At 44.3% G+C, this 144,179-nt stretch overlaps 2 protein-coding genes across 2 annotated transcripts; one reads left to right on the plus strand and one right to left on the minus strand.

Moving 5' to 3' along the window:
• Nucleotides 1-699: 699 nt before the first annotated feature.
• ldlrap1b (low density lipoprotein receptor adaptor protein 1b) lies at nt 700-67,913 on the plus strand. The gene is made up of 9 exons (XM_084143874.1): nt 700-1,049; nt 40,423-40,565; nt 42,941-43,053; nt 44,602-44,716; nt 45,229-45,301; nt 54,395-54,490; nt 62,792-62,925; nt 63,724-63,758; nt 66,456-67,913. The coding sequence occupies exons 1-9, from the start codon at nt 965-967 to the stop codon at nt 66,598-66,600; spliced, it is 939 nt and encodes a 312-aa protein (XP_084000000.1). The 5' UTR covers nt 700-964; the 3' UTR covers nt 66,601-67,913.
• Nucleotides 67,914-106,217: 38,304 nt separating this feature from the next.
• Nucleotides 106,218-125,185, minus strand: LOC311102473 (fibronectin type III domain-containing protein 5b-like; the record flags this gene model as incomplete). The annotated part of the gene is made up of 3 exons (XM_084143830.1): nt 106,218-106,357; nt 106,753-106,836; nt 124,999-125,185. 3 exons carry the CDS (start codon nt 125,183-125,185, stop codon nt 106,218-106,220), a joined length of 411 nt encoding a protein of 136 aa, XP_083999956.1.
• Between the last annotated feature and the right edge of the window lie 18,994 nt (nt 125,186-144,179).

The raw sequence follows: 144,179 nt of genomic DNA on the forward strand, positions 1-144,179 counted from the left end.
AGCTCTGCCTCCAGACAGGTGAACATGTCACCCAGAGCATGCCAGGGAGGGACAGAGTAATCTAGAGGGACCAGCTGAGATGAGCTGGGGTCTATGGTGATGGAGCAGAGGCCCACTGACACTGCCCTGAGGAACTGGCTTGACTGTTTTTTCCCCAGCAGTTGTCTTTCCATTTATGATGGGCTGCCTGTCAGGCACTTGAGGCAGAATGGGGCTTGGGTTACACAGGGGGAGGAAGGGGGACTCGGGTTGAAATGTATATGAAGTAAATGTCTAACTTGAGAGAAAATCTAAAGATTTGAAATATGTATCAAATGAATGTGTAACTTGAGAGGAAATCCATCACCTGTGCAGTGCACATCATCTCTTGATGACAAATATTGTAGCCCATCTATGATCTTTCTCCATGACAGGAGTCATGTCAATTCAGTCTTTAATAAATAAATATAATGGATAACAAAAGAATATAAAGCAACTGGAAATTCATTAATCTAGTCTACATATTCATCATGCACATAACCTAATTATTTAACCACAAGTAGGTTATGCAAATTATATTAAGCCATGAAAACACATACATTTATATATTTCTCCCTAAATTAATTTGTTGATATTTTGACAAAATATGCTGTTCAAAAGAATAACTAGGAATATTATTTTAGATGTATACATTTCAGTCACAGTGAACGTAGCGCCTGCGCAAACCACGAGGGCAACGACCTCGCTCGTGCGATTCCACAAATTCACGTCAGATAAATTATCTGGTTAATTTACATATAACACCGCCCAGAGTGGGGACGAACATGATAATTCATTGATTCTGGGCTGTCTCTGAAGTAGGAGACAAAAAACAGCTGGGAAAGTTTGGGAGAGAGAGAGAGTGTGTGTGACAAACCTAGCCAAGTGCTTCGAGAGACAAGAACCGAAGCTTGTTGGGCTCTTTGCCCCAATTTTGGATTACGATATGGACGCTTTGAAGTCGGCTGGAAGGGCAATAATTCGGAGCCCCAGTCTCGCTAAACAGTCATGGGGTGTAGGCAGACATAAAAGTAAGTATTGGAAGCGAGTTGACTAGCTAGCATGTGGATAAAAGGTTAGCGAAAATGGCTGATGACTAGTCTTTTCTATGTAGCTACTAATAATGCTATTTACCTAGGGTCGACCTAGCTATATACTACTCCGTTTCCTGTATCCCCCCTCTGTAAAGTTAAGTACCTTCTTGAAAGTGGAAGTCGTAGCTAACAGTTAGACGACTGAATGTATTTCATGCATTGCCGTTTTCCGTGACTGCCAATTGATCATTTGCTAGGAAATGTGTTTAAACGTGACAATTTTTTCGTCAGGAAGCGTGTCTCCGGTGTTGGCTTGGTGTCAGAATCTGACAGACAGACAGTCAAATGCGTTGCCAAAGTGGTCATGCATGCCAACTTTGTGTACGGGTGTTACGATACTATTTGGTAGTAACTAACTAGCAAGCTCAATATCTGACTTCGAAACACTAATAATTCGATATTCAACTGATTATGGCAGTAGGCAGATTATGCAATAGTCATGTAAACACCTTACTCAGTTTATCTTAATCGGCGTAAAGTCAAAATCGAAGTAAACATACGCTGATTAAAACACCTGGTTTTCTGAGCAATCTTTAGAATAATTAGGACATGTAAACACCTTAATCAATCGGCGTTCCAGCGGTGTATTTGATCTGCGCATGTGCTTGCACCAACCGAGCGAGCATCCCTATATAGCGCGAGTGAAGTGAGTTCGGAACAACTGAATGTATCTGACTGTACACGTTTTAATCGAACTGTTATATTAATCTGACTATCCACAATAATCGCATTATTGTGTGCATGTAACTCATTTTGATGAGTTTCTTTTCTTTCGGTTTATGTAATGGTAGGTAACTAGCTAGCGAAGTATCTTTTTCACAGACGTGAAAAACGTCTATTCCGCCACGTCACCGTGGAACTAGCATGCATAGTTCTGATATTTTAGACTGGTCTCGATCGTGGAGTAATCTTGGAATCAGCAGGGGGTACCTGTTATCGCGTTGGTGCGCTGTGCAAACCTGCTACATTAACTTCGGTTTTGGAACTCGAGCAATTTTAGGGCTTGAAAGGTATGAGAGCGAGAAGAGCACCGCGACAATGACTGAAAACAAACCTGGCAACACACTGTTGCTATGTGCAAAAAATATGTGTGCGTGGTGGTGGGGGTCTTAAAGGGGGCTCGATTTAGTTTCAGTTTTGGGTAACATTATGTAACCTGAAAACACCAAAGCGACATCTTTTAAACACATAGGATCAACACTTGGTAAATTGGCTGGAAGAATTACTAATTATTTTATTAGACGAATCATCTTGATTTTCAGTCTATCCATCAGGGTTTTAGTGAGGTCCGTAAGGGGGGGGATTCATATATATATATATATATATATATATATTATATATATATTATATATATATATATATATATATAGTTATAGTGCATTCGGAAAGTATTCAGACCCCTTGACTTTTTCCACATTTTGTTACATTACAGCATTATTCTAAAATTGATTAATTTACATTTTTCCTCATGAATCTACATACAATACCCCATAATGACAAAGCAAAAACATTTTTCTGGAAATTTTTGCACATTTATTACAAGTAAAAAAAAAACATACCTTGTTTACATAAGTATTCAGACCCTTTGCTATGAGCTCAGTTGCCTCCTGTTTCCATTGATCATCCTTGAGATGTTTCTACAACTTGATTGGAGTCCACCTGTGGTAAATTCGATTGATTGGACATGATTTGGAAAGGCACACACCTGTCTATATAAGTTCCCACAGTTGACAGTGAATGTCAGAGCAAAAACCAAGCCATGATGTCGAAGGAATTGTCCGTAGCGCTCCGAGACAGGATTGTGTTGAGGCACAGATCTGGGAAAGGGCACCAACACATTTCTGCAGCATTGAAGGTCCCCAAGAAGACAGTGGCCTTCATCATTCTTAAATGGGAGAAGTTTGGAACCACCAAGACTCTTCCTAGAGCTGGACGCCCGGCCAAACTGAGCAATCGGGGAGAAAGGCCTTGGTCAGGGATTTGACCAAGAACCCGATGGTCACTGACAGAACTCCAGAGTTCCTCTGTGGAGATGGGAGAACCTTCCAGAAGGACAACCATCTCTGCAGCACTCCACCAATCAGGCCTTTATGATAGTGGCCAGACGGAAGCCACTCTTCCGTAAAAGGCACGACAGCCCGCTTGGAGTTTGCCAAAAGGCACCTAAAGGACTCAGACCATGAGAAACAAGATTCTCTGGTCTGATGAAACCAAGATTGAACTCTTTGGCTGGAATGCCAAGCGTCTGGAGGAAACCTGGCACCATCCCTACGGTGAAGCATGGTGGTGGCAGCATCATGCTGTGGGGATGTTTTTCAGCGGCAGGGACTGGGAGACTAGTCAGCATTGAGGTGAAGGTGAACAGAGCAAAGTACAAAGAGGTCCTTGATGAAAACCTGCTCAGGACCTCAGACTGGGGCGAAGGTTCACCTTCCAACAGGACAACAACCATAAGCACACAGCCAAGACAACGCAGGAGTGGCTTCGGGACAAGTCTCTGAATGTCCTTGAGTGGCCCAGCCAGAGCCTGGACTTGAACCCGCTCTAACATCTCTGGAGAGACCTGAAAATAGCTGTGCAGCGATGCTCCCCATCCAACCTGACCGAGCTTGAGAGGATCTGCAGAGAAGAATGGGAGAAACTCCCCAAATACAGGTGTGCCAAGCTTGTAGCATCATAACCAAGAAGACTCAAGGCTGTAATCGCTGCCAAAGGTGCTTCAACAAAGTACTGAGTAAAGGGTCTGAATACTTGTGCTATTTAAGTTTATTTTTATTTTTAATACATTTGCAAAAAAACTATATAAACCTGTTTTTGCTTTGTCATTATTAGGGTATAGTGTGTAGCGTGAAGAGGGGATAAAAAAAAGCATTCCATTTTAGAATAAGGCTGTAACGTAACAAAATGTGGAAAAAGTCAAGGGGTCTGAATACTTTCCGAATGCACTGTGTGTATATATACATTCTTTTTGTACACAATAAAGTAAGTAAATTACGGGTCAACATTTAAATATTGCTCCCAGTGTTGATCAAAGCTGCAGGATTCTAACAATGACTTTTCATCTCTAGCTTCAGTGGGTTGTCAGACAGCAATGCAATGTTGGCGATGCGCAGTCACCCAGGCGGGTGCATATGATCACACTACTGTAGTATGGTTTGTCAAAGAGAGGCATAGCTGCTTCTATACCTTTTTGTTTGGTTTCACAGAGGGAACACCCCCCCTCCCTTGTCTCGCCTTCCTTCCTAGACAATGGGGTAGTTGGCAGACTTGTCACCATGCTGAGCCATCAATTCTTTGTTTTGGTCCACTTTCTCTGGGGGGAATAGAGATGCTTTCTAGAGGCCTGCTCCCTGTCCCCGATCTCTCATGGCAGGGATGACACGTGGAAGGTGATAATGCCCATGGTTACAGATTTATGGCAACGTTGCATCTTCATATTTTCTCTTGACCTCTTGACACGCATGTCATGTGGGCCCTGGCCTGTGATGGCCTCTTGTTTAGACCTGCATTTCCTCTCACCCGCAAGGTCGGGTAGTCCTTATGGTCATAACGCTGAAACACTCATTATAATTGCCTCTTGTTTCTATGTGGTTATTTCAATACAGCATGGCTAGATCAGAGTGCACAGGTAGCTGCCATCAGCTGTTGATAGAAAGCATCTTGTTTCAGCTTGTCATAACAGGAAACAGAACCACTGCTGCAAGACAGTTTGTTTCGTTGTGTGCAAGTGATGCATGCTGCTTTCAATGCTGAGACCACAACATAAGTATTCAGGGCGTTGTTATTGAGATGTCTGGAGTCCATGCAAAGCACCTACCAGTCCAAACGCTCCTGGATTAAATGTTCGTGTCCTCCACCCCTACATGTATGCTAGATAGAATGTTTTCGTTAGAATCCCATATGACGTAACTCTTGGCGCTCATGCTTTGGGCTTGGCCATGTAGATGCATGCCTATTTTCTTTTGGCATCCATGCACAGAGCATTCCCCCCTCCCATTCAGTCCTTTTGTGGTCCTCTGGAGCTCAATTGGTAGAGCATGGCACTTGTAACGCCAGGGTAGTGGGTTCGATCCCCGGGACCACCCATACGTAAACATGTATGCGCACATGACTGTAAGTCGCTTTGGATAAAAGCGTCTGCTAAATGGCTTTATTATCATTATTATTTTTATTGTAACCTTGCCTTTATTTGTTCATCATTTATTGATCGCATTGAGATTAGGTGTCGTTTTCAAGGGAGACCTCTCAAATCTGCAGCAATTGTACAATGTCACAAAAACCATTAACCACACAGTAGCACATTGAGCATAATTCAAGGCATTCATAGTCACAAATAATAAAAATGTGGTCTAAAAACAATTCCAATCTCTGTAACAATTTTGGAGAATGTAATTTATAATAATAGCACAGTCATAGATTGCACAGTCAAGATAACATCCTCTAAAACCACAAGTCAATTGTCTCTTCTGTTTTCCATCCCCTGCCTGACTTCAGCATAGAATAAAACGTGACACCTATGTCATTTCCTGCTGACTTCAAACAGCTCTCATGATTTTGAAAGTGCTGCTGACAAAGGCTTACACTGCACAGCTCACCATGTGTCTGAATTGCTTTCGTTTGTCAGAAAAATGATCTTTGACATCAACCATTAGCCTCTTTTCAGGCCAACACATTTGGTTTCTTTTCTTTCTATTTTATGTCTGTATGACTCTGTCTGCGCTTCAGACACAGTGCCTAAGTGCTGGCCTAGGACCTGTCACTGCTACCTCCCTGGAGCCCTTCCTACACTGGAAAGACTGGATTTAGAAGCTTGACCAGTTGATCCAGGACATGCACAGATGGATGCCTAGGGAAAGCCTCAAGTGAATGTAACCGGAGGTCAAGGTGAGGCGCAAAAACCATTAACCAATGGCTAAATGTGTTCATTTACCTACCATGATGGTGTTTTTTCTGGTGGTTGCGGTTGCTGAAACATCATGATCATGGTGTTATGTTGAAGAGCGTGGCCAACTGGTTATTGTGGCCTGTGTGACCAGAATATATAGCCATAGAGGAGTAAAGGTCTGTAGGCTCTACTTTTGGTGCCCTACTACTAGTACAGTGACTATCTTCTAAAACTGACATAAAATACACTACATGGCCAAAAGTTTGTTGAAGATCTCATTCCAAAATTATGGGCATTAATATGGAGTTGGTCCCCCATTTGCTGCTATAACAGCCTCCATCCACTCTTCCAGGAAGGCTTTCCACTAGATGTTGGAACATTGCTGCGGGGACTTGCTTCCATTCAGCCACAAGCATTTGTGAGCTCGAGCACTGATGTTGGGCGATTAGGCGTGGCTCGCAGTCAGCGTTCCAATTCATCCCAAAGGTGTTCGATAGGGTTGAGGTCAGGGCTCTGTGCAGGCCAGTCAAGTACTTCCACACCGATCTCGACAAACCATTTCTGTACGGACCTCGCTTTGTGCACGGGGGTATTGTCATGCTGAAACGGGAACGGGCCTTCCCCAAACTGTTGCCACAAAGTTGGAAGCACAGAATCGTCTAGAATGTCATTGTATACTGTAGTGTTAAGATTTCCCTTCACTGGAACCTAGCTCGAACCATGAAAAAACAGCCCCAGACCATTATTCCTCCTCCACCAAACTTTACAGTTGGCACTATGCATTGGGGCAGGTAGCGTTCTCCTGGCTTCCGCCAAACTCAGATTCGTCCGTCGGACTGCCAGATGGTGAAGTGTGATTCATCACTCCAGAGAATGCGTTTCCACTGCTCCAGAGTTCAATAGCGGCAAGCTTTACACAACTCCAGCCGATGCTTGGCATTGCGCATGGTGATCTTAGGCTTATGTGCAGCTGCTCAGCCATGGGAACCCATTTCATGAAGCTCCCGACGAACAGTTCAGGTGTTGACGTTGCTTCCAGAGGCAGTTTGGAACTCGGTAGTGAGTGTTGCAACCGAGGACAGACTATTTTTACGCGCTACACGCTTCAGCACACAGCGGTCTCGTTCTGTGAGCTTGTGTGGCCTACCACTTTGTGGCTGAGCCGTTGTTGCTCCTAGATATTTTCACTTTACAATAACAGCACTTACAGTTGCCCGGGGCAGCAATTTGACGAACTGACTTGTTGGAAAGGTGGCATCCTAAGACGGTGCCATGTTGAAAGTAAGGCCGTTCTACTGCCAATGTTTGTCTATGGAGATTGCATTGCTGTGTGCTCGATTTTATACATCTGTCAGCAATGGGTGTGGCTGAAATAGCCGAATCCACTAATTTGAAGGGGTGTCCATATACTAGTGTACTAGAGCTGTAGTTTCCTCTGCTCTGTCCTGGCCAGTTTGTGCGTCTGCCTCTCGCCAGGACAGTGGAATTGTGTCCCCTGCACTGCCAGGTTGTAATGGAGATTGCTTCCAGCAGGATTCCTTTATGGAGTTGTAAAGTCCCCAGTGACTTATAGCCCTGTTACATCTCCAGTATCTCTGGAGTTTGCTTGCGTATGGAGCCACACATGCACTGTGTGTGTGGATGGGACTGCACGATCATGCTTTGTCACTGTTTTTATTTTCAGATTGGCTTATCCCACACAGGGATGAGTCACTCTGTTTGTTAATTAGTTTTCTGTTTGTTATTGTCTTTGAAGAGCAGATAGCCTAGTGGTTAGAGCGTTGGGCCAGTAACCGAAAGGTTGCTGGTTTGAATACCCGAGCCGACAAGGTGAAAAATCTGTCGATGTGCCCTTGAGTAAGGTACTTAACCCTAATTTGCTCCAGGGGTGCTGTACTACTATGGCTGACCCTGTAAAACAGTAAATTTACAACATGTGTGTATGTATATGTAATAATAATAATAATAATAATAATAATAATATGTGTGTGTGTGTGTGTGTATGTATGTATGTATGTATGTATGTATGTGCATCGTCCGGGTTTGGCCGGTGTAGGCCGTCATTGTAAATAAGAATTAGTTCTTAACTGACTTGCCTAGTTAAATAAAGTATATATATATTTTATTTAACTAGGCAAGTCAGTTAAGAACTAATTCTTATTTACAATGACGGCCTATACCGGCCAAACCCGGACGACGCTGGGCCAATTGTGCGCCGCCCTATGGGACTCCCAATCACGGCCGGTTGTGATACAGCCTGGAATCGAACCAGGGGGTCTGTAGTGACGCCTCAAGCATTGAGATGCAGTGCCTTAGACCGCTGCGCCACTCGGGAGCCCAAATATATATATGTGTATATATTATTATTATTTGTGTGTATGTTCGACGGGGGATTCCAAAGGTTAGGGAAATGTCGAATCCGTTCTGTCAGCTTGTTATACCAGCATGGTTAAGCAAGTTTTAGGCTATACATTTTACATTTACATTTTTGTCATTTAGCAGACGCTCTTATCCAGAGCGACTTACAGTTAGTGCATACATTTGTATTTTTCATACTGGCCCCCCGTGGGAATCGAACCCACAACCCTGGCGTTGCAAATGCCATGCTCTACCAACTGAGCTACATCCCTGCCGGCCATTCCCTCCCCTACCCTGGACAACGCTGGGCCAATTGTGCGCCGCCCCATGGGTCTCCCGGTCACGGCCGGCTACGACAGAGCCTGGATTCGAACCAGGATCTCTAGTGGCACAGCGCCTTAGACCACTGCGCCACTCGGGAGATACAGTAGATGGTTTGGCTTCCGGCGCTCTGAAAGCCAGTGCATTGTTCATGGGGTCTCTGCTGCCTAAATACAAGACACCTGAGGCTATTTACAGCAAGTTGAAGGCCTACAAATCCCATTAAAGTAAGGGTTTATTTACGTAGCCTCCTAGACGAGCTGTCCCAGCTGTGGAACTGGGACTTTATTTATCTACCTCTCTCTCTCCACATCTCTCTTTCTCTGTTCTGAGGGCTGACAATGAATCTAAGAACAATGTGCGAAGGGCTGTATGTGTAAAGGACGTCACGCTGCTTGCTTAGCGAGTACCACTTCCTCCCGATTTGGCCCATACCTGGTGCGAACTTGGGACCTCTACCTTGCTAGCACACATGACCGACCTCCTGGAGCATCTTACCAGTCGGCGCCACGCGAAAAACTAGCTATTCGTTGGCGCAAGTAGGGACACTTCAGGCTGAGGAGTAAGTTTCACACATCCCCATGTGCTACATATGCATCATTACTCAACGTGAGCCTCTGGACTATGCAGATTAACCCATCATCACTGTCTAGCCCTTAATGCAATTTCTGTTGTCAAACCTGTCAGCAGGGCCATAAAGGCAATCTGAGGAATCTCTCAAAGGGTTTTTGGCAGACAGGCAGGTTACTAAGGAAAGTCGTGCTGCTGATGCTGCACATATTATTTGTCCTCCTATACAGTGGTGGTGGACGTGCACGCAATTGAGGTAAGACTGGCTCAGACTGGAAGGAACAGTCTCTATTGACCTCTGGTAGCTTTGCCTAGGGGGTAAGACGTTGCTGCACTCATGTTCTGATATTGCCATAGGAAGTATTCTATTTGTTTTGAGTGCTGAGGCTGCAGCAATAACACACCCTAGGCCTCATGACTAGGTCCTGGAGGTATTCCTCGTTAGATCACTTGATCACTGGCCCTACTCATGATGACCCATGCCTGGACAGCCCTGTGATGCTTTCTGTAACTGTTTTATAGTCTACATAACCAATGATGAGCTCATTCTTTGAGCACATGTTAGTAGCACAGGCCCTAGCTGACCACTGGTTTAATCCCTAACGGCTGGGACAGTTCCCCTCCTCCTCCTCCCCCTCCTCTTCCTCACTTTCCCTCTCCCAGTGGTACATCAGTGCCGCACGGCACGTGTCTCACTGTTGGGATTTACAGGCCAGCGATTAGGCTCTTATCTGATCTGTAAATCCCTTCCTCCAGTCAGCTGGAATAGTTTTGGACGCACACCAAATCAAACGCTGATACCTACTGTGTCATGTAACAATCTAGTACTTTCTCCTGCGCCATGTGTAAGCCTGTAACTGCTGCTGTTGCCAGAATATTATTTTATACAGGCTGTAATTAATTTCAGAAAGCATGATCATTTTTGGCAGAATCCGCTCTCAAGTTGGATGGTATTTTTTAGTTCATAGTTTTCACCTGATTTGGCAGAGTTTGTGAACACAGCTGGATTATTATTATTGGGCAGGAAAAGAACACAGATAGATAGATGGCCCCAGACGATAGTCAATATGTTATGAAGGGCAATTCAGGAGAAACAAAACATTGACATCAGGACACTAAGTGCACTGCTTAACTTACTTTATCCTCTTGATTCTCGAAGGAACATGGGACCTGTACTAAAGTTTTACAACATTGCAGGTCTTGGGTTGCTTTCTGCATCTAGACACCTGCGCCAGGTCATTGTCCAATCAAGGGCATGTTTTGCAATGTTCTCCGGGCCTCTCCGGACCGTGTGACCAACCCATCTCCACTTCCGCTCTTGGATGGTGCTCTGGTTGTTTTTCTTCCACAGGTCTATATTAGAGATCCACTCAGGCCACCATATGCACAAGATTTGTCTGAGGCAGGAGTTGGTGAAAACATGTAGCTTGTGTTCCAGGCTCTCTGCACGTTTGTGGGCGTGGCCAATGGCACAGTCTCTGACCAACATTTTTAGATGTCCTCTTGGCCACCGAGACAATGTTGCTGTTTTAAAGCAAATTTCCTGCAATGCTATACATTTTTGCCATGGGTTATGCAGTGTTCTTATGCTATCTGATTGACTGAAACATTATAACAAAATCAATGGCGGTCCCATGCCATTCATTTTTGTGATTCTACCTGTCTATTTTTTATTCTGGTGGTTGTTAGTTCTCAAAGATCTTATTAAAATATATAGCTAAATTATATTTTCGACATACTTTTATATCTGGTTTTAGTAGTTTTAACCTCTTAAATGTAAAGTCCCCATATTTGGGGACCCAATTAGATTTTTTTCTTAAATTCAGTCTGGTATGAGAACGGTAGCCCCTATCTGCAAAAACATGGTGTCTCTCTCTGCGGAAAGCTGAGTATCTTGGCTATTGATCGGTGCCTTCAAATCTTTGGTGTGACTTACTACCATATATGGGCATACGAATTTATAAGGGCAGGCCGAGCCGATGACCTCATTTCAAGATGGCTGCTACCTACGTTCCGGTTAGCGTTGTGAAGCATAAACTAAATAAACACTGAATGCGTTGATACACACCGAAAGCTGGGACTCCACAGATCATGAGGATATCTTATTTGTCTGCCTGTGACCTACCGTTATTGATCACCAGCCCCGAGAGTCAAAATGTTTATTTTACACAACGTTTAAACCAAACAGCAAACATCTTACAAGGTAAGCTTCGATTTGGTCTGTGTTTGAGCTATAGCTACATGGGGGGTATCAAATTAATCCTTAGGTTGGTAGGAACAAATCTAGCCTATTGTCCACCGAGTGACTATCTTTGCGCATCAAAAATACCTGTTTATGCACTATAGGCATCCATTACACAGGGGATTGGCTACTATGGCACCTTGACAGTCTTGTAGCCAATCAGATAAGCTTTCCAGGGATATGCAGTTGATCTGGGTGGGACAACGCAAGGCCTAGAACCTTTTATGCGTAATGCAAACTATTGCTACCTGGCTCAGAGACGAGACGCACCGAGCACGCTACGTTACATTGTAAACAGATTTCATCACTTTAATTTAATCACTTTAGCATAAAAGATGGCTTCTCAACACAAAAAAACAATAGGGAAAAACTAAGAATATCGAACAGGAACCTAAAAAGAAGGCAGCTATGAATAAGTATATATTTACATTTTAGTCATTTAGCAGACGCGCTTATCCATAAATTTTCATACTGGCCCCCCGTGGGAATCGAACCCACAACCCTGGCGTTGCAAGCGCCATGCTCTACCAACTGAGCTACACGGGCTACTACCGACCATAGAAGCTTTGAATAAAGTACTGGAGTCGGACTCGGATCAGGGGAGCGATTTGGACAACAAGTATTTCGACTCGGCCGACGAAGATTGCTTTCTAGAAGGATTGGATCCACTTTTAGATCTGTGAGTAAATTATTTTCATGACTTTATATAGCTAATTTACTATATGTATTTCATTTTTTATAAGTTGTCTGCTTTTTGTGCTTTGGATTTAGTTTACATAGGCCTATGTAACAAGTAATTTCAATGTTCTATAATTCCAAAGTAGTTATTGTCTATGTTTCATATTAGTTTGCTGTTCTAAGTTTCATCCTTGTAACTTTGGAGAGGCCACTAAACTCTCATGGCCATTGTTTATTTGTGGTTCAAACCTCTGCATTTGTCTCCAAAGTGTTACTGTTTGCATTTTGTGTGTTTCACACCTTCTATGTGAGTCACTGTACAGAGAAAAGTTTAGGCTTGGTGTTTTTACTTTACACTAATGTTGTTTTGTCAATTGAGTCAACTGTAATTCTGTGTGTCTTACAACAATTTATCCCTTTATTTTATTCATCAGTGGAGGATGCAGAGGATTTGGATGATGACGTTTGGGAGCCACCCCTCCCCAGCAAGCGCCCCTGCCGGTGAAGGTCTTCACCCCCCACTGCTATGTCAATCACCCCATCTGATGGTTCTACATCCACCACTCGACAAAGGTCCCACTCCTCTTCAACCACCCCCACTGCAGTTTCAATCACACCGTCTGATGGTTCTACATACACCACTCCGCAAAGACACGACTCCTCTTCAACCACCCCCACTGCAGGCCCTGGCACCACTCCACTCTCTGCAAGTTCATCTGGAGGTGTGGGGGCAGGGAGGAGATCTAGGCCTCAACAGAGAAGAGGGAGAGGCAGTGGAAGCAGTACAACAGAGGGAGATGAAACTGAGGACAGGTGGCATACGGTCCTTGAAGATGATGAGGAGCCAGAACAATTTAGGTTGAAACCACAACGACCTGAAAGCCCACAGTTGGTTAGTGATAAAACATACACCCCCTTACAGCGGTTTCAGCTCTACTTTACCACATTTTACATTTACATTTTAGTCATTTAGCAGACGCTCTTATCCAGAGCGACTTACCACCTCTGTACTGGGAACACTAATTAGTAATACCAACAAGTATGGGGACAAGAAGCAGCAGGGGGGAAGGAAGATGTCCTGGAAACCTGTCACCATGGGTGACATGCTCAATTACATTTCCTTGGTGATTTACATGGGACTGGTAAAGGTATCAAGACTAGTTGACAACTGGAGCAAGTCCCCACTCTATCGGTTCGAGTTCCCCACCTCCATCATGAGTGAAAACCGATTCTTGGCAATCAACCGTACTCTTCACATGAGTGACCCACAAAAGGATCAGGAGAATGTCCAGAAGAAGGGGACTGCAGGGTATGATCGTCTTGCAAGAGTCAAGCCACTTTATCATGACATGGTGGAGGCATGCAAAACGTACTTTCCAGCCTGTTCATTATCTATCTATAGGTGAGCGCATGGTTGCGCTTGAATTGGCTTGAAGCAATATATGAAAAATAAGCAGACCAAATGGGGCTACAAGCTCTTTGTGCTAGCCGATTCAGCCTCTGCCTACACGTGGAACTTCATAATCTATGAAGGCAAGGCGATAACCCCACTGGGAAGGGCCTTAGTTATGACTGTCATGCAGCTGATGGACTTCCCCTTATTGGCAGTGGGTACAAGCTCTTTGTGGACCATTTTTATACTAGTCCCATGCTTTTCATAGACCTCTTGAAAAATAAAATAGGGGCTTGTGGCACCATTCGTCCTAACATTATCCGTTTCCCGAAGACCAAGGTAAACCACATGACAAAGACAGCGGAGAGGGGGACCATACGTTGGATCAGGACTAACAAGCTGCTTTTTGTGAAATGGAAGGACCCTAGGGAAGTAACAATGCTCACCACACAGCATAAGGCATTCAATATCGACCATGTCTCAAGGAGGGTGAAAAATGCCAATGGGGCATGGGTGAGGAAGAATGTCCCTGTTTCTGTGAAGGACTGCAATGCCAGCATGGGGGGTGTCGACCTATCTGATGCTCTGATAGGCTACTACCAGGTCCTCCACAAGACCAGGAAGTGGTATAATACTTTTTTTTTCACCACTTTGTGGACGTTGCTACAGTAAATGCTTTCATTCTCCACAGGCAGATGGCCAAAGCAAAAGGTCAAACTCATCTCTCCCAGTTGGCCTTCTGAGAGCAGCTGGTGTTGGAAATGGCTGAAATGGGGGCCAAAGCAACCTCACAACCATCACAAGACCCCCCCCCCCACTCAAGGTGAACAACACTATCCAACACACATACCAAAAGACAAAAGGAAGAACTGCAAGCATTGCACAAAACACAGGGTAAAATGCCAGATCTGTCTGAAATGCCAGTTCGCTTTTTGTTTTCTGGCAGAGAGGGACTGCTTCAAAGACTATCAGGACATGCACAAGCTATGGTGAAAGTGAAATCTAATCATCTACACCTGGGATGTAAAACGAACACGAATGCCATTGGTAAATAGTTCAATTTATTTATATTTTTGCACCTTTTTTAGTGAAGGACACATGTGTAACCAAGTTTGTGTTTGATAAGACATTTTTAGATTATTTATTTTAATGTACAGTACCAGTCAAAAGTTTAGACACCAACTCATTCAAGGGTTTTTCTTTATTTTTACAATTTTCTACATTGTAGAATAATAGTGAAAACATCAAAACTATGAAATAACACATATGGAGTCATGTAGTAACTAAAAAAGTGTTAAACAAATCAAAATATATTTGAGATTTAAGATTCTTCAAAGTAGCCACCCTTTGCCTTGATGACAGCTTTGCACACTCTTGGCATTCTCTCAACCAGCTTCATGAGGTAGTCACCTGGAATGCTTTTCCAACAGTCTTGAAGGAGTTCCCACATGCTGAGCACTTGGTGGCTGCTTTTCCTTCACTCTGCGGTCCAACTCATCCCAAACCATCTCAATTGTGTTGAGGTTGTGTGATTGTGGAGGCCAGGTCATATGATGCAGCACTCCATCACTCTCCTTCTTGGTCAAATAGCCCTTACACAGCCTGGAAGTGTGTTTTGGGTCATTGTCCTGTTGAAAAACAAATGATAGTCCGACTAAGCGTAAACCAGATGGGATGGCGTATCGCTGCAGAATGCTGTGGTAGCCATGCTGGTTAAGTGTGCCTTGAATTCTAAATAAATCACAGACAGTGTCACCAGCAAAGCACCATCACACCACCACCTCCATGCTTCACGGTGGGAACCACATATGCGGCGATCATCCGTTCACCTACTCTGCGTCTCACAAAGACATGGCAGTTGGAACAAAAAATCTCAAATTTGGACTCATCAGACCAAAAAACAGATTTCCACCCGTCTAATGTCCATTGCTCGTGTTTCTTGGCCCAAGCAGGTCTCTTCTTCTTATTGGTGTCCTTTAGTAGTGGTTTCTTTGCAGCAATTCGATCATGAAGGCCTGATTCACGCAGTCTCCTCTGAACAGTTGATGTTGAGATGCATCTGTTACTTGAACTCTGTGAAGCATTTATTTGGGCTGCAATTTCTGAGGCTGGTAACTCTAAAGAGCTGACTCTGGGTCTTCCTTTCCTGTGGCGGTCCTCATGAGAGCCAGTTTCATCATAGCGCTTAATGTTTTTTGCGATTGCACTTTAAGAAACTTTCAAAGTTCTTGACATTTTCCGGATTGACTGACCTTCATGTCTTAAAGTAATGATGGACTGTCGTTTCTCTTAGCTTATTTGAGCTGTTCTTGCCATAATATGGACTTGGCATTTTACCAAATATGGCTATCTTCTGTATACCCCCTACCTTGTCACAAGACAACTGATTGGCTCAAACACATTAAGAAGGAAAGAAATTCCACAACTTAACTTTTAACAAGGCACACCTGTTAATTGAAATGCATTCCAGGGGACTACCTCATGAAGCTGGTTGAGAGAATTCCAAGAGTGTGCAAAGCTGTCATCAAGGCAAAGGGTGGCTACTTTGAAGAATCTCAAATATAAAATATATTTTGATTTGTTTAACACTTTTTTTGGTTACTACATGATTCCATTTGTGTTATTTCATAGTTTTGATGTCTTCACTATTATTATACAATGTAGAAAATAGTAAAAATAAAGGAAAACCCTGGAATGAGTAGGTGTGTCCAAACTTTTGACTGGTACTGTATATCTGTTGCGTTTGTAAACTGTTCAGTTGTATGTGGGACTAATACATTGGATATGTCCTAGGCTAAACATTCAGGCACCTGTATGTCCCCCGACACCACCACAATGTTTGAGAGAGGTTGATGTTGTAGAAATTTTGTTTTTATAGTGAACAAATAGCATTTAGGGATTGCAAATATGTAATAGCCCTGGAATTATGTAATTTACAGACATATGTCACTTTGGAGAGGTTTAGGGACACTTGGAAACGTCCCGTGACCACACCTGACACCACTAACTAAAACATCTGCCCGTTTTCTAGTTGTTAGGTGTATCAATCCCTTTTTTCCCCCTGATATTGTTCACATGTTGTGGAAGCCATCTGATGTGTTTCCAGCTCTAGTCATCAATAATTCACTTATAGCTTGTCAATAAAATGTGAATTTCAAAATAAAAAAACAAAACGGTTATTTTGTGTGTGCTTGATCTTGTGTATTCTGAACTATGTAACTCCTATCTTCTGATCATTTCCTCATCTCCCAGATGTCTTCTTTCCAAATATACCACGTTTTTGCATGTCAGAATCATGTAATTACACATGTATAGCAGTTACTTTTGGGTATGTCTATTTAGGCGTAAATCTACATTTTGCCATTACATTTAAGAGGTTAACAGGGTTCTATACTGTGACCAAAACAGTCTCATTTGCGACCGTTTGACTTGGCAGTGCAACACATTTTTAATAGTTGAATTTCTATTTTATTTTAATTTTTTTACCTGGTCATGTTAGTTTTTGGTTCACAATTTGCTTTTATCATGATTTATTCAAACAATGTGCAATTGATCAAAAATAAACCAACTGAAGAAGCAACAACGGCACGGGAATGCCCCTGTCTGTGTGTCAGCTTGACATACAGGGGTTGTTGAAAACCTTTTGGGCCAGTAGATCATCCCTGTCAGTTTCCCGCTTGGGCCAGTAAAAAAATAAATAATAATACTAGTTTTAATCTAGGCTATACACTGAGTGTACAAAACATTAGAACACCTTCCTAATATTGAGTTGCACCCTCTTTTGCCATCAGAACATTCTCTAAAACGACATTGGAGGCGGCTTATGGTAGAGAAATTAATATTAAATTCTCTAGCAACAGCTCCAATTGGACATTCCTGCAGTCAGCTTGCCAATTGAGACATCTGTTTTGTGACACAACTCCACATTTTAGTGGCCTTTTATTGTCCCCAGCACAAGGTGGACTCGTGTAATGATCATGCTGTTTAATCAGCTTCTTGATATGCCACACCTGTCAGGTGGATGGATTATCTTAGCAAAGGAGAAATGCTTACTAGCATGGACGTGAACAAATGTATGAACATAATTTGAGAGAAATAAGCTTTTTGTGTGAATGGAAAATTTCGGGGATCTTTTATTTCAGCTCATGAAACATGGGACCAACACTTTACATGTTGCGTTTTTATATTTTTGTTCAGTATAGATCCATGTTTGTGTGTGTGGAACAAAATGGAAACATCTCTCCTCTACCCACAGTAGCTGAGTTGACGACAGCAGTCATGTAGCAGCAACAGTGGATCAGTGTGTACCAGGCAGAGGAAGTCTGTCACGGCACATCTCCTTCCTCTCCAGTCTCCTCGCCCTTTCCATACGGTCCCCTGCCTTTCTCACAAAGCCTCATTTCAGGTCACCGCCCCCACAGCAGCCACTCCTCTCTCTCTGTCTCTGTGAGGAGCTGGTGCCAGGTGCTGCTCTGGACAGGGGCTAGTAGGCTAGTAACTGTAGCACAAGATGGGGTTGACTGAGTTCAAATGCATAACTTGACAAATAGGTCTACTTACCCACTACTGGGTCAAGAATATGTGAAGTAAATAATTTATCTTGTGGTTTATATCACTCTTTTACGTGTAAAAACAGGTGAGGCGACGGTCTCCTCTTCCCTCACCATGTGTGAATCTCCCCTGCTCCCCAGAGCTTTCTCCAGGTCCGAGTCTGCAGGTTCTTCTATGAGCACTAAGTGCCCTGGTTGGAATCTAATATCGCTGGAACATGCCTTTTTCAAATGACTCTTCACCAGGAGGTGAGGTGAGAGAAGCTGGATAGGTCAGATGAGCCCTTAAATCGGACACTGCTCCATCCAACAGCAGTACAAATGAGTTCAGCATAGTGATAGGTGGAAAGCATTCATACCCCTTGACGTATTACACATTTTGTTGTGTTACAGCCTGAATTCAAAATTGATTAAGTATATTTTTTTCCACCCATCTACACACAATACGCCATAATGACAAAGTGAAAACATATTTTTAGAAATTGTAGCAAATTTATTGAAAATGGAAAAACTAACAGGTGCATCCAATTTCCTTTGCTCATCCTTGAGATGTCACTAGAACTTGATTGGAGTCCACCTGTGGCCAATTAAATTGTTTGGACATGATTTTGAAAGAAACACACCGGTCTATAAAAGGTCCCACAGCTGACGGTGCATGTCAGAGCAGAAACTATACCATGAAGTCCAAGGAACTGTCCGTAGATCTCCAAGATAGAATTGTGATGAGACATTGGGAAAGTATTCAGAGCCCTTTACTTTTTCAACATTTTGTTACATTACAGCCTTATTCTAAAATTGATGAAATAGTTTAACCCCATAATGACAAAGCAAAAACAGGTTTTTGGAAATGTTTGCAAATGTATAAAAAACAGACAACTGATATTACATTTACATAAGTACTCAGTACTTTGTTGAAGAGCCTTTGGCAGCGATTACAGTCTCAAGTCTTCTTGGGTTTGACGTTACTCTTGGGTTTGACGCTACAAGCTTGGCACACCTGAATTTGGGGAGTTTCTCCCATTTCTCTCTGCAACTCCTGTCAAGCTCGGTCAGGTTGGATGGGGAGTGTCGCTGCACAGCTATTTTCAGGTCTCCAGAGATGTTCAGTCAGGTTCAAGTCCGGGCTCTGGCTGGGACACTCAAGGACATTCAGAGACTTGTCCCGAAGCCACTTCTGCGTTGTCTTGGCTGTGTGCTTAGGGTCGTTGTCCTGTTGGAAGGTGAACCTTCGCCCCAGTCTGAGGTCCTGAGTGCTCTGGAGCAGATTTTCATCAAGGATCTCTGTACTTTGCTCCGTTCATCTTTCCCCCGATCTTGACTAGTCTCCCAGTCCCTGCTGCTGAAAAACATCCCCACAGCATGATACAGCCACCACCATGCTTCACCGTAGGGATGGTGGCAGGTTTCCTCCTGACGTGATCCTTGGCGTTCCGGCCAAAGAGTTCAATCTTGTTTTCATCAGACCAGAGAATTTTGTTTCTCATGGTCAGTCCTTTAGATTCCTTTTGTGGCAAACTCCAAGTGGGCTCTCGTGCCTTTTACTGAGGTGTGGCTTCCATCTGGCCGCTCTACCATAAAGGCCTGATTGGTGGAGTGCTGCAGAGATGGTTGTCCTTCTGGAAGGTTCTCCCATCTCCACAGAGGAACTCTGGAGCTCTGTCCGAGTGACCGTCAGGTTCTTGGTCACCTCCCTGACCAAGGCCCTTCTCCCCTGATTGTTTGGTTTGGCCAGGCGGCCAACTCTAGGAAGAGTATTGGTGGTTCCAAACTTCTTCCATTTAAGAATGATTGAGGACACTGTGTTCTTGGGGACCTTCAATGCTGCAGACATTTTTTGGTACCCTTCCCCAGACCTGTGCCTTGACACTCCTGTCTCGGAGCTCTACGGACAATTCCTTCGACCTCATGTCTTGGTTTTTGCTCTGACATGCACTGTCAACTGTGGGACCTTATATAGACAGGTGTGTGCCTTTCCAAATAATGTCCAATCAATTGAATTTACCACAGGTGAACTCCCAAGTTGTAGAAACATCTCAAGGATGATCAATGGAAACAGGATGCACCTGAGCTCAATTTCAAGTCTCATAGCAAAGGGTTTGAATACTTATAAGGTATTTCAGTTTTTAATTTTTTATACATTTGCAAAAACTTATAAAAAGCTGTTTTCGCTTTCTCATTATGGGTTATTGTGTGTAGATTTAGGGGGGAAAAAATAATTTAATCAATTTTAGAATAAGGCTGTAACGTAACAATGTGGAAAAACCCAGTGGGTCTGAATACTTTACGAATGCACTGTATCTGGGAAAGGATATAAAACAATTTCTAGAGTAATTAAAGTTTTCAAGAACATAGTGGTCTCCATCATTGGCCAGCTCTGTCTAGAGCTGGGGGTCGTTGTCCTGTTGGAACTGAGCAACCGGGAAAGAAGGACGTTGGTCAGGGTATGTGACCAAGAACCCAATGAATACTCTGACAGAACTACAGCTTCCTTGGCTGAGATGGGAGAACCTGCCAGAAGGACAACAGTCTCTACAGCACTTCACTAATCTTGGTTTTATGGGAGAGTGGCCAGACAGAAGCCACACCTGATAAAAAAGGAACATGACGGCACACTTGGCGTTTGCAAAAAGGCACGTGAAAGACCCTGGCTGGAGTGGTGTAAAGCTAGCTGCCATTGGACTCCGGAGCAGTGGAAACGCATTCCCTGGAGTGATGAATCAAGCTTCACCATCTGGCAGTACGACGGACATATCTGGGTTTGGCGGATGCCAGGAGGACGCTACCTGCCCGAATGCATAGAACTGTAAAGTTTGGTGGAGGAGGAATAATGGTCTATTTTGTATTTTTTTATTGTTTTTTTTTAATGGTTTGAGCTAGGCCCATTAGTTCCAGTGAAGGGAAATCTTAACGCTACAGCATACAATTACATTCTAGACGATTCTGTGCTTCCTACTTTGTGGCAAAGGTTTGGGGAAGGCCCTTTCCTGTTTCAGCATGACAATGCCCCTGTGCACAAAGCAAGGTCCATACAGAAATTGTTTGTCGATCGGTGTGGAAGAACTTTACTGGCCTGCACAGAGCCTGACCTCAACCCCATCGAACACCTTTGGGATGAATTGGAACGCGGACTTCGAGCCAGGCATAATCGCCCAACATCAATGCCAACCTTGTGGCTGAACAAGTCCCTGCAGCAATGATCCAACATCTAGTGGAAACCTTCCCAGAAGAGTGGAGGCATATTAATAGATTTTGGAATGAGATTTTCGACCAGCCGGTGTCCACATACATTTGGCCATGTAGTATATATGATCACACTAGTAATATATAATTTGTTATATTACTTGTGAGGCACAGCTGAGTGAGCATAATTTGCTTGTATTTTATTTTACTGGACTGATGGCCTGCATCTGATGGTCAGTCTGAGGGGAGGGAGAGGGCAGCGGTGAGGAAAAGAGGACAGTCTTCCAGCTGATTGTGAAGCTCAAGTCACACTGCATTATTTCTGCCTCATGTACCAATTCATGTTGTTAATCCGATGTCCAGATAAAGTGAAATATTACTCGGTATATAAAGAGACAAGCCGCTAATAATAACAATGCAAGCTTATCGAAACACTTTACTATACTCCATCGCATCTGCAGTGCTGGTTGTAGCGTGACTGGATGTAGGGAGAACGCGCATTTTATGGCTTAAGTGTTGAACAAAGCATTGACAGTGCTGAATAACAACTTAAACATGAATTTACTCATAAAAACAGCAGCACTTTGCTGTATTCGTGGAGTCTCTCTCTAGACATGGTTTTAAACATTTTGAAATCTGTGTCAACTTTGCGGTGCGCTATAGGCTTCTTTTTACAGTCTGAGGAAACTGTGCAGACACTGTGATCTGAGCTATCTGATTGGCCAGCGGTAGGCCTGTAGGTGCACTTGATTTGTTCTCTGGACTGCTGGGTAGGCAGAGTTCTACCGTCAGACACATTAAATGGTTCTAAATGGGAACACTTTGCCTACCCAGCGCGCAGGGCAGCTGAAACAAGTGCACCTACTGCCAACAGCGTGAGACAGAAAAAGTAGGAATTCAAAGCTTTATTGTTGAGTTTTTTTATAGAAATGTTTTGCAATCTAGTAGGAATGCCTTGGAGATCGATCAGTCGACCTTTTGGTGACCACTGGTGTAGAGCAATGACTACATGGAATTCTCTTCACCTCCGGTAATTCGGCAAGCAATAAAATCAGTTTTTAAAAATCTGTACTTCGGATTCAGTCTTTTAAGATTTATCACGTTACACTGTGCGACATTACCAAATTAAAATCTTTATATCAACCTGGCCAGATTGTACGATTAGCTTCAGTTTTGTCGTCACATTCTGCAATTGGCTACGTCAACTGCAGCGGTGTACAGTTGAAGTCTGAAGTTTACATACACCTTAGCCAAATACATTTAAACTCAGTTTTTCACAATTCCTGACATTTAATCCTAGTAAAAATTCCCTGTTTTAGGTCAGTTAGGATCACCACTTTATTTTAAGAATGTGAAATGTCAGAATAATAGTAGAGATAATTATTTCTTTCAGCTTTTATTTCTTTCATCACATTCCCAGTGGGTCAGAAGTTCACATACACTCAATTAGTATATGGTAGCATTGCCTTTAAATTGTTTAACTTGGGTCAAACGTTTCGGGTAGCCTTCCACAAGCTTCCCACAATAAGTTGGGTGAATTTTGGCCCATTCCTCCTGACAGAGCTGGTGTAACTTAGTCAGGTTTGTAGGTCTCCTTGCTCGCACACGCTTTTTCAGTTCTGCCCACACATTTTCTATAGGATTGAGGTCAGGGCTTTGTGATGGCCACTCCAATACCTTGACTTTGTTGTCCTTAAGCCATTGTGCCACAACTTTGGAAGTATGCTTTGGGGTCATTGTCCATTTGGAAGGCCTATTTGCGACCAAGCTTTAACTTCCTGACTGATGTCTTGAGATGTTGCTTCAATATATCCACATAATTTTCCTTCCTCATGATGCCATCTATTTTGTGAAGTGCACCAGTCCCTCCTGCAGCAAAGCACCCCCACAACATGATGCTGCCACCCCTGTGCTTCAAGGTTGGGATGGTGTTCTTTGGCTTGCAAGACCCCCTTTTTCCTCCAAACATAACGATGGTCATTATGGCCAAACAGTTCTATTTTTGTTTCATCAGACCAGAGGACATTTCTCAAACAAATACGATCTTTGTCCCCATGTGCAGTTGCAAAATGCAGTCTGGCTTTTTTATGGCGGTTTTGGAGCAGTGGCTTCTTCCTTGCTGAGCGGCCTTTCAGGTTATGTCGATATAGGACTCGTTTTACTGTGGACATAGATACTTTTGTACCTGTTTCCTCCAGCATCTTCATAAGGTCTTTTGCTGTTGTTCTGGGATTGATTTGCACTTTTCACACCAAAGTACGTTCATCTCTAGGAGACAGAACGTGTCTCCTTCCTGAGCGGTATGACGGCTGCGTGGTCCCATGGTGTTTATACTATTGTTTGTACAGATGAACGTGGTACCTTCAGGCATTTTGGAAATTGCTCCCAAGGATGAACCAGACTTTGGGAGGTCTACAATTTTTTTTCTGAGGTCTTGGCTGATTTCTTTTGATTTTCCCATGATGTCAAGCAAAGAGGCACTGAGTTTGAAGGTAGGCCTTGAAATACATCCACAGGTACACCTCCAATTGACTCAAATGATGTCAATTAGCCTATCAGAAGCTTCTACATTTTCTGGAATTTTCCAAGCTGTTTAATGGCACAGTCAACTTAGTCTATGTAAACTTCTGACCCACTGGAATTGTGATACAGTGAATTATAAGTGAAATAATCGGTCTGTAAACAATTGTTGGAAAAATTACTTGTCATGCACAAAGTAGATGTCCTAACTAACTTGCCAAAACTATAGTTTGTTAACAAGAAATGTGTGGAGTGGTTGAAAAACAAGCTTTAATGACTCCAACCTAAATGTATGTAAACCTCCGACTTCAACTGTATCTGATCTGCTCATGGGCCAGCACCAGCAGCGCAAGCGTCTCTATTCTTATGTGCGAGTGAAGCGAGTTCGGGAAAAACTGGAAGTATGCATAGTTTTCACATACAAACTTTATATGTCTGAACTCAAAATCAAATAGGCTTCCTCAAAATAACATGGTCGCTGTGGTAAAACATTTATTTTGATTGGCAATTTTGTGCATTTATCAAAATCCCATCAGGTAGCCTGATTTCAGATGTCACGTAAAATAGATTATTAGGGAAATCGTTCTTCTTGCACATCTTGTAAACGTTTAAATTGAACTATTATATTAATCTGACTATTCAAAATAATCGTATTATTGTGTGCATAACGGCCGTGTTCCTATTGGTCAGTCACCGGGATCGGCTCGTAAAACCAGCCACACTACACAATAAAGGCAAAAAACATCCGACACTGTCAGAACTTTATCGGAGCCTACGACCACACATAGTGGTTCTTAATCGGCAGACCTTGTCACACTGAACGAGCCAAGACGTCCGACAATCGCTTATGAACTACGAATTTGCCCACAATGTAGACATTTTTGTCTGGTATGGCTGTCTTATTTTTGAAAATGTGTTGTGTTGTATTGTTCTTTAGTCGTCGAGTTCTTAGTGTTCTTTGTTTTGCTGTTCCTGTCCATTAGTGTTCTGTATTTTGTCAAGTTCAATTTTTTGTGTGGAACCCAGGAAGAATAGCTGCTGCTTCTTCAACAGCTAATTGAGCCCTCCAAAAAATATTTGCAGCCTGAGGAGACTGCCATCTTCAATATACACATCCCAGGGCAAGCCATGAAATTGAAACCCCACCAGCCGACAATTGAAGTTCTGTATGTGACTGTACGTCAGAGAGAGAGAGAGAGTGTGCATGTATTTACATTTATATGAGTGCAATAAGTAGAGGAAATAAATCCACTCTTTTTTCCATGTGGTGTGAGTAGGTGGTATGCAGGTGGGCAGAGCTGAGCGTTAGACTTGCTCTAGTCTAAACAATGCCTCTTTGACAGGCCTGCATTCTGTTGGGGATCAGAGTGCTTAGTTACTGCATGGACAAGTAACTCTGTGCAGGGTCATTCATTCAGCTTCAACCAGGCAGGCAGCATTCAGCTCTGCTCAACACGACACTATGCAGGGAGCTCTCAACTGTTGGAAGCTTTTTCAGGCTCTACAAAGGCAAAACTGTTGATACAGCAGGCTTGACTTGCTGGAGATGCAGGGCTTGTTAATTGACCTGAAAGTTTTTTGTTTGTGTTTGTATGTAAACTGGAGCAGCAGAGCAGAGTACAGAAAGCATAAGTCATTCAGCCAGCCTGCCAATGGAAGGAGGAAGGCCTCTGATGGCAGGCTGCTGTGTAACTAACTATTATTGACTGTGATTTTTTAATAGTTTAACTCATGTCTGTGTGGCTTTACAGTGACTTGATTTTGGCGTTGCTGTTGCAATGATACTAGAGTACTTAAGAGAGAGGCTACTTTAGGTGCCCTGTCTGTCTCTGCCCATGTGTAAGGTGAGTGGGTTAACCCACGTCAGCCAGCACTCTGCTACACTCACTAAAGACATAGTAACCTGATCCGCCTTGTCACCACATAGCCTACATGGTGTTGTGTAGAGTAGGTTGATCTCTGAGAGGGGCGGGTTTGTTTTTATTTATCTTCTCTTTTGTTAATGTTCTTATGGGGGGACAGCGTACACTAAAATAGAAATGATAAAAAACATCCTAGGCTGTCACACCATGGAAATACACAGCCATGATTTTGTTTTTTCATTGTCTCTATGTCCTTCACTCGCTCTGAGCCTCACTATTGCTGTCTTGGGCTGCATTCGCTGAGAGCCGCTGCCCATTTCCACAGTGATTTATAGACTGCTGCATGTCCCACATACAGTGCATTCGGAAAGTATTCAGACCCCTTGACTTTTTCCACATTTTGTTACGTAATAGCCTTATTCTGAAATGGATGAAATAAATAAAATTCCTCATCAATCTACACACAATACCCCATAATGACAAAGTGAAATCAGGTGTTTAGAAATGTGTGCAAATTGATAACAGATAAAAAACAGATTTATTTACATAAGTATTCAAACCCTTTGCTATGAGACTCAAAATTGAGCTCCGGTGCATCCTGTTTCCATTGATCATCCTTCAGATGTTTCTACAACTTGGAGTCCACCTGTGGTAAATTCAATTGAATGGACATGATTTGGAAAGGCACAAACCTGTCTATATAAAGGTCCCACAGTTGACTGTGCATGTCAGAGCAAAAACCAAGCTATGAGGTCGAAGGAAATGTCTGTAAAGCTCCGAGACATGATTGTGTCGAGTCACAGATCTGGGGAAGGGTACCAAAACATGTCTGCAGCATTGAAGGTCCCCAAGAACACAGTGGCCTCCATTCTTAAATGGAAGAGGTTTGGAACCACCAAGACTCTTCCTAGAGCTGGCCGCCCGGCCAAACTGAGCAATCGGGGGAGAAGGGCCTTGGTCAGGGAGGTGACCAAGAACCTGATGGTCATTCTGACAGAGCTCCAGATTTCCTCTGTAGAGATTGGAGAACCTTCCAGAAGGACAACCATCTCTGCAGCACTCCACCGATCAGGCCTTTATGGTAGAGTGGCCAGACGGAAGCCACTCCTCAGTAATAGGCACATGACAGCCCGCTTGGAGTTTGCCAAAAGGCACCTAAAGGACTCCCAGACCATGAGAAACAAGATTCTCTGGTCTAATTAAACCAAGATTGAACTCTTTTTGGCCTGAATGCCAAGTGTCACGTCTGGAGGAAAGCTGGCACCATACCTACGGTGAAGCATGGTGGTGTCAGCATCATGTTGTGGGGATGTTTTTCAGCGGCAGGGACTGGGAGACTAGTCAGGATCGAGGGAAAGATGAACGGAGCAAAGTACAGAGATCCTTGATGAAAACCTGCTCCAGAGTGCTCAGATTGGGGCGAAGGGTCACCTTCCAACAGGACAACGACCCTAAGCACACAGCGTAGACAACGCAGGAGTGGCTTTGGGACAAGTCTCTGAATGTCCTTGAGTGGCCCAGCCAGAGCCCGGACTTGAACCCAATCGAACAATCCTCTGGAAAGACCTGAAAATAGCTGTGCAGTGACGCTCCCCATCCAACCTGACCAAGCTTGAGAGGATCTGCAGAGAAGAATGGGAGAAACTACCCAAATACAGGTGTGCCAAGCTTGTAGCGTCAAACCCAAGAAGACTTGAGGATGTAATCGCTGCCAAAGGTGCTTCAACAAAGTACTGAGTAAAGGGTATGAGTACTTATGTAATTGTGATATTTCATTTGCAAAAATGTCTAAAAACCTGTTTTTGCTTCGTCATTATGGGGTATTGTGTGTAGATTGAGGGGGGGGGGGGCAATTTCATCAATTTTAGAATAAGGCTGTAACAAAATGTAGAAAAAGTAAAGTGGTTTGAATCCTTTCCGAGTGCACTGTATCTGAATAACGTGTAATGGCTTGTCAGACTAGCTGTGTTAGGTCTCCTCCTGGCTGAGAGTGTGTGTGCCTCCCTCTATCTGTCTTTTTTTTCTCTCTCTCATTGTCTAACACTTTGCGTCGCATTGCTTTTGTCGTCAGCATGGTGTCACACGATATCAACATAGCACGTTGGGGGCGATGAAACAACGGAAGCCCATTCATTTTCAGTAAAAGATGCAAAGTTGGCGGGGGACAGTTGAGCGACGCGAGTATGGGCGAGGGACGTGAACAGGGCTGGACCATAGTTGGAATAAGCGGAACTTTATTCAAATACTCCGCGACATCGCGTTGTGATTGGCCAATTTAAGCTCACTGTAGTTTCCAGACCCTACTGGATTGACTGTTGATACCTAGCACTATCTAGCCTGCTTGCTAGCACCAACATGCGGGCGAGCAAACGTGGCTATCCGAATTTACGCGTTAAAAGGATCTCAGCCGTGTGAAGTTCTACCTGCTACACAGCGCTCATTGTTATGACAGCTGAGAAGAGCGTCTTTATTCTATTTTACCATACTGTATCATATTCATCAATTATGTGTGAGGCAATAGCTTTTGTCCAGTTTTTCACAACTACTCATTAAATTGTTGCTAGTGGTTGTACTAAATTATTCTCTAATTATACAAGTTACTTTTGTTTACATTGTGATCATAGTCAATGTAGCTAGCTAGATTTCCTTCTAGCTAGTAGGTTCTTGACTTCATAATCATAAGTACAATAACCAGTGGTGTATAGTGGAGGCCATATGTAACCAAAATCAACTTTATTTCTCGTGATTGAAATTCACATGGAATGAACGCGCGCATCAACCATCGAGACGTGAGCTTTGGCGATTCTTGAGCTTGGATACTGCCATTGGATGGGACGCAACGTTTTGAGCGCAACATGGGCAGTATTGCAGCTTTAATTGATTTCAAAGGAAGCATTTCCTCAATGGCTGATGGCAATGCCGGAGGCCTGATGGCTATAGTATTTCCCCCTCTCGCACCCCTTTCTCACCCTCTCCTCTCTAGTTCCAGGGCAGTGGGTAGCCTATGCTGAGACTAGAGGGCTGGATTCCTGTCCTCTTTATCTGCTGTAACTACAGGTTGTTGATGGAGACGGCAGTGATCTGACGTGACCCCTTTTTCTCCCTGTCTCAAAATCTCCAGCCTTATTTCCTCTGTTGGCACAGCACCCTGCGATGTCTGCTTATCTACTGCCACCGTCTCTCCTCTCCATGGAGTCAAGCCTACAGTCCCTTTGATGCCAATCCCCCTGTAAAAAAAAAAATTGGCATCTCCACTGCACTCTTTGCGTCAGGAGAGGTTGATGGTCTCTGTGCCATACTACATTTGGTATTCTTCAATTTTCTCTTAAATTTAATATAATTGTGGCTAAATTTTCTTAACTGTAAGGCAGGCTGAGTTTCCACTATATGAGTATGGCAGTGATCCTCTGAACTCCTAACGCCCATTGGTCAATGCTACAAGGAAGGGAACGGCCGCTGTGTGTTTGGATGAACCCAGGGTCTCCATGCTGTTTACATTTACATTTACATTTTAGTCATTTAGCAGACGCTCTTATCCAGAGCGACTTACAGAAGCAATTAGGGTTAAGTGCCTTGCTCAAGGGCACATCGACAGATTTTTCACCTAGTCGGCTCGGGGATTAGAACCAGCGACCTTTCGGTTACTGGCACAACGCTCTTACCCACTAAGCTACCTGCCGCCCCTATTGATGTTCAGAAGCAGTGCATTTGGAGTCTCTGTGGTACGTGTAGCTGAGGTCAGAAGCGATGTGAGGAAAAATGACCTGACTGAACTGGGAGGAGGATTGGCAGACGGTGTCAGTGCTGCTGCAGATTAATCTGAGCTCATGTTGTAAACACTGGATCTCTGCCATGTTCTCCGGTCCCACATTAAATGTGTGTTACAGCTACAGAAGCTCAAAGGGCGGCTAAAGGCACTGATCATTGATGCTTCCCACTAGTACTGCGAGATGTAGAGATCTCAGATGGGTGGAATTTCCATACACTGTCAATCAACCACTGACTGACACACAGGCCTACCGGTAATCCAGGAGACCGTTTGCAGCCACTGGCACAAATCTGTTGTCCCGAGTGGCGCAGTGGTCTAAGGCAATGCATTGCAGTGCTAGCTGTGCCACTAGAGATCCTGGTTCGAATCCAGGCTCTGTCGTAGCCGGCCGCGACCAGGAGACCCATGGGGCGGCGCACAATTGGCCCAGCGTCGTCCAGGGTAGGGGAGGGAATGGCCGGCAGGGATGTAGCTCAGTTGATAGAGCATGGTGTTTGCAACGCCAGGGTTGTGGGTTTGTTTCCCATGGGGGGCCAGTATGAAAAATAAAATAAAAACATTAAAATAATGTATGCACTCACTAACTGTAAGTTGCTCTGGATAAGAGCGTCTGCTAAATGACTTAAATGTAAATGTATTCAGAGCCATTCACTGGTTTTATCTCACTGCTGCCAAAACACCACCATCTTCCCCACGATCCAGGTACCAGACAAGCTCTATTTCTGCTGTGACGGGAGACACTCTGGAATTAGTTCACTCTTCTAACAGCTATGACATGCACTTAGTGTACAAAACATTAACTTTCTATGACATAGACTGACCAGGTGAATCCAGGTGAAAGCTATGATCCCTTATTGATGTTGGTTGTTAAGTCCACTTCAATCAGTGTAGATGAAGGGGAGGAGACAGGATTTTTAAGCCTTGATACAATTGAGACATGGGTTGTGTATGTGTGCCATTGAGGGTGAATGGGCAAGACAAAAGATGTAAGTGCCTTTGAACGGGGTATGGTAGTAGGTGCCAGGCGCACCGGTTTGAGTGTCAAGAACTGCAACGCTGCTGGGTTTTTCACACTCAACAGTTTCCTGTGTGTATGAAAAATGGTCTACTACCCAAAGGACATCCAGCCAACTTGACCCAGCATGGGCCAGCATCCCTGTGGAATGCTTTCGACATCTTGTAAAGTCCATGCCCAGACGAATTGTGGCTGTTCTGAGGGCAAAAGGGGGGAGGTGCAATTCAATATTAGGAAGGTGTTCTTAATGTTTTGTACATGCAGTGTAGACTGACTCTTTGGGAAGGGAAAAAGGGGATACCTAGTCAGTTGCACAACTGAATGCATTCAACTGAAATGTGTCTTCCGCATTTAACCCAACCCCTCTGAATCAGAGCGGTGGGCTGCCTTAATCGACGTCCGCGCCATTGGCGCATGTGGAGCAGTTGTTGTTGGGTGTTAACTGCCTTGCTCAAGGGCAGAATGGCAGATTTTTCCACCTTGCACACAGGAGTGTATGTGGGTTGCTTTAGGGGAATGTATTATCTTTCTGTTTTGCCTGTTCACTGGGTTTTCCTCCATTCTGTCCATTTCCCATGCAGAGTGAACATGCCTCGGTCAAGTCCTGTGCGTGCACTGTGCAGCGGCTGGCCTTGGTGTAAGTCAAGGCCTGTTGTTAATCAAGCCCCCATCACCTTGGTCGTGTGTGTGTGTGTGTGTGTGTGTGTGTGTGTATGTAGACTAAGGTGTGATGTGGCCTGTTCTTAATGTCGTCCCATGGGAGCAGAAGTAGACCCCTACCCCACCAGTGCCTGAAAGCAGCCCCAATACACACACGCCGACATCTACCGTTTCATTATCTAGGCTTGGCTTTGAAGATCACGGGCCGAGTCGACCGTACTCATTGCCCCTGCTCTGGGAGCAGCTGTGGTCCTCTGTGTGGCTGCCAAATAGCCTGGGCCTCCCAGCATGTAGCAGTGTTCCAGTGCCCAGCGATCTGTTCATTTACAGGCAGCGCTGCTGACCAGACAGCGTATGCAGCCTTTTGAAGTGTGCACTAATCACCACCGCCTCTGCTGGGAGCGAGAGGAGAATGAGAATGTGACACTCTGGTCCAATATGGAAAGGGATTATTATCCATATAAAGCAGCTCTCTTGAGTATAGGCTGGTGTATAAAAATAGCACCGGCTCCCTCACTACCCCGCTCTCATGAACATTGAGTTTGGCTTCAAAGGGTAGATGTACTTTAATGTAGCTATTTCAGGAGTAATTGGCACACTTGGAGAATTGCCCCGCCATTACTCCATAACATTTATTTATTTTTGTGGTACATAATTTTGATAAATAGTTGACTATCTCTTGCAGTTTTCTATAAGAAGTAGGGAGAGAGTGTGAGGGGAAGAGCGATGGAGAAAGAGCAGAGCCATGTAATTGTATGGTTCTGAGAGAGGGGGGGAGACCATGAGAAAAGGATTACACTGAGGTTCTGTATGGAGTGTGAACTGTTGGTCAACCCCATGGCCTCTACTAGGAATTGGTCTTAGTGATACACACAGTGCACGTGTGTGGAGATGAAAAAATTGAAGAAATGCCCCTAAGGTCTTAACTGAGCCTCTACTGGTTGAGTCTTCATTGCATGGTTTCATTGGTCTGACATGACAGCTGCCTGAGTAGGAAGAAACAGCTGGTGGAAAAATTATTTAGGAGGATTTGTAATTTCAGACTGCTTGATGCCCTTTCAGGTACCATAGCTTTTAGGATCCTTGTGGTCGGATCAATGCATCATTGTAATATAGCTTTACCTATCTTGAAAACATAGCCATCGCCTTCTGTATAAAATAACATTTACATTTTAGTCAGATAGCAGATGCTCTTATCCAGATCGACTTACAGTAGCAATTAGTGTTAAGTGCCTTGCTCAAGGGCACATCGACAGATTTTTTAAAACCTAGTCGGCTCTGGGATTGGAACCAGTGACCTTTCGGTTACTGACACAACGCTCTTAACCGCTAGGATACCTGCCACCATTAAAGTTCAAATATCAGCTATCAAATTCCTATCAGAATGTATGAGACTCGACTGACATTTCACCTATATACCCTAATGAGCCTAAGTGACTATACCTCTGCTTGTAAAACTGAAAGCTACACTCCCACAATGGCCATATCCGTCTGCTTAGCAACCTAATAAGGGAGCATAATTAGCTTTTAGTGGTTTCATGCGGTAAAGTCTAGGAACATAAAGTCTCTTTATGTTCCTAGTGTATTGTCAGATCAGTGGAGGGCCCACAGTCAGATTCACATTCACCAGCCCGAGTGGTTGTGGGCCCTTGACCTCAATCATGGGCGTTCACCAGACTCTCCTAATAGGTAAGTGTAGGTTCACATTAAGACAATTACAGACCATTAAACCTCAGTCACTTAGAAGCCCTGGTTACGGTTAGCTGGACTGCAAAGGCAGGGTTTATGATGGGTTTAGGTTAGCATAAAATTGAGATATGGAGGAGGTTGGAAAGGACGAAGCCTGTGTTTACTGAGGGCTGGTCGCCAAGGGTGGGGACTAAAGAGATGGGAATTATAGATTGCCTTTTTGAAAATGTTAGTTTCTAGTTTCTACTCCTCCCCCACATTCAGAACAGGGTGTACTGTACATTTGAAGATTTACGCTCACATTTTGATAAGTTTTAAAGGAATGTCACGTTGTTGCACTTTTCAAACCAGTGACCTTGAGTGCGTGTGGTCACAGATGGGAAGCTATTGGCTCTGAAACGCAAGTAAAACTGGCATTACCTTGACGGTGTTCTGAGAATATGGAATATTTCACAAAGTAGCAAGCTAGACCTTTAGGCATTTTACATTGGTAGAATATAGGGCTGACCCCATTTAGTCGACTGGTCAATTGTTTGGTCGATAGGCTGTTGGTCGACCCAAGATTTCTTTAGTCGAGCAGTAGCAAATAAAATACAAATTTTCCATGGTGTACAAGACACAGTCCTTGAATCTAAGACGTGCTACTGAAATTGTATATGGTTAAGTATAATGGTGCAACATTAATACAAATATTATTTTATAACAAATGTGCTTTCTCCCTTGTTTGATAGCGGTTGCTGTCCGCGGGTCTGAAACATCAGTGTGCTGTTGAATTGGCACCTTTTCCTAGCAAAGTTACCCAGCATATTGGTTTTGAGAACAATGCGGCGGAGGCAGCAGCGGAGTTAGGAGACGAGAAAACAGCCCTTGCCCTAATTGTCTTAAGAAAAGTGAGGAGAGTGGAAACCCCAACTTAATTAGGGCTATAATCAATAACATAACTGTTAAATGTGCCTGGCTTTATAAATCATCCATATACAATGAGGGAAAAAAGTATTTGATCCCCTGCTGATTTTGTACGTTTGCCCACTGACAAAGAAATTATCAGTCTATAATTTTAATGGTAGGTTTATTTGAACAGTGAGAGACAAAATAACAACAACAAAAATCCAGAAAAACGCATGTCAAAAATGTTATAAGTTGATTTGCATTTTAATGAGGGAAATAAGTATTTGACCCCTCTGCAAAACATGACTTAGTACTTGGTGGCAAAACCCTTGTTGGCAATCACAGAGGTCAGACGTTTCTTGTAGTTGGCCACCAGGTTTGCGCACATCTCAGGAGGGATTTTGTCCCACTCCTCTTTGCAGATCTTCTCCAAGTCATTAAGGTTTCGAGGCTAACGTTTGGCAACTCGAACCTTCAGCTCCCTCCACAGATTCTCTATGGGATTAAGGTCTGGAGACTGGCTAGGCAACTCCAGGACCTTAATGTGCTTCTTCTTGAGCCACTCCTTTGTTGCCTTGGCCGTGTGTTTTGGGTCATTGTCATGCTGGAATACCCATCCACGACCCATTTTCAATGCCCTGGCTGAGGGAAGGAGGTTCTCACCCAAGATTTGACGGTACATGGCCCCGTCCATCGTCCCTTTGATGCAGTGAAGTTGTCCTGTCCCCTTAGCAGAAACCCCCCCCCCCCCCCCCCAAAGCATAATGTTTCCACCTCCATGTTTGACAGTGGGGATGGTGTTCTTGGGGTCATAGGCAGCAATCCTCCTCCTCCAAACACGGCGAGTTGAGTTGATGCCAAAGAGCTCCATTTTGGTCTCATCTGACCACAACACTTTCACCCAGTTCTCCTATGAATCATTCAGATGTTCATTGGCAAACTTCAGACGGGCATGTATATGTGCTTTCTTGAGCAGGGGGGACCTTGTGGGCGCTGCAGGATTTCAGTCGTTCACGGCGTAGTGTGTTACCAATTGTTTTCTTAGTGACTATGGTCCCAGCTGCCTTGAGATCATTGACAAGATCCTCCCGTGTAGTTCTGGGCTGATTCCTCACCGTTCTCATGATCATTGCAACTCCACGAGGTGAGATCTTGCATGGAGCCCCAGGCCGCGGGAGATTGACAGTTCTTTTGTGTTTCTTCATTTGCGAATAATCGCACCAACTGTTGTCACCTTCTCACCAAGCTGCTTGGCGATGGTCTTGTAGCCCATTCCAGCCTTGTTTAGGTCTACAATCTTGTCCCTGACATCCTTGGAGAGCTCTTTGGTCTTGGCCATGGTGGAGAGTTTGGAATCTGATTGATTGATTGCTTCTGTGGACAGGTGTCTTTTATACAGGTAACAAGCTGAGATTAGGAGCACTCCCTTTAAGAGTGTGCTCCTAATCTCAGCTCATTACCTGTATAAAAGACACCTGGGAGCCAGAAATCTTTCTGATTGAGAGGGGGTCAAATACTTATTTCCCTCATTAAAATGCAAATCAATTTATAACATTTTTGACATGCGTTTTTCTGGATTTTGTTGTTGTTAATCTGTTTCTCACTGTTCAAATAAACCTACCATTAAAATTATAGACTGATAATTTCTTTGTCAGTGGGCAAACGTACAAAATCAGCAGGGGATCAAATACTTTTTTCCCTCACTGTATATCTACAGAAATAAGACCGATCCTGCCAGTTTGAGTGTTTGTTTAATAGCCTACTGATTGCGTGCGCACCAAGTCTCATGCAACCACAACATGTCGGATAAACAATTTAACAAATTTGTCTTTTTATCTTTGCTATGCTGTAATAAAAGCTTTAGAACAGCCTCTCTGGTATTACTTATAATTAATTTAGTGTTGTTTACAATGTTCCAAATTGTCAGAGAAATTATATTTATAAAAATAATAATAACCCTTGTTTTTCTTGTTCTCCTTATTGTTGATATTACCATTATTATGATCATCATTATAATAAGTAATGTCATTATCATTAGTAGGCTTAGTATAGCAGACTTGTATAACCACTATTGAGCTGTAGGCCTAAGAGTGCATCCTGTTTAGTCTTAATACCATATCTTAGGCCTATTTTTCAATACTTATATAGGCTACTGTATCAATCAATCATTCATTCGTTCATGTCATCACACAACATACGAGACATTCATGATTTGAAATGCAATCAAGCATTTTAGTTTTTAATTAACAAAGTTACCCTTGAATAATTAACGTTTAATTTAATATTAATAATTTTAATAATTACAAATTTTAAAAAAAACATTACAACAGACTCTCAGGTACACTTATAATTTATTTAGTGTTTACATCTTGTTCCAAACGGTCAGAAAAATGATATAGTAATCTAACAGCACCTGTTTGGCACACATCATTTGCACGCTGCACTTGCCACTTACCTTCTTTTTCTTCATATCCAGTATTTTCCACAAGTAGTCAAATATATTCCACACATCTGAATTCCCCTTTACCTCCTGAGCAACCAGTAAACATTCCCCCATTTCGAGTTTGTCACATCCTCTGCATCCATTTTTCTGTTACGGTGTTCGGAGTTTGTTAACCAATTTATTGACGTGATTATGATATGCTATAGGTCAGGCCCTATTGGTCATGTGCGTGTGATGCATACACGTAAAGAGAGCAAGGGTTAAGGGAATGTTTTTCCTAAATAAATGAGGGATTTTGGTAACAGAACTTTTGTCAGAAATCAATCAATCAAATGTATTTATTTATTATCAGCAGATGTCACAAAGTGCTAAAATGGCTGTAATTACGTTGCAGCTTCAGCAACACGGACAGCGCGATAAACTCTGTGGTGGTCGCTGCAGCAGGGAGGATAGAGCGACAACGGTTGCTAGTCACTAGCTGTTTTTATTTTTTGTTTTATTTTATTTTTATTTTACACAGCACAGCAAGACTGAGCCCGGCCAGGCACAATCAAATCAATTGCAGTCCATCTAGTCATTTGTGTGTCTTTAATTGTTTCATCAGACAAGCTCAGTGCATATAGTTGATTTGATTAAAACATCTAGGATTTGTCTTTATATGGAAAAATACACATTTTAAAATTTAGACCAATCGATTGGTCGAAAGAACAGACAACTCTCGGTCGACCAACATTTTTTTTAGTCGGGGACAGCCCTAGTAGAATATGACTTTGGCTCCATAGGGTGAAAGCATAAGAATCTGAACCTTTTACCTTTTGCAGTGAAGAATATAGCCTACATGGATTCCAATCCATGGGTTTACCTTTGAAGGTCTGACCATGATTTTAACCTAGTGACCTTTTCCAGTTGGCTGAATGGCTCTGTAAGAACATGGCAGCTGTAAAGACAGGATTCTCTGTCCAGATGACCTCAAGATCAACAGGAAATATCACTTGACTGTGAGAGACCCCAAGAGGTCAGCCGTGGCCAGGGGGCAGGTGGCCATGTCTCATGGTTGTCTCTAACTGACAGAATGGAGCACCCTGGTGCTTGTGAATGCTGATCCTTAGAGAACGACAAGTCAATAAAAGTTTTATGAGGTGTTGGGAGCAAATGGCATCCCAGTCCTTGGAGATCCTAGCTGTTGAAATCCTAGCTGTGTGTACAGTCGTGGTCAAAAGTTTTGAGAATGACACAAGTATTGGTCTTCACAAAGTTTGCTGCTTCAGTGTTTTTAGATATTTTTGTCAGATGTGACTATGGTATACTGAAGTATAATTACAAGCATTCCATAAGTGTCAAAGGCTTTTATTGACAATTACATTTAGTTTATGCAAAGAGTTCTTTTTCAAGACCTCTGCAATACGTCCTGGCATGCTGTCAATTAACTTCTGGGCCACATCCTGACTGATGGCAGCCCATTCTTGCATAATCAATGCTTGGAGTTTGTCAGAATTTGAGGATTGACCACAAATTCTCAATGGGATTAAGGTCTGGGGAGTTTCCTGGCTATGGACCCAAAATGTCGATGTTTTGTTCCCCAAGCCACTTAGTTATCACTTTTGCCTTATGGCAAGGTGCTCCATCATGCTGGAAAAGGCATTGTTCGTCACCAAACTGTTCATGGATGGTTGGGAGAAGTTGCTCTCGGAGGATGTGTTGGTACCATTCTTTATTCATGGCTGTGTGTGAGTGCCCACTCCCTTGGCTGAGAAGCAACCCCACACATGAATGGTCTCAGGATGCTTTACTGTTGGCATGACACAGGACTGATGGTAGCGCTCACCTACCAATCGTAAAGGGGATTCATTAGAGAAAATGACTTTACCCCAGTCCTCAGCAGTCCAATCCCTGTACCTTTTGCAGAATATCAGTCTGTCCCTGATGTTCTTCCTGGAGAGAAGTGGCTTCCTCGCTGCCCTTCTTGACACCAGGCCATCCTCCAAAAGTCTTCGCCTCACTATGCGTGCAGATGCACTCACACCTGCCTGCTGCCATTCCTGAGCAAGTTCTGCGCTGGTGGTGCCCCGATACCGCAGCTGAATCAACTTTAGGAGACGGTCCTGACGCTTGCTGGACTTTCTTGGGCGCCCTGAAGCCTTCTTCACAACAATTGAACCTCTCTCCTTGAAGTTCTTGATGATCCGATAAATCGTTGATTTAGGTGCAATCTTACTAGCAGCAATATCCTTGCCTGTGAATCCCTTTTTGTGCAAAGCAATGATGACGGCACGTTTTTCCTTGCAGGTAACCATGGTTAACAGAGGAAGAACAATGATTTCAAGCACCACCCTCCTTTTAAAGCTTCCAGTCTGTTATTCTAACTCAATCAGCATGACAGAGTGATCTCCAGCCTTGTCCTCGTCAACACTCTCACCTGTGTTAACGAGAGAATCACTGACATGATGTCAGCTGGTCCTTTTGTGGCAGGGCTGAAATGCAGTGGAAATGTTTTTGGGGGATTAAGTTCATTTTCATGGCAAAGAGGGACTTTGCAATTAATTGCAATTCATCTGATCAATCTTCATAACATTCTGGAGTACATGCAAGTTGCCATAATAAAAACTGAGGCAGCAGACTTTGAAAATTAATATTTGTGTCATTCTCAAAACTTTTGACCACGACTGTACATCATCTCTTCTCTTCCAAATTCCTGTGTAACTATCAACTGTCATTTTCTTCCATTTCTATTCTGATACAGATCTTTTTCATGTTACATGTTTACTGATTTGAGGAAGGAAGTGCAGTATGATAAAAGTCATAATGAAATCTGTGCAAAACAACCCTCGTCATTCCTCTTTCGCCTCTGAAACATGAATTGGGCTAGTTTAGCTACAGCGTGCCATCCAGCCTTGCAGATCTAGGCCTGTAAGACTGCTCATTAAGTCAAAGTGTAATTAAACATGGTGCGCTTAAAAGCACTTTGTGAATACGAAGCCTGTTAAGTCCTGCACAGCTATTCTGTAGTGTAGCCAGAGGGTGTGTGTGTGCCCCTCTATTGCTGGGCTATTGCTGTGGTCCCTCATGGCCTTGGCTGAGACTGAGGTCTCATGGGAGAGGGGGAGTATGGGCACTAGTAGTCCTGTGTTCTGCTCAGCTCCATCTCTGCTGTAACTAACTGTTGTTCTGTGCTGTGACTAAATGCCTCTGGCTATCTGGCGTTATACAGAGACTGAGAGAGAGAAATCGCTCTTGAGCTGCTCACAGCGCATTATGGAGATAAAATATTAAAGAAATGAAACGGCAGGGCTCCTATTAATCTCACAATGTTATAATATTTGATTTACTGAATGTCATCGTTATGTAGAGTGGAGCAGGACCCATGCTCTTTGGAAGGAACACTAATATCTATTTTTGTAGAGAACCGCTACCGTATACGCAGAGTGTACAAAACATTAGGAACACCTTCCTAATATTGAGTTGCACCCACTTTTGCCCTCAGAACAGCCTCAATTCACCAGGGCATGGACTCTACAAGGTGTCGAAAGCATTCCACAGGAATGCTGGCCCATATTGACTCCAATGCTTCCCACAGTTGTCAAGTTGGCTGGATGCCCTTTGGGTGGTGGACCATTCTTCATACACACGGGAAACTGTTGAGCATGAAAAACCCAGCAGCGTTGCAGTTCTTGACACTTAAATCGGTGCGCCTGGCACCTACTACCATACCCCGTTCAAAGGCACTTCAATCTATATATTTTTTACCTGTTTCCTCCCCTTCATCTACACTGATTGAAGTGGATTTAACAAGTGAAATCAATAAGGGATAATAGCTTTCACCTGGTCAGTCTGTCATGGAAAGAGCAGGTGTTCCTAATGTTTTGTACAGCCTTTTGACCGATTACTCTGATTCTTCTGTTTTGATAAGGTTATTAAACGGAGAAGACACAAGCTTGTCTTGCTGTATTTGCCCAATGTCTGGATAGATGAATGGTTTGGCAGACACTCACATTTTAAGGTGACTTTCCAAAGGCTGTATGATAAACCTTGGTTTTAGACAGTCCGCTTCTCTACTACTATTTCCCCCCCAATCTAACGAAAAGGTCACACAAATTATAGTACAGTTCAATGGCCTTTGTAGGGTTTTAAACAGAAACTGGTGAAGCAAATGAAACAACCTATGAAACTTTTATCATAAACTATCAGCTATGTTGTAGATTGACGAATGTTGGGCCATCTGTCTGACCTGTCACCTGTATGTCCCATGTACCAGTCTCCTCTGACCTGTGTCCTCTCCCCTCTCCATAGAGCTGCCAGAGAACTGGACAGACACGCGGGAGACCCTGCTGGAGGGCATGGTGTTCCAGCTCAAGTACCTGGGCGTCACGCTGGTGGAGCAGCCCAAAGGAGAGGAGCTCTCCGCAGCCGCTGTCAAGAGGATTGTGGCCACGGTCAGCACCACACACACACACTTGACCTTCTATATTGCCACTCACCCCCCCCCCCAGGCATTCTACACCCTATCCCTCCAAAAATACAAACCTCCTTCTAGATTCCCTGACCTTTTTAAAGGTTATTTTGACAACTTTCCCAAACACAGTGGATTGTGATCTATTCCATATATTTTAATACCTGTACCCCCCACAGTATAAAAAGGTCCCATTTACTTTCCCATTAAGTTGTCGCCTTCATGAAAGCCAACCTGCTGCAACACTCAGTGCTCCAGGCTCACGGTGCCATTTAACCCAGATGCAATTAGTTGTTATGCGTCTGTGTGTTGTTATTAAATACAGTAACAGGAAGGTGTATTGTTATTAAATCTGGCAGCTCCACAGTAATTCAGTTAGGGGGAGCATATCGGGCCCAGGGCACACAGGACAGAGCCTCAGAGGTGATTGACACTGCTCTTTATGTGGCCACCCTGACCAGACTAACAAGGCCCTGACAATTGATACATTAGGCACTGTTGTTTTGGACCCAGTACTTATTGTATTTACAGGTTGAAAGCAGGATTTTAGAAAGAATGGCTTAATAACAGTTTTGAGTCTTTCTTCTGCTGTTCTTTCTGAGTGTATACAGTACCAGACTCTGTTCCTTGCTCTGCCCAAGGCTCTCGGTCTCGTCATTTGTTAATCTCCTGAGTGGTGTTTGTGTGTTCCAGAACTCTTACAAGCTGCTTGTCTTGACTGTGTGTTAGGGGTGTCATTAGCTCTGCTTTGGGTGAGTACGGGACAGGCAGCTGAGGGGGTCTGTAGTATGAAGTTGTCTAATAGATCTGTTTCTCCAGTATAATGATACAATTGTGGCTAGAAAGCCCTCATCTGCCCCCAGGGTTGTCTAAATCATTTGTTTCTCAGAGGGAAGTGTGTTTAGGCTAGTTTTGATTAATGCCTGCTGGTGTGAAGGCTGCATTTTGGACTACATTTACATTACATTTGCGTCATTTAGCAGACGCTCTTATCCAGAGCGACTTACAAATAGGAGTTCTGTGTCAGCACAGGAGGAGGTAGCTGAAGTGTAAATGGACAATCTATACTGAACAAAAATATAAACGCAACATGTAAAGTGTTGGTCCCATGTTTCATGAGCTGAAATAAAAGATCCCAGAAATGTTCCATATGCACAAAAAGCTTATTTCTCTCCAGTTTTGTGCACAAATTTGTTTACATTCCTGTTAGTGAGCATTTCTCATTTGCCAAGATAATCCATCCACCTGACAGGTGTGGCATATCAAGAAGTTGATTAAACAGCATGATCATTACACAGGTGCACCTTGTGCTGGGGACAATAAAAGGCCACTCTAAAATGTGCAGTTTTGTCACACATCACAATGCCACAGATGTCGCAAGTTTTTAGGGAGCGTGCAATTGGCATGCTGACTGCAGGAATGTCCACGAGCTGTTGCCAGAGAATTGAATGTTAATTTCTCTACCATAAGCCAAACTCCAATGTAATTTTGGAGAATTTTGCAATATGTGCAACTGGCATCACAACCGCAGACCACGTGTATGGCGTCGTGTGGGCAAGCGGTTTGTCAACGTTGTGAACAGAGTGCCCCGTGGTGGTGGGGTTATGGTATGGGCAGGCATAAGCTATGGACAATGAACACAATTGCATTTTATCTATGGCAATTTTAATGCACAGAGATCCCGTAATGAGATCCTGAGGCCCATTGTCGTGCCATTCATCTGCCGCCATCACCTCATGTTTCAGCATGATAATGCACGGCCCCATGTCGCAAGGATCTGTACACAATTCCTGGAAAATGTCCCAGTTCTTCCATGGCCTGCATACTCACCAGACATGTCACCCATTGAGCATGTTTGGGATGCTCTGGATCGACGTGTATGACAGCGTGTTCCAGTTCCCGCCAATATCCAGCAACTTCGCACAGCTATTGAAGAGGAGTGGGACAACATTCCACAGGCCACAATCAACAGCCTGATCAACTCTGTGAAGATGTGTCGCGCTGCATGACGCAAATGGTGGTCACACCAGATACTGACTGGTTTTCTGATATCCATGCCCCTACCTTTTTGGGTTACCAACAGATGCATATCTGTATTCCCAGTCATGTAAAATCCATAGATTAGGGCCTAATTTATTTATTTCAATTGACTGATTTCCTTATATGAACTGTAACCTTATATTAACTGAAATTGTTGCATGTTGCGTTTATATTTTTGTTCATTATAGATGTGTACTTTTAGCACATACTTACACACTGGCAAATGTCACACAGGTTTGAGATTGCATGAGCATTGATTGCATTATCATTATTAACATATTCCGCCTCGCTCGCTTGCTCTCTTTTTCTTTCTTCAAGGCCAAAGCCAGCGGCAAGAAACTCCAGAAAGTGACATTAAAAGTGTCCCCTCGAGGAATCATCCTCTATGACTATGCCTCTAACCAGCTGATCGAGAACATCTCCATTTACAGGTTAGTCTCTCTCTTTCTCTCTCTCTCTCACGTTCTCACTGACAGAGAAGAAGATGCACACATTCTCTGCGGGCCGCCCAAATGACAAATTCTATCAGGCCAAGTATAATTTTCAACTTGCAATAAAACAAAAGTTGTTTTCCTCCAGAATCCCCCTCCCCTTCCAAACCCTCTCATCCATCACTTTGAGACTAAGAGTGTTGGGATTTGCGGTGATGAAGAAGGGTGGAGGGGTGGATAGAGCTTTCCATCAGTCCTCTCCCTCAGGAGGCCTCTACAACAACAGCTGAGCTTTCACCTGGGGTGTGAACGCTTACAAACAGGCAGCGCGATAGCACACACACCCTTCATTTCACCTTTCAAAAACAGAGTGTGACTTGTTGTTGCTTAGGCCAAACTTGAATCGCTTGTATAACATTCCACATTTATGAGAAGTGGAGACTTCCCAACACTCAATCTCGAAATGAATCAAGGCCAGAACTTGGATCACTCTCACAGTAACCGAGGAGGGTTGGATCACTCTCTCACAGTAACAGAGGAGGGGTTGGATCATTCTCACATTTAACAGAGGAGAGGTTGGATCACTCTCTCACAGTAACAGAGGGCGGGTTGGAATACTCTCTCACAGTAACAGAGGACGGGCTGGCACATTGAGGACAAGATCACAATCGTCTGAGTCTGAAGAGGCTGTGTGATCTTCAACACTAACTATCCAGCTGTGACTCAATGTAATGGTGTTGGTTCAATTTAAAGCAAACGTTGTCATTCACTGGGGTCCTCCTCTCCAGGCATCTGCTAGAGAAGATGGATGAGCAGTAAATGAAATGGATTTACCTAGACACCCAATTTCACAATGCTCTCACTCTTAACATCGGTTGTAAATCTCACAATGTCGCGCCGTGCAGCTGTTGGCTTTTATAGCAGAGAAATGTTTTTTACACGTTGAGTTTTTATATCACTGAGTCATTAGTTAACTAGACGTTTGATCTCCGCAGAGTGATGTTCAGAGTTTGAGCAGCAGGGTGCTGGTGTGAAGAGGAACAGGGAGGGCAGATGGCGGTCATTCATTACACACCTGTCAATCAGGTCTCGGGGTGACGACATCACCTATGATATGATGTCATGTCGCAGATCAGAGCATGTTCCAACGTTAAAGAGTAGACCTGTAGTTAAGAGGCAAGGTCCAATCCAATAATACTAAAACACCACAGGTCTAGGTGGGCTGAGCGGACAGACACAGCAGGGATCACAGTCTTAATGGCTAAAAGTAATGGAGCCGAGGTACACTGGGGACAAACTACAGACGAATGTCCTTAAGTTAAAATTCAAAGCCTGTATTTTTTGATTGGCTCTCCACCTGCATGCTACAGTGTGTGTATGTGGAATGTGATGGGTTTATTTAATGTGGAAATGAAAGATTTAAGTCTAAATCTGATTGTAGTGGGCTTAAAGGCTTAGTGAAGATGAAGTTGCGTGATAGCCCTGCCCAATCCGCAGGGACTCTTAGCTTTTTATTAAAACTAGTTTGTCCCTGTGACTCCTCCTCAGGATATCCTACTGCACAGCAGACAAGATGCACGACAAAGTGTTTGCCTACATCGCCCAGAGCCAACAAAACGAAACCCTTGAGTGCCACGCCTACCTCTGCACCAAGAGGAAAGTGGTGAGTCCGTGTGTGTTTTGTTTTTGTGTGTATGTGTTTGTTTTTGTGTGTATGTGTTTGTTTTTGTGTGTATGTGTTTGTTTTTGTGTGTGTGTGTATTTGTTTTTGTGTGTGCCTGTGGCCCCTCTTCCAAATAGAATCCCTCCCAGGAGGGGTTTTGTGAATGAGTGTGCCACTCCCTCTCTTTCCTTCCTCTTGCTAATTTAGCTCTAGGCCACACTTCCTCCCAGCTACATAAACAACTAGTAAGGAAGAGGAGAAGTTGAACTGAGTAGTAGGGACCAACACCGTCACATGGGTTAATGTTCCCTCATCAAGTGTTAGTTGAAGAGTTTCCTCTGGAGGCCGGCGACCCCTCCCTCTGTTAGTCTCTAGTTATCCTCTTATCTGTCTTCAATGTGTTTTCCTCTCCCCTCTTAACACTTAGCCAACATCTTGTATGTCATACTTACTGGGCTTATTTCCCTCTCTCTCTCTCTCGCTCTCTCCCCCTTCCCTCTCTCTCCCCTCAGGCCCAGGCAGTAACGTTAACAGTGGCCCAAGCCTTCAGAGTGGCGTTTGAGTTCTGGCAGGCCGCCAAAGAAGGTACGCATGGTCACCCCGGATGACTGGAGAAGTGTGACGAATGTCTCATTCTTTTGAGTGTAACCGTTCTTATCCTCCTCTCTCTCTCTTTCCTCCCCCCTACTCTTTCATTATTTCACCCTGTTGCCTCTCAGCCTCTGTTCTCTCTCAGTACACACTTAAAGGGAAACTTCTTCTTTTTCTACTTACCCAGAGTCAAACGAACTCATGGATACCATTTGTATGTCTCTGCGAGCAGTTTGGAGATGATTGAAGTTAGCATTTCGTTAGCTTAGTGCAATTGCTGGAAGTCTCCCGGTACAATAGCCATGTCCTCTCAAAAGCAAGGAAATAGACCTAACTACTCCAAAGCTGGGTGGTTGGTCATTTCTAGTCTTATACATTTTCTTTTCTTTTACTGATAATCATAAGAAACAAGAGTCTATCCACTTCCTCATTCTCTGTCCCGTTGTCGCATAGAGATGTATAGAGGTCGCAACATTGTATCGATCTCAAAGGCGCTGCCCGTGCGCTCACAGACGCCATAATGGCCAAATGACCATTCACCCAGCTTTGGAGTAGTTGGGACTATTCCCTTGATTTTGAGAGGAGCTGGCTACTGTACCTGGAGAACTTCAAGCAATTGTGCTAGTCTAACGATATGCTAACTTCAATCATCTCCAAACTGCATGCAGAGACATACAAATGGTATCCATGAGTTAGATCATCTGACTCTGGGTAAGTAAAAAAACGACCGAAATCTCGAAATCTCACAGTATCCCTTTAATTCCTTCCTGTTCCCATGCACTGCATGTAGATGTTCTCTACAGCAGCTGAATGAGGGAGGATGGAGTGGGTTTGCTCTATCTCACCGTAGTTCCTCTGTGGCAACATACATTTCCCCTGTCCTCCCCGGCCTTGACCCTGACCCCTCAGAGGCATGTGAAATAGTGGATCTCCGCAAGGCCACTCCCACCTGTCAGTTAGCTCCCCAACAGGAATATCCACATTGATTAAAACAGTCAATCTGTAGGAACAACCAGGCCAGAAAGAGAAACCTTGTTTTGTTCAGTAAACCAACTTTATTTAGGGCAGATTACGCTGGTTAAAGGCTGATATGGATATTGACAGGAGCTCAGTGAGTCGTAGCGTGAGGCCTAGGTGGGAAGACTTGTCAATCTGCCCTGTTTCCTGTGTTTTTACTGTGAGAACATGAGGCAGAAAAGTGGGAGCTGGAAGTCACCAAAGAGATGATGAAGTCTACTCCTTAAAACGGACTGGAAATATTTATAATCTAGTAGATTAATGATATACTAAGTACACCGTTTTTTGTTGTTGAGCACATACAGTAGTCTGTGTGCATGTAAAGACCGTTATCCAGCCCCTAGGGTACTCGCTCAGGCTAAACGGATGAAACACTGAAAGTGCTGTGTAAGGAAGGAGGTGTCACACACCCATGTATGGTTCTCACAGGTCAGCAGAACATTTTTTGCATGTTTGACTTATATGTAAATGAGAACTCCTGGGGGTATACCATACATGTGGGTGTCAGTACATTTCTCCCTCTTCAATCCTCCATATAACACTTCCTCTCTAACTGTGTTGTCTTCTGAACATAGGACCTTCGAATCAGTGGTTCATTGTTCTTGTTTGATACAAAATAATGCCTCATTATCAGGATTCAGTTGCAACAAGCACAGTTATTTTTTGTTGCTAGATCTTTTTTGTAATTTGTGACTATCTACTCTGGCACCTAGATCCTTGTAAAGTTTCTGCTTTCTTTTTCTTGTCTAAACCCTCCCCCCATTCCCCTCTCTTTCTATTTGTCACTGTCAGAGAGAAGGGAGAGAGGAGGAGGGAGAGGGGAGGAAGGAGAGAGTCTGTGACAATGGCAGTTCAGTCCTGTCTGTGACAGCTGGGTCCCTGTGCCACTGATCCAGTCTCACTGAGAGTGAAGGAGAGGTTATTGATTAATTCCTTTACACCTCCTACCCTTTCATTTACTCCCCCGTTCTTTGTGGTTTTGGACAGGAAAAGGTTGTTTACTGCAGAGCCTTTTGATAGTGTTTTAATTCAGATGCATTTCCATTTTATTGTATTATTTTCCAGAGATCAAGCCAGTGGAGTGTTTGCTGTTTCGTTTCCCCTTTTCTGTGTTCCGCTCCGCATTTCAGAAATTAATATTAAAGCTGCAAATTAGGAATGCAGGCTTGCCCCCACCCTCGCTCTCTCTTGCTGCCCTCGTGCCTCGTCAGAGTTTACACAGACTCATAAGGAGTGCTAACCCCTCTGATTTTCTGGGCTGCGTCTTGTCTTGTTCTACACAATGTGGCTGATGAGGGAGAATGGAGGAGTGGAATGGAATAGAAAGGAGTGAGGCTTTGGGGAGCTATCAAAGGGAGTAGTCGTGTTCTCTTGTGGCAGAAGGAGAGAGAACTAACAATCTTAGTCTGCTCTTTGAGTTACATGTCCCCGGAGGATTGTGGGTAAGAACATCAGGGTGGTTGTCTCTTTGCTATACATCACTGCATCCCTCCCTCTGCCCCAACCACACACTCACACTCCCACCCCCACACAACCCCACCATATTTCTCTAAACTGCATCTGTGAATCACATCCTTCTCATGTCTATGCATGAGAAGTAATGATTTGAAGTGTATTTACAGTAGACATAACTAGCTAGTATAGCTTTGATATTGACTGTGTGAACTCTCAATATTGTTTGGAGTTGTTTCAATGCCTGATGGCATTCTCTCACACCCTGTCTGGGGGTTATCCAGTGCAGTGTTCCCACCGGAGGGGAAAGAGGGCACAGCCGCCCAGGGAATGGTTTGGAACCCAGCCACCACTCAGCCACCTTAGCTGTCCTGGGGAATGGGACTCACAGGAGAGGGGGGCGGCATGTTTTTGATGTCATAAAAGGAACTTAATGTAACCAATGCCCTTGAGGGACAGGCTGAGATGTGCTTTTAATCGCCACATAAGGTAATGGAAGCATTAGTTACAGTAGGTCAGCAGCCAGGCCTTTGAAGTATGATCAGACCTGCACAGATACTGTGTTTGGTTTGCTTGAGAGCATCACAAGTATGCATGTATGCTTGAGCAAGAACCTCACCATTCACTATAGGGGCATGAAAACATGCATGCAATGCATAAGCATGGTGGATACTGAGTTTAAAAAAATATATATATATATATATATATATATATATATATATACACTGCTCAAAAAAATAAAGGGAACACTTAAACAACACATCCTAGATCTGAATGAATGAAATAATGTTATTAAATACTTTTTTCTTTACATAGTTGAATGTGCTGACAACAAAATCAGACAAATTATCAATGGAAATCAAATGTATCAACCCATGGAGGTCTGGATTTGGAGTCACCCTCAATTTTAGTGGAAAACCACACTACAGGCTGATCCAACTTTGATGTAATGTCCTTAAAAAAAGTCAAAATGAGGCTCAGTAGTGTGTGTGGCCTCCACGTGCCTGTATGACCTCCCTACAACGCCTGGGCATGCTCCTGATGAGGTGGCGGATGGTCTCCTGAGGGATCTCCTCCCAGACCTGGACTAAAGCATCCGTCAACTCCTGGACAGTCTGTGGTGCAACGTGGCGTTGGTGGATGGAGCGAGACATGATGTCCCAGATGTGCTCAATTGGATTCAGGTCTGGGGAACGGGCGGACCAGTCCATAGCATCAATGCCTTCCTCTTGCAGGAACTGCTGACACACTCCAGCCACATGAGGTCTAGCATTGTCTTGCATTAGGAGGAACCCAGGGCCAACCGCACCAGCATATGGTCTCACAAGGGGTCTGAGGATCTCATCTCGGTACCTAATGGCAGTCAGTCTGGCGAGCACATGGAGGGCTGTGCGGCCCCCCAAAGAAATGCCACCCCACACCATGACTGACCCACCGCCAAACCGGTCATGCTGGAGGATGTTGCAGGCAGCAGAACATTCTCCACGGCGTCTCCAGACTCTGTCACGTCTGTCACGTGCTCAGTGTGAACCTGCTTTCATCTGTGAAGAGCACAGGGCGCCAGTGGGGAATTTGCCAATCTTGGTGTTCTCTGGCAAATGCCAAACGTCCTGCACGGTGTTGGGCTGTAAGCACAACCCCCACCTGTGGAAGTCGGGCCCTCATACCACCCTCATGGAGTCTGTTTCTGACCGTTTGAGCAGACACATGCACATTTGTGGCCTGCTGGAGGTCACTTTGCAGGGCTCTGGCAGTGCTCCTCCTGCTCCTCCTTGCGCAAAGGCAGAGGTAGCGGTCCTGCTGCTGGGTTGTTGCCCTCCTACGGCCTCCTCCACGTCTCCTGATGTACTGGCCTGTCTCCTGGTAGCGCCTCCATGCTCTGGACACTACGCTGACAGACACAGCAAACCTTCTTGCCACAGCTCGCATTGATGTGCCATCCTGGATGAGCTGCACTACCTGAGCCACTTGTGTGGGTTGTAGACTCTGTCTCATACTACCACTAGAGTGAAAGCACCACCAGCATTCAAAAGTGACCAAAACATCAGCCAGGAAGCATAGGAACTGAGAAGTGGTCTGTGGTCACCACCTGCAGGACCACTTCTTTATTGGGGGTGTCTTGCTAATTGCCTATAATTTCCACCTGTTGTCTATTCCGTTTGCACAACAGCATGTGAAATTTATTGTCAATCAGTGTTGCTTCCTAAGTGGACAGTTTGATTTCACAGAAGTGTGATTGACTTGGAGTTACATTGTGTTGTTTAAGTGTTCCCTTAATTTTTTTGAGCAGTGTGTATATATATATATATATATATATATATATATATATATATATATATATATATATATATATATTACACACACAGTGGGGAGAACAAGTATTTGATACACTGCCGATTTTGCAGATTTTCCTACCTACAAAGCATGTAGAGGTCTGTAATTTTTATCATAAGTACACTTCAACTGTGAGAGACGGAATCTAAAACAAAAATCCAGAAAATCACATTGTATGATTTTTAAGTAATTAATTTGCATTTTATTGCATGACATAAGTATTTGATACATCAGAAAAGCAGAACTTAATATTTGGTACAGAAACCTTTGTTTGCAATTACAGAGATCATACGTTTCCTGTAGGTCTTGACCAGGTTTGCACACACTGCAGCAGGGATTTTGGCCCACTCCTCCATACAGACCTTCTCCAGATCCTTCAGGTTTCGGGGCTGTCGCTGGGCAATACGGACTTTCAGCTCCCTCCAAAGATTTTCTATTGGGTTCAGGTCTGGAGACTGGCTAGGCCACTCCAGGACCTTGAGATGCTTCTTACGGAGCCACTCCTTAGTTGCCCTGGCTGTGTGTTTCGGGTCGTTGTCATGCTGGAAGACCCAGCCACGACCCATCTTCAATGCTCTTACTGAGGGAAGGAGGTTGTTGGCCACGATCTTGCGATACATGGCCCCATCCATCCTCCCCTCAATACGGTGCAGTCGTCCTGTCCCCTTTGCAGAAAAGCATCCCAAAAGAATGATGTTTCCACCTCCATGCTTCACGGTTGGGATGGTGTTCTTGGGGTTGTACTCATCCTTCTTCTTCCTCCAAACACGGCGAGTGGAGTTTAGACCAAAAAGCTCTATTTTTGTCTCATCAGACCACATGACCTTCTCCCATTCCTCCTCTGGATCATCCAGATGGTCATTGGCAAACTTCAGACGGGCCTGGACATGCGCTGGCTTGAGCAGGGGGACCTTGCGTGTGCCGCAGGATTTTAATCCATGACGGCGTAGTGTGTTACTAATGGTTTTCTTTGAGACTGTGGTCCCAGCTCTCTTCAGGTCATTGACCAGTTTACATACTCAATTAGTATTTGGTAGCATTGCCTTTTAAATTGTTTAACTTGGGTTAAACGTTTCGGGTAGCCTTCCACAAGCTTCCCACAATAAGTTGGGTGAATTCTGGCCCATTCCTCCTGACAGAGCTGGTGTAACTGAGTCAGGTTTGTAGGCCTCCTTGCTCGCACACGCCTTTTCAGTTCTGCCCACACATTTTCTATAGGATTGAGGTCAGGGCTTTGTGATGGCCACTCCAATACATTTTTTTTTTACATTTACATTTTACGTCATTTAGCAGACGCTCTTATCCAGAGCGACTTACAGTTAGTGCATACATTATTCTTTTTTATTTTCATACTGGCCCCCCGTGGGAAACGAACCCACAACCCTGGCATTGCAAACACCATGCTCTATCAACTGAGCTACCTCCCTGCCGGCCATTCCCTCCCCTACCCTGGACGACGCTGGGCCAATTGTGCGCCGCCCCATTGGTCTCCCGGTTGCGGCCGGCTACAGCAGAGCCTGGATTCGAACCAGGATCTCTAGTGGCACAGCCTTAGACCACTGCGCCACTCGGGAAGTCAATACCTTGACTTTGTTGTCCTTAAGCCATTTTGCCACAACTTTGGAAGTATGCTTGGGTTCATTGTCCATTTGGAAGACCCATTTGCGACCAAGCTTTAACTTCCTGACTGATGTCTTGAGATGTTGCTTCAATATATCCACATAATTTTCCTTCCTCATGATGCCATCTATTTTGTGAAGTGCACCAGTCCCTCCTGCAGCAAAGCACCCCACAGCATGATGCTGCCACCACCGTGCTTCACGGTTGGGATGGTGTTCTTCGGGTTGCAAGCCACCCCCTTTTTCCTCCAAACATAACGATGGTCATTATGGCCAAACAGTTCTATTTTTGTTTCATCAGACCAGAGGACATTTCTCCAAAAAGTACGATCTTTGTCCCCATGTGCAGTTGCAAACCGTAGTCTGGCTTTTTTTTATGGCGGTTTTGGAGCTGGCTTCTTCTTTGCTGAGCGGCCTTTCAGGTTATGTCGATATAGGACTTGTTTTACTGTGGATATAGATACTTTTGTACCTGTTTCCTCCAGCATCTTCACAAGGTCCTTTGCTGTTGTTCTGGGATTGATATGCACTTTTCGCACCAAAGTACGTTCATCTCTAGGAGACAGAACGCATCTCCTTCCTGAGCGGTATGATGGCTGCGTGGTCCCTTGGTGTTTATACTTGCGTACTATTGTTTGTACAGATGAACGTGGTACCTTCAGGCGTTTGGAAATTGCTCCCAAGGATGAACCAGACTTGTGGAGGTTTACAATTCTTTTTCTGAGGTCTTGGCTGATTTCTTTTGATTTTCCCATGATGTCAAGCAAAGAGGCACTGAGTTTGAAGGTAGGCCTTGACATACATCCACAGGTACACCTCCAATTGACTCAAATGATGTCAATTAGCCTATCAGAAGCTTCTAAAGCCATGACATCATTTTCTGGAATTTTCCAAGCTGTTTAAAGGCACAGTCAACTTAGTGTATGTAAACTTCTGACCCACTGGAATTGTGATACAGTGAATTATAAGTGAAATAATCTGACACTAAACAATTGTTGGAAAAATGACTTGTGTCATGCACAAAGTAGATGTCCTAACCGACATGCCAAAACTATAGTTTGTTAACAAGAAATTTGTGGAGTGGTTGAAAAACTAGTTTTAATGACTCCAACCTAAGTGTATGTAAACTTCCGACTTCAACTGTGTGTGTGAATGCTTGTGTATGTAGAGACCCCCTATTGTGAACACTGTAGACCAGTGTTTCCCCAACTCCAGTCCCCAACAGCAGCACACATTTTTGTTTGTAGCCCCAGACAAACTCACCTGATTCAACTCATTGATGGATTGATGATTAGTTGACGAGTTGAATCAGGTGTGCTTGTCCTGGGCTACAACAAAAATGTCTGTTGGGGGTACTGGAGGACTGGAGTTGGGGAACACTGCTGTAGACCAACTGAAATTCAGAGAGAAACTATTATTCTCCAGGAAATCCCAGGAAAGTTCTGTCTGTTTGGGTCAGTGCCTCACGCTGCAACCTAAGCCCTGCTCCCAGCAGGTAAGAATGTTAGGAGAGGAGACAGGCTTCATCCACGTGACCCAGATGCTCCTTATTAAGGCAGAGGAGGAACTGCCTGACTGACTGGTTCCTGAAGCTACAGACCTGACCACTGTTTGGTTCTACTCTATTTAAATCTCCTGGCCAGAAGCCACTGACTGGCATGTTTAAGTGTAGCCGCTACAGAAGCTTTTGGTCCTTGTGGCATCTTCAACCCCTCATGTCTAAATATTAGTGTGCATTCGCAAATTCACTCTATCTACTCCGATTTCAGAGCACTCTCGTCTGAGGTTGCCAGAGTGCAGAATAACTGATGAATTTACGAACGCGCAATACCAGTTGAATATGACCAGTGTCAGTAAACATTGGCCAAAAAACCCATAATTCAATTGTTTACAGCAGCACAGTTAGTCACCAACGCTCTAGATAACATGAAAACAGCCTAACCAGCTCTGCTAGGGTTAGTAAAATGGTCAGAGTGAGGGGTTCTCTCATTTGTGTCTGGAAGTAGCTAGCAAGTTAGCCAACATTAGCCAGTTAGCTTGGGTGCTTGACTGCCGTTGTGAGGTTAGAACACTTGGATTAACCCTACTCCTCGGCCAGAGCGTCCTGTTTTCACTCTGAACGCTCCGAGAGCGAAACGCTCGGAATTTACCAACGGACAATCTGACAACGCTTTGAATTTACCAATGCCCAGAGCGGACTGAGTGCACTCTGGCACTCCAGAGTGAATTTACAAACACACCCATAGTGTCGTTTGGTCAAGTGCCCGATATCTGCTGAGAATGATAAACAATGACATGCAGACATTACAAACATGATTGCTCTGGCACCCCAATGGTGGAACAAGCTCCCTCACGACGCCAGGACAGCGGAGTCACTCACCACCTTCCGGAGACACTTGAAACCCCACCTCTTTAAGGAATACCTGGGATAGGATAAAGTAATCCTTCTACCCCCCCTTACCCCAAACCCCCCCCCCCCCCCCAAATTTTTTTTTATTGTAAAGTGGTTATCCCACTGGCTATAAGGTGAATGCACCAATTTGTAAGTCGCTCTGGATAAGAGCGTCTGCTAAATGACGAAAATGTAAATGATCAGCTAGACATGAATATTTTCGCCGATTGTCTCTCTCTTTTCCCTCTGTCTTTCTATCTCTCTCCTTCACAGACAAGGAGAAGCGCGTGAAGTCTGGGTCGGATGGGGAAGGAGCCAGTAGTAGCCAGTCAGAGAGCTTGGCCAGCCTGGGCAGTCTGAAGGGAGGAGGTGAGTCACCAACCCTAACGTCTCTCTGCCTGAGGGCCTCAGGGATGGAATGGTATTCAAAAGGCAAGCTATTCATATAGCCCTGGGGCAGATTATGATTTCAATCTGGTGCTTGTTGAGTCTCCTTTGTCTAGGAATACATTTTAGCCTAAATCCACCATCACGCACTCATGCTGGTTACTGTCTTTGTTCTTCTGAAGATACTGGCTTGATCAACACTTCCTTGAGAACTAATGGTTATCTGTTTTTCTCAGAATCTTGTCTCTGAGTTATTTGTTTTTCAAAGATATTTTGCACAGAGGAATGTTAAGGAGAAAGGTGACCTCTGGCATGGAAACTTGAGTCCAACAACAGGAAACACTGTTTGTTTGAAAAGCTTGAGGGATCTACATTTTTCTGTGGCTATTCGGTTCCTCGTCCATGGAATTCTGTAAGCCAAGAGATTCTAGTCCCTGTGACCGTTTCCTCAAATCCTGCTGGTGAGGCATATGCAGCTTTAGACCCTGAAGAGCTGTGTAGCCCTCTCTTCTGAGGGACCTGAGTTCATATCAGCTGGGACCTAGTATCTAGGTGTATGGCAATAATGAACTATGTGGTCTGTAAGCAGGCAGTATGTGAAAATGAATGTGTGGACTGGGGGGGCCCAACCATAAATAAAATAGTGCAGAGCATCCACCTAGTGGGAATATACCCCTAAAGTGTATGTGTATGTGTATGTGTGTGTGTGTGTGTGTGTGTGTGTGTGTGTAAATTTCAATTGGGTTATATACAGTACCAGTCGAAAGTTTGGACACACCTACTCATTCCAGGGTTTTTCTTTATTTTTACTATTTCCTACATTGTAGAATAATAGTGAAGACATCAAAACTATGAAATAACACATATGGAATCATGAAGTAACCCAAAAAGTGTTAAACAAATCAAAATATATTTTATATTTGAGATTCTTCAAATAGCCACCCTTTGCCTTGATGACAGCTTTGCACACTCTTGGCATTCTCTCAACCAGCTTTACCTGGAATGTTTTTCCAACAGTCTTGAAGGAGTTCCCACATATGCTGAGCACTTGTTGGCTGCTTTTCCTTCACTCTGCCGTCCGACTCATCCCAAACCATCTCAATTGGGTTGAGGTCAGGGGATTGTGGAGGCCAGGTCATCTGATGTAGCACTCATCACTCTCCTTCTTGGTCAAATAGCCCTTACACAGCCTGTAGGTGTGTTGGGTCATTGTCCTGTTGAAAACAAATGATAGTCCCACTAAGCCCAAACAAGATGGGATGGCGTATCGCAGCAGAATGCTGTGGTAGCCATGCTGGTTAAGTGTGCCTTGAATTCTAAATATATCACAGACAGTGTCACCAGCAAAGCACCCCCACACCATAACACCTCCTCCATGTTTTACGGTGGGAACTACACATGCGGAGATCATCCGTTCACCCACACCGCGTCTCACAAAGACACGGCAGATTGAACCAAAAATCTCAAATTTTGACCACATTTCCACCTGTCTAATGTCCATTGGTCGTGTTTCTTGGCCCAAGCAGGTCTCTTCTTCTTATTGGTGTCCTTTACATTTTACATTTTAGTCATTTAGCAGACACTTTTATCCAGAGCGACTTACAGTTAGTGAGTGCATACATTTTCATACTGGCCCCCCGTTGGAATCGAACCCACAACCCTGGCGTTGCAAAGGCCATACTCTACCAAGTAGTCTGGGTAGCCATTTGATTAGATGTTCAGGAGTCTTATTGCTTGGGGGTAGAAGCTGTTTAGAAGCCTCTTGGACCTAGACTTGGCGCTCTGGTACCGCTTGCCATGGTCTTCAATTTAAATGGGACCACTCAAACTATTAACTCCTCTCTCTTTTAACACAACCAATGGCAACTCACGACCGTGGTAATGCTGTCTCTCAGTATAGTGGTTGAGAGAGGGAAAGAGTAGCCTGTTGATGACAGTTGATCCTCTCAGTCCGACAAAGTACAACCTACAAATCCCTCGCTGTCCTCACCGTGATCGTGGATCAACTAAATGTTCGTCATATTTATTACTTTTATTTTCACTGGTGAGCGAGTTACACAACTTTTTAAACTGCTTGAAACAACGAATTAGCAAACCTTGATAGCTTGTAGTTTTCGTGAGTCCTCCCTGTTCCCTCGCGCGCGTTACACTGTTGCCTAGCAACCGGTCAGTATCCTAAATATGTCCCACATGCAACAATATCAGTACACGGTAAGTAATACAGTCTGCTAAAAAACAACAAAGTAACCAGGGGGTTTCTGCTGCATTCCAGATCCTGAGAGAGAATGACGCTCGCCCTACACCAGACAGTACCTCTGGCACACCAAGTTCTCCTTATTCTCCCCTCCTTTGTGGGGGGATCATGGGGGTCAGTCACTGTGTGACACATACAGAGCAGCCTTAAAACATCCGCATGGCCACGCGTCCCCGTCTTCTGGCCAGTTGGACCCCAGCCATCCAGAGTGGGATCCCTCTAAACCTCAGCTGACACAGTTAACATGGGCTGGGACTGGATCACAACAGGATCAGGGCCATTTGGGTTCAGGGGTTTATAGATCTTCTCTAGAGAAGAGAGGAAAACCCTTGACCTGGAAATTATATTTTTGTAACAGAGTGGCTTGGTGTAAGGGGATTGCAGCCCAGTCCCTTTATTTTTGGCAGTACTTGAGCTATGATTCACATAGAGAGATGTGTGGGTTAGACCCATAATGAAGTGGTATTGACAGAGATGCAAAGTGCTTACATTAAGTATTCACCTCCTGGGAGCCTCAGGAAGGAATGTTGCTGGAGACCCTCTTCCCTCTCTGATAGTTTCCTGCTCTTCACACAAACTAGTGTGTGTGCGTCTAATGTGTGTGCGACTGTATGCACATGCTCCTGTGTCTACTTAGAGATGTAGTTTCTTAGAGTCCTGAGGGCGCCGACAGACATGGGAGCGCTGATTCTAGCTCCTAAGCAACTTTGCAGTATTTTGTTTTTTTGTGTGTTATTTCTTACATTATTAGCCCAGAAAGTTTTTTGTGTTATTACATACAGCCAGAAATAACTTTTGGATATCAGAGCGGCAGTAACTCACCAGCATTATGATCAGGAATACGACTTTCCCGAATTGGGTCCTTTGTTTGTACCCCCCAGGGCAATTGAAGTTATCCCAGAGGCTGCTCCAAGACGCCGCCGGCGGAGAAGAGGTATTCAGAGTGGACTTCTAGTCCGACTCAGGAGGCGTGCACACCATCCACCGCTTCCGAGTATATTACTCGCTAATGTTCAGTCTCTGGATAATAAAGTAGACGAGCTCAGGGCGAGGATCTCCTTCCAGAGGGACATCAGGGACTGTAACATACTCTGTTTCACGGAATCATAGCTCTCTCGGGATATACTGTCCCCGTCTATACAGTGGTTAGCGAAAGTATTCATCCCCCTTGGCATTTTTCCTATTTTGTTGCCTTACAACCTGGAATTTAAATGGATTTTGGGGGGTTTATATCATTTTATTTACACAACATGCTTACCACTTTGAAGATGCAAAATATTTTTTGTTCAAACAAGACATAAGACAAAAAAACTGAACTTGAGCGTGCATAACTATTCACCCCCCCAAAGTCAATACTTTGTAGAGCCACCTTTTGCAGCAATTACAGCTGCAAGTTTCTTGGGGTATGTCTCTATAAGCTTGGCACATCTAGCCACTGGGATTTTTGCCAATTCTTCAAGGCAAAACTGCTCCAGCTCCTTCAAGTTGGATGGGTTCCGCTGGTGTACAGCAATCTTTTAAGTCATACCACAGATTCTCAATTGGATTGAGATCTGGGATTTGACTAGGCCATTCCAAGACATTTAAATATTTCCCCTTAAACCACTCAAGTGTTGCTTTAGCAGTATGCTTAGGGTCATTGCCCTGCTGGAAGGTGAACCTCCATCCCAGTCTCAAATCTCTGGAAGACTGAAACAGGTTTCCCTCAAGAATTTCCCTGTATTTAGCACCATCCATCATTCATTCAATTCAACCAGTTTCCCAGTCCCTGTCAATGGAAAAACATCCCCACAGCATGATGCTGCCACCACCATGCTTCACTGTGGGGATGGTGTTCTCGGGGTGATGAGGTGTTGGGTTTGCGCCAGACATAGCATTTGCCTTGATGGCCAAAAAGCTCAATTATAGTCTCATCTGACAAGAGTAGCTTCTTCCATATGTTTGGGGAGTCTCCCACATGCCTTTTGGCGAACACCAAACGTGTTTGCTTATTTTTTTTCTTTAAGCAATGGCTTTTTTTCTGGCCACTTTTCCATAAAGCCCAGCTATGTGGATGTATGGCTTAAAATGGTCCTATGGACAGATGCATTTTTTTGAAACAAGTAATTTTTTTCACTTCACCAATTTGGACTATTTTGTGTATGTCCATGACATGAAATCCAAATAAAAATCCATTTAAATTACAGGTTGTAATGCAACAAAATAGGAAAAATGCCAAGGGGGATGAATAGTTTTGCAAGGCACTGTACAGCCAGCTGGGTTCTCAGTACACCGAACAGACAAGAATAAAGAACTCTCTGGAAAGAAGAAAAGCGGTGATGTATGTTTCATGATGAACTACTCATGGTGTGATTGTGATAACATACAGAAACTCAAGTCCTTTTGTTCACCCGACCTAGAATACCTCACAATCAAATGCCGACCATATTAACTCCCAAGAAAATTCTCTTCGGTTATAGTCACAGCCATGTATATTCCCCCTCATGCCACGACGGCCCTCAAGGAACTACACTGGACTTTATGCAAACTGGAAACCACATATCCTGAGGCCGCATTTATTGTAGCTGTGGATTTTAACAAAGCAAATTTGAGGAAAACGCTAACGAAGTTCTATCAACACATTGACAGTAGTACTCACTCTGGAAAAACACTGGACCACTGCTACTCCCGCTTTCAAGATGCCTACAAGGCCCTCCCCCGCCTCTCCCTTCGGCAAATCAGAGCACGACTCCATTTTGCTCCTCCCTTCCTATAGGCAGAAACTCAGACAGGAGGTACCCGTACTAAGGTCTATTCAACGCTGGTCTGACCAATCGGAATCCATGCTTCAATATTGTTTTGATCACGCGGACTGGGATATGTTCCGGGTAACCTCTGAGAATAACATTGACGCATACACCGACACGGTGACTGAGTTCATCAGGAAGTGTATAGGGGATGTTGTTCCCACTGTGACTATTAAAACCTACCCAAACTATAAAAAAACTTGGATAGATGGCAGCATTCACGCAAAACTGAAAGCGCGAACCACAGCATTTTATCCATGGCAAGGTGACTGGGAATATGGTTGAATACAAACAGTGTAGTTATTCCCTCCGTAAGGCAATCAAACAGGCAAAACGTCAGTACAGAGACAAAGTGGAGTCGCAATTCAATGGCTCAGACACAAGACGTATGTGGCAGGGTCTACAGACAATCACGGATTACAAAGTGAAAACCAGCCACGTCGTGGACACCGACGTCTTGCTCCCGGACAAGCCAAACACCTTCTTCGCCCGCTTTGAGGATAACACAGTGCCACCAATGCGGCCCGCTACCAAGGACTGTGGGCTCTCGTTCTCCATGGCCGACGTGAGTAAGACATTTAATCGTATTAACCCTCGCAAGGCAGCCGGCCCAGACGACATCCCTAGCCACGTCCTCAGAGCATGCGCAGACCAGCTGGCTGGAGTGTTTACGGACATATTCAAACTCTCCCTATCCCAGTCTGCTGTCCCCACTTGCTTCAGGATGTCCACCATTGTTCCTGTACCCAAGAAAGCAAAGGTAACTGAACTAAATTACTATCGCCCCGTAGCACTCACTTCTGTCATCATGAAGTGCTTTGAGAGGCTAGTTAAGGATCATATCACCTGACACCCTAGACCCACTTCAATTTGCTTAACGCCCCAATAGTCAATGAACAGCAATAGTCAATGAATACACAGATGATGCAATCGCCATTGCACTGCACACTTCCCTATCCCATCTGGACAAGAGGAATACCTATGTAAGAATGCTGTTCATTGACTATAACGCAGCCTTCAACACCATAGTACCCTCCAAGCTCATCATTAAGCTCGGGGCCCTGGGTCTGAACCCCACCCTGTGCAACTGGGTCCTGGACTTCCTGACGGGCCGCCCCCAGGTGGTGAAGGTAGGAAACAACACCTCCACTTCGCTGATCCTCAACACAGGGGCACCACAAGGGTGCGTGCTCAGCCCCCTCCTGTACTCCCTGTTCACCCATGACTGCGTGGCCACGCACGCCTCCAACTCAATCATCAAGTTTGCAGACGACACAACAGTAGTAGGCCTGATTAGCAACAATGAGACAGCCTACAGGGAGGAGGTGAGGGCCCTGGTGGAGTGGTGCCAGGAAAATAACCTCTCCCTCAACGTCAACAAAACGAAGGAGCTGATCGTGGACTTCAGGAAACAGCAGAGGGAGCACGAGCCTATCCACATCGACAGAACCGCAGTGGAGAAGGTGGAAAGCTTCAAGTACCTCGGCGTATACATCACTGACAATCTGAAATGGTCCACCCACACAGACAGTGTGGTGAAGAAGGCGCAACAGCGCCTCTTCAACCTCAGGAGGCTGTAGAAATTTGGCTTGGCCCCTAAGACCCTCAGAAACTTTTACAGATGCACAATTGAGAGCATCCTGTCGGGTTGTATCACCGCCTGGTACGGCAACTGCACCGCCCGCAACCGCAGGTCTCCCCAGAGGGTGGTGCGGTCTGCCCAACGCATCACCGGGGGCACACTGCCTGCCCTCCAGGACACCTACAGCACCCGATGTCAAAGGAAGCCCAAAAATATCCTCAAGGACTTCAACCACCCGAGCCACGGCCTGTTCACCCCGCTATCATCCAGAAGGCGAGGTCAGTACAGGTGCATCAAAGCTGGGACCGAGAGACGAAAAACAGCTTTCATCTCAAGGCCATCAGTCTGTTAAATAGCCCTCACTAGCCGGCTACCACCCGGTTACTCAACCCTGCACCTTAGAGGCTGCTGCCCCCTATATACATAGACATGGAATAACTGGCCACTTTAACAATGGAACACTAGTCACTTTAGTAAAGCAGTATGTAAACATTATTAATCTCATATGTATATACTGTATTCTATTCTACTATATTTTAGTCAATGCCACTCCGACATTGTTCGTCCTAATATTTATATATTTCTTCATTCCATTCTTTTACTTTTCGATTTGTGTGTATTGTTGTGAATTGTTAGATACTACTGCACTGTTGGAGCATTTCTCTACACCCGCAATAACATCTGCTAAATATGTGTATGTGACCAATACAATTTGATTTGATTTTTGATTTGTAAAATGATACTCCTGACTCAGTCTGCCGCTCACTCCCTGGGGCAAGCCTGCCAGATGCCCAGACCCCAGCCACACTCCAAGCCCCCACAAGTAGCCCCATTCCAAAGCATGCAAACATTTAAAAATGATATGCTACTTATCCTTTTATCTATCAGATGTATTGCACAACTAACTACATTTGTTTTTATCACTTTATACATTTATTTTGGGATTACACCCTGTAATTTGCCTGATGACACGCGATTGGAGAAAGTCTCATTTCAAACAAGCGCATTTCTGTCCACATTCCCTCTCCTCGATTACCTTTGACCTTTTTCAAAAGGAGGACAGAGAGGATGGAGGAGAGAGGACCCAGGAGTTGAGCAAATCTAATTGAGAAAAGGCCAAGGTCTTCTAAGGATGAAGAGGAAGAAGGATATGAGGTGCTTAATAGAACCAAGTACAACTTATGAGACAGGTTTAGAGAACTCACTGAGATTTGACCTTCTCTTCTCAAGGGACCGACACCAGTTAGTCTGACCAGACAATCAATGCACGGACACGCGCACAAACGCACACGATTCCCAACCCTATCAAACAGCTACGTTATACCATGCCCACTTATCAATAAGACAATAAGTGACAAACCACAGATGGGCATGTTGATGACACACATTAGGAGGGGTAGTAAGGAAGGCTTGGTCCTAATGATTCCTGTGTGGCCTTTGTTTGTATGATAACGGTTAATGTTATGTTTGCATATGATGATCATAAGTGTACATAGGTATTAGTGCAAGTATGCTACGATAAGTTACTTGGTAGATGTCTCACGTGTACAGCTTGTAATGGCATTTAGGCAATACTTTTTTTGTAAGTCTGTTGTTTAGAAGTCAGGTTTGTATAGGTCTCTGAGTTTCATTAAGTATGTTTGCTTTTCATTGTTTTACAGAAGTGGCCACAGGGAACCTTCTAGACTTGGCAGAGGGGGCGAACATGGCGCTGGTCCACTTGGGGACAAAGGAGAGCGAGCCGGACCCCTTCATGGTGTGCAACCACTCCACAGAGAACAACAATACTGTATGGGTAAGAGAATGGGGGCTAGAATAGAACTACTGTAGCTGCACAGGCTTGATAAGAGGGGCAATGCTTTATGGACGAGAAAACCGAAGGCTTGGAGAGCATATTTTTTGCTAGAACTAGCTGTATGGGTTAGATAAAATGGACACAGAACAGCTACAGTATACTGTATGGGTAAGATGGAAACAATATAGTATTGGCAATAGCTCCTAGCATACATGCTTTATTCAAAGGCAGGGTCTTTATACTAGAGCAGCGTTTCCCAACCCTGGTCCTCCAGTACCCCCAACAGTACACATTGTCATTGTAGCTCTGGACAAACACACCTCATTCAACTCATTGAGGGCTTGATGATTAGTTGACAAGTTGAATCAGGTGTGCTTGTCCAGCGTTACAATAAAAATGTGTACTGTTGGGGGTACTCAAGGACCAGGGTTGGGAAACACTGTACATGTGTGGGTTGAGTTTAGCTCAGGACAATGGTGCATTGAAAAGAACAATACTTGTCAGATGGTCACGATAGCAGTGGAGGGTGTGAAGCTGTTAATCTGCAATTATATACTTATTGCAGGGAAAGTTTGGATAGAGGTGTGTTTTATTTTAGCTGCTCATAACTCAAAGCTTCCATTTAAAGCTACTTTAAAACCAAAAGAGCCGTTTGTGATGCCATTATCTTTATTGGAGGTCACTTCCTGTAGTTTACCTACTGTAAACCTTTCCTAAATGTTGTTTTTTACAGTATTTAAATTACTTTGACATTGTCTTCTTTCCCTGACCTTGTCTATGTGTTTTTTTTTCTGGTAGGAGCTTGAGGATGGTCTGGATGAAGCGTTCTCAAGGTGGGTGATTTTACTGTGCCTCGTCTCTCTCTGCAGTACACACACTGCTCTGGAAATAGCCGGTGGTTAGGGCTCGTCTCATAAATGCTGCCACTCCCTCCTTCTGTCTCACCGCTGGGAGCTCGCTGCACTTATATCTAAGAAACAGGCTGTGTCTTCAGTTTACTGGCCTCCACCACACTTAGTCATCTTCTGCTTTCTCAGCTTCTCTTTCTTTTGGCCCCCACATGCAATGATTTAACAGTACGTTTTCAAGTTGGGCTAGATTGAAGCTGGCAGACAACAATGGTAGTGGTTGAAGGATAAATACAGAGCATTGGTTTTCGGTCACACAACTAGCAGGTTCAAGGTTGACTGGGCACGTCCTTCAGTGTATTCCTTGCGCTTTTGCACAGACTGGGATTCCTCAAGGGCTCATTTTAAGCTAACCCAACTCATGCAGAGCTCAAAGGACTCCATTTTGTTTCAATGGCATGTCCTGATAGGGTGTTGAGGCCTCCTGTGGAGTTTGGGGAGCTGAATCACAATTCCCAATATGTTTATTTGTTTTCTAATGTCTACCACAAAATAAGAGTCTAATTCCAGTCTTATCAGTGCTTTAATTTCCCCCTGGACTCTTTTCATTTTCTCAGTTGAAACTGACAGTGGCCTCCTCTGTTTATCAGTCTGTCTGGAGGTAGGGACAGTTTGCTTCATAGACGTGGTAATCAAGCCTTAAGAGGCTATTCTAGCGCTGTTATCAGATAATTATTTGTCTGCACACACAGTAATTACTCACTAGGCCGTTAATATCTGCTGTGGTGTCTACTGCTGTGATTAACGTGGGGACTCTGTGGAGAAGTGATGGGCCATCTGGTCACAGACTTTGAAGTGGCAGCCTGTCATTGGACTTAAACAAGCTCCTAGAAGCTCTTTAGTATGGATTTTCTAAAAAGACCCAGTGATGACAGAAAAAGAGCTTCTGTCTGTGAGACCTTAGTCTTCCACTAGACTGGGCTATTTATAAACTCGTATGGACAATCAGGTATATTTTGTTGTTGCTAATGCTTGTTCTTTCCTTACTTTCCCTAGGGAATGGGGTGGAATGAGGTCAGACTTTTCCTCTGAGTTTGAGGAAAGAGCTTTCAGTAAAAGGCAGTTTATTGGCAGTAGGGCTTCGGTCCCTCCAAACATGCTGTGGGAGGTAGAATGGGGTAGCAGAACTCTGGAGGTCGAAGGACGCATGTAATTTAGACAATGGTTTTCCTCCTTCAGGACTTCTTCTGAAGCAAAGAACAGTTTTAGTGTCAACCCTCCATCCTTGTATGTTAGCGTTTTACTAGTGCAAGTTCTAAAACCTATACAGAGTTGACATTTCTTCCCTTCATTCTGTGCATGAGTGATTGGTGTGAGTGATTTAAATTCAGCTGTATGGTCACGTAAACCTCTGCCTGTACAGTCTAAACAATGATATGTAGCAAAATTGAGCCCAGGGCTTTTTCTCAATACTGCTCTGACCTTGGACTGATGAGCCATTGCTCTAACTCAAGAAGGATTACAGTACAATTTTCTGGCATAAAAGGTTACTGCAAACTTTGGGCATGGGTGGACATCCTCTGCAGTTCCTCACTAAGATTATAGGGGACATGATTTTCTAATCTTTCAGTACTGGTATGGGGTTCTAACAGCTGTCTGACCTTTTACATTTCCTTTGCACCCCTCAGCCGCAGTCTGGATAGCTTTGAATCATACTCAGGTAATAATGTCATCCATTGGATGTGCAGTGTCCCCCCATTACTTCCCCCAGTCACCACCACTACATTCACCACCCTCATCCAAACTGTGACCCCCTCAGTCACCCTCTTGTCCTCACCGCACCCAGCCCATCTGTCTGAGCGTGGATGTGTAGATTACTGCCATGTAGTTGCATATCTCGATGTAGGAGCCTCCCATTACCACGGCTTGGAACCCTGTCCTATTGACTTTCCCTTATGTTGAGACGATGCTGAGGTAACGAAGGGCTCAAACCGAGAAGTACCCATCTGATTTAAGTTTGGACTAGAGGATCCAACAAAGTGCACAGAGGCTGGGAAGGCTGTGCTGTGTATGTATGTAAGGCAGGGTTCTCTGCTAATGTGTTGATTGTTATTTATTCTCATTTTGTCCATGCCTCGGATTTGTGTTTTGTGTTTTTCTGCATTATATCATCAGCCATTTCACCGTTGTTGCCACATCACTGAATGAGTGATGACATGGTGAGCCAAGTGGTGTTATTGTGGTAGCAGTGAAGTGTTGAAAGAGTCTGGCATGTGTTGAAACATTGTCTTGTGTCAGATCTGAGAGATGTAGCCGTGTGAAGTGATTGTCTAACTTAGATAACCATACCTCACTGTTTGATCATTTCAAACAACATGCCTCAACTGTTTAGGTCTGGAGACTGTAACTCGAGACCAACACAGTATTCGTAGTTCCACTTACTCAAATTTGACACATTTGTGTATAGTATCTTTAATGTCATGTTCAACAATAATGTTTGTGCTAGAAGCCAATACACACATTTGACCATTTAAATTGTATTACTGCACAATGCTTTTCAATGTTAATGCTACCACATCTCCATTCATTTCAATGTATTGAGTGTTCACATCCCATCTGTTATTTGGTGTCTTTTGCCTGATGAATGTGACAAGTGAAATGTCTTTCCTTCTCCCCATTTAGACTCGCTGAGTCTCGCACTAACCCCCAGGTCCTGGACATTGGGGTAAACCCTCAGGACTTCAACACTGAAGAGTGCCTGTCTCCAACTAACTGGGACAAAATGGACGCAGACAACGCTGAAAAAGACGATATGTTTGGGTTCTAAGGGTGGAGCCACTGCGGAAGCAAGGCGTTGAGGGAGGGAGAGAAAGATGGAGAGTGATTTGGGTGAAAGCAATAGAGAGGCAGTGACTGTGGGATGTATGGGCCCCGTGTAGCTCAGTTGGTAGAGCATGGCGCTTGCAACACCAGGGTTGTTGGTTTGATTCCCACGGGGGGCCAGTATGAAAAATAAAAATAATTATGCACTCACTAACTGTAAGTTGCTCTGGATAAGAGCGTCTGCTAAAATGACTAAAATGTAAAAAAAAAAAAAAATGTTTGTGAAAGAATAGTAGTGCCGTGGAGTTTGTACATGATTCTCCCTGAAAGTCCACTCAATGGCGCCATCTTGAGTGATGTGACTGTTGGTGCGTCTAACTGACCAATCACGTGAGACCTACCTGAGCAGAGAGCCTCTAGAACTCATACCAAAGCAATATAACCATTTGTTTCTTTTAATTAAATGTTAAACATGCAGTCATCTGGTGTTTGTTACATTCAACAGCGCATTAATTTTTTATTTTTCTATTTGTCCACTGTATATGTATCTACTGGTATGTTTGTACTGTGTGTGTGTGTGTGTATACCAAATTTAAGTATGTATCTACCGTATACATAAGTTGATCGAAATGGAGCTATAATTTATCACTTGTTGAGCATTTGGTGAAGGCGCAGTTAAGCGTTAGGCAGAAAATAATAGATAAAACAGGTTAACACATCTATGGTCAGTGTTTGATGTGGAGTCGGGGCTAATGCCATGTTTGTTATGTTCCCTATGTTAATGTACCTGTGGATGGAGGGGAAACTTCACTGGTGATGGATTGAAAGCCACCAGCTGAACTCCAGCCATGATGCCAAATATAAGAATAAAGAGTGCGGGTGACTATCACCACCTCTGTGCTCTAATAATTGGGCAAACAGGCTTGATCAAAATTGACTTGCATATATAATGTGTGGGTTATATGTATGTTTGTGTGTGTATAAAGATGACAATCTTATTTTTATTCTATTGCGAGATCTATTTTTGCACTCTACTCATCCCTCTCCAAAGCACATACTTTCATGTCAGGGATTGTTATAACATCAAACTCATACATATACCACTAATGTTGTCTATGACCATGTTTGTGCTTATAAAGATTTTGATAGTTTACTCATCAGTTTGGCCATTTAATTTTGGGGTATGAGGGTTTGAGTTGAGGTCAAGTCTCAGTGTTAATGTCCCTGACATTTTTCTTACAGTTTGAAATGTATTTAAATCATTTCTGGTATTATGTTACTCCCATTGAATTCAATAAAATGTATGTATCAATGTGAGAGGCTGTTTTAATGAAATCTACTGTACACACACCTCACACTGCTGCACCAATTACAAATATTACAGCTCAGCTTTCTCTCATAGGCCACCTGTGGTTACATTCAAGTAACTCATGAGTCATAACATTGTCATTAAGCATGTTATTTGTGGGTAAAAAGATAATTGGCCAACGCCATATTAAACAAATTCGATGGTATCCAAATGAAAGATTTTTGGTGCATTTGTCAAATTTACCCTAAATCCATAATGTGATTGAACTCATTGACCTTTCTTGAGCATGCACTTGCTACGACCCGAAATAGTTTTTTGGGCCATGCAGCGGCTGATGTGACAAAAGTGGTGAGTTATGAACATTAGCTAGCAAGCTACATTTGACACCGTTCAGCTAGTTATTCAAAAAACGTTCAAACCATACAACCAACTATTAAACTTTTGCGTTAGATCGATAAACATTTTTCTGACGTGGGGGAGCGTGATGCGAAGTGCTAACGCGATAGCTAACTAGCTTTAGCATTTCGCTTATTTTTACCCAACTTAGTGAAAAGGTAAAGTATGCTAACTAGCTAAGGTCATTTTTGAAGCATGTCACCTCTTCCGATAACAGTGAATAAGATTAAATATGCTAGCTAGTCGGGCTGTAAAATGTTAGTGTGAGAGTTATGCATGATGAAGTGATGATGAATGCATTTTCCAGCTGAAGTTCGCTACCTCGCTATTCTAGTAGCTAAGGGATTAATTGAAATTTACAGAATCGGTACATGGGGGAGGGTCATGCTTTTTCAATTTCAGTCAAGAGAAGGGTTTCGTATTTTTAAAATCTAGTCCAGGGAAGGATCACGTAATTGATGACATTTCAATATTTATTTTAGAATTAGTTGCATATTAGGCTATATATTGACGTGTGCCCGATGCCGCCCCTCATCTCTGGTTCTCTGCTGGGCATGCAATATCAAGTGCGCCTATAGGCTATTTAGTGTGGTCTCAATTGATTTTAATAAAAACAATATGTTTCTTTCTATTATGTATTTATCAGTTATTGACCTCACAATAAACCAGATTCTAGTTACATGCATTGTGGTGCTGATACTTGAACCAGCAGTCGTGGCACAATTAATCGGAAATGGACAGCTCATGGTTCTGAAAGTAGGCAAATTCGAGTAGACATAATTCATTTAAACCGTCTTCATTTTAATTAGACTTTACTAACACCAAGAGGGCTTTGTGTTGTAGCCTATTTCCTCCTTTTTAAGAAATACGAGCTAGGCCTATAGGCTGCTATATACATAGATTTGTAGGCCAATTCCTCCACCCATTATGCACTCTTTAAATAGCCTAACTCCATGTCAGTGAAGGGCTTTTAAGTTAAAACCAGGACTCGAATTGACGGGGTATGAGAGGGTATGCCATAGGCCTTCCTTTTATTAAAGAAAAAAGAGCAGATCATTCTAGAAACAAGCTGTAAAATACCCGGGAAAGATGTGACTCAAATGCATATGGTGATATTATTGTTTCATTGACATTCAGAGGCTGAGTTACAACCTTCTATAGCTGAGGAGACTAAAAATGTACTTTGCTTGGGAAGTAATCTAATTCTGTCACTATCAATTGATTAAGCTATTCACTTTCTGTACAATAGAAGATGTTTAAACCCAGACAGCTTTTAGGGAAACACTTGTGACATTCTCTCATTTGGTTACGCCAAGAAGAAGAGTAGCCAGTAGTTAAAGCTTACATTTTTCTGTGTCGGTAGGCCTACTGTCTGGGGTGGAAAGGTAGACCTAATTTTTGAAAGTACCATGCTCAGGGGAAGGGTTAGCTAACTTGCTAAGTAGTTGTAAAGTAGTTAAAAAGTAGTAAGCAGTTGCTAATTAGCTAAAATTGTCTGTGATGAGATTCGAACACGCAACCTTTGGGTTGCTAGACGTTCGCGTTATACACCTACCCATCCACCCCAACCAACTGGCCTATTTTCATTTTTGCCTTAATTAAACTTCTGTCTTATGTAACCATCCCAAAGGTAACATATCATACTAATTTGAGTGTTCTGGATTTACATTTACTATGTTACATCTAGCCTATGAGACCAGGTTGAAAGGTCTGCTCAATGAGTCCCTGCTGCTTCAGTTGGATGATAAGGTTGTCAAACTGGGTGTGGGTAACTCAGAGATGTCTCCTGAAAGGTGTGGTCATCCATTTGCAGAAAGACCCGCCATGCTGTCCCAATTTTTCAGTACCTGTGGAATGATAGATCCCAGTTGGAAGGCTATTGCATTCCTAAGGGAAATTAAGGGCAGTTTCAGTGATGACATACATTTTGAGACATTGGTTTTTAGCTTTAAAATGTATGAATTTGAATTGCTAGTCCATGTATCATGTCAGAGAATGACAGTAATCATGACAGGCCAATTTTATTAAATATGAATGATACAGATGTATCCTAATCCTTTAATAAAATGTCACTGCAGTAGGCTGTAAGCAGTAGGCCTGCGAGTGGCTGCAATAGAGGCAGCCCCAAGGGCCAGCAGAGGGCGCTATTATTCCTGTTGTCGTTTTCTTCCAACAAAGTAATAAAAGTGCCCTCTGATGGCGCTTCGGGCTTTAATAGAAGAGAAAGATAGAATAAATACAAAAAATAACATATGGGCATTAGGTAGAACCGGCTTGAACGCACAGAAATCAGAGGTCGGAAATGTCCTAGTCGGAATATCCGATTTCCCACTTTTATATTTTATTTATTTCACCTTTATTTAACCAGGTAAGCCAGTTGAGAACAAGTTCTCATTTACAACTGCGACCTGGCCAAGATAAAGCAAAGCAGTGCGATAAAAACAACAACACAGAGTTACATATGGGGTAAACAAAACATAAAGTCAAAAATACAACAGAAAATATATATATACAGTGTGTGCGAATGTAGTAAATTATGGAGGTAAGGCAAAAAATAGGCCATAGTGCAAAATAGTTACAATTTCGTATTAACACTGGAATGATAGATGTGCAAAAGATGATGTGCGAATAGAGATACTGGGGTGCAAATTAGCAAAATAAATAACAATGTAAATAACAATATGGGGATGAGGTAGTTGGATGGGCTAATTACAGATGGGCTGTGTACAGGTGCAGTGATCGGTAAACTGCTCTGACAACTGACGCCTAAAGTTAGTGAGGAAGATAAGAGTCTCCAGCTTCAGATATTTTTGCAGTTCGTTCCAGTCATTGGCAGCAGAGAACTGGAAGGAATGGCGGCCAAATGAGGTGTTGGCTTTGGGGATGACCAGTGAGATATACCTGCTGGAGCGCAGACTACGGGTGGGTGTTGCTATGGTGACCAATGAGCTAAACTAAGGCGGGGATTTGCCTAGAAGGGATTTATAGATGACCTGGAGCCAGTGGGTTTGGCGATGAATATGTAGTGAGGGCCAGCCAACAAGAGCGTACAGGTCACAATGGTGGGTAGTATATGGGGCTTTGGTGACAAAACGGATGGCGATGTGATAGACTATATCCAATTTGCTGAGTAGAGTGTTGGAGGCTATTTTGTAAATGACATCGCCGAAGTCAAGGATCGGTAGGATAGTCAGTTTTACGAGGGCATGTTTGGCAGCATGAGTGAAGGAGGTTTTGTTGCGAAATAGGAAGCCGATTCTAGATCTAACTTTTGATTGGAGATGCTTAATGTGAGTCTGGAAGGAGAGTTTACAGTCTAACCAGACACCTTGGGATTTGTAGTTGTCCACATACTCTAGGTCAGACCCGCCTAGAGTAGTGATTCTAGTCGGGTGGGCGGGTGCAAGCAGCGTTCGGTTGTCTTGAATGAGGCACTAGAAGGTCCTGTGTATATTGTATTTTCAACCAGCAGCTATCAGGAAATAACACAAAACATTTGTCACACTTTTACAGTGTTACACAGGAAAAACATAATTTTTACTGTCCTGAGCCTTTAATATCTGACATTTTTGTTAGTTTGAAATTACTTTAAATAATTTCTGGTATGATGGTACTTATGGTGCTCCCATTGAATTCAATAAAATGTATGTATCAGTAGCTAGGTTTCCATCCAATTGGCGACAGATTTTCATGCGAATATTCGAACATCTGCATAAATAAAATATGCACATTTTCCCCCCAGATCGTTTCCATCAAATTGACTTGTTGACTTGTGCACATAATAACTTTGGCGGTTAAATTCCCATGTACTGAATAACAAATGCTAATTTAATGGGTTTCCATACAAAAAAATGTGCGTTATATAGCGAATGTGCCCACTCTTGTATTGGCACCTGCGCTCTAGCCAACAACTGGCAGATACAGTGCAGGTATAGCCTACATCAGGGTTCTTCAATTCCGGTCCTGGAGGGCCGAAACACCTCTGTTTTTCATCATCTCCTTCTAATCAGGGGCTAATTCAGACCTGGGACACCAGGTGAGTGCAATTAACTACTGTGGGGATTTATTATTCTCATAAATGGATGGGATGCCTAATTTAGAAAGAATGCATTAATGATTAAAGCATAAAAGGTCTGTACTGTACTGATATTAATTGTTTCACCTAACAGGCTGTGATTCATGTGAGGAACGTTAGGGGCTAGGATGAGATAAAACTTGTATTTCTTATAGATAAGACTTGTATTTCTCACAGATACGAACACTGCCTCTTTGTTGTCTGTGAACCGTCCTTGAACGTAGTACAGTGGAATGGTGTCTTTTGGGTGCTGACTCCACAGGTTGTTATGATAAAAACTTATGCCTGGCAACAGGGATGCGCCAAGGGGTGGGGACCAGCCCGTAAGCCAACGGATAGGCTGAGTAAGTCTAAACCACGCTCAGTCTCTACTCTGATTGGCCAGTAGAGAGCGGGAACTAAAAAACTGTCAGAGTATTTGAAGAAGAACCTGTAACAATGGATTAGTTCTCTGTCTGCCCTGCGTGGTATTTCAGTGAGCCCGTATACGAACCAACATACTTATCATACATACATTTTGCATATAATAAATTTAGCTTGGATTGAATATCTCTTGATTATGTTTTCTCTTATTCTAATACCAGATTTGAATTATGCAATTTCTAACACTACCAGGTAGAAATAAAAAACAGAAGTGTTTCGGCCCTCCAGGACCGGAATTGAAGGACCCTGGCCTACATGATGAAATTATTATGGAGAAAATAGCGAGATTATTTTACATTTGTCAAACGGCAGGCAATTATCGATTGTCATGTCACCAAAATAACACCTCGATATTTATTGGAAAGGAGCATCAAGCTCATCAAGTTGCACTTTCACCACCCTGTGAAGTTCATCATTTATTTCCTCTGTAGCCTAATAAACTGCTGGTTTCCCGAGTCGTAGTGGGAGGACCACGAAACATGTCATCTTCTGACGGACACCAAGTTCATATATTTGCGCATAAAACCCGCAGATATACCCTGAGAACAGTCTTGGTTTCCACTAATGCGATACAGCCGCTCTGCATGTGAGTAGCCACAGCAACTGCTCTGTTTGGCTGTGCTACTCAGAGCTCACGAGACAGTTGCCTGTACACAGCTAATAACAACATTACGAGATTTCGTCAATGAAGGCAGCGGTTGAATTTACCAGAGCCGGATGAACTCATGGATAATTGGCGCGTTCAAAACAACTGGGAACTCGGGGGAAAAAAAGAGCTCCGACTGGGAAAAATCGTTTTGAACTGTCATCCAACTCGGGAACTCGGGCCTCTTTTTAGAGCTCCGACTTTCCAATCTGAAGATCACTGACGCATTATTTAACCTCGTATTTTTCCGAGTTCCCAGTTGTTTTGAACGCGGTAATAGAGGTGTAATTGTGGACATTACGCGTGCATTTGAGGTAAAGTAGTGACTGGCTACAACTGGAGCGAGGCGCGAGAGTGAGCCGACGGAAGGGGAAAATAACCATTTATTTTGTATAGATTTTTATTAAGTAAACTATATTTGGCCTGCATTTTTTATTTTATTATATAAAACTATATTGTACCATCCTGTCCCGAACTTGACCCTAGAACTTGACTCCCATTCCTGCCAGAATCGCGTGGGACACGCGGGAGTCCTGTTCACGTGTCAACCTCTAGCACACACACCTCACTGCTGCACCAATTACGAACATTAGAGCTCAGCTTACTCTAAAATAATAAGCCACCTGTTGTTTACTGCAACTCGCTGTTGGCTGGGCTCCCTGCCTGTGCCATTAAACCCCTACAACTCATCCAGAATGCCGCAGCCCGTCTGGTGTTCAACCTTCCCAAGTTCTCTCACGTCACCCCGCTCCTCCGCACACTCCACTGGCTTCCAGTTGAAGCTCGCATCTGCTACAAGACCATGGTGCTTGCCTACGGAGCTGTGAGGGGAACGGCACCTCCGTACCTTCAGGCTCTGATCAGTCCCTACACCCAAACGAGGGCATTGCGTTCATCCACCTCTGGCCTGCTGGCTCCCCTACCTCTGCGGAAGCATAGTTCCCGCTCAGCCCAGTCAAAACTGTTCGCTGCTCTGGCACCCCAAAGGTGGAACAAGCTCCCTCACGACGCCAGGACAGCGGAGTCACTCACCACCTTCCGGAGACATTTGAAACCCCACCTCTTTAAGGAATAACCCACCCCCCAAAAAAACATTGTAAAGTGGTTATCCCACTGGCTATAAGGTGAATGCACCTATTTGTAAGTCGCTCTGGATAAGAGCGTCTGCTAAATGACGTAAATGTAAATGTTACATTCAAGTAACTCATGACATTGGTATTAAGCATGAAAATAAACTCATGATATATGTGGGTAAAAATATGATTTGCCAACGCCATATTAAACAAATAAGATCGTATCCAAATAATGATAGATTTCTGGTCCATCTGTCAAATTTACCCTATAAAGTGAAGATATCACGTGAACTCATTGATCTTTCTTGAGCATTCAGCTACACGCAGGCACCCTCCTAAATTGAGGCGCCAATTACCACAAGTGTTTTTGGCAGTGCGGTGGCTGATTTGACAAAAATACAAGTGGTGAGTTTATGAACATTAGCTACCGTTAAGTTAGCTAGTTATTCAACGAACTATCAAACCACACAACTGAACCAACTACCAAACTTTTTTGTTGGACCGATAAAAAAAATTGTCTGATGTGGGGGAGGGGGATGCGACGCCGGGCTAACTAGCTAGCTAAGCATTTTCGTCAACGGTTAGCTAGCTAGCTAACGTTAGCGCGTGCAGTTCGCTTGTTTTCACAATTTTGTACGTAAAACATACCTAGCCAAGATCATTATTGAAGCATGTCACCTCTTCAAATAACAGTGAATAATACGAAATATGCTAACTAGCTAGTCTGGCTGTGAAATGTTTTAGTGTGAGAGATAATGATGTGTCGTAATGAATCGCATTTCCTAGCGAACTACGGTAGCTAACGACGTTAGATATCTCGCTAGCTAGTAGTAAAAACAATATAATGGTAATTTTGTGACGTGAGGTTAGCCAACTGCATGTTTAACAGGACACTTCAATCAACAGTAACTAAAAGCTAGCTAATTTACTCATTAAGCAATTAGCATAAATATGGATTGGTGACAGTGTACCGTTCAGTTCTAGATTTTGTTTTGTCTGCGTTCTTCCTGCATGTCGCTGTGATTCTGTCAGGGGGTAGCCAGTCTCTGAATTTAGATTTTAGGAGGCTGACAGCGAAGTCAGTTTAGAGTTGTCTGTCTCCGGGGTAGGCACACGGTTAGCCCTTGATCATGACTCTCAGTTCCATTACACATAAGAGTAATTGGAGGAAGGCATCTTCTGTAACGGTGAGTTTTGTTAAGAGCCCTGACGCTCTGTCTGAACATAAACACGCATCGCTTGCGTTACGGTTTTGGAAGCATAAGGACCTTATGTTTCATATCAGCAATAAATAATTGTCAAAACTATCAAATTGATACACACCTTTATAGGGTTAGAGTTCCCACATGGCCATATATCATAACCATGTTACAGGGAGTGTTTAAGGAAGACATAAGGACCTGCGTGGAGCGATTTCACAGCGAACAGAAATTGCATTTGAATTCCATATTTTTATTTATTTGTAATGCACAAATTGAATCATTGTATTCACGAATTGAACTTGTATTTCATAATTTGAAACTGAATTGAATGAATATTGCATTTAGTTTTAGAATTACATTTCAATTGTAATGACCCGGGCTGGGTCATAAAGGAAAAAGAGACGGACACCAGGTGTGCTATTGTTCAAGCCACAGCCCACGCCGCTAAATTCCGAATGTACACAAATACACAATGTAAAGTTAAGTGGCAGATTTATAGGAGCAGATCAGGATCCCGATTAGACAGTAGCCTCTATTTATGCATTTCAAAACCCCGCGGGATTACCCATCATACCCCCCCAACCTTTCCGTATGTCCTGGCATATTTAACCCCTGCTAGCACCCATGAGAACAATAACACCCATGAACACAATACCGGGTCGTTACAGTATTCATAATAGTTTATAGAGCCAAAGCGGTTCAAACGCTAGAGCCAAATTCATAGGATGAAAATAAATTCAACATGCCACATTGGCTTCAGAAACCGCCAAAAGCTTCTGTTTACCGCAGAGTGGTTTTTATTCTCTGTTCTCCTCTACCTTTCCTGGCTGGCAAAGTACCAGGATGTTTTCTCTGGTTTTGAGTCCGATTTTAGATAACTGAATTTGAGAACAGACAATTAATGCAATATCTACCATATTGAAATTGAATATATAAAATACAGAATTTGAGTATTCAATTAAATTGAAATATAATTTTGAAACTGAATATAATATTCATTCAATTCTGTTGCAAATCATGAAATACAAGCTCAATGATTCAATGTGTACTTTAAACAAAAAATTCCAAATATTCTAATGCAATTTCTGTTGGCACTGAAATCGCTCCATACACCTCTGCTATTTAGCTATCTAGCATGCTCCGAACACCTGTGTGTAACGGAAGAAGGCCGCCAGAAACTGTTTTCATTGAAAAATACTGTTGCTACAACTGTGATAAAGCTGATTTAAAACAGTGTATAGTAAGTGTGTATTTTGCATTTGTGATATAAAAGCAGAGGGATTTATGTTTCAATCACCTTCTCTCAATTGAGAATCTATTCACGTTTAGATGGAGTGTTTGGCTGTTTTGGCTGCCAAAGCCAGTCTACCTCTGAAAATAACATAAGGTCCTTAGGCTAACGGTAACGTTAGGCTCCTTAAGATTACATCTTGGGCTAGGACAGGGTCTGAAGTGCCTCTGTATAACTGGAGTGTGGTGCGGCATGCACTCTTGTAAATACGCTCCAGGTCATCAGACTGGGCCCAGAGTATGTGAGCAGAGCGAGGAGTGGTGCATGCCCAATTTGACTGAAGTGCGGAGCAAGTTACCCAAAGGCTTTTTTCATAATATTTTCATAAAGAAACTGACAAAACACACAGGTACAAAATCAAGGTGACTTACAAAGATGAGGACCAAGAGCGAGAGGGAGTGCGGTGATGTAGTGTCCACAACTAAAGAGTCATTGTGGAATCTGAAAAGACATGCCTCCCAAAAGCATGATGGTGTACTACAGTGAGGGGGAAAAAGTATTTGATCCCCTGCTGATTTTGTATGTTTGCCCACTGACAAAGAAATGATCAGTCTATAATTTTAATGGTAGGTTTATTTGAACAGTGAGAGACAGAATAACAACAAAACAATCCATAAAAACACATGTCAAAAATGTTATACATTGATTTGCATTTTAATGTGGGAAATAAGTATTTGACCCCTCTGCAAAACATGACTTAGTACTTGGTGGCAAAACCCTTGTTTGCAATCACAGAGGTCAGACGTTTCTTGTAGTAGGCCACCAGGTTTGCACACATCTCAGGAGGGATTTTGTCCAACTCCTCTTTGCAGATCTTCTCCAAGTCATTAAGGTTTCGAGGCTGACATTTGGCAACTCAAACCTTCAGCTCCCTCCACAGATTTTCTATGGGATTACGGTCTGGAGACTGGCTAGGCCACTCCAGGACCTTAATGTGCTTCTTTTGGGGCCACTCCTTTGTTGCCTTGGCCGTGTGTTTTGGGTCATTGTCATGCTGGAATACCCATCCATGACCCATTTTCAATGCCCTGGCTGAGGGAAGGAGGTTCTCACCCAAGATTTGACGGTACATGGCCCCGTCCATAGTCCCTTTGATGCAATGAAGTTGTCCTGTCCCCTTAGCAGAAAAACACCCCCAAAGCATCATGTTTCCACCTCCATGTTTGACGGTGGGGATGGTGTTCTTCGGGTCATAGGCAGCAATCCTCCTCCTCCAAACACGGCGAGTTGAGTTGATGCCAAAGAGCTCGATTTTGGTCTCATCTGACCACAACACTTTCACCCAGTTCTCCTCTGAATCATTCAGATGTTCATTGGCAAACTTCAGACGGCCCTGTATATGTGCTTTCTTGAGCAGGGGAACCTTGCGGGCGCTGCAGGATTTCAGTCCTTCACGGCGTAGTGTGTTACCAATTGTTTTCTTGGTGACTATGGTCCCAGCTGCCTTGAGATCATTGACAAGATCATCCCGTGTAGTTCTGGGCTAATTCCTCACCGTTCTCATGATCATTGCAACTCCACGAGGTGAGATCTTGCATGGAGCCCCAGGCCGAGGGAGATTGACCGTTCTTTTGTGTTTCTTCCATTTGCGAATAATCGCACCAACTGTTGTCACCTTCTCACCAAGCTGCTTGGCGATGGTCTTGTCTATTTCTGATGTCCATCCGGTATGATTTCTATTTGCAATATCTTTCAATAACCTATATACGTTTTACGGACACAGTATGTTTTACATTAGTTATCTTGTTATTAGTCCCTACCTTCAGCTCCGTTCAACCCCTCCCATCTATCTCTTAACACCATCCATATTGGATTTCTATTTGCCATATATTTTTAAACTGTGCTGTGATGTTTCACAAAAGTTCTGAACCTTTCTATTCTCATTGTTTCTACAGATTGTAAATTGAAATAAACATTTTTGCTAAAAGTATTATTATATTATTGATCGATCACCCAGTAGTGCTATCTGCAGGGTTAGGTCCAGGTAAATATTGCAGTTATTCAGCCATTCCTGGACCTGTGACCAAAAACAAGCTACATATGGACAGTACCAAAACAAATGATCTAATGATTCTGTCTCTTCGCAGCAAAATCTGCAGAGCTGGGTTGTATCCCCCATATAAATAATTATATTGGTTGCAAGAATTTTGTATAATAATTTAAATTGAAAAATTCTAAGTTTTGAATCCAGCGTCATTTTGTGTATCAGTTCATAAACCATGTGTCATGGGAAGAGATTTTTTGACGTACTGATTCCAACTATTTTGTAGTCTATATGGCACGGCTGTCCATTTTTTGGTCCTTAAATGAACTGGTATACTTACTTATTTATCAATTTTCTTTAACCAATTATGTTACAATTCCTACTGATCTGCGTGCCAGCTATGGCTTTCATATGCATACTTTCGTGAAACAGTTTCATTTAATTTATAATAACGTCTTCATATCTCAAAAGCATTGTCCTGTGGTTAATCAAAGTTCTATCCAAATGAAAATGATACAAACCTAAAAATATACTTCTATTGCCAACTATGTAAAAATAGCGGCTTAATTTGACTGTAATAATATTGTTTCTAAACTGAATGACAATCAATCACACCCTTTTCTTGCAAAAGCAATCATGTTCAGTTTTAAACTCTGTTCAACCCCGGCTCACCCTGGCTTGACCTAAAGATTGATTGTTGGACATGACAGGTCCACACTCAATCTCTCAAACGTACACAAACCCACTCCTCTTCTTCCCTCCCGTCATGCTGTAATTACTCATGACTAGGTTAAACTCTGTTAAACTCTGGCACCGCACTTTGTTTGAGAAAAGATGCATTAGGTAACAGTCTGGTTTCAGTCTCTGATAAGGTAGGACAGCCATGGATTAGGTAAGAGCGAGCAATTCGACCCAATGTCAGATCCCCACTTCACACATACACAAGCCCAGTGAAAGGAACCATTCTGTGTTCTTGCCTAGCGACAGAGACGTCCGTGATTTAACTTTGTTTAGCACATAGTTCACTAAAAAATCCCCCTCATGGCGACCCGTCATTCAGGTCTGCCCCAACTGTTTAGCTAAAAAAAGATATACAGTACCAGTCAAAAGTTTGAACACACCTACTCATTGAAGGGTTTTTCTTTATTTTTACTGTTTTCTACATTGTAGAGTAATAGTGAAGACATCAAAACTATGAAATAACATATATGGAATCATGTAGTAACCAAAAAAAGTGTTAAACAAATCAAAATATATTTGAGATTCTTCAAAGTAGCCACCCTTTGCCTTGATGACAGCTTTGCCCACTCTTGGCATTCTCTCAACCAGCTTCATGAGGTAGTCACCTGGAATGCATTTTAATTAACTGGTGTGCCTTGTTAAAAGTTAATTTGTGGAATTTCTTTCCTTCTTAATGCGTTTGAGCCAATCAGTTGTGTTGTGACAAGGTGGTTGTGGTATACAGAAGATATCCCTATTTGGTAAAAGACCAAGTCCATATTATGGCAAGAACAGCTCAAATAAGTAAAGAGAAATGACAGTCCATCATTACATTTAAGACATGAAGGTCAGTCAATCTGGAACATTTAAAAAACTTTAAGTTTCTTCAAGTGCAGTCACAAAAACCATCAAGCGCTATGATGAATCTGGTTCTCATGAGGACCGCCACAGGAATGGAAGACCCCAAGTTACTTCTGCTGCAGAGGATAAGTTCATTTACCAGCCTCAGAAATTGCACCCAGAGTTCAATAAATGCTTCACAGAGTTCAAGTAACAGACACATCTCAACATCAACTGTTCAGAGGAGACTGCGTGAATCAGGCCTTCATTGTCGAATTGCTGCAAAGAAACCACTACTAAAGGACACCAATAAGAAGAAGAGACTTGCTTGGGCCAAGAAACACGAGCAGTGGACATTAGACCGGTGGAAATCCTTTGGTCTGATGAGTCCAAATTTGAGATGTTTGGTTCCAACCACTGTGTCTTTGTGAGACGCAGAGTAGGTGAACGGATGATCCCACTGTGAAGCATGGAAGAGGAGGTGTGGGGTGCTTTGCTGGTGACACTGTTTTGTGATTTATTTAGAATTCAAGGCACACTTAACCAGCATGGCTACCACAACATTCTGCAGCGATACGCCATCCCATCTGGTTTGCGCTTAGTGGGACTATCATTTGTTTTTCAACAGGACAATGACCCAAAACACACCTCGGGCTGTGTAAGGGCTATTTGACCAAGTAGAGTGATGGAGTTCTGCATCAGATGACCTGGCCTCCACAATCACCCGACATCAACCCAATTGAGATGGTTAGGGATGAGTTGGACCGCAGAGTGAAGGAAAAGCAGCCAACAAGTGCTCAGCATATGTGGGAACTCCTTCAAGACTGTTGGAAAAGCATTCCAGGTGAAGCTGGTTGAGAGAATGACAAGAGTGCAAAGTTGTCATCAAGGCAAAGGGTGGCTACTTTGAAGAACCTCAAATATATAAAATATATTTTGATTTGTTTAACACTACATGATTCCATGTGTTATTTCATAGTTTGATAGTTTTCATATGTCTTCACTATTATTCTACAATGTAGAAAATAGTCAAAAAATATATAAAAAAATTGAATGAGTAGGTGTGTCCAAACTTTTGACTGGTACTGTATGTGTATGTATGTTACTGCTCAACTAAAACAATATTGGTCGAACCAATAGCCTAATGACCAAACAATCAACCAGTCGACCAATTGGGGTCAGCCCTAATTCTCTGGCAACAGCTCTGGTGGATATTCCTGCAGTCAGCATGCCAATTGTGTGCTCCCTCAAAACTTGAGACATCTGACAATGTGTTGTGTGACAAAACTGCACATTTTAGAGTGGCCTTTTATTGTCCCCAGGACAAGGTGCAGCTGCGTAATGATCACTGTGTTTAATCAGCTTCTTGATATGCCACACCTGTCAGGTGGATGGATTATCTTGGCAAAGGTGAAATGCTCACTAACAGGGATGTAAATACATTTGTGCACACAATTTGAGAGATTTTTTTTTTGTGCGTATGGAACATTTCTGGAATCTTTCATTTCCGCTCATGAAACATGGGACCAACACTTTACATTTTTCATTTTATATTTTTGTTCAGTGTCATTTACAAAGTATACAGGACGGGACTCTTATTCTGAAGGATTCCAAAAATCTGTGACCCAGAAGTGCTTAGTTATTCTTTCCTGTTTCAGAACAGTAGCTCAGGGAGGGTCTGAATGGGAATTGAAGCAAAATAGTTGTAGATGTATTTACTTGTCATATTTATTTTTTGTCCCCTTAGGAAGAGTTCCTGATCCTGGTAACTGTTTAGCCCCAGCTGGCTGACCACTGTATCAGGGGCAATGGAGATGCCTAACCAGCCTCTGAAAACAATATTTCATAGGCTTAGTAGCGAAAAACCAAGCGGAGATAATAGGAGTTTTGGGCACTTGAGACCACTCTCTGTTTATTCCAGAATGATAACTTGTGAAAACTGTAGGGTTTGTCCTAGTAGCACTAACCAGTCATGGAATTCGTCCAATCCGTTATGGAACTTGAAAATAGAGATTGTGAACAACAATGCCCCTACAAGACACAAGAGGCGCTTGGATGACTCCTGCCTTGATGACACGTATGAGACTCCATACAAAAAGCCCTGTAGTCCTAAGGCCATCTCCCTAGATCTGGCTTCTGTTGTAGATTCATGTAACCCCCTTCCAGATGTAGCCACTGTCTCCCCTACTACTGACCCCCCAAAAGTGCCATCTAGTGTTGAAAATACAGTCAAAGATAAAGGTACATCAGAAGCTGTGATATGTGTGCCAAACTCTGATCATATCCAGAGTGTCCAAGCAGGAGAAGCAGGAAGTAGACAGGGTGGTGCTGCGGCTCCAGGCGGCCCAGTATCAAACGAGTCTGAGGCCTGGTCTGAGACCCTGAGCCATGAGCCTAAGAGCGTCTCAATGGACCTTGGTCCTGTTTTTGACTTTGACGTGGATGACATCATGTGCCTGAGCCCCATTGACAGCGACAGGGGGAGCGATGAGGGCATTGAAGCCTTTGTCGAGGACCGCGCCCGGAACCCCAGTGACAGCGACACCCAGCAAACTAAGCCTTTCTTAGCTTACAGTCCAACACAGGAGCAGGTTTCAGGGGAGGGATATGAGGTAGGAGAGCGGGAAGAGGGAAAAGGAGAGGAGATGGTGGTGGAAGGAGAAAGGGAAAAAGAGGGCAATGAGGAGATAAACTGTCAGGAGGAAGAGGATGGTGTGAGCGATGAGGGTTATTTCTCCAGGTCCTACCTTGAGGCACTTAGAGCAGGAAAGGACGTGTCTCAGGCTGTGACACCCTTGCAGCCACACATTTCGTCCACCCCTTTGTTTAGGGGGAGGGAGGTGATGCAGAGGCTGCAGATGGCTGTGTCAGATGAGGGGGAGCCTCCATGTCCCCCAGGTTTCCCTGATCCCAATGGGGGCCAGGCTGTGGTTTGTCAGCCGCACTACTCTTTCACTTCGGAGGATGTGTCTTATGGGTTATATGGGGCACCTCTGGTCCCAGTGGAGGGTGCAGATGAGGCCTTGGAGGGCACAGTAGGGGACGATTGGAGTATCGGAGCCCCGATACTGGAGTGCTCAGTGTGTCACATTGCCCCAGTGGAGTTCAATGCCGGTTGTGAGGGAAACGTGGTGGAGGGGGGGGAAGGTGGGCTTGTTTCAGTCCAGGAGTGCCAGGTCACACTTGTGGCCGAAGAGGTAACCGTGGAGACCAGCTACAAGAACACCTTGCCTCTCCAAGTCCAGGTAAGCGGACGGAACGCTGACACTTTTTGGTTTTCTTAATGTAGTTGTGTGATTTTAAATAATAATATTTCATCATTAACAAATAGTTTTCCTGTATTTTGTGTCCATATATCCATATTTATAAATGTATTTGTTTAGCCTGCATCAACTGTTAGGATAGCTTAGATTTGGTTGTGACTGTATAGTGCTTGTGTGGATTTCTCTGGTCATATTGCTGTAAGACCTTTCTGCTGTGTCCAGGTGAGGTCAGTGGTGGTGGTTCCCAGCGTGCAACAGAATAGCAGCAGCAAACCCTCAACGCGGCCTGAGCAGAAAGGATCCGAGACCAGGTCTGTGCAGAAACCTTCTCCGGAGAAGAATGTTGTCAAGACAACAACAAGACCTGTCCAGAAACCTTCACCTGGACAGAACATTATCAAGAACACAATTGTTCAGAAACCTTTGCCTGGGCAGAACGTTATCAAGAACACAACTGTCCTGAAACCACCAGAACAGAATGCCATCAAGGCCACACCTGTCCAGAAACCTTCACCGCAACAGAAAGTGACGAAGATAAAACCTGTCCATGCAGCTTCAACTTCGTCTGACCAGAAAGTAGTCAAGACAAGACCTGTCCAGAAAACTGCACCAAGGTACATTTCAGAGTCCTTGAAGTTTTCTAAATTTCCTCTAGAGGGAGCAATTTGCTGATTTTCCTCCCTGACTGGCCTAAAATTAAGACCCGCCAAATGCGGGCAGATTTTGGCATTGGCGGGTAAGACATCTATTTCACCAGCCACGTTGGCAGGTGGTCAGGGCTCCTCAGTGCTAGCATTTCACTTGCATTTATGAATAAAAATAGGGAAGTATGATCACATTTATAGCAAAAATAAATGTGTCAGTAGCTGTTTTCAAAGTACTTCTGCTGTTTTTGTTTCATAGTTCGTAAATTAATAGCACAAAGTCAAATAACTATTAATCCTATAGCCTATCCCACCTCGCGCAGCAACACTGCCTAGCTGGGGGCTGTGCGCACGTGAAGTGCTGAGTGAAAGATTCATTTTTAGAAGCGCTACGCACAACGAAAGTCGACTCGCGTCACCACGGTAACCTCTCGCCTGAAAGGGGCAGGTGAACATTTTTGTCTCATCTGTGATATTTTGGTAAAAAGATCTGTCACAAAATACTAAATTAAACAATATACCTCATTACTTTTTACCAGTAATACAATTATTGGTATAGAAACATTACAAAGCATGCTCATCTGTTTTTTTGTGTGTTTTGTAATTTTAGCAGCAACAAATATTTTGGCTGGTAGATTTTATAATCTACCTGCCACAGTGGCTGGTGTACCAAAAAGTTGGCTTCAGGCCCTGCTGACTGGTATTATTTCCAGAGAGACTGGTTTATTTTTGTTCTCTGAATGTAGACAGCCAGTCTGGTTATTCTCCCGCTCAACCACTTCACAAATGCATCTTTATTTAATCAATGCATTTGCATGACTTGAAGGGTCAAAGCATCAATAAAGCATTACTTATTCAATTTAGTCAGATCTGAGGTCTTGTGAGAATGGAAGGAAGCAGAATAGATTTCTTGAGTGTTTGAATAGGGTGGATGTCTTTTCCAGGCCAGTGGTCTATGACCGGGAGGAGGACTGGCAGCGTGAGAAGTGGCTCTATGTGGAGTCAGTCACCAGACACATAAGGGAGAACATTGGTGCAGAAGAAGGTAAGAGGTGCGTCTCATTATTTGGGAAGCTTGGGGCCTGGTGCTAACCTGGTGCTTCAATTGCTGAATTTAGTGAAATGTTCTTGTTTTCCTAACAAATAAGTTATTTAGCCTAATTTCTCATTCTCTTGAAGTCTATTTATCGCCCCAAAACCCTACCCCATTTCCACACCAAGTCCTTATCTTATGTTGTTGTGTATCTTCTGTGGTTGGCTGTAATGATGTGCAAGGCTGTGTGTGAAATCCCAGTCTGAGTCAGACTTAATTCATGCCAGTCCTAATAACCTTGAATCCTAACCTATCTATGAATCTTGAAGCTGCATTCAAACCTGTACAGTGCAAAAATGACCACTGTTAATACAGTCCCGAAATGTTTTACATGTCAGCAGTACATTTTTCAAGATATAGGACTTTCAAGAAGCAAAGTGACACTTATTTTTATATATATAGTACCAGTCAAAAGTTTGGACACACCTACTCATTCAAGGGTTTTTCTTTATTTTTAGTATTTTCTACATTGTAGAATAATAGTGAAGACATTAAAACTATGAAATAAGTCATATGGAATCATGTAGTAACCAAAAGTGTTAAACAAATCAAAATATGTTTTAGATTCTTCAAAGTAGCCACCCTTTGCCTTGATGACAACTTTGCACACTCTTGGCATTCTCTCAACCAGCTTCACCTGGAATGCTTTTCCAACAGTCTTGAAGGAGTTCCCACATATGCTGAGCACTTGTTGGCTACTTTTCCTTCACACTGCGGTCCAACTCATCCCAAACCATCTCAGTTGGGTTGAGGTCGGGTGATTGTGGAGGCCAGGTCATCTGATGCAGCACTCATCACTCTCCTTCTTGGTCAAATAGCCCTTACACAGCCTGTAGGTGTGTTGGGTCATTGTCCTGTTGAAAACAAATGATAGTCCCGCTAAGCGCAAACCAGATGGGATGGAATATCGCTGCAGAATGCTGTGGTAGCCATGATGGGTAAGTGTGCCTTAAATTCTAAATAAATCACAGTGTCACCAGCAATGCACCCCCACACCATCACACCTCCTCCTCCATGCTTCACGGTGGGAACCACACATGCAGAGATCATCCGTTCACCTACTCTGCGTCTCACAAAGACACGGCGGTTGGAACCAAAAATCTAAAATTTGGACTCGTCAGACCAAAGGACAGATTTCCACCGGTCTAATGTCCATTGCTTGTGTTTCTTGGCCAAAGCAAGTATCTTCTTATTGGTGTCCTTTTAGTAGTGGTTTCTTTGCAGCAATTCGACCATTAAGGCCTGATTCACACAGTCTCAACCAGAATGGTAGACCCTGAGTTACCTCTGCAGCAGAGGATATGTTCATTAGAGTTACCAGCCTCAAGTAACAGACACATCTCAACATCAGCTGTTCAGAGGAGACTGCGTGAATCAGGCCTTCATGGTCGAATTGCTGCAAAGAAACCACAACTAAAGGACACCAATAAGATGAAGAGACTGGCTTGGGCCAAGAAACACGAGCAATGGACATTAGACCAGTGGAAATTTGGCCTTTGGTCTTGAGTCCAAAGTTGAGAATTTTGGTTCCAACTGCTGTGTCTTTGTGAGAAGCGGTGTGGGTGAACGGATGATCTCTGCATGTGTATTTCCCACCGTAAAGCACGGAAGAGGAGGTGTGATGGTGTGTGGTGCTTTGCTGGTGACACTGTCTGTGATTTATTTAGAATTCAAGGCACACTTAACCAGCATGGCTACCACAGCATTCTGCAGCGATACGCCATCCCATCTGGTTTGGGCTTAGTGGGACTATCATTTGTTTTCAACAGGACAATGACCCAACACACCTCCAGGCTGTGTAAGGGCTATTTTTCAAAGAAGGAGACTGATGGAGTGCTGCATCAGATGACAAGACCTGGCCTCCACAATCCCCCGACCTCAACCCAATTTAGATGGTTTGGGATGAGTCGGACCACAGAGTGAAGGAAAAGCAGCCACCAAGTGCTCAGCATATGTGGGAACTCCTTCAAGACTGTTGGAAAAGCATACCAGGTGAAGTTGGTTGAGAGAATGCCAATAGTGTGCAAAGCTGTCATCAAGGCAAAGGGTGGCTATTTGAAGAATCTCAAATATAAAATATATTTTGATTTGTTTAACTATTTTTTGATTGCTACATGATTCCATATGACATTTCATAGTTTTGATGTCTTCACTATTATTCTACAATGTAGAAAATAGTAAAAAATAAAGAAAAAACCCTTGAATGAGTAGGTGTGTCCAAACTTGACTGGTACTGTACATTCCTTATACATGTAAAGTAATCAATGAGTTCCAGTATGGTAACATGAATAAGTATATTACAAGCTAGAATCCAATACCTGATGTGCATTTTTTGGAAGAGAGAATCCTCTTTCTCAGCTTTCTGGGCGTGTGAGTTAGGATGTTATTTAGAGTGACCTATCCTACCTTCACAATAAGCTACTCAAATTAATGTGTACACTGCATTTTTCTAGATAAACTTCAGTGAGGCTGAATTGTTGTTGTCTGACTCCTGAAACACAGACACAAAGGTGGAGTTAATTAATACACATTTTCTGTCTGTCATGGATCAATGTATAGCCTAAATTCTATGAACTTGACAATGACATACAATGACACTAAAACATTCTGCGTGGCGAGGAAGGTGTCTGTCTGGCCATGATTTCACTTCTGTGGCCATGCAGAGCAGAGGGGGGCTGGGATGGGTAGCCTAAGAGAAAATGGTATGTAGGCAACTACAATATTCGTTCTCACATTTGGTGCCTGTTTAATAGGACATATTGTTACTCTGCTAAACATAGAAGTGCAAAATTGGTGGATTAATTAATTTCACTAGCTACATACACCCAATCTCTCAACTTGAAAGCAAGCTAGCTAGCTAATTAAAACATAATTATGATTTGTCCTTACAACTTGAACTGTATTACTTTGCATCATTATGTATCACATTGGCCCGCAAGCACATTCCATTTGACAGCTAGGTTTATTACTGTAGAGACATCTTGCAGTTTTGGTGACAGCTTCGCGGTTTGTAACAAAATTAAAGCAATACGGTAGTGTTAGTACTGGTAGAGCAGTGATTTACTCACGGAGCTATATATGAACTTCATGTGGATTTACTTTTACCACACAGTTAGCTATGCTAGCTATAGCTAGCTAGCCAGCCAAACGTGTATAGTTAGCAAGCAACTGCTACTTGCTAGCTAGCTACACTCTTGCTCTAGCGCCAGAAACAATGAAGTGTTCCAGATGTGTTAACATTTCACCTATCCACTTCATCTACTGATCAGAATAATATAGCAATTTTTTTACTCACCTTTTCACCGGCATTAGCCGATGCAACAGTCAAAGTGCATTGCAGACCGCAGTAAGCCACAGTAGCAACAGGTTGTAAACAGGAAGTAAGGAGGCCACACATGTTGGCTCTAACAGGTTTTGTAGGTAGGTGGTTCCAAACTAACTAAAGCCAGCCCTATAACTGACACGCAAGTTAGAAAGAACTTGCACGTCATTGACATGGATTTCCACAAAGTTCCCACTTCGGATTTTCCACTTCAAGCCCAAATACAGTGCCTTCGGAAAGTATTCAGACAGCTTGACTTTTTCCATATTTTGTTACGTTAGTCTTATTCTAAAATTGATTAAATTGTTTTTTTTTTTCCCTCATCAATCTACACACAATACCCCATAATGACAAAGAAAAAACAGGTTTTTAGAAATGCTTGCTAATTTATGTTTAAAAAAACAAACATATCACATTTACGTAAGTATTCAGACCCTTTACTCAGTACTTTGAAGCACCTTTCGCAGCGACAGCTGCCTCAAGTCTTCTTGGGTATGACACTACAAGCTTGGCACATCTGTATTTGGGGAGTTTCTTCCATTCTTCTCTGCAGATCCTCTCAAACTCTGTCAGGTTGGATGGGGAGCGTCACTGCAGAGCCATTTTTAGGTCTCTCCAGAGATGCTCGATCGGGTTCAAGTCCGTGCTCTGGCTGGGCCACTCAAGGACATGCAGAGACTTGTCCCGAAGCCACTCCTGCATTGTCTTGGCTGTGTGCTTAGGGTCGTTGTCCTGTTGGAAGGTGAAACTTGGCCCCAGTCTAAGGTCCTCAGCGCTCTGGAGCAGGTTTTCATCAAGGATCTCTCTGTACTTTGCTCCATTCATCTTTCCCTCGATCCTGACTAGTCTCCCAGTCCCTGCCTCAGCATGATGCTGCCACCACCATGCTTCACTGTAGGGATGGTGCCAGGTTTCCTCCAGATGTGACGCTTGGCATTCAGGCCAAAGAGTTCAATCTTGGTTTCATCAGACCAGAGAATCTTGTTTCTCATGGTCTGCAAGTCTTTAGGTGCCTTTTGGCAAACCAAGCGGGCTGTCATGTGCGTTTTACTGAGGAGTGGCTTCCGTCTGGCCACTCTACCATAAAGGCCTGATTGGTGGAGTGCTGCAGAGATGTTTGTCCTTCTGGAAGGTTATCCTATCTCTACAGAGGAACTGTAGAGCTCTGTCAGTGTCCATCAGGTTCTTGGTCAGCTCCCTGACCAAGGCCTTTCTCCCCCGATTGCTCAGTTTTGCCGGGCGGCCAGCTCTCGGAAGAGTCTTGCTGGTTCCAAACTTCTTCCATTTAAGAATGATGGAGGCCACTGTGTTCTTGGGGACCTTCAATGCTGCAGACATTTTTTGGTACTCTTCCCCAGATCTGTGCCTCGACACAATCCTGTCTTGGAGCTCTACAGACAATTCCTTCGACCTCATGTCTTGGTTTTTGCTTTGACTGGCACTGTCAACTGTGGGACCTTTTTATAGACAGTTGTGTGCCTTTCCAAATCATGTCCAATCAATTGAATTTACCACAGGTGGACTCCAATCAAGTTGTAGAAACCTCTCAAGGATGATCAATGGAAACAGGATGCACCTGAGCTCAATTTCGAGTCTCATAGCAAAGTGTCTGAATACTTATGTAAATAAGGTATTTCTGTTTTTTAGCTTTTATAAATTTGCTAACATTTCTAAAATCCTGATTTCACGTTGTCATGGGGTGTTATGGGGTATTGTGTGTAGATTGCTGAGCAAAATGTTTTATTTAATACATTTTAGAATAAGGCTGTAACGTAACAAAATGTGGAAAAAGTCAAGGGTTCTGAATACTTTCCGAAGGCACTGTATATCATATTATAACCTATTGACTTAAATTGTTGTGCAACATCATGGGTAAGCTCTGGGCATTATCTTCCAGCTGAAAAAAATCTATTTTCGCTGGTGTAGGTGTTTTAGCCATCGCCATACAGTGAGGGGAAAAAAGTATTTGATCCCCTGCTGATTTTGTACGTTTGCCCACTGACAAAGAAATGATCAGTCTATAATTTTAATGGTAGGTTTATTTGAACAGTGAGAGACAGAATAACAACAAAAAAATCCAGAAAAACGCATGTCGAAAATGTTATAAATTGATTTGCATTTTAATGAGGGAAATAAGTATTTGACCCCCTCTCAATCAGAAAGATTTCTGGCTCCCAGGTGTCTTTTTATACAGGTAACGAGCTGAGATTAGGAGCACACTCTAAAAGGGAGTGCTCCTAATCTCAGTTTGTTACCTGTATAAAAGACACCTGTCCACAGAAGCAATCAATCAATCAGATTCCAAATTCTCCACCATGGCCAAGACCAAAGAGCTCTCCAAGGATGTCAGGGACAAGATTGTAGACCTACACAAGGCTAGAATGGGCTACAAGACCATCGCCAAGCAGCTTGGTGAGAAGGTGACAACAGTTGGTGCGATTATTCACAAATAGAAGAAACACAAAAGAACTGTCAATCTCCCTCGGCCTGGGGCTCCATGCAAGATCTCACCTCGTGGAGTTGCGATGATCATGAGAACGGTGAGGAATCAGCCCAGAACTACACGGGAGGATCTTGTCAATGATCTCAAGGCAGCTGGGACCATAGTCACCAAGAAAACAATTGGTAACACACTACTCCGTGAAGGACTGAAATCCTGCAGCGCCCACAAGGTCCCCCTGCTCAAGAAAGCACATATACATGCCCGTCTGAAGTTTGCCAATGAACATCTGAATGATTCAGAGGAGAACTGGGTGAAAGTGTTGTGGTCAGATGAGACCAAAATTGAGCTCTTTGGCATCAACTCAACTCGCCATGTTTGGAGGAGGAGGAATGCTACCTATGGCCCTAAGAACACCATCCCCACCGTCAAACATGGAGGTGGAAACATTATGCTTTGGGGGTGTTTTTCTGCTAAGGGGACAGGACAACTTCACCGCATCAAAGGGACAATGTGCGGGGCCATGTACCTTCAAATCTTGGGTGAGAACCTCCTTCCCTCAGCCAGGGCATTGAAAATGGGTCGTGGATGGGTATTCCAGCATGACAATGACCCAAAACACACGGCCAAGGCAACAAAGGAGTGGCTCAAGAAGAAGCACATTAAGGTCCTGGAGTGGCCTAGCCAGTCTCCAGACCTTAATCCCATAGAAAATCTGTGGAGGGAGCTGAAGGTTCGAGTTGCCAAACGTCAGCCTCGAAACCTTAATGACTTGGAGAATATCTGCAAAGAGGAGTGGGACAAAATCCCTCCTGAGATGTGTGCAAACCTGGTGGCCAACTACAAGAAACGTCTGACCTCTGTGATTGCCAACAAGGGTTTTGCCACCAAGTACTAAGTAATGTTTTGCAGAGGGGTCAAATACTTATTTCCCTCATTAAAATGCAAATCAATTTATAAAATGTTTGACATGGGTTTTTCTGGATTCTTTTGTTGTTATTCTGTCTCTCACTGTTGAAGTAAACCTACCATTAAAATTATAGACTGATCATGTCTTTGTCAGTGGGCAAATGTACAAGATCAGCAGGGGATCAAATACTTTTTTCCCTCACTGTATACCACACGTAACACAACGTAAGAGCTGTCGGGGCTAGGAGAATCACCTTCAATAGGAAGTTGTCTTGGATTTCCGTTTTTCAGCAAGCTATGACATTACATTGTTCTATATAAGTGAGTTTCACGTGTTACAGCAGACTTGTAGTTTCAGATGTATGATTTTTTCTAAATTGATAGTTTTACTTTTTTACTGCAGAAATACAATTATTAGGAGTTGCTCACTGACTGGTTAGGTTTTTTCTTAATTGTCTATTTTGTGGTAATAATGGTAATTTAGTAGACACTTTTATCTGAAGCCACTTGTTCTAGATTTCTGAATGACGCTCGTAATGACCCTCAAATGGCATGATAGTTCCCTGATTTTTTGTGCCATTGATGTATATTCTTGCTGTCCTGTATCCTCTTCTTCTCCATAGTACTTGTTCAGCTTGGGGTGTGTGTGTGTGTGTGTGTGTGTGTGTGTGTGTGTGTGTGTGTGTTACCTGTATGGGTTTGTCTCCAGGGGTGATGACTGAGCTGCTGAAACTGATGAACCATGTTGCCGACCAGGTACCAGGCACCAACGGAAGGCAGTGGCAGCACCCCTCGGATCTCACCCGCAGGTACAGGCATCTCCATGTGTGTTTATCTACTGCTGCCCTCTGTAGTGGACATTTCAGTCTTAATTGGAGAATTCAGTTAGTTTTTTTTTCTCTCCAATTTTTGTTTATCAGAAATTACCAAAGACGGTTTGGAAATGACTCAGTGAAATACACTCTGGACCAATGGCAGAACCAGAACTACAGGAACCACCGCCGCTTTGCCAAGGTCCCACAGATCTTTGAGAGAAGTCAAGTTCTTTAAACCCAAGCAACAAAGCATCTTACCAGAGGAACGTATAGGGCAGTACACTTTTAAATTTGGCATGACATCACTCAGGTCATTAGGTGTCTGAGATTTGAGCTCTTATATTGTAAGCCTGGAACAACGGTTAACTCTTGAATTAATCCTAAACTTCTGCTCATCTTTTAACAATGTTTTGAACTTATTGTTTTTTGTTTGTGTGAAATTCATTAATTTGTCCTCGCTAAAGATTGTATATGCTTATTGCTAAAGTGTCTTGAAACCCAGAGATTTGTTTGTTTTTCAATTTGCTCTGTCTGATACAATAATATTGTGGATTTTGTGTTATTATTCAATTTTTTTGTTATACTTGAATTTAAATTATGTTCCTTTCAGTTTACCATCCAGTATAAACATAACATTGATGACAGAAAAGGAAAATAAATAACATAACAGCCAGTCGTTTTGCTTGCCTTTTAGGAAGTTGCATATGTGGAGGTCTCTGATCACCATTTCCTAATTTAATGGGTCCATTGCTGCACTTATTCCTTTTTGTACCGTCGCTCTTAGTTTGTGCTAGGCACCTTGTTTGCACAGTCTTCTTTTTTCTTTTTTTATAGATGTTTTAGAAAACTGCTTTTTGAATGCTGTGCACATTTCCCTGCCTAAGTACTTATTTGTGCAGTTTAATTTCTTTCCTAATGCATTTTGCATTCTTACTGTTGAAGTACAAACAAATCATCCAACACTTTGTTGTTAGTACTTTGTTCTGATTAGCCCCTTGGTTCAGTTGGAACAGTTTGAAGGGACAATCAAATCATTACTGATCTACCCCATTTCTAAAGTGTGATGCCATATGTATAGTTCCATATGCTCTTCACTTGCTGCCTTTGATGGCCTGTCATTTGTTTATTAGCATATGCCTGAGTATTTGAGGTCATGTTATGGTTGATTGAAGTTTTTGTTCCTTCTTTGTTAGACAAGAAATCTAACTGAAGTAAGGGAGTTAGAGTTTGTCAGATGGATTAGGTCAACTCTTAAAATTCTCTACTTTATAATCTATGTTCTGTGCAGCGAAGCGATTGGGATTGGCCCTGTATTGATGCTTGTGTTGGAGAGACATCTGTAAACATAATCTAGTGTGGGAATTGAGTGAGAAACCCGATTTGTAGGGTTCTGTTATGTGTGGGCTATTGATTTTCTGTGACATTGTGAATCTCTCCACATTTTTCGCACAGGTTGCTGATTCCACATTAAAAGCAGTTGCCTGAAACTCTGTTGAGTGAATTTTTACAAGGATGAATGTCTAGCCCAGTCAGAATACCATATGAGTGCAGTCAGTGACTGAGGAGATATTGCATGTGGCTCACTGGTGCTAATAGAATAGATAGGTTTCATTTATAATAAATAAAAAAAAATGGAGCACTTTGGCAGTTTACAATAAAGACAACGGAATTGCAGTGCAGCCTACCTATGACCATTTGAATATGAACTACCTCGCTTACTAATTTACTTTATCTTTTAGATTCTCATAATCATAATACGCTATTCAACCTCTGATTTAAGCTTATTGCTAACGGCTTTAAATAGCATATGATTTAATTACCTACTGTATATGTGGATATGAATACTAAGCTCAAGTTCATCCCTCTCAATTACCATTGTTGGAATCGTGAAAGAAATATATTTGACATGGTCTATTGGTACTGTAGTATTTAGACTCCAACTGTGAGAAAAGGAGCAAACTAAAAAATAACAATTATTGAACTTTTTATTTATTTATTAACCGTACACAAGTAAGCATACACCATATTCCGCATTTTAGAAATTGTGTAACCTTGTGCATAATCGTAGAACCATGCTATCCCTCATTAAAGGGAAACTGCCCTTTCTGATTTGGCCTTGTTTTAGATTTGATTAATTAAGAAATGCTAGCGGCCGTGACTGAATTCAAACGTGAGTTGGTTTCTGGGTGCGGTTTGATGTGGGTGTCTCGTGTGTTCGCAGGTGGGAAGAGTTAGACAAATTATTTAGCCAATTAGCTTCAACTGGCTGGTGTGCAACTGTGGCAAAATTGGTTTGACTTTGGATAACCTATTTCCGGGGCTAGTGAGAGACCGTCAATTAATTACACAATGTAAATTATACAATATTTTAATGTTGCACACCTTTTTAGTTTTCTCAAATGCTTTCAATATTTGTATATAAATGTATACAATTTATAGTTGGTTTGAGTAATTTACATTTGGAGCTATTGTAATTTTAACATTGTTCCATGTACATTGTGTAATTTACTGATGGTCCCTAACTATCCCCATAGCTATATCCCAAGTCAACCCAAATTTACCACGGACAATACGATTGGGTTGCATGCAGCTGCACTCCGAATTGATGATTAATTGTGTGCTGCCAGCTGTGGGCATGTGGGCAGGATTGAAACAAACCCAACCTTCATTTACGTTGTGATGCAGTCACGACCTCAAGTCTCACAAAACTCTGTTTTGGACGAGACTGACTTTATGACCAAAATTGTCTTATTTACACTTTAGTCAATTTTGACAGTAGAATAAATGTTTTTTTATCGATGCATCATAGGCTGTTTTCTAAAGGAGAAGTTGTTTTTTTAGGGGCAGTTGCTCTTTAATCAATGACTTGTATACATTATACATGGAATATATATATGATGGCATTCATAAAGCATTTCATATTTTCTTAACCATGCTTCTTTGTACATGCATTTGCTTTATTACAAAGAACCAAAGTAAAACTAAATGGACTGAAAAAAACTACCATTTAGTATAACATTGTTTTTCTCTTTTTCGTTGCCTGATATTATCATTAGAGTAAACCTCATAAGTTCCATCCCCTGCTTTTCGTCCTATGAGGAGAACAAATCAACCTTCCCAAGCAAGCAAACATCATTATTCAGCATTCTAAAAAGTGTGGGTTCCCACTACATGGCCTAAGTGGAATGTTATGTTCTTACAGTATAAAGAAAAAGCACGTTTCCCCCTCAGTAGTTCTAGCTGGGCTCTATTAGGCCCATCTGATACTGATCTTTTCACATCAGATTTTTTTCAGAGCTGATCTGATTGGTCAAAAGACCAATTAGTGAAAAAAATATCAGTATTGGGCTGCCTGGGTATGGAAATCTCTGACAGTAGTTATTTACAACTTTAAAGAGCCTCTATCTCCCAAGGGACTTTGATCCAAAGAAACCAATTCAGATATGGCAAGGTTACAGAGAACTGTTGGCCATAGAAATATAATTATATGGAATGCTGTTGGCCTCCTTGCATGGATGACTGATCAATCCTACTGTATCCCTCCTATGACATGAGGGCATGTTGAGACTCGAGACGGAGAGCCAAGTGTCAGGCTAAGCTCCTCCACAAAGCCCCCCTCCTGTCTGTGACAGTAAAAGGCTGTTAGCTTTTGATGTGTCTAGGACACAGCCTCTGATGTTTATTAAAATAACACAGCAACAGTCATGTTTACAGCCAGCCTCCGACTGCAGGGAGCTGCTCTTAGCTAGTCAAGCAGATGATAATGCATCAATGCAGAACTGCAACCGTAGGCTCTTCAAAGCATGGTTGGACCACAACAAAACAACTTGCTTTACAGTACATTAGCCCTAAATGCATTAATATAATTGAAACCGGAAAAAAAAAAGTCTTTATATTGGCAACATAGGGTAAATGGTCTGCCATAATGAAAAGTTATGGTACGCTTAATTGAAAAACTTTAAGCAATTTTTAATAAGACTTTAGCACTGTATTGATTATGTTTGGCCCTGACTATGAATCTCAGCGTAACAGAAAGTTTAGAGTTGCCCAATCTAATGTGGACAGTAAAATGCAAATTTTAAGAACTGCAAGGAGGTAGGTGAATGAGAAATAAGCAATGCTTGGGTTCCATTGAGAGATTTGGTGCTGGCACACTGCAGACAGACAAGGCCCCAGTTCAAAGAAATCATCCAGGGAGATGATCATCATTATCCGTTACTGAGTTAACGGATGCCTATCGATTGCAATGAGCTACCAGTTCTGGCAATCTTAAGGACAGCTGGTTTCAACCTTCAGCACAGAAACTTTTGTGAGAAGTGCTGATGGGGTAATGTAGCAGAACAAGGTTTGGAGACCTCGCCAGCAAGTTTGTCCTCCGAACATCAATATGTCTGTATTAATCAATCAGGTGGGCCTTCTCCTTTATCCCTCCCTCCCTCCCTCCCTCATTTTTTTTCTCTTTCCTCCATCTCTGCTTAAAGCCTGCTCTTGTCCCTGGCACGAATCACTGCTTATTGGAGAAATGGAAGCCGAGTTCTACTACCCTTTCTCATTAACCTCTTAAGGATCTGACCCTTTTTTTCCAATTTCCGCCTAAAATGACATACCCAAATCTAACTGCCTGTAGCTCAGGACCTGAAGCAAGGATATGCATATTCTTGATACCATATGAAAGGAAACACTTTGAAGTTTGTGGAAATGTGAAATTAATGTAGGAGAATATAACACATTAGATCTGGTAAAAAATAATACAAACAAAAAAGCATGCGTTTTTTATTTATTTTTTGTTCCATTATCTTTGAAATGCAAGAGAAAGTCCACAACACGTGTGTGTGTGTGTGTGTGTGTGTGTGTGTGTGTGTGTGTGTGTGCTTGGGTGCGATAGGAAGGTGGAGAGTAGCGGAAGGCTGTTTGATGTGTTTTACAGTGACAGTTCAGTAACGGCTAGTCTGACACAATGTGAAGTGTCATAACAGAACTGGAGTAATTAATGAGAGTAGAATACAGAATGTCAATACTGTACAAATAGTTTACCTTCCTGCCTCCTCCCTTGGCTGTGTTTATGGCTATTGTGAGAATTGTTTTATTCATTTGGTAATATCCGGTTGATCGGTGCATATTGGGCAGGTAGCATGTGACAAGTATTTACCTTTCTCTATTCCTCTATATTCACATTTAACAAGATTGTTTTACATTGGATATAGACTAAATAGGACAACCATGGAATGTTAGAAATACATTGAAACCAAAGTGTCATGAACAAATGTTCAGTCTCTCCAATAAAGTGTCATTTACATTGCCCGTGAGACTTCCAAACCTTTGCCTGAAGACACATTTCTGTTACCAATACCACCCCCACACTCTTACAGAATGTGAAAAGGTTGTCACATTTCTCAAATAATAATACTTGAATGTAGCATTTCTAGAAACCACATAACTGATGAGAAAACGTATGTACACATTTATCTGTCATGCTCTTTATTTAGCATTACGTTCGCCCATCCCTTAGAAAAGTTATCTGAAATCAAATTCTAGTTTTCCTCTTAGCATGTTTCCCCTATACCATCTCATAATGGTTACAGACAGACCACAGAGGTTTACCATAACATACTGCAGCCTCCATGAGCCAAGTGGCAGGGAAAGACTAAATGGACAACGTGGAACAAATTGGGCCTTTACCATTCCATCCTATCAAACTAAATGGAAAGACAGTGCTTTTTTAAAATCAGCCCTAAAACACATTACCTAATTCACCACAGCAATGTCCCCTTCATGGGGATGTGGAGGAGGTTGTTTGACCCATTTGAGAATCTCCACAGCATAGTCTCTTCATACAGCATGTCAACACCTGTCTGTGATACTGTACATGGGGTGGGGAGGATGGACTCTCATGCTGAAGATGAGTCAGTAGAAGCCCTTCTGTCAAGCTGACAACTAATGATGATGTCATATGGGACTGAATCAAAGGGGTCAAAGTTTAGAACCAACATATGGAGCTCATTAGTGATGAGGGAAAAAATCAATACAGTTACATATCGAGATATAATCTTTGACGATGTATCGTTTTCACTATCGCAATATTATATTTGCGCTAGTTGGCTGTACCTGCAACAAATAGGGAGCCAATTTGTTTTCAGTACTTTTATTTCCATGACTGATCAAAACTCATGGCTGTCTTTTGTCCCTCTGCAACAGACATATGGTGAGCAATATGTCTGAAACAACGAATCGCAATAAAATCACAGTCGATTCGCAATACATATAGAATCGTGATAATGGCAATACATATCATATCAGCACCAAAGTATCATGCTCAGCATATGTGGGAACTCCTTCAAGACTGTTGGAAAAGCATTCCAGGTGAAGCTGGTTGACAGAATGCCAAGGGTGTTCAAAGCTGTCATCAAGGCAAAGGGTGGCTATTTGAAGAATCTCACATCTCAAATATATTTGTATAACACTTTTTTGGTTACTACATGATTCCATTTGTGTTATTTCATAGTTTTGATGTCTTCACTATTATTCTACAATGTAGAAAATAGTAAAAATAAAGAAAAACCCTTGAATGAGTAGGTGTGTCAGAACTTCTGACTGGTAGTGTATATATCACCTTTTAAAGTCACCCTGCATTAAGTGTGGCTGGGAAGTTGAGTGTAGGTGGACAGGTGCTACATGGCCTGCCGGTGTGTGAGACGCTCCACTGCTCCACTCAGGGCTGTTATTGCTGACATGGGAGAGGCCTGTTTAGCCAGTCCATGCCCATGAGTCAGGCCCCTCTTAAAGGTGAATCTAGAAACTAAACAGGACTTGACAAAAGCTATATGCATTTTTTCCTCTCTTGAATGCTCACTAAGAAAATTAGGTGATAAGAGAAAGGAGACACTTAAAATATTTTAAAAGTAACATTTTTGTAGACAAATCTACTAATCAGCAAAATATTTTTGACTAAAAGAGATAATCCACCGGCAGGAAAAAAAAATCATGAAACCAGTGTAAATTTGGTGAAAGCCTATGTTCTATCAGTGGGTAAAATAATATGAACTGGGTGGTTCGAGTCCAGAATGCTGATTGGCTGAAAGCCGTGGTATATCAGACTGTATACCATGGGGTATGACAAAACATTTATTTTTACTGCTCTAATTATTTTGGAAAACAGTTTATAATAGCAATAAGGCACCTCTGGGATTTGTGCTATATGGCCAATATACGTGATGCATCGTGCATAAGAACAGTCCTTAGCCGTGGTATATTGGCTATATACCACACCCCCTCGTGCCTTATTGCTTAAATATTCCCCATGATTTAACTTCTAAGTAGTCTGTTTGTGAAATCAGGAAATGGTGTAGGAATGCGGCATAGCTACATGGTTCTCGTCACCTGAGATGGGGGAGAATGCGCTTATCGCATTTCATGATGGTTTTAAAACAATTACCTGCACTCCAGATCGCCGAATCAGCCAATAGATGGTATGGGCATACTAGTCTAGAACACATCCATCTGTTTATATCGTCATGACAAAGTATAGATTTCGCTTAGATGTGCTCAATCTAAACAGTGTACCAAATTATTAAACTCAGTTTCTCCTTCAAGTACCATCTCGCAATAGAACTCGCCAGCTTTACCCCTGGTTCGTTTAGCCATTCCTATAGACAGGTTGGTTGTTTAGCAACAAAACTGATGCGTGCGCAACTATGGGGCAAAACAGACAGGGTTTGCTTAGATTGTAAAGTAATCCTTCTAACCCCCCCCCCCCCCAAATTGTAAAGTGGTTATCCCACTGGCTATAGGGTGAACGCACCAATTTGTGAGTCGCTCTGGCTAAGAGCGTCTGCTAAATGACGTTAATGTGCCCTTGAGCAAGGCACTTAACCCTAATTGCTCCTGTAAGTCGCTCTGGATAAGAGCGTCTGCTAAATGACTAAAATGTAAAATGTAAATGTAATTGTTGATAAAATGTAAGCTATATTTCGTTTCCAATGTTTATTGAAAACATTAATACATTTGCACAATGAGCACTTGTTGTCTCTCAAATACATTGTTACAGTTGTTGGTTAGCTAGCTAGCCATATTAGCATTGACATTAAATCAGTCAAAACACCTCAAAACAAGACATGGTATCAAGAACAAGATGAAACGAGCCAGTTACGATTCCCCACATGGCAGTTTCTTGTCATTCTTGCTAGCAATCTGGCCATCCAGAATCGCAACAACATGCTGACTTCTGCCCCATGGAGGCAAGCACATCGTGACGTTGTCAGCTAACCCATCTATGGGGAAAATGAATGGGGAAAGAATAGGGTTTTGGGATAAACGCCAAAAATAAGGTCTGAGGTTAACACAGGCTTAGGAGATCTTATACGTTTTTGTTACGTGAATTATTTAACAAACTATTTCAGTGTCTCTGTGCGTCTCCCAAAAGGTTGTAAGTCTTTTGGGATTTAAGTAACGGACAGAGTCTCGATCTGCATAGTCAGAGATTTATTCATTGAGAATTCTGCCATCACAATTTCAGAGTCCATCTTTTATACTCATACGTCATACAAAAAAATCCCTCCCCTCTATAGGCAGGCTGTAGTTTTCCACTCTAAAACCGCTCTCCTGACCATCAGTTCACACACACACACACATGCATACACACACACACACACACACACACACACACACACACACACACACACACACACACACACACACACACACACAGGCCTAACAGTTTCTCTACTCCCTAAATTCCTCAGTTATCTTGGTTTCTCAGTTGCCTGTAGCCTTTCTCCTTGTCTTTTGTTGTCTGGCCTAACTCTTACTCACATTGCTAAATAGTAACACAATGTCATAATCTTTACTACACTCACACATTCTAACATATTTCACACAGTTTCAGGGTGTAATAATTAGTCATTAATAATTAATCTATCAGTTTTGTTCTATGAGATATCAGTCAGTTAACATGACCTTTATGAAATATGAAGCCTTTTATGTGCTTTTCTTTAATTACATAAATGCTTCAAAATTCTCATAGAACAAAACGTGTAAGATCTCCTAAGCCTGTGTTTATCCAAAACCCCTACAAAAATGCCATTCATTTCCCCATAGGCTTTGTCCAACGAACCATGGTGGAGTTAGTGCCTACAAAAAAACGCCATTAATATTTCTCTCTATGCTCCCTGTGTGTCTGTGGGAAAGGGCCATTGTTGCCCTAGCAACGTACTTGTCTGCACTCGCTTCATTGCAAGTTGAACTCGGTGAGATAGATCCTAAATTGATAGTACCGTTTGTTTAGGCAATTATACAGCTAACTAGCTACTTCACATGCTGATATTGACCTTGGTATTGTTATGTATAGCTATGTTTTCTGGCTAGCTAGCCAGCCAGTCCAGAAAGAGCATTGCATTGTGGGTTTTGTTGCAAGAGATTTCCACAATGATTTTCACATGATTCTACCAACCTTGTTGTAACGACAAAATGAAAAATGTGTTAAGAAAAATAAATATTCACATATTAGTGTTATTTAACACTGTATAATATAATATATATAATAAGTCTGTTAATCGTAGGAATTAGTCGTTTGGTGTGGATTATCCCTTTAAAGGCCCAGTGCAGTCAATGTGATTTTCCTGTGTTTTATATACATTGCCTTCGGAAAGTATTCAGACCCCTTTACTTTTTCCACATTTTGTTACGTTTACAGCCTTATTCTAAAATTGATTAAATTGTTTTTTTCCTCATCAATCTACACACAATACCCCATAATGACAAAGCAAAAACAGGTTTTTAGAAATGTTTGCTAATTTATAAAAAATAAAAAATTGAAATATGACATTTACATAAGTATTCAGACCCTTTACTCAGTACTTTGTTGAAGCACCTTTGGCAGCGATTACAGCATCGAGTCTTCTTGGGTATGATGTTTCTCCCATTCTTCTCTGCAGATACTCTCAAGCTCTGTCAGGTTGGATGGGGAGCGTTGCTGCACAGCTATTTTCAGGTCTCTCCAGAGATGTTTGATCAGGTTCAAGTCCGGGCTCTGGCTGGGACACTCAAGGACATTCAGAGACTTGTCCCGAAGCCACTCCTGCATTGTCTTGGCTGTGTGCTTAGAGTTGTTGTCCTGTTGGAAGGTGAACCTTCGCCCCAGTCTGAGGTCCTGAGCGCTCTGGAGCAGGTTTTCATCAAGGATCTCTCTGTACTTTGCTCCGTTCATCTTTCCCTCGATCCTGACTAGTCTCCCAGTCCCTGCCACTGAAAAACATCCTCATAGCATGGTGCTGCCACCACCATGCTTCACCGTGGAATGGTGCCAGGTTTCCTCCAGACGTGACGCTTGGCATTCAGGCCAAAGAGTTCAATCTTGGTTTCATCAGACTAGAGAATCTTGTTTCTCATGGTCTGAGAGTCTTTAGGTGCCTTTTGGCAAACTCCAAGCGGGCTGTCATGTGCCTTTTACTGAGGAATGGCTTCCGTCTTGCCACTCTACCATAAAGGCCTGATTGGTGGAGTGCTGCAGAGATGGTTGTCCTTCTGGAAGGTTCTCCCATCTCCACAGAGGATCTCTAAAATCTGTCAGAGTGAGCATCGGGTTCTTGGTCACCTCCCTGACCAAGGCCCTTCTCCCCCGATTGCTCTGTTTGGTCGGGCGGCCAGCTTTAGGAAGAGTCTTTGTGGTTCTAAACTTCTTCCATTTAAGAATGATGGAAGCCACTGTGTTCTTGGGGACCTTCAATGCTTCAAACATTTTTTGGTACTCTTCCCCAGATCTGTGCCTCGAGACAATCCTGTCTCGGACTCTACGGACAATTCCTTCGACCTCATGGCTTGGTTTTTGCTCTGACATTCACTGTCAACTGTGGGACCTTTTATATAGACAGGTGTGTGCCTTTCCAAATCATGTCCAATCAATTGAATTTACCACAGGTGGACTCCAATCAAGTTGTAGAAACATCTCAAGGATGATCAATGGAAACAGGATGCACCTGAGCTCAATTTTGAGTCTCATGTCAAAGGGTCTGAATACTTATGTAAATAAGATATTTCTGTTTTTGATTTGTAATACATTTGCAAAAATGTATAAAAACCTGTTTTTGCTTCGTCTTTATGGGGTATTGTGTGTAGATTGCTGAGGATATAAAAAAAAAATCCATTTTAGAATAAGGCTGTAAAGTAACAAAATGTAGAAAAAGTCAAGAGGTCTGAATACTTTCCAAAGGCACTGTATATTTACACACAGGTTAATAATACTGTGTAATTGTGAAAATTATGATAAAGCCCTTTTATTGTAAGAGCTGTTTTGGTGGGATGAAGCTTTGGGCTTTCCATGGTGACATCACCATGCGGTAAGTTAATAGTCCAATAAGAAAGATAGTACCTCTCTGCCAATAACAGACAGTCCTAGCAAAATTCTTGAGAAATTGCTCTTTGCTAAGAAGCTATTTTTGTTTCTTTTTGATCATTTAAATTGAAAACAATCACAGTAAGGTACTTAATTGTTGCCCAGAAATGATTTGATATTGAGATAAAAATGGCTGCATTGGACCTTTAAAGGAAAATGTTATATTTAAGGTAAATCAATGATAAATGTAGAGACCAGATTTGTTTATCAATGACAACGTTATTTTCTGCTGTCAGAGCTAACAAGCTTTAATTCTCCAGATAAATAGAGAATTCTGCCACACGGTTGTCTTGAGTGCTCTTTTTGATCCTGCTCTGACGTCATAGCCACCAGCTTGCTTCAGAAAGGCCTCCAAAATTAGCCTTGTATTGTCTGGATTCCCTGAGAGGGGAACTAGCTCTCTGATCGAATGAAAACATATCTCAGAGGAGGTTTCAGGGAGTTTAGCCAGAGGGAGATCTATAAAACTGGTACCTCAGCAATAAGAAGTTGTTGTGAATAGATTGATAAAAAATGAAACAGATTTTGATACAGTGATATAGTTTGAATAAGAGGTATAATATGTCAAAGGAGGTAAACAATAGTAAGGAGAGTACAGTATGTGCCTTACAGCAAATGAGCATAATAGGAGGCAAATAAATAAACACTGTAAGAGAGGAGATGCAGTAGGTGGAGTTCATTTTCACACGGTGCTCCAGCCTTGGTTGCAGTACGATGAACAGGGGCCGGGACAGTGTGTTTCAGTTCATTAATAACAAGCTGAGAGAGAGGGTCTCTGGCCCTGGTTATATGCAGTCCCCTGGCCATGTTCATATCTCTACTGTCTCTCAGCTCACAGCTGAATCCATTTGGCAGTAATTAGAGCAGTGACAGCCACAGTCCAGCCACCACATCTAAAGCCTCTCCTCTGAGACCTGGACCCTGGAGTCCTGAGGGCCCAGTTCACACCCAGGCCCCGTGTCAAAGGACTGGGCACGACCCACAGTCCTAGCCTCATCCTAACAAACAGATGGGCATAAAGGGCCCTTTGGTTGCTCTGTTTAGAATGCACTGAATCCTTTGGATTAGAGAGTGTCCTGGCCGTCACACCTCGATGATGTTCACAGATGGCGCCCGGTTGTTGTTGTTGTTGTTTTTGGGGAACTGGAGGGGAAGGGAAACAGCAGTGATGAAAAAGATGAAGGCCAGTCTCTAAACATGGAATAAAGTATCATTCTGCTATGAGCATGGAGCGCCTGGACAGAATGGGAGGATTATGATGCTTTCTCTCTGGAATGGAGATGGGGAGTATTTGATCATTTTAGTGTCAATTGGTTTAGTTGGCAGAGGGCATCAGCCAGTTGTTGAGGTAGATGGAGAGGAGCGAATGGACATGGGACAATCATGCCAGCGTATGGGCTGTGTATGCATTGATTGAAAGGCTTTGGATTTACAGTGCATTCGGAAAGCATTCAGGCCCCTTCACTTTTTCCACATTTTGTTATGTTACAGCCTTGTAACGTAACAAAATGTGGAAAAAAATCAATGGATCTGAATACTTTCCGAATGCACTGTATAGCACTGTTGTGGCTTATGTTTTGCATTTGAACTGTGTTTTTTTTAGGATGAAGTGCTGTCATAAATGAAGTGCTGTAAATCAATGCATATTCTGTTATGTGGTGGTCGTAGCTCCAATGGTGCTATGGGAGTGGTAACTGCCGGTGAAAGTGGAGGTTTTTAAGTCGCTGGGACGATTCACCTGCCCTGTGCCGGTGGGGACCCAGTGGGGAGGAGAAGGGGGGGGGGGGGGGTTATACCTTACTGCGCAACAGCCCCCCCGTCGGGTGCTCCGGAGTACTGCACTCTGATGAGGTCTTGGCTTTGTCCTTGCTGGTGTTGGGCTCGTTGTCTTTGATGATGTCATACTGACGGCAGAAGAGAGCGATCACACCTGACAGAGAGAGGAGAAAAAGGCATACACAGAAAGATCGTAAATAACAACCACATTACCGCAGTGAAGAGCAGACGGAAATTATTTAGCAAGGACAAATTAGTACAAATTGTGGGCCATATTTGTTTAAATATACCCTTCTTTTTTTCTACATTCTTGAGAGTGTATGTGTGTGTGTGGTAGGGTTGCAAAATTCCAGTAACTTTTCACAAATTACCATGTTTTCCAGAAATCCTGATTGGAAGATTCCCGGAATCAGGAGGGAATAAGCAGGAAATCCAGAATCCTACAACCAGGATTTCTGGAAAACCTGGGAATTTGGGGAAACTTACTGGAATTATGCAACCCTAGTGTCTGGGTAGCACTCTGACCTTTTGGAACATTCCACCCCTCACCTGCCCACATGATCAGCACCACCACAATGATGATGAACTCCCCCGCCCTCAGCTGAGCTCCCACTTCCTCCATGGTCACCTCGTCTGGAGGGTCAAGATACAGCAGCACAATCAGTTCATCACCATGGCAACATTATCATCAGAGTTATTATTGGTAACTGGCAGTTTATTAAACCCAGGTTCTCCCGACAGGTCAGTCTAGTGAGGGGGGGGGTGTTAGGGTGAAAGCCATCATCTGCTAAGTGAATATGCCAAGCATAACTTCAGTCCAGTAGACCTCGTCTCTACCACAGGAGGTTGGTGGCACCTTAATTGGGGAGAACGGGCTTGTGGTAATGACTGGAGCGGAATCAGTGGAATGGTATCAAATTAATCAAACACACACTTTCAAGGTGTTTGATGCCATTCCATTTGCTCTGTTCCAGCCATTATTATCAGCCGTTCTCCCCTCAGCAGCCTCCACTGGTCTCTACTGTAACTATATATACACAGGAGTAGGTCTGCTCCATGTCAGCTGGATAGAAGCATTTGCTCCTGACACCCCCTATTGTGTAGACTGATCTCTCTATTCCTCTTCAGTCCCAGGATGGCACCACTCACCACTGGCTTTCTGTCAGTTAGCACTACTTCAAACAGGCCACGTTTTTCATGATTCCAGGTGATTCTGACTCAGCGCTAACAACTCATGCACAGCCTCCACAATTATCTCCTCATTGAAGAGCGCTGCTATGTGGGAACTGCACAGTACATGCCTCAATTTGCCCACTCTGTCTGAGAGAGGCTGATAGCGTCAAAGGATTCAGTAGAAGCTGAGCATGAAGAGAATACATAAGGCTGAGGCAGGGTCGGTGGGGATCCCCACTCTGAAGGGGTTGGAGAGAGACAGTTAATCACAGCAGCTATGATCGATTGAGCTGGGCCTAGATAGAACTCAATAATCATTATTAATGTCCTAAGGACCAAAAAAGATCAGAGAAGTGTGTGTGTGTGTGTAGCTTATGTTTATGTGTGTTCAAGGTCCACTCATACAAAGCAACTGAAAGCAACATCAAATCTTGGACTATGTTTCTGAATTCAGTAGAGAGCTGGCTCAAGTTCAGCACACTGAGTGCCCCCATTTAAAGACCAAACAGAAGTAGGCAGTGACACTGAAATTCTGAGGGCCCTGGGTAGCTTCTCCACGCTCCAGCAGGTTCTCCCAATGACGGATTCAGCCAATCGATACGATTACGTATGTACCTTGGCATTAACCAATCAAATCTGGAAAGCCAGAGGCTCCTGACACCACCGCCAGATGGCCTCCATGTGGCTAATATTGGTCAGCTCTAATGTCACAGACACAGTCTCCAGTCCCAGAGACAGGTTGAGTCCCCTGCAGAGAGAGGCTGTACTGTATGTAGAGGAGGAAGTTTGCAGGTGGGAGCATTCAGGGACATGGTAAACTGTATGCTGTATAGCTGCAGGATTATACGAGTAAAGACATAGTCTTGGAGTGTTATACATCTATTTTACTGCAGCACTGTTTTGCAGACATCCATGAGGGAGTTGTCCTGTTGGTCCAGCTAGAAAACCTCCTTTATCAAGAGTCTTGGTCACAGACCACATACTGGTTCTATATCTATGGTATTGGGAGACAAACACATATCTTGTTATCTAGTTTTTGACTTTCCCATGGGTATCTATTTGGTGTGTGTGTGTCAGAGCAGTCTGTCAGTTATACAAGGGAGAATAATTGTGTTTTGTTTTGAACAGACAGGATTTCTAATTTTTTCTGATCACAGCTTTCTCTGTTTCCTCTCTTTATCTCCTGCTTTTCGATACAGTTACATATCACAATTTTATTTTTGGATGATATTATATCGATATTTAAATCCCAGTATTGGTTTGTAAACTAAATAAATAATAATAATTGTTTGCTACTCTAGGTAGTGTTAGCTAGTGCTAGTCGGCTGTACCTGCGCCCAGTGGCGATTTTAGCATTTCAATCTTGGTGGGGCAAACAAAACAAAAAAATTGGGGATGCATGCCAGCAAACCCACTACACAACACAAAACAATACATTAATTGCACCATAACGGTGACAAATGGTGCCCATAAACTGTTAGGGCCTACATAAAGCTGTCCCAACACCATGGAGTGAATCCTTACCACTGCTACACCTGGCTATCAGCGGAGGCTTGTCTGGCAGCGAAACAGTTCATTCAGCCTCATTTACTGCCTTAAAAAAAACATAGCTGATATAATAATATAATATGCCATTTAGCAGACGCTTTTATCCAAAGCGACTTACAGTCATGTGTGCATAAATTTTTACGTATGGGTGGTCCCGGGGATCGAACCCACTACCCTGGCATTACAAGCGTCATGCTCTACCAATTGAGGTACAGAGGACCATATGGCTGACTTGCTTAAACAAATGTGGTTTCTACTGACAATTGAGATGTACAAAATATGGCATAAGGGGACGACGAGCGGATAAGAGGCAATCCGTAATTTCAATGAAGACATTAATGAGTGAGCTAGGACTGACGTAGTCAAGATAACTATTTGTTCAGCACTTTTGAAATGTACAGCGACAGAATTCAGAACATGGACCGTTCTTACAGTATTCTCCCTGTACACCAAGTCAGCAGACAATGAAAGCTCTTATAATATTTAATGATATCTCTAAAACAGGCTATAGGCTACATGTGCACCACCAAGTCAGAACAGTAGGCTAAGTTATGAGAGGGAAAGGGACCAAATTATTAGGGTGAGGCACATGGGCTACTAACAGCTTACTACACAACATACACTTAGTATTACTTTCTTATAGTAGACATATCTCGCTGGCATATTACATCATTTATGCAGCAGCATACAATACATTTTTGGACTCACCTTGTTGTGCTGTCCTCACTTGAACAGGAAGGTGGCGCGGTGGTCCTTCTTGTCGGCAAATTTAGTTATCAAACTTTGTCATCAAAGTCTGGCATTCTCTGGATTTATGATGCTTTCTAGACAACTGGGAACTCTGAAAAAAATAAGGTTGAATCATGACGTCAGTGATCTTCAGGTCGGAGCTCTAGAATGAGGCCTGATTTCCCGACTTGGAATTCCGAGTCGGATGACCGTTCAAAACGTATTTTCCCAGTCGGAGCTAATTTTTTCCAGAGTTCCCAGTTGTCTTGAACTTACGAAAGTCTGAGATTTCCCAATTCCGAGTTGTTTTGAACGCGGCAGAAGTCATGCTGGATTGACAGCATGGCCAATGTATTCAACCTTTTCTGGCCCATGGTGTTGAATGTTTATCCTTTTAAGCTTGGAAAAGAGACCCTTAAAACCAGACTTGGACCACACACCCACTCCACTGAATATCAGGCTAGTGATTGCTTTGCAAGCTTGCAGTTAGCCACTGATTTCTTCCAAACCACTCATTGTTGAATTTACGATTTCCAAGTTGTTATGTAATGTTTACAGTGCCTTGCAAAAGTATTCATTCCCCTTGGAGTTTTTCCTATTTTGTTGCATTACAACCTGTCATTTAAATTGATTTTATTTGGATTTCATGTAATGGACATACAAAAAATAGTCCAGATTGGTGAAGTGAAATTTAAAAAATAACTAGTTAAAAAAATTATAAGAAATAAATAACGGAAAAGTGGTATGTGCATATACAGTGGGGGAAAAAAGTATTTAGTCAGCCACCAATTGTGCAAGTTCTCCCACTTAAAAATATGAGAGAGGCCTGTAATTTTCATCATAGGTACACGTCAACTATGACAGACAAATTGAGAAGAAAAAAAAGACTTCTTGGCGTGATGGAGGCCTCCGGCCCAGTTAATGGCAATGTCTGTCTGCTGTTTGTTTAGCTTCACAGCTCCAGCTAAAACACAGGGAAAGAGAAGCCAATCAGAGAGCATGAAACTATAGCTATATTCCTGTAATTGACAGCCCCAGAAGAGGACAAGTAAGCCAGAAAAATATTTGAACTTTCCAGGCAAAATGTGCCTCATCCAACGGGGTAGCCTACACATCAGGGTTTCCGCTAAGAAAATGTGGCGCCAGACAATGTGGCCGGGAACGTTTTAATTTGGGTGTCCATTCACGGTGCTCAGAATGACAAATCATACTTAGATGATGGTAATTCATCTTAACAGAACATGCAACTCCTGCCAATAAAATGTAATTTTGAAACATTTACCAAAATGCAATTCGCGGGGAAACACCATTCTAAACACTGCACCTGATGAGAGCAGTTCCATATGTAGATGACAATCTGTTAGAAAATTAGAAAGAGGGTGTATCTAAAGATGCAACAACTAAGATGGGTTGCTAATATGACTAGGATTGTGCCTTTGACTTCTGGACAACGAAAGAAAGTTGATATGAAAACCAATAGAACAGGAGAGAAATGGCATAGTGGTGGGTCCAATAGGGAAGTTAATTGAAATAAACTTGCCAAAATTATATAATTACTCATGTCTATACAGAAATAAATAAAATCATTTGAAATACTTCACCAGAAAGCATGACTTGTGTGGCAATATTCCTAGCTGATTATTGAGTTGCGGCTATCAGTGAAAAGCATCTCAAATGTGTGTGAAGATAATGTGTCTTGAGTATGTTGAGACAAGAAAGGGATGGGTGTGTGGTGAAGATATAGGAGTCTCTCTCCAGAATTCAGCTGTCTCCCGCCAATTCTTGCACATTCATTGATTCATTGTGTGAATTGTTCGCCCTTTGATTGTTTATTTTGATCAATTCTCCATTACATGTCACCAGCAGTAAATGTACCGTTAATCCCAATCATTTGGTTATATTAATTTCTGTAATTTACGATTCTCATTCGCGGAGTGTAAACGTTGTTTGCAGAGTTCACAACCTTCTACACTTGTGAGAAATACTTTTTGGTTCACTTCATAACCATCATTTACAAGATTTGTCAATGTTTTCATTGTCTTTTGTTTGGAGTGCTCTATGTGCACAATGAGCATGTGTCTGGTTTCTGTCTTGATAATGTTGAGGGAGTGTGCGCACCTGAGCACGCATAGAAGTACCCGGCCTGCTGCGCAGAAATGTAGGAAAGTGCCCATTTGGGGATGTCTGATTTCTGATAGTCTTAACTCACCACATCCACCACTAATAAGTGGAGCTTCTAAGTCATTTTCTTCACCTCACACAGTAAGTCCGTATATACAGTGGGGGAAAAAAGCCACCAATTGTGCAAGTTCTCCCACTTAAAAATATGAGAGAGGCCTGTAATTTTCATCATAGGTACACGTCAACTATGACAGACAAATTGAGATTTTTTTTCTCCAGAAAATCACATTGTAGGATTTTTAATGAATTTATTTGCAAATTATGGTGGAAAATAAGTATTTGGTCACCTACAAACAAGCAAGATTTCTGGCTCTCACAGACCTGTAACTTCTTCTTTAAGAGGCTCCTCTGTCCTCCACTCGTTACCTGTATTAATGGCACCTGTTTGAACTTGTTATCAGTATAAAAGACACCTGTCCACAACCTCAAACAGTCACACTCCAAACTCCACTATGGCCAAGACCAAAGAGCTGTCAACGGACACCAGAAACTAAATTGTAGACCTGCACCAGGCTGGGAAGACTGAATCTGCAATAGGTAAGCAGCTTGGTTTGAAGAAATCAACTGTGGGAGCAATTATGAGGAAATGGAAGACATACAAGACCACTGATAATCTCCCTCGATCTGGGGCTCCACGCAAGATCAAACCCTGTGGAGTCAAAATTATCACAAGAACGGTGAGCAAAAATCCCAGAACCACAATGCTGAGTTGCATCCAAAGAACACCATACCTACTGTGAAGCATGGGGGTGGAAACATCATGCTTTGGGGCTGTTTTTCTGCAAAGGGACCAGGACGACTGATCCGTGTAAAGGAAAGAATGAATGGGGCCATGTATCGTGAGATTTTGAGTGAAAACCTCCTTCCATCAGCAAGGGTATTGAAGATGAAACGTGGCTGGGTCTTTCAGCATGACAATGATCCCAAACACACCGCCCGGGCAACGAAGGAGTGGCTTCGTAAGAAGCATTTCAAGGTCCTGGAGTGGCCTAGCCAGTCTCCAGATCTCAACCCCATAGAAAATCTTTGGAGGGAGTTGAAAGTCTGTGTTGCCCAGCGACAGCCCCAAAACATCACTGCTCTAGAGGAGATCTGCATGGAGGAATGGGCCAAAATACCAGCAACAGTATGTGAAAACCTTGTGAAGACTTACAGAAAACGTTTGACCTGTGTCTGTCATGGGCCTCTCACTCCACCGGGTTACCACCTTAATTTTCTTCCACTCTGCTCACCACTCTCTCTACTCAGCCTAACTAGCTCCACCTGTCCCTGCTCTGCTCTGCTCTAATTACTCTGCCAGCTGCGCTGCATTACCCACTACCTCTCCCAGTATTTAAGGCCCTGTCTTTCAGCTCTCCGGTGTCAGATCGTCTGCAAAGCTCACACCCGGAACCTGTTTGCTCGCGCTTCTGGCTCACCCTGGTTTTGTGACCCCGGACCTGCCTGTTTTTTGGATACTCTTCTGCCTCAGGAGATCCAGACCTGCTTCTGCCATTACGACTCCTGACTACTCTTCAATCCCGGTAACTCTGACCAGCCTTCTGCCTTGCTACTACGTATTTTGGATTTCCCTTGAACTGTACTGCTGCCTGGTTTCATTCCGCCCTGTTGTGTCTGTGTCTCCCCCCCCCAGGACTTCTGGACCACCCACCACCGGCTTCATAGGACGCATCGCTGCCACTGGGGGGGGCACAGACCCAGCGCATTGGACGGGATCCCTGTTACCCCTGGAGCCTTCATTCACTCCCTACTTCCCTTTTCCCTTAAGTTTAATAAACTTTCTGGTGTGACGCAATTGTGGTCCTCTGGTCGTCTGTCTGAACCGTGACAGTACGATCTGACCATTATGGACTCAGCGCACACTTTCCCCGACATGGAAACCGATGAGCATGAGCAGCAGTTCCAGCAGCAGCAACAACAACTCGCCATGATCATTCAACTCCTCACCAACCTTACCCCAGCCAGTCTGCCCACCAGCCCAGCCCCCGAGTTACCTGCCCCGGTCATTGCAGCCGCTGCTCCGGAACCCAAGATTGGAAACCCCGAGCGGTTCAACGGCGATTCAACCCAGGTCCGGCCATTCCTGACTAGCTGCCGACTTCAGTTCTCCTTGCAGCCAAGGACCTTCGCCACGGAGGGGGCTAAAGTTGGGTATGCCATCACTCACCTGACGGGCCGAGCTCGACTCTGGGGAACAGCAGAGTTCGAACGTCAAACCCCCGCATGTGCAACCTTCGACCTGTTTGCTGAGGAGATGCTGAAGGTGTTTGACCTGGATTCACCCACCGCAGAGGCGTCTCGTGAACTGTTCAGTATTCGACAAGGCAGACGTACAGTCGCAGACCATTCCATCGACTTCCGAACCCTGGCTAGACGAAGTTCTTGGAACACACCATCGTTGGTGGACGCGTTCTTCCATAGTTTGGCTGACTATATCAAGGACGAGTTGGTCTCCCATGAACTGCCTTCCACTCTTGATGAAGCCATCGCACTGACTGTCAGGATCGACAGAAGGATACAGACCCGTCGTCGTGAGAGGGGGCGCCAAGGTCCACCTACTACCGGCATTCGGAGAGATCCGACTGGGCTCCTGTCATCTACTGCCACTCACCCAGGTCAGCTTGATCAGTCTGAGCCTATGGAGATTGGGCGAGCCTCCCTCACTCCTGCAGAGCGCCAGCGCCGCTTCACCTCAAACCTCTGCCTCTATTGTGGAGGTGAGGGACATCGTGTGGTAACCTGCCCTTTAAAGGGCCGAAGCTCACCGGGCATAGGGGGAGTCCGGTTGAGTTCTATGACCATCCAGTCCTCCGACCGCAAACCCCTGCTGCAAGTTCACCTCCGCCTCTCTGACTCAACTCACACCCTGGCTGCTCTGGTGGATTCTGGCGCCGAAGCCAACATAATGGACATCAAGCTGGCACGCCAACTGGGACTGGAGAACCTCCGTTTGACACCTCCTATTCCTGCCCGGGCACTGGACGGACACTTACTCGGATCGGTCACTCATGTCACGGCCCCGGTCTCGATGGGTCTGTCCGGAAACCATCAAGAAACTATCCAGTTTCACCTGCTCCCCTCTCCAGGCCAACCCCTCATCCTGGGTTACCCATGGCTCCGCCGGCACAACCCTCAGCTCGACTGGGTGACCGGGGTGATCAGGGAGTGGGGAGAGGACTGCCACCGAACCTGCCTGCTTGCTGCCGCACTACCCCCTCGGCCAGTACCTACTAACTCCGCTCCTGACCTCTCCAATGTCCCAGAATGCTACCATGGTCTCAGAGAGGTGTTTAACAAAGCAAGAGCCACATCTCTGCCCCCTCACCGACCGTACGACTGTGCCATCGACCTCCTCCCTGGAACAGCTCCTCCAAAGGGTCGTCTTTATTCGTTGTCTGCTCCTGAAAGAAAGTCCATGGAGGACTACATCAATGGCTCTCTGTCCGCAGGATTAATCCGTTCATCTTCATCTCCTGCTGGTGCTGGCTTCTTCTTTGTGGGGAAGAAGGACGGATCTCTTCGCCCCTGCATCGACTACAGGGGACTCAACGACATCACAGTGAAAAACCGTTACCCTCTGCCTCTGCTCACCTCTGCTTTTGAGTTGCTCCAGGGAGCCACTGTTTTTACCAAGTTGGATCTCAGAAACGCTTACCACCTAGTGCGGATCCGGGAGGGAGATGAATGGAAAACCGCATTCAATACACCAACAGGCCACTACGAGTATCTGGTTATGCCTTTTGGCCTCACCAATGCTCCTGCTGTGTTCCAGGCTCTAGTGAATGATGTACTGCGGGACATGTTAAACAAGTTTGTCTTCGTTTACCTGGATGACATCTTAATCTACTCCAGAAACCTGTCTGAACACACCCGCCATGTCCAGCAAGTCCTTCATCGTCTTCTGGAGAATTCCCTCTACGCCAAGGCAGAGAAATGTGAGTTTCACGTCAAGACAGTGGCCTTCCTGGGGTACATAGTGGCAGAGGGAAGTATCCAAATGGATCCTGCCAAAGTATCAGCAGTCACTTCATGGCCTGTTCCGGAGAACAGAAAGAAGCTGCAACAGTTTCTGGGGTTTGCTAACTTCTATAGGAAGTTTATCCGGAACTACAGTACCGTTGCTGCCCCTCTCACTGCTCTAACCAGCACCAAGCAACCCTTCACCTGGACCCCAGCAGCCGACAAAGCCTTCAGTACCCTCAAGGTGAGGTTCACCTCCGCTCCCATCCTCCAGATGCCTGATGTGGACCGGCAATTCATTGTGGAGGTGGACGCCTCGGATGTGGGAGTTGGTGCTGTGATTTCTCAGTGGGCTGCGGAGGATAGGAAGCTCCATCCCTGTGCCTTTTTCTCACGTCGGTTGTCCCCCTCTGAGTGCAATTACGACATAGGGAACCGTGAGCTGCTGGCTGTGAAGCTTGCCTTGGAGGAGTGGCGTCACTGGCTGGAGGGGTCCACCATTCCATTTCTCGTTTGGACCGATCATAAGAACTTGGAGTACATCCGCACGGCCAAACGGTTGAACTCCAGGCAGTCCCGCTGGGCCCTGTTCTTCACCAGGTTTAATTTCACTCTGTCATACCGGCCTGGATCACGCAACACCAAGCCAGACGCCCTCTCCCGTCAATTCCAGAAGGATGACACCCCCTCCAAGGACCCTGTGTCGATTCTGCCAAGTCCCTGCATCGTTGCAGCTCTGACCTGGGCTGTTGAGGAACAGGTGCTGGAGGCTCTCCGTAACCAGCCAGGTCCCAGCACTTGCCCAGCTGACCGCCTTTTTGTCCCCGAAGACCTGAGGTCCCAGGTCGTTCAGTGGGGACATGACTCCCGCCTAGCTTGTCACCCTGGCTCCACCCGCACTTACAACCTGCTCGCCCAGAGGTTCTGGTGGCCCTCTCTGAGGAAGGATGTACGGGAATTCGTCCAAGCCTGCCCCATCTGCAACCAACACAAGTCGTCCTGCCAGCCCCCAGCCGGATTGCTGCAGCCCCTGCCTGTGCCCAGACGTCCCTGGTCTCACATCGCCCTTGACTTTGTCACGGGGCTGCCCCCTTCAAGTGGCATGACCGTCATTCTCACCATCGTTGACCGTTTCAGCAAGATGGCACACTTCATTCCCCTCCCCAAGCTCCCAACCGCCAAGGAGACCGCCCAGGTGGTCCTGGAACACGTCTTCCGGATCCACGGACTGCCAAAGGATGTAGTTTCTGACCGTGGTCCACAATTCTCCTCCGCTTTTTGGAAGGAGTTCTGTCACCTGCTGGGAGCCACAGTCAGTCTGACTTCCGGATTCCATCCCCAATCCAATGGGCAGTCAGAGCGGGCTAATCAGGAGCTCGAGAAGGCACTGCGATGCATGACTTCACGCAACCCCCACTCCTGGTCGCAGCAATTGACATGGGTGGAGTACGCACACAATTCCCTGACCTGCTCTGCCATCGGTATGTCCCCTTTCCAATGTGTTTATGGATACCAGCCTCCTCTATTTGCCAGCCAGGAAGAGGAGGTTACTTGCCCATCTGCACTTGCTTTTGCCCGTCGATGTCGCCGCACCTGGTCACAAGCCCGAGCCACACTCCTCAGATCCGTTGCCAGCTACACTACCGGGGCCAACCGTCGGAGAATTCCTGCTCCCACCTACCATGTTGGTCAAAGGGTGTGGTTGTCATCGAAGAACCTGCCACTCAGGGTGGAGTCGCAGAAGCTGGCACCTCGGTTCATTGGCCCATTCCCTATCATAAGAGTGATTAGCCCAACTGCTGTCCGGCTCCAACTGCCTAATTCCCTGAGGGTGCACCCCACTTTCCATGTGTCTAAGATTAAGCCCATCCATGAGAGTCCGCTGGTCCCTGCTGCGCCTGGTCCTCCTCCTCCACGGCTCGTCGATGGTGGTCTGGTTTACACCGTCCGCCGCCTGCTTCGGTCCAGACGGAGGGGTAGGGGTCTCCAGTACCTCATTGACTGGGAGGGCTATGGACCTGAGGAGAGGACCTGGGTGCCAGCTAGTCGGATTGTGGATAGGACTCTCATCACCGCTTTCCACCAACGGCATCCTGATCAACCTGCAATCCGTAGGGGCCGCCCCAGAGGGGTCCCTAACCGTCCGGCCCGCTCGGCTTCCTGTCCTGTGCCTGATCCTGTCTCGGGACCTGTCCCATCTCCCGACCACGGCCCTCCGGCTTCCTCCGAGGATGAGGACGTTCACTCGGACCGTTCGGAGGAGTTCTAGCCCTCCTCCGGCTCCCCTCCTCCCGCCCGGCGTGGTGTTGCTCTTGGGACTTCTGGGGCCGTCCCTTGGGGGGGGGGTTCTGTCATGGGCCTCTCACTCCACCGGGTTACCACCTTAATTTTCTTCCACTCTGCTCACCACTCTCTCTACTCAGCCTAACTAGCTCCACCTGTCCCTGCTCTGCTCTGCTCTAATTACTCTGCCAGCTGCGCTGCATTACCCACTACCTCTCCCAGTATTTAAGGCCCTGTCTTTCAGCTCTCCGGTGTCAGATCGTCTGCAAAGCTCACACCCGGAACCTGTTTGCTCGCGCTTCTGGCTCACCCTGGTTTTGTGACCCCGGACCTGCCTGTTTTTTGGATACTCTTCTGCCTCAGGAGATCCAGACCTGCTTCTGCCATTACGACTCCTGACTACTCTTCAATCCCGGTAACTCTGACCAGCCTTCTGCCTTGCTACTACGTATTTTGGATTTCCCTTGAACTGTACTGCTGCCTGGTTTCATTCCGCCCTGTTGTGTCTGTGTCTCCCCCCCCCAGGACTTCTGGACCACCCACCACCGGCTTCATAGGACGCATCGCTGCCACTGGGGGGGGCACAGACCCAGCGCATTGGACGGGATCCCTGTTACCCCTGGAGCCTTCATTCACTCCCTACTTCCCTTTTCCCTTAAGTTTAATAAACTTTCTGGTGTGACGCAATTGTGGTCCTCTGGTCGTCTGTCTGAACCGTGACAGTGTCATTGCCAACAAAGAGTATATAACAAAGTATTGAGAAACTTTTGTTATTGACCAAATACTTATTTTCCACCATAATTTGCAAATAAATTCATTAAAAATCCTACAATGTGATTTTCTGGATTTTGTTTCTCATTTTGTCTGTCATAGTTGACGTGTACCTATATTGAAAATTACAGGCCTCTCTCATCTTTTTAAGTGGGAGAACTTGCACAATTGGTGGCTGACTAAATACTTTTTCCCCCCACTGTATGTGTTAATTCCCTTTGCTATGAAGCCCCTAATAAGATCTGGTGCAACCAATTACCTTCAGAAGTCACATAATTAGTTAAATAAAATCCACCTGTGTGCAATCTAAGTGTCACATGATCTCAGTATATATACAGCTGTTCTGAAAGCCCCAGAGTCTGCAACACCACTAAGCAAGGGGCACCACCAAGCAAGCGGCACCATGAAGACCAAGGAGCTCTCCAAACAGGTCAGGGACAAAGTTGTGGAGAAGTACTGATCAGGGGTTGGGTTATAAAAAAATATCAGAAATGTTTAACATCCCACGGAGCACCATTAAATCCATTATTAACAAATGGAAAGAATATGGCACCACAACAAACCTGCCAAGAGAGGGCCACCCACCAAAACTCACGGACCAGGCAAGGAGGGCATTAATCAGAGAGGCAACAAAGAGACCAAAGATAACCCTGAAGGAGTTCCAAAGCTCCACAGCAGAGATTGGAGTATCTGTCCATAGGACCACTTTAAGCCATACACCTCACAGAGCTGGGCTTTACGGAAGAGTGGCCATAAAAAAGCCATTGCTTAAAGAAAAAAATAAGCAAACACGTTTGGTGTTCGCCAAAAGGCATGTGGGAGACTCCCCAAACATATGGAAGAAGGTACTCTGGTCAGATGAGACTAAAATTGAGCTTTTTGGCCATCAAGGAAAACGCTATGTCTGGCGCAAACCCAACACCTCTCATCACCCCGAGAACACCATCCCCACAGTGAAGCATGGTGGTGGCAGCATCATGCTGTGGGGATGTTTTTCATCGGCAGGGACTGGGAAACTGGTCAGAATTGAAGGAATGATGGATGGCGCTAAATACAGGGAAATTCTTGAGGGAAACCTGTTTCAGTCTTCCAGAGATTTGAGACAGACGGGGGTTCACCTTCCAGTAGGATAATGACCCTAAGCATTCTGCTAAAGCAAAACTCGAGTGGTTTAAGGGGAAACATTTAAATGTCTTGGAATGGCCTAGTCAAAGCCCAGACCTCAATCCAATAGAGAATCTGTGGTATGACTTAAAAATTGCTGTACACCAGCGGAACCCATCCAACTTGAAGGAGCTGGAGCAGTTTTGCCTTGGAGAACGGGCAAAAATCCCAGTGGCTAGATGTGCCATGCTTATAGAGACATACCCCAAGAGACTTGCAGCTGTAATTGCTGCAAAAGGTGGCTCTACAAAGTATTGACTTTGGGGGGGTGAATAGTTATGCACGCTCAAGTTCTGTTTTTTTGTCTTATTTTTTTGTTTGTTTCACAATAAAACGTATTTTACATCTTCAAAGTGGTAGGCATGTTTTGTGAATCAAATGATACAAACCCCACAAAAATCAATTTTAATTCCAGGTTGTAAGGCAACAAAATAGGAAAAATGCCAAGGGGGGGTGAATACTTTCGCAAGCCACTGTATGTCCAATGGCCGATGAGCACTGATACGTTTTATCTATAATTTCTCTTCATATGACAAGGATTGAAAAGGATTTGCCTGTAGATTGTCGACTTGATTCATGATGATGACTGCTTGTCTAGCTTGCTAGCTAAGATTTTGAAAGTATGTTGTTGACATGATCAGTCCAATCAAAGCTATGGTAGATATAATGTGATTTGACATCATTTTATCTGTGGCCAATGACCTTGAGCCTTCTTGGATGTGTTTTCTAATGTAACTCTATGGCAGCACCCAAGGGGCTTGAATTTTCTAGCTTTCCCCGTAGATTTTGCGGTGACGTAGTGTCCCCATGAGTGACAGAACACTGAGCCAATCACGGCGCAACTAGACAACATTACGGTATGCGGCTTTATTAACTTTATTAACGGTATGCGGCTTTATTGTTTTCAATCTGATACAGTGGGGAAAAAAAGTATTTAGTCAGCCACCAATTGTGCAAGTTCTCCCACTTAAAAAGATGAGAGAGGCCTGTAATTTTCATCATAGGTATACGTCAACTATGACAGACAAATTGAGGAAAAAAAATCCAGAAAATCACATTGTAGGATTTTTTATGAATTTATTTGCAAATTATGGTGGAAAATAAGTATTTGGTCAATAACAAAAGTTTCTCAATACTTTGTTATATACCCTTTGTTGGCAATGACACAGGTCAAACGTTTTCTGTTAGTCTTCACAAGGTTTTCACACACTGTTGCTGGTATTTTGGCCCATTCCTCCATGCAGATCTCCTCTAGAGCAGTGATGTTTTGGGGCTGTCGCTGGGCAACATGGACTTTCAACTCCCTCCAAAGATTTTCTATGGGGTTGAGATCTGGAGACTGGCTAGGCCACTCCAGGACCTTGAAATGCTTCTTACGAAGCCACTCCTTCGTTGCTCGGGCGGTGTGTTTGGGATCATTGTCATGCTGAAAGACCCAGCCACGTTTCATCTTCAATGCCCTTGCTGATGGAAGGAGGTTTTCACTAAAAATCTCACGATACATGGCCCCATTCATTCTTTCCTTTACACGGATCAGTCGTCCTGGTCCCTTTGCAGAAAAACAGCCCCAAAGCATGATGTTTCCACCCCCATGCTTCACAGTAGGTATGGTGTTCTTTGGACGCAACTCAGCATTCTTTGTCCTCCAAACACGACGAGTTGAGTTTTTACCAAAAAGTTCTATTTTGGTTTCATCTGACCATATGACATTATCCCAATCCTCTTCTGGATCATCCAAATGCACTCTAGCAAACTTCAGACGGGCCTGGACATGTACTGGCTTAAGCAGGGGGACACGTCTGGCACTGCAGGATTTGAGTCCCTGGCGGCGTAGTGTGTTACTGATGGTAGGCTTTGTTACTTTGGTCCCAGCTCTCTGCAGGTAATTCACTAGGTCCCCCCGTGTGGTTCTGGGATTTTTGCTCACCGTTCTTGTTATCATTTTGACCCCACAGGGTGAGATCTTGCGTGGAGCCCCAGATCGAGGGAGATTATCAGTGGTCTTGTATGTCTTCCATTTCCTCATAATTGCTCCCACAGTTGATTTCTTCAAACCAAGCTGCTTACCTATTGCAGATTCAGTCTTCCCAGCCTGGTGCAGGTCTACAATTTTGTTTCTGGTGTCCTTTGACAGCTCTTTGGTCTTGGCCATAGTGGAGTTTGGAGTGTGACTGTTTGAGGTTGTGGACAGGTGTCTTTTATACTGATAACAAGTTCAAACAGGTGCCATTAATACAGGTAACGAGTGGAGGACAGAGGAGCCTCTTAAAGAAGAAGTTACAGGTCTGTGAGAGCCAGAAATCTTGCTTGTTTGTAGGTGACCAAATACTTATTTTCCACCATAATTTGCAAATAAATTCATTAAAAACAATGTGATTTTCTGGATTTCTTTTTCTCAATTTGTCTGTCATAGTTGACGTGTACCTATGATGAAAATTACAGGCCTCTCTCATCTTTTTAAGTGGGAGAACTTGCACAATTGGTGGCTGACTAAAGACTTTTTTCCCCCACTGTATGTGACACGTATTAATGCCAAAATAACATGCAACGTTTTTTATTATTATATATATACACACACAGTACATTCAGAAAGTAATCAGACCACTTACATTTTTCCACATTATGTTACGTTACAGCCTTATTCTAAAATTGATAAAATTGTTTTTTCCCCCCTCATCAATCTACACACAATACCCCATACTGACAAAGCAAAAACAGGTTTCTAGAAATGTTTGCTAATTTGTATAAAATAAAATGAAATATGACATTTACATAAGTATTCAGACCCTTCACTCAGTACTTTGTTGAAGCATGCTTGGCATTCAGGCGAAATAGTTAAATCTCGGTTTCATCAGACCAGAAAATCTTGTTTCTCATGGTCCGAGAGTTCTTTAGGTGCCTTTTGTCAAACTCCAAGCGGGCTGTCATGTGCCTTTTACTGAGGAGTGGATTCCATCTAGCCACTCTACCATAAAGGCCTGATTGGTGGAGTTCTGCAGAGATGGTTGTTCTTCTGGAAGGTTCTCCCATCTCCACAGAGGAACTCTGGAGCTCTGTCAGAGTGATCATTGGGTTCTTGGTCACCTCCCTGACCAAGGCCCTTCTCCCCCGATTGCTTAGTTTGGCCGGGTGGCCAGCTCTAGGAAGAGTCTTGGTTGTTCCAAACTTCTTCCATTGAAAAATTATGGAGGCCACTGTGTGGCAGAAATGCTGCAGACATTTTTTGGTACCCTTTCCCAGATCTGTGCCTCGACACAATCCTGTTTCTGAGCTCTACGGACAATTCCTTCTACCTCATGGCTTGGTTTTTGATCTGACATGCACTGTCAACTGTGGGACCTTATATAGACAGGCGTGTGCCTTTCCAAATCATGTCCAATCAATTGAATTTACCACAGGTGGACTCCAATCAAGTTGTAGAAACATCTCAAGGATGTTCAATGGAAACAGGATGCACCTGAGCTCAATTTCGAGTCGCATAGCAAAGGGTCTTAATACTTATGCAAATGTTACATTTCAGTTTTTTATGTTTAATACATCGGCTAAAATTTCTAAAAACCTGTTTTTGCTTTGTCATTATGGGGTATTTTGTGTAGATTGTGTGTAGATCGTGAGAAAAAATTATATTTAATCAATTTTGAATTCAGGCTGTAACACAACAAAATGTGGAATAAGTCAAGGGGTGTGATTACGTTTTGGAGGGGGAAAAAGGAAGAAAATGGAGTAAATGTATTTATTTGTTTCTTTTCATTTTCATAAGAGATTAAAATGTAATGAATTGAAGGTTATTTGTTGCTGTAAAAATCTAAATATACCGATTTTAAGGTTGTGTCAGTATATTTATGGTGGGGTTGCGTGAAATTCTTGTTAAAAAATGGGGTCCCAAGAAATTCCGGCTGAAAAAATGGGGTGCCCACTGAAAAAGTTTGAATACCACTGATGTAGAACGATAGTGAGGGATTTGGAGGCTGTATCATTATGCGACCGGCGCTGAGTCATGCCTCGACACTGCAGCCATTTATCACAGTGGCTGCCTGGCTGTACACAAGGAAACAAACACTTCTCTGAGACACGCACAAATCAGCCTCACATTTATCTCACCTCAGCCCAGCAATCACTCACATACTAACACCACTTTCACTGCACAGGTTCTCGTCTCATCTCATCCACCTATAGTGGTCTAGCTCTGGGTTGGTCTGGGCCTAAGGACTGTAGGTATATATGTGTCTGATGGGGCTGGTTGTAGCATTTTGAATCCTTTGTGCTAGTTTCTCATAGATGAGAATCCTGAGAATATCCCAGCTAAATTACCTGGGAGAAGTGTGTGTGTGTGTTCCCAAAGAGCCTTTGCTCCTGTGACTGAGAAGTGTTCCCAGAACAACAAGCCCCCTGCCTCTGCTTCCTGTGAGTGTCTGTGAGGAGTCAGTGAGTGAAGGAGCGAGGCTGTGAGTGTCTGTGAGTAGTAAAGGAGCGAGGGGGTGAGGGAACGGTGCGAGCCAAAAGCACATCGATTTGCATCGTGCTGCCCTGAATATCTCATCCCCACTTTGACAAACGCATTCCCTCAGCATTACCCCTTACTGTAGGTAGAGCAAAGGGCAGGCTCGGGCGGCAGTTGGGGGTGAAGGCACATCAATACACCACAAAGTATACCCTGAAGGTGTTATATTAATAAAGTGTGGTAAGAGCACTTGATGTTTAACTTAATTTCACGCTTTGTGTCCCCATTTATTTGTATTGGTCCTTACGGAATCAGTGAAAGATTGTCAACAGTCCAACTGCAAGCTTTACTCTCTGCACTGTATGTGTACACACTGCTGTGCACAGGGTTTCCTCTTCATTTTTTGGCACTGTACATGTATTACAGCAAGGTACAGGAACCTGGAGAAGTGCTTTGGACTTTGTTTTCTCCATTGGTACTCTATGTATTAGCTTCAGTCTTATACTAAAGTTGTGTGTGTGTGTGAGGTTTGTTGAGATTTTTACCTTTACTCTTGGAGGCTTGTGTCTCGGCCTCCTTGGTTGTGCGGAAGCGCAGGGGTTCGCTGTGCGGACTCATGGGCCCACTCACGCTGATGGACTGCACGTGCACAATGTAGTCGGTCTCCTCCTCCAAGTCCCATAATGCACAGGAGCGGGTGGTGGTGTTCACTTCCTGGATGAAGCGCAGCATGCGCACGTCCTTCTTCTGTTGGCACATTATCACAGAGGGGCTTTTAGTGAGCAGTGTATCACAAAACTATCCACTGATGTTGAATAGAAGTCTCTTCACTCCCAGTTATCACATACTGTACAGTAATGGTAGACAGAAATAGACTGTGTGGAGGAGCTGTATGTGGAGGAGTGGAGAGAGGGGGCATCAGTCAGGAGATGGGCAGGATCAGGGCTCTTAGCTGGGCCTCTGGGACCAGGAAATCATCTGCCTGATGGGCTAGAATGGAGCCTAACCATTGTGCAGGGTAGAGTGACTGTGTGCAAGTGGGAAATGTTATTGCTTTCCCTCTTTACACAGCTGCCATTGTCCACTGCTGTTGTCGAGGAGACAGGCGCTCTGACGGGATCGTTCCGGCAACACAACGTCCCGTGACACAACGGTTCCGCAAAACAAGCAGCTGGCCGACAACGCAGGGACGCCATGGAGAGACGGTGGGTAACGATTGGTGAGAAGTACTATTTGATCTCCTGTTGGCGTGAGTGTGTGTGTGTGTGTGTGTGTGTCTGTGCGTGTGGGTCTCCTCCCACCCGCACTGCGCTCCCTCTCTCTCACCTGCTGTGTGATGGCGAAGCCGATGACGAGGTCCCCCTCGGGGATGTCCCATGTCACCACAGCAGAGTTGGCCTTCAGAGCCTTGATGGTCACATTGACAGGAGCCGCCAAGCTGTCTGCAAACACACAGTACAGACAGGGAGAGAGAAGATACACATGAATCAAATTAAGTTTACTGTCTAGTGGGTACTGGGTAGGATACAGTAGGTACAGTAATGGGTACATGTATTATTTACATGGACTCAATATAGTACTTCAGCATGGTCTAGACAGCATGGTCTACAGATTGGCCATCAGACTGTGCAGCCTGGTGCTTACTACAGACAGGGAAGCCTCTGATCATTGCAGCCCTCCACAGCTGGTTTCACTGTTCACTATTACTCACCCAGGGAGAGCTGTGGCCAGACTCATTATTCACATCCATTCAGCATAATTAGGACTCTGCAATACAACTGCAATTAAATCTAGAGTGGAGTGGTTTGTAGGGGTTGAATAGGTTCACATTTATCATCCGTTGAATATTCAGTGAAATTACACTCAACTCAAAATAATATACATGTACACAGAGGGTACAAAACATTAGGAACACCCTCCTGACATTGTGGTGCACCCCTTTTTGCCCTCAGAACAGACTCAATTCGTCTGGGCATGGACTCTACAAGGTGACGAAAGCGTTCCACAGGGATGTTGGCCCATGTTGACTCCAATGTTTCCCACAGTTGTGTCAAGTTGGCTGGATGTCTGTCACGCCCTGGCTCTGGGGACTTTTATATGTTGAGCCAGGGTGTTAGTTTCTATGTGTTAGTTTCTGGGTGTTAGGTTCTATGTTTCGTTTTCTATGTTCTTGTTCTAGTTTATGTGTTTCTATGTTGGCCGGGGTGGTTCCCAATTAGAGACAGCTGTGGCTCGTTGTCTCTGATTGGGAACCATACTTAGACAGCCTGTTGTGCACTTGTCTTTTGTGGGATCTTTTTCCGTGTAGGTTTGTGTTTATGTTATTGTTTTGTTATTGTTAATAGTACTCAGATGTACGCATTTCACGCTGCGCCTTGGTCCACTCATTACGACGATCGTGACAATGTATTTTGGGTGGTGGACCATTCTTGATACACACGGGAAACTGTTGAGCGTGAAAAACACAGCAGCGTTGCAGTTCTTGACACACTCAAACCGGTGCGCCTGGCACCTACTACCGTACCCCATTCAAAGGCACTTAAATCGTTTGTCTTGCCCATTCACCCTCATAATGGCACACATACATAATCCATGTCTCAATTGTCTCAAGGCTTAAAAATCCTTCTTTAATCTGTCTCCTCCCCTTCATCTACATTGAAGTGGATTTAACAAGTGACATCAATAAGGGATCATAGTTCACCTGGATTCACCTGGTCAGTCTATATCATGGAAAGAGCAGGTGTTCCTAATGTTTTGTACACTCAGAGTTGGATTACTTTTTGTTATTCAGTGTAATGATAAGTTGTGCGTGCTGCAAACCTTGGCAGTTTAATTAGGGCTCATGGTACATGACTTCAAAGTAATGATTTGTTGCTGTGTAATACATTTACAGTTTTGTGTGTGTGCGTGCGTGCGTGCACATGCTAGGTGTGTGTGTGTGTGTGCATGCACTTGTGTGTGTGTGTATTCAGATGTTTAAACCTGGCGGCATACTTGATCAAATAAGTGAGCATACAAATTAATGAGAGATCCAAACCCTGCTGGAGTAGGGACATAACAACTGTTTTTCAAAGAGGCTTGAATGACACTTTCAATTCATACAATCCATATAGTGAATGGGAGAATCATTATCAGGGCTTACCTGAATGATCAGAGGGGTTTGGTGATGATGACTGATGCGATGGGGGAGTGTCTGCAGAGTAAATGAACATACAATCTTCCATGCTCCTTCACTGTCAGAGGGAGGGCCCCCTGTCTCTTAGCCCCGCCATGTCATACGTACAGTTCAGTATTATAAACAGTCTGAGACATTGAGGTTTGATGGGTTTGTGTGATGAGACACAGGAGGGATGGGAACAGATAAATGGGGCGGAGAGTGGACACTCATAATCATGTTATGTTATTCTGACGCATAAATCTATTTAGTGCTGCAGATGTATTCCGATGAGTTATTGAGCGTGTTAGCGCTCACTGTTGTCTTCAGCTAAGCAGTGTAAATCATGGCCTAGTAATTGTTGTGTTGACTAAAGGCCTGAGACAGAGACACACACCCAGTGGCTTTGTTGGGGATGTACTCCTTGGGGGACAGTTGCGATGACGGGAAGCTCTCATATATCCCCATGACGTGAAGTGTGAGTCAGGACTAATGAAACAGCACACAGATGTCTTCATAAACTCTCTCTCACACACACACACCACACCGCCAGGACCACAGGATGAGAGATCAAATCAAATCAAATTTTATTTGTCACAGGTGTAGACCTTACCGTGAAATGCCGGGGGCCAGTATGGAAATGTATGCACTCACTAACTGTAAGTCGCTCTGGATAAGAGCGTCTGCTAAATGACTAAAATGTAAATGTAAATGCTTACTTACAAGCTCTTAACCAACAATGCAGTTTTAAGAAAAATAAGTGTTAAGAAAAATATTTACTAAATAAACTAAAGTAAAAAATAAAATAAAAGAGCAACAATAAAATAACAATTATGAGGCTATATACAGGGGGTACCGGTACCGAGACAATGTGCGGCGATACAGGTTAGTCGAGGGAATTGAGGTAATATGTACACTACTGGTCAAAAGTTTTAGAACACCTACTCATTCAAAGGTTTTTCTTTATTTTTACTATTTTCTACATTGTAGAATATTAGTGAAGACATCACAACTATGAAATAACACATATGGAATCATGTAGTAACCAAAAAAGTGTTAAATAAATCAACATACATTTTATATTTGAGATTCTTCAAGTAGCCACCCTTTGACTTGATGACAGCTTTGCACACTCTTGGCATTCTCTCAACCAGATTCACCTGGAATGCTTTCCCAACAGTCTTGAAGGAGTTCCCACATATGCTGAGCACTTGTTGGCTGCTTTTCCTTCACTCTGCGGTCCGACTCATCCCAAACCATCTCAATTTGGTTGAGGTCGGGGGATTGTGGAGGCCAGGTCATCTGACGCAGCACTCCATCACTCTCCTTTGTAAAATAGCCCTTACACAGCCTGGAGATGTGTTGGGTCATTGTCCTGTTTAAAACAAATGATAGTCCCACTAAGCCCAAACCAGATGGGATGGCGAATCGCTGCAGAATGCTGTGGTAGCCATGCTGGTTAAGTGTGCCTTGAATTCTAAATAAATCCCAGACAGTGTCAACAGCAAAGCACCCCCACACCATAACACCTCCTCCTCGATGCTTTATGGTGGGAAATACACATGCAGAGATCATACGTTCACCCACACCGCGTCTCACAAAGACGCGGTGGTTGGAACCAAAAATCTCCAATTTGGACTCCAGACCAAAGGACAAATTTCCACCGGTCTAATGTCCATTGCTCGTGTTTCTTGGCCCAAGCAAGTCTCTTCTTCTTATTGGTGTCCTTTAGTTGTGGTTTCTTTGCAGCAATTCGACCATGAAGGCCTGATTCACACAGTCTCCGCTGAACATTTGATGTTGAGACGTGTCTGTTACTTGAACTCTGTGATGCATTTATTTGGGCTGCAATTTCTGAGGCTGGTAACTCTAAGGAACTTATCTGTCACGCCCTGGCTCTGGGGACTCTAAAATGTTGAGCCAGGGTGTGTAGTTTCTATGTTGTGTTTTCTATGTTTAGTTTCTAGATCGTTTAGATCTATGTTGGCCAGGGTGGTTCCCAATAAGAGGCAGCTGTAGCTCGTTGTCTCTGATTGGAGACCATACTTAGGTAGCCTGTTGGCACTAGTGGGTTGTGGGATCTTGTTCCGTGTAAGGTATGTTGTTTGTATGCTACCTTGGACTTCACGTTTCGTTTGTTGTTTTGTCGTGTGTTTAGCCGTAAATAAATATGAATGCATATCATGCTACGCCTTGGTCCTTCTTGTCCGTAAACGATCGTGACATTATCCTCTGCAGCAGAGGTAACTCTGGGACTTCCTTTCCTGTGGCAGTCCTCATGAGAGCCAGTTTCATCATAGCGCTTGATGGTTTTTGCGACTTCACAAGTTCTTGAAATGTTCCGTATTGACTGACCTTCATGTCTTAAAGTAATGATGGACTGTCGTTTCTCTTTGCTTATTTGCGCTGTTCTTGCCATAATATGGACTTGGTCTTTTACCAAATAGGGCTATCTTCTGTATACCCCCCCTACCTTGTCACATCACAACTGATTGGCTCAAACGCATTAAGAAGGAAAGAAATTCCACAAATTAACTTTTAACAAGGCACACCTGTTAATTGAAATGCATTCTACTTCATGAAGCTGGTTGAGAGAATGCCAAGAGTGTGCAAAGCTGTCATCAAGGCAAAGGTTGGCTATTTGAGGAATCTCAAATATAAAATATATTTTGATTTGTTTAACACTTTTTTGGTTACTACATGATTCCATATGTGTTGTTCCATAGTTTTGATGTCTTCACTATTATTCTACAATATAAAAATAAAGGAAAAACCCTTGAATGAGTAGGTGTTCTAAAACTTTTGACCGGTGGTGTAGATGTAGGTAGGGGTAAAGTAACAATGCATAGATAATAGTTTATAAACGGGGGGGTCGATGCAAATAGTCCGGGTAGCCATTTGATTAGCTGTTCAGCAGGCTTATGTCTTCGGGGTGGAAGCTGTTAAGAAGCCTTTTGGACCTAGACTTGGCGCTCCAGTACCGCTTGCCGTGTGGTAGCAGAGAGAACAGTCTATGACTAGGGTGGCTGGAGTCTTTGGCAATTTTTAGGGCCTTCCTCTGACACCGCCTGGTATAGAGGTCCTGGATGGCAGGAAGCTTGGCCCCAGTGATGTACTGGGCCGTATGCACTACCCTCTGTAGCGCCTTGCGGCGGAGTCCGACCAGTTGCCATACCAGGCGGTTATGCAACTAATCAGGATGCTCTCGATGGTGCAGCTGTATAACTTTTTGAGGATCTGAGGACCCATGCCAAATCATTTCAGTCTCCTGAGGGGGAATAGGCTTTGTCGTGCCCTCTTCACAACTGTCTTGGTGTGTTTGGACCATGATAGTTTGTTGTTGATGTGGACACCAAGGAACTTGAAGCTACAGCCTCGTCGATGAGAATGGGAGCGTGCCCAGTCCTCTTTTTTTTCCTGTAGTACACAATCATCTCCTTTGTCTTGATCACGTTGAGGGAGAGGTTGTTATCCTGGCACCACACGGCCAGGTCACTGACCTCCTTCCTATAGGCTGTCTCATCGTTGTCGGTGATCAGGCCTACCACTGTTGTGTCGTCAGCAAACTTAATGATGGTGTTGGAGTCATGCCTGGCCATGCAGTCATGGGTGAACAGGGAGTACAGGAGGGGACTGAGCACACAGTCCTGAGGGGCCCCCGTGTTGAGGATCAGTGTGGCAGATGTGTTGTTGCCTACCCTTACCACCTGGGGTTGCGGCCCGTCAGGATGTCCAGGATCCAGTTGCAGGGGGAGGTGTTTAGTCCCAGGGTCCTTAGCTTAGTGATGAGCTTTGAGGGCACTATGGTGTTGAACGCTGAGCTGTAGTCAATGAACAGCATTCTCACGTAGGTGTTCCTTTTGTCCAGGTGGGTAAGGGCAGTGTTAAGTGCAATAGAGATTGCGTCATCTGTGGATCTGTTGGGGCGGTATGCAAATTGGAATGGGTCTAGGGTTTCTGGGATGATGGTGTTGATGTGAGCCATGACCAGCCTTTCAAAGCACTTCATGGCTACAGACGTCAGTGCTACGGGTCGGTAGTCATTTAGGCAGGTTACCTTGGTGTTCTTGGGCACAGGGACTATGGTGGTCTGCTTGAAACATAGGTTTTACAGACTCGGCTAGGGACAGGTTGAAAATGTCAGTGAAAACACTTGCTTGTTGGTCAGCGCATGCTCCGAGTACACGTCCTGGTAATCCGTCTGGCCCTGCAGCCTTGTGAATGTTGACCTGTTTAAAGGTCTTGCTCACATCGGTTATGGTGAGCGTGATAACACAGTCGTCTGGAACAGCTGGTGCTGTCATGCATGCTTCAGTGTTGCTTGCCTCGAAGCACGCATATAAGTAATTTAGCTTGTCTGGTAGGCTTGTGTCACTGGGCAGCTCACGGCTGGGCTTCCCTTTGTAGTCCGTAATAGTTTGCAAGCCCTGCCACATCTGACGAGCGTCAGAGCCAGTGTAATAGGATTCAATCTTATTCCTGTATTTCCACTTTGCCTGTTTGATGGTTCGTCTGAGGGCATAGCAGGATTTCTTATAAGCATCCGGGTTAGAGTCCCGCTCCTTGAAAGTGGCAGCTCTACCCTTTAGCTCAGTGCGGATGTTGCCTGTAATCCATGGCTTCTGGTTGGGGTATGTACGTACGGTTACTGTGGGGACAACGTCATCGATGCACTTATTGATGAAGCCGGTGACTGATGTGGTATACTCCTCAATGCCATCGGATGAGTCATGGAACATATTCCAGTCTGTGCAAGCAAAACAATCCTGTAGCTTAGCATTTGTGTCATCTGACCACTTCCATATTAAGCGTGTCACTGGTACTTCCTGCTTTAGTTCTTGCTTGTAAGCAGGAATCAGGAGGATAGAATTATGGTCAGATTTGTCAAATGGAGGGTGAGGGAGAGCTTTGTACGCGTCTCTGTGTCAAGGTAGATGTAGGTGGGTGTGGTGGTGGAATCAGGCGCAGGACGCAGAACGTTAGTCCAAAAGACTTTAGTAGAGCACAACAAAACAATCACGAATAAATGCCCTGAGGCAAAACTCCGCACGTAGGCGAAAACAACGGGCGCACAAACAGGTGCGCCAAAACACTCCAAACAATATGGAGAAAATGCTCAACCGAGCAAACTGTGGAAATACAGCCTACCGGCACGACAGTAAAACAATCACACACAACACTAGACAAACACAACGAGAACTTATAGGACACTAATTACACTAAACGATAACAGGTGATACAACAATCAGACAAAAGCAAACGAACATAGAAACATGCAACGGTGGCAGCTAGTATTCCGGAGACGACGAACGCCGAAGCCTGCCCGAGCAAGGAAGAGAAGCAGCCTCGGCCGAAACCGTGACAGTACCCCCCCCTTGACGCGCGGCTCCAGACGTGCGCCGACTCCGGCCTCGGGGACGACCAGGAGGACGCGGAGCAGGGTGCGTCTGGTGCCCCAGATGGAATTCCGTCAGGAGAGACGGGTCCAAAATGTCTCTCCTCGGCACCCAGCACCGTTCCTCCGGGCCGTACCCCTCCCACTCCACTAGATATTGGAGACCCCCCATCCGACGTCTCGAATCCAAGATGGACCGCACGGAGTACGCCGGTGCCCCCTCGATGTCCAATGGGGGCGGAGGAGTCTCCCTGATCTCACTTTCTTGGAGTGGGCCAGCTACCACCGGCCTGAGAAGAGACACATGGAACGAGGGGTTAATACTTTTATACTCAACAGGTAGTTGTAATTTGTAACACACCTCGTTCAACCTTCTCAGGACTTTAAATGGCCCTACAAACCGCAGACCCAGTTTCCGACAGGGCAGGCGGAGGGGCAGGTTTCTGGTAGAGAGCCAGGCTCGATCACCAGGTGCGTACACCGGTCCCTCACTGCGGTGGAGATCGGCGCTCGCCTTATGACGACGGAGGGCCCGCTGCAGGTGGACGTGTGCAGCGTTCCATGTCTCCTCCGAGCGCCGCGCCCACCCATCCACCGCAGGAGCCTCGATCTGGCTCTGCTGCCAAGGTGCCAGAACCGGCTGGTAACCTAACACACATTGGAAAGGGGTTAGGTTAGTGGAGGAATGGCGTAGGGAATTTTGGGCCATTTCAGCCCAGGGAACGTACCTTGCCCACTCCTCCGGCCGGTCCTGGCAGTATGTTCTAAGAAACCTACCCACATCCTGGTTCATGCGTTCCACCTGCCCATTACTCTCCGGGTGGTAACCCGAGGTGAGGCTCACCGAGACCCCCAACCGCTCCATAAAAGCTCTCCAGACTCTGGAGGTAAATTGGGGACCTCGATCAGACACAATATCCTCGGGTACCCCGTAGTGCCGGAACAGATGGGTGAATAGTGCTTCGGCGGTTTGCAGGGCAGTAGGAAGGCCCGGCATAGGGAGCAAACGACAGGCCTTAGAAAACCGGTCCACAACGACCAGTATAGTGGTATTCCCCTGTGAAGGAGGAAGGTCAGTAAGGAAATCCACCGAGAGGTGAGACCATGGTCGTTGTGGAACGGGCAGGGGTAGTAACTTACCCCTAGGCAGATGTCTAGGCGCCTTACACTGGGCGCACACCGAGCAGGAGGAAACATAAACCCTCACATCCCTCGCCAACGTGGGCCACCAGTACTTGGCACTAAGACAGTGCACTGTCCGGCCGATACCAGGGTGTCCAGAGGAGGGTGACGTGTGAGCCCAATAGATCAATCGATCCCGAACCTCGAGCGGAACGTACTTCCGACCCTCCGGGCATTGAGGTGGACTAGGGTCGGTGCGTAACGCCCGCTCGAGTTCAGCATCGACCTCCCACACTACCGGTGCCACCAGACAAGACTCCAGCAGTATGGGAGTGGGCTCCACGGACCTCTCCTCCGTGTCATACCGCCGAGACAGTGCGTCTGCCTTACCGTTCTGTGACCCAGGGATGTACGTGATCTTAAATGTGAACCGGGTCAAAAACATATTCCACCTCGCCTGGCGAGGGTTCAGCCTCCTCGCTGCCCGGATGTACTCCAGGTTACGGTGGTCCGTCAAAATGAGGAAAGGGTGTTGAGCCCCCTCAAGCCAGTGCCTCCACACCTTTAGGGCCTGTACTACGGCTAACAGCTCCCTGTCCCCCACGTCATAGTTTCGCTCCGCCGGACTGAGCTTCTTGGAATAAAAGGCACAGGGGCGGAGTTTAGGTGGCGCGCCGGACCGTTGCGACAGCACGGCTCCTATACCGGCCTCTGACGCGTCCACCTCTACCTGAAATGGCAAAGAGGGATCCGGATGCGCCAGCACCGGAGCCGAGGTAAACAGGTCCTTCAGCCTCCCAAACGCCCTGTCCGCCTCGGCTGACCACTGCAGACGCACCGGACCCCCCTTCAAAAGAGACGTTATGGGAGCTGCCACCTGTCCAAAACCCCGGATAAACCTCCGGTAATAATTCGCAAACCCCAAAAACTGCTGCACCTCCTTCACAGTGGTTGGCGTTTGCCAATTACGCACGGCTGACACCCGGTCTACCTCCATCTTCACCCCTGACGCAGACAACTGATAACCCAAAAAGGAGACCGACTCCTGGAAGAACAGACACTTCTCTGCCTTGACATACAGGTCGTGCTCCAACAGCCTCCGCAACACTCGGCGTACCAGGGCCACATGCTCGACTCGGGTAGGCGAGTACACGAGAATGTCATCGATGTACACAACCACCCCCTGCCCCTGCATGTCCCTGAAGATCTCATCCACGAATGATTGGAAAACTGAAGGAGCGTTCATCAACCCGTATGGCATGACAAGATACTCGTAATGGCCCGAGGTAGTACTAAAGGCTGTCTTCCATTCATCGCTCCCCCTAATGCGCACCAAGTTGTACGCGCTCCTGAGATCTAATTTAGTGAAGAAACGCGCCCCGTGCAATGATTCCGTCATGGTCGCAATCAGCGGGAGTGGATAACTGTACTTCACTGTGATCTGATTGAGACCACGGTAATCAATGCACGGGCGTAATCCTCCGTCCTTTTTCTTCACAAAAAAGAAACTCGAGGACGCAGGGGAAGTGGAGGGCCGTATGTATCCTTGTCTCAGAGATTCGTCTATGTACGTCTCCATAGCTCTCTTCTCCTCCTGAGACAGAGGATACACATGGCTCCGTGGGAGCGCAGCTCCTGCCTGGAGGTCTATCGCACAATCTCCCTGCCTATGGGGAGGCAACTGCGTCGCCCTCGACTTACTGAACACAATAGCCAAATCCCCATACTCAGGGGGAACGTGCAATGCGGGCACCTGGTTTGGACTCTCCACCGAGGTAGCCCCTACGGAAACGCCTAAACATCGACCCACACACTGGGCAGACCACTCCTGCCACGAAATAGATGGGTTATGGGTACTCAACCAGGGCATGCCCAGCACCACTGGATACGCAGGCGAGTCGATCAGAAATAGCTGGATCATCTCCTGATGACCCCCCTGCGCACACATCCTAAGCGGCGCAGTGACCTCCCTGATCAAGCCCGCACCCAACGGACGGCTATCTAGGGCATGGACGGGGAAGGGGACGTCAACAGGGAGAAGGGGAATCCCTAAGGCTAAACAAAACTTCTTATCAACAAAATTCCCAGCCGCGCCTGAATCTACCAGCGCCTTATGCTGGGAATGAGGTGCTACCTGTGGAAAACGCACAGGTATACAGAAATGTGCAACAGAGAGCTCTGGGTGAGTGGGGCGCCTACTCACCTGGATGGACTCCCCAGTGCGGGACCTGTCGTCCTCTCCCCTAGGAGGCCATCCCCAGCACCTAGCCGCGGTGTGTCCTCCCCGACCACAGTTGGTGCAGGAGATGGACCCCCTCGTAAGCCGACCCCTCCTCTCTCTAGCGCCAGCGCCCCCGAGCTCCATGGGGCACGGCTCGGAGGCGCTGGAGGGTGAAATGGACGGACCCCCCTCGGGACGTCCGCGGGTAGCTAGCAGGGTATCCAGCCTGATGGACATGTCGACCAACTGGTCGAACGAGAGGCTGGTGTCCCTACAGGCCAGCTCCCTACGGACGTCCTCGCGTAGACTACATCGGTAGTGATCGATGAGAGTCCGCTCATTCCACCCTGCATCCGCCGCTAGAGTACGGAATTCCAAGGCGAACTCCTGGGCACTCCTCTTCCCCTGCCGGAGGCAGACCAGACGCTCCCCCGCCGCTTTCCCCTCCGGGGGATGGTCAAACACCGCCCTGAAGCGGCGGGAGAACTCGTCGTAGGTGATGGTGTCAGCGTCGATTCTCCTCCACTCTGCGTTGGCCCATTCCAACGCCTTCCCGGAAAGGCAGGAGATCAGGGCGGACACGCTCTCGTGTCCCGAGGGTGCCGGGTGCACGGTGGCCAGGTAAAGCTCCACCTGGAGAAGGAATCCCTGACACCCGGCCGCGGTTCCATCGTAGGCCCTCGGGAGCGAGAGTCGAACTCCTCTGGGTTCCGGAGCGGGAATGGGCTGACTGGCCGATGGTGCGGGCAGGGAGGATGGCGGTGGAGGAGTCCCTCGGGTCTCCCAGCCCCGGATGGTGGTGATCACCTCCTGCAGTGCGGACCCCATCCGCAGGATCTGGTCATTCTGTTCGCGGACCCTGTCCTCCAACGTCGCCTGTGCTGCTGCAGCTCCTGCTGATTCCATCGAGTAAGGTGTGTGATTCTGTCAAGGTAGATGTAGGTGGGTGTGGTGGTGGAATCAGGCGCAGGACGCAGAACGTTAGTCCAAAAGACTTTAGTAGAGCACAACAAAACAATCACGAATAAATGCCCTGAGGCAAAACTCCGCACGTAGGCGAAAACAACGGGCGCACAAACAGGTGCGCCAAAACACTCCAAACAATATGGAGAAAATGCTCAACCGAGCAAACTGTGGAAATACAGCCTACCGGCACGACAGTAAAACAATCACACACAACACTAGACAAACACAACGAGAACTTATAGGACACTAATTACACTAAACGATAACAGGTGATACAACAATCAGACAAAAGCAAACGAACATAGAAACATGCAACGGTGGCAGCTAGTATTCCGGAGACGACGAACGCCGAAGCCTGCCCGAGCAAGGAAGAGAGGCAGCCTCGGCCGAAACCGTGACACTCTGTGTGTGGAGTAAAAGTGGTCTAGAGTTTTTTTCCCTATTGTTGCACATGCTGGTAGAAATGAGGATTTACGGATTTATGGGCCTAGGGTCTGGGGGAGGGGGCAGGTAGCTTAGTGGTTAAGAGCATTGTGCCAGTAACAGAAAGGTCGCTTGTTCTAATCCCCGAGCCGACTAGGTGAAAAATCTGTAGATGTGCCCTTGAGCAAGGCACTTAACCCTAATTGCTCCTGTAAGTTGCTCTGGATAAGAGCGTCTGCTAAATGACTAAAATGTAAATTCAAGTTTCCTTGCATTAAAGTCCCCGGCCACTAGGAGTGCCGCCTCTGGATGAGCATTTTCTTGTTTGCTTGTGGTTTTATACAGCTCGTTGAGTGCGGTCTTAGCGCAAGCATCGAGTTGTGGTAGTTAATGGACAGCTACGAAAAATATAGATGAAAACTCTCTTGGTAAATAGTATGGTCTACATCTTATCATGAGATACTCTACCTCAGGCGTGCAATTCCTTGAGACTTCCTTAATATTTGATTTCACGCAGCAGCTGTTATTGACAAATAGACACAGACCACCACCCCTTGTCTTACCGGAGGCAGCTGTTCTGTCTTGCCGATGCACACAAAAACCAGCCAACTGTATATTATCCATGTTGTCGTTCAGCCACGACTCGGTGAAACGTAAGATGTTCGTTTTTAGTGTGCCGTTGGTAGGATACTCTTGAACGGAGCTCATCCTGTTTTTTCTCCAATGATTGCAAGTTGGCCAATAGGACGGATGGTAGAGGCGGGTTACCCACTCGCCGACGAGTTCTCACAAGGCACCCGGACCTGCATCCCCTGTATCGGCGTCTTCTCTTCATGCGAATGACGGGGAATTGGGCCTGGTCGGGTATCTCGAGTAAATCCTTTGCGTCAGACTCGTTAAAGAAAAAATCTTAAACTCAGTACTCTGTCCCTGGTGTGTGCGCGTGCCTGTCTGCCTGCCTGCCTGCGTGCGTGAGAGGGAGCAGACACCAGCATGTCTTTGTTAGCGTAGTCATCAGAAGGACAGGAGGTAGTGTGTGGCGTGCTGGGCCGTGTCAAAATCAATCAAATCAAATGTATTGATCACATACATATGGTTAGCAGATGTTATTGCGAGTGTAGCGAAATGCTTGTGCTTCTCGTTCTGACAGTGCAGCAATATCTAGCAAGTCATATGTAACAGTTCCACAACAAAAACCTAATACACACAGATCTAAGTAAAGGAATGGAATAAGAATATATAAATATATGGATGAGCAATGTCATTATCAGAGTGGCATAGGCTAAGATGAAATATATAGTATAGAATACAGTATATACATATGAGATGGGTAATGCAAGAGGGTGTCATGAGGGTGTAATGAGGGTGACAGCTCGGCTGAAGTCCATACACAAGTACTGCAGTCTTTCAAGGAGAGAGGGGGATATAGAAAGAGTGAGGCAGTATGGGTGTTTGTGTGTGTGTTTGCTAGTAAACTAATTGTACAGTGCTAATTAAATTAGATTTTGTCCAGCCTACAGACCACAAACAAATAAAACACTCAAACTGTTGGCTTGCAGTTTGCACTCACTATTTCCCCTCGCCATTTTAAGAGCCTTTAATAACTTGCACACACACAAGCACGCACACACAAACCCTGTCTCCCGCCTAGTCTCATTGTCACAGTATTCCAGCTGCCCTTGATTAATAAAGCCTATCATTATTTAATGAACGTTCTTCTCTGGCCTCCACAGGCCCTTCTCTCTCAGCTCAGACCAGCTGTTCTCTCTATGTCTCTCGCTCTTCCCCTCTCTCTCAATTTCACTTTCTCTCTTTTTCTCCTCTCACTCAGCTCATACCTGCCTCTCTCTCTCTCGCTCCCCCCCACTCCCCCAGCCCACCAGACCCTCTGACCTAGGAAAGACAGGAGCACTCCTCCTTCAACCTCTGTACTGTATATCTGTCACAGAGAGCTGCTCTCTCTGAGTGTTGAACCAAGGCTGATTCTGACTGAGTTGCTTTGCCTCTGCCTGATCTAAGACCCTGGTCTGGTCCTGCAGCATTTCATCCTTTCATGCCTCTGTGTTCATACAGCTCTTACTGCTCAGCAATCAAAGACAACCTTCTCATTTCATGGGTAAGTATCACACAGACAGACAGATACTCTGCATGCTGGCAGTAATAGCCGGGGGGAGTAGAATATCAAAGTGGGCCAATACTGTGGCGCTTCTCTCTGGCATTAGCAATGAGAGACCATACTGTAGCTAGACAAATGAAGTGAACCTTGGGTTGCTGTCTCTAAGCGATAGCCGACCCTGCTGGCCAATAAATTAGCACATGTTCATTAACATGTCCTCGCCTGCCACTAACGAGCATGCTGGGGGAATCACAAGTGGCTTTTCAATACCCCCCCCCAAACGTGTCATTGAGATTGCAAGGGCAACCACTTCTCCCTTTGTGCTTTCAGGTCATTCCTACTCTTCCTCAGGTTTACTGTACTGTGCAGTACACACACACACACACACACACACACACACACACACACACACACACACACACACACACACACACACACACACACACCGTCATTGTAAATAAGAATTTGTTCTTAACTGACTTGCCTAGTTAAATAAAGGTTAAATAAATAAATAAACACACACACACACACATACATATGCATGCAGACACACACACTGATTTGCAGGCACATATTCATGTTGTCATTCTCACACCCACAGCAGTTAAAGAAACAGCAGTAAAGCCTGAAGGAGAGTTTGAACAATAGACTTAATGTGTCTCATTTGGCATCTAAAGCAGCTGTTGAAAAATGTATGTATGCAATAGGCGTGCAGGGAGAGACTGGGAGCCATAACACGATGCATGTTCAATTATGAATGCACTATCATCTGTTTTATCACAGCCTTTATTGAGCCTCACTCTATTTTTCACTGCTTATTGCCCCTGCATGGGCGCAGAAAGCAATTCATTTTCCTGTTCTCTTGGTCACTGTAATGATGTCATGTCATAGTATTGTGAGGACAGAGGAAGAGTTAAGAGATGAGTGGTTTGGGGCCATGAAGTCTACATTCCATTATGTCAAGGTAGATTAGTGATGTTTAGAATAGCATGAGTGATGGGCAGGATACTGACTTGGGGTAAAGAGTGATGAACATCAAAGACAGGGAGTGCCCATGGAGACTTGCCAGATGTATGCCAGGAAGATGGTAATAAAGGCTATATAAGATAGTGTCTTCTTTGTTCAAGTTAGTTCAACTGACGAAGGGCAAAGCCATGTCCGTTTGTTAGATGAACCCACGAGCTCGTGATTCAATAAATACTCTCTCTCTCTCTCTCTCTCTCTCTCTCTCTCTCTCTCTCTCGTGTCATCTCTACCTGTCTTCATCTATCTGGTTGTGTGTTTGTGCTCCAGTAGGACCTCTTCTGACAGGTGGGCTGCAGACAGTCTCCTAGTCCTCCTGAGTGTAAACGGTGCTCCGGCTGACTGACACTTCCGTGGGAGCTGCTCACTGCCTCCTCCACTTCAGACAATAGAAGAAAACTGTTCAGGCTTGGCACCCCCTACCCTTACTCCACCCCCTCATCATCTCTGCATCATCTCCCTCCAACACCTCCATATCAATCCACAGCCTCTACACTACAGCACGCTATGACTCACTTCATACTGTTAGTGCGGTTTGTACTATGCACCCTCTGGTTTTGATTGGCAGAACAAGTACAATATGGGAAGAGATACAGTCCAGGTTTACAGTACATTTAGAGTTATAGAGGCACAGAGGAGGTTGACATCTCCCATAAACAAAAAGGTGTCTCATAAAGCTTACTTCTTTATTCAATTTTGTAAATTATTTTCACTGCATCAGGAATAGCGTACACAGATGTTTCGGCTTTACCGCCTTCTTCAGCGTGTAGATACAATTTTCTTTTAATTCAGAACAACCGATGAGCAGCAGGTGCTTCTAATCAGGGTTGCCACTATAGTTAATCTAATCAGGGTCTATAGTTTACTGTGGAAATGTACAATCCAGAAAGCGAACCACTGGAGTGTGGCTTCCAACCCCTTGCCCAGAGCCCCAGAGAACAGTGTGTAGATGCATGAGTGTGTGTGTGTCTGTGTGTCTTTTCCCTGGCTTTTCACTCTCCATGCTCCGTGATAAACACACCTCCAGGCTTTCCTCTTTTGAGGAGAAATTAGTTATTTACTTTTGCCAAATGAATTCTCCAACCCGCTGGCCAAGAGAGCGGCAAAGACGCGAGCGCCGAAATAGCATCTCACTCTCACTCTCTCACCCCCTCACTTGTGTAATTAAATGTCAAAAGCCAGAGTATGAAAATCAATGCTGCGTTGTGCAGTATCGCGGCTGAGAATGCAGCTAATTTAAAAGCAAAGGAGCACGGGCGGCAGTGTTGATTATTTGACAAGCCTCCGTACTGCTCGTCTGTTAACTACAAATGAAATCTAGTTCCCATCCAGTCTCCTCGGGGCCAGGAAACCAAGGTAATATCTACACAATCAATATCCCAGTACAGCTGGCCACATTATACACACAGCACATAAATATGATAGGGTTTTTTACTATACTCCCTTTCTCCTTATTTCACTCTCTCCTACTCATCCCTTTCTCTCCCTGTTACCTACTCCACTCTCCCTCCACTCTCTCGCTCTCTTTCTCTCTCTCATCATCTCTCTCTCCATCCCTGTTTTATTCTCTCTCCTCATCCCTCTTTTCCTGTCTGTTTCATTCTGTCTTTTTCTCATCCCTCTCTTCCTTTAGAGTGTTAGCCAGTCTGTTGAGAAGTGAAGCAGCTGGTGGGGTAATGCCTAGCTGCCTGCTTGGAAGGATGGCACTGGGAGGGAGATGGTGGAGAGAGAGAGAGAAAGAGAGTCAGCATTGGTGCTCTGAATTGAATTGACGTCTGTGCCCAGTGGGTGTTTTCCTCTGCTCTGTGCCTCTTCTTTTGCTCTCTCACGCTCTCTCTCTCTCCTGGTGAGCGTGACAGTTCCACTCTGAGAGGCACCTGTGGTGGCAAGAGGCACGCTTCTATCCCTCCTCCCTGTTGGAACGGCCTGAATGTCCCCAGGCCTGGAGCTCTTACACTGGATTTGGCCACAGCCACAGGAGACAGCACACACGCGCCACGTCAGTAGCACTGGGACGAGAGAGAGAGAGAGAGAGAGAGAGAGAGAGAGAGAGAGAGAGAGAGAGAGAGAGAGAGAGAGAGAGAGAGAGAGAGAGAGAGAGAGAGAGAGAGAGAGAGAGAGAGAGAGAGAGAGAGAGAGAGAGAGAGAGAGAGAGAGAGAGAGAGAGAGAGAGAGAGAGAGAGAGAGAGAGAGAGAAGAGAGAGAGAGAGAGAGAGAGAGAGAGAGATACCTGTGTCTCCATAGCCAGTTCTATCATAACTCACACCATTTGGGTTATCCCCTAGGACGTTAACAGAGAGGAGAAAATAATAACAGTATTTTTACGCTCTAGTGAGCTGCCGAGGGCACTGGTGTGTGTGTGTACGCTCCTGTGTTAGGGCCAGGAACATATACAGCACCATAACAGTCTCTGGCGCAACCACCCCTCCATTATCACTTTGCACTCATGGGTTCTAAATGGCAGATTGGACCCCCACCGCCCAACATCTTGGCCCCCCACCAATACCACCTGCCATCCTCCTCCCCACCTGCCACTCATGGTGTCAGAGCAGACTCCAGACTGCGTCAGAGACATGGCAGGGACACGTCAGTCTGTTGGCAGTGCCACCTCACAGGCCTGATGGCCAGGAGCTAGTTTCTGTCTGTCGTAGCCCTGCACATCGACTCGGTGCTGGTACCCTGTGTATATAGTTATTGTTACTCATTGTGTATTTATTCCTTGTGTTATTATTTTTCTACTATTTATCCCAAAGCATTTCACTGTTAGTCTACACCTGTTGTTTACCAAGCATGTGATACATACAATTTGATTTGATTAATGTGTTTTCTCAATTACAGCAACAAGGCCCCTCAGTCTCAGACAAGCACATCCATTCATCTCCATCGGTCTCAGCTCTCTGAGAGATCAGACGTGGAGAAAATATGGAGTGGTTGGAAAATAAGCTGTTAAGATGAGTTCCACTGTGAAAAGATGTTGAACAGATGCTGTTTGGTTGAGTTGTATTTCAGTTAACCTTACTCAACAGTTCCTAAATATACCCTCACAGTAGCCAGCAGGAAAGCAAGCAAGGCTTAGTCTTTTGTCTTAATCTGTGCATTCTAGGGCTGTGAGTCATGTGCAGGAGCAGGCAACAGAGCATCAGCAGCCCTGTGTGTGTGTGTGTGTCTGGTCTAAGGCCTCTCTCTGTCTACAGTGTCTGAGTTCAGGCAAAACCAACTACCGGTACACTCATCCTGAGGAAGATTACACTTGTCTCTTTTTCTGCTGTTGGCTGGTGCTGCAGCACTGCTCGTGCTCGCTGACAT

The sequence above is a fragment of the Coregonus lavaretus genome (genome assembly GCF_964263955.1).
Source record: "Coregonus lavaretus genome assembly, chromosome: 27".
NCBI lineage: Eukaryota > Metazoa > Chordata > Actinopteri > Salmoniformes > Salmonidae > Coregonus > Coregonus lavaretus.

Bases quoted from the DNA above. Each gene is read 5' to 3' on its own strand.
- ldlrap1b (XM_084143874.1), top strand. From the start codon at position 965: ATGGACGCTTTGAAGTCGGCTGGAAGGGCAATAATTCGGAGCCCCAGT. The intron at 1,050-40,422 runs GTAAGTATTGGA...CCCTCTCCATAG, and splicing joins GGGTGTAGGCAGACATAAAA to AGCTGCCAGAGAACTGGACA. The intron at 43,054-44,601 runs GTTAGTCTCTCT...ACTCCTCCTCAG, and splicing joins GAGAACATCTCCATTTACAG to GATATCCTACTGCACAGCAG.